Genomic DNA, 135,849 nt, shown 5'->3' with positions numbered 1-135,849 from the left:
GATAAAACATAACCTGTAACAATGGATATGGCTTCATACTTGTGTACAATAGTTAAAAACAAACTTGACAATGTAAAAGATATGGTGAGCCATAGATGACCCATATTAACTTATAAGACCCATACATACGCTCCACGACTCGATTTATTTCAACAACACTAATACACTATATAAGTGGTTTATGACATAATCATAACACAACCAACACCATACTTATATGACTCGCCAGGAATGACCAATGTGTATTTAGTTCAGTATTGTGACACGTTTGGTGGACGAACAATAAGAACCGGACAATTGGCATGATGCGCACAGTAATCACTAATGCTTCCAATTATAGCCATGTGAATACACGATTACCGCTTATAATGCTAAAAGTATATGCTCAATATAGTTAGCTAATTCATTAGTTAGAAACTCAACTTATAAACGCACATTTTATGTTTACACATTTTATATCTCTCGTTCTTAGATTTAGTTTAGTTTGTCGTTTTTTTCTCTCGAATAATATTTTAAGATAAATAGACTGATAATTAAGGTTTTTAATATAGCTTAATATTATCGTACCTCTTGATCTGGCCTAGGCCTTTGCTGCCAACAACAAGAAGGTCAATATCCATTTGCTCTACAGCTTCAACCAGTATCTCCTTTGGCTTACCCTTTAAGACTAAGTACTCTGCTTTTATCTGTCAAAATTATCAAACAATTTTTTTATAAGTGTTATTTTCTATCAGAAAATAAAATAATTTCAAAACATGAGACTACTAGGAAATAAAAGGATTAAGAAAACGCTATATAAAAAATGGGTAACCTTATGTTGTCGCATAACTTGGAAGCACGAGCAAGAACTTTAGCAGCACTTTCTTCCTCCGCCTTTACCACTGATTCTCTCGTCCCAGATGTCGCAAATAGAACTGTGTATTTATAGGTGATCAAATCGGGTTGGTCAAAGGAACCGGAACCGGTTCAGAACCGGTTCCATTAGTCAACATCACTGTTTAAACCGGTTCCATGTTCGAACCGGTTAGGGAACCGAACCGGTTCCCCAACCCTCGGACCCGGAACCGGTGGAACCGGTTCTGACAGGTTCCTAAACCGGTTCTTACACTGTAACCGGTTCCAACCGGTTACAGTGTAAAAAATAATTTTTTTTTCGTTTTTCGTTTCCGCTGCTCGTATTTGTATAACATGTTAAATAAAAAAAACAATTAACATAAAATTCATTTTATTTACTTTAAGGAGTTCAAAAAAAAAATGTTACATGTTTTAAAATATTCAAAAACAAACTAACAAAACATTAAACTTATAAATATAAAGTTGTGACATATTATTTCTAGAAAAGCCTTCTTGTTCGTCGTAATTATTGAGTGACGACTTATTCATCAGAATTACTTGTAGAAACGCCTTCTTGTTCGTCGTGCACTCGAACATCAAGTGGTGTTTCGTCTTCCAGAGTGGTTACGTGTTGAACACGATCGATTGAGTCCAAGTGATCCTTCAAGCAAATGCACATCTCCACCGACTCCGAATTCAGTCTTGTTCTTCTCACCGATATTACCCTGCCACTAAGAGAAAAAGCAGATTCCGAAGCTACCGTAGAAGCTTGGGCGGTTAGTAAATCACGGGCCATGGTGGCAAGAATCGGAAACTCGGTTTCCTTTACCTTCCACCAAGCCAAAACATCAAAAGTGCCATATTCCTCTTCGGATAAACCGGTAGAGAAATCATATGCACTATACCTTCCTAGTTCGCTTGAAGGGGTGTTACCCCTTTGTTTTTTAGCCGTTACGTTGCGAACGGTGTTCATAAGGCTAATCATGGGGTCTCGTACTCTAGGAGCACTTGAACTTGATGAAGACCCCCCCGGCGTAGGCATGTGTATGTTTGACCCATATTTATTTATATAAAAGTCATACATAAATTTAAAATTCAAGTTAAAATCATTTTTGTGCCTCTGTTGAAAAGTTTGGGTCAACTTCATGCATATCTAAGGCTGAAAAAATTTCGTCTATCACACATTCAACCCCCGTAACATTTAACATTGGGTTTAAAGCGGCGGCGCAAGTAAAAATCGGTGGCAATTCAAGAAAGTATTTTTTTAATTTAAATTTCATTGGTAATATGATGTTTGAAAACATTGGACTTTTATTTTCAAATTCTTTAAGATTGTTAACGATTAAAAATAACTCCGAAAGAACCAAGGGACTTGTCGGATAATACGTTCCCGATAGTTTCGTAGTTGATGTTTTAAAAACTTCAAGAAAAGTCGATAAGTCATTGATAATTTCCCATTTCTCATTTGAAAAGGGGATTGCCAAATCATTCTCGGCAAGACTAGAATGAAACATTTGTAAAGTGTCTCTTTGTTTCAAAGCACTTTGAAACATTATGCAAGTGGAATTCCATCGATGAGGTACATCCCAATTAGCTCCCAAAGCTTTTCTTCCCGTATCTTTACAAAATTTTCTATAATCCATTTGTCTTTTTTTACTTTTCTTAAAAACTTCATGTAGCATTACTCTAAAATCGTTTATAACCGATGTAACCTCATCCGAAGCAAGTCCGTCTTGCACGATTAAATTAATGATATGTGCAACACACCTTGAGTGAAAAAATACACCATTGCAAATCGGCGTATATTTTAATTTTAATTTATCAACCGCCGATGTATTATTCGACGCGTTATCAAATGCAATTGAAAATATTTTATTTTCTAGTTTATAAGTTTTTATAACATAATCTAAAATTTCAAACAAATTATCTCCCGTATGTGGATACTCAAAGAGTTCGAAAGCAATGGTGCGTTTCATCATTTCCCACGATGACGGTTCTACCCAATGAGCGGTGACACAAAGATAAGATTCGGGTAGACCATGTGGAGCCGACCAAACATCAGTAGTTAAGTTTATTCCCGTATTTATATTTTCAAAATATGCAATTAGTACCTCTTTGGCCTTCTTCCACAATTTTAAACAATAACGTTTAAGAGTATGACGACTTACGTGAGTGTATTGTGGTTGAAGCGTATCTCGAATCATGGCGGTTAAGCGAGGGTTGTCGAAGTGGCTAAACGGCAAAGCTTCTTGAATCACAAACTTCGCCATACGATCTTGAACTCGATCAATTTGGTATGTAAATATTCCGCCTTCACTATCCATTTGCGTTTGTTGCGACTCGACGTTCTGTTTCAACGCCCTGCAGTACGGTCTTTCGATGTGTTTCTTCAAATTTGAATTCGAAAGTGGGTTTAAATAAATCCCACAAAACTTGCACCGAGCCTTCAATGAATGGTCACTCAATTCAACCAAATCCCAATTGCACCAAATCTCTTGATTACGATTATGAGGTACAATACGAACGAAACTTGGTCGGCGGTGGAACCTTGACCAACCGATGATTGTGAGGCAGCCATAACAACAAATATGAATATAGAAGAAGAGAAAACAAGAGATTAGAGAACTCAGAACGTTGTAATAGCGTTTTTTTTGTATTTTTTTGCGTTCGGGTTTGCGTTTTGAGTGTTGTGATGAACCCATTACACCAAATACCTATTTATACTAGTAGTGGGGTGTTTGGGGAGCCAAAAAAACGGCCATTTTTGACCCCAACGGTCAAAAAACGGCCATAAAACCGTTTCCCAACGGCTAGAACCACTCCAACGGCTATAACCGGTTCCGAACCGGTTCCGGTCGAACCGGTTCCAGAACCGGTTCCGGTTCGGTTCCGGTTCCTACCCGGTCCACCTCCAAACATGTCAAACCGGTTCCGGATCATCGGGTTGAAACGGAACCGAACCGGTTCCTACGAAAAACGGGTAGGAACCGGTTCGGTTCCGGTTCGGTTCCACCGAACCGGTTCCAGGAACCGGTTTTGTTGTCCACCTCTATGTGTATTGATCAGGTTTTGACAAGTTATAATGTTGAATGTTTTGTGTATAAAAAGAAATTCTTTAAACATATCTTATTTTATAAATTATAAGATTTTAACTTGAACTTCTAACTAAATTGCTAATAAACTATTTGCTATTCCCCTAAAAAATATATATACATCATCTTGTTTTCCTTTACTTTATAAAAAGAAATATATATTTTTTATTCTTTTAAATATAATAATCATAGCAGTTACATAGTAATAAATATTTTTTATAATTACTTATGGCATCATTTAGTTTTATAATATTCGACTAGTGAACCAATAGCATTGCTAGTTTGATAACTGATCTAATTTTCGAGCTCCACCACATACCCAGACCCGTGGAAAGGGGGGTGTAAGTTGGTTGAAAGTGAGTTTGGACATGAACCACCGTGACACTAAAGCTGGATTTCTAATTGACGACATTATGGTGGTGGAGAAGATGTTGAAGAGCCCACTCAAGAGCGTAATAACTCCCTTCACTCTCATCCACAGCTATCCATATCTTCATTGTCGTCGTCTCCTCACCATTTTCACCTCTCTCTCCACCGATTGCACCGCGGTCTCGGCGACTCCGTTGGTTGATTCCATATATGTGTGACCTTTGTTTCAATGTTGGAGAAATGATAGTGAGCCTATATTTCTATCATTCTATAGGTATTTATAGAGAATTGTGGGTCCACTTTTTGATGTCATAAGATTTAGTTTACACATCATTTTAATTATTATTTTTTTTGCTATTATTAAATTTATTTATATAAATAAATAATGTAAGAGTTAAGGAATAAACATTACGATAAATTAAAGATATGATAGCATTACACACTCCTACTTGTCGGATTCAACTTATCAAAAGATGCATTCTTTTTATCCAAGCTTTTGATAGTATAGGCTATCATTCATCGGCAAATGATAAATGATAAATCTCATTAAATCGACATGCTACTTTTTAGTATTGTTGTTATGAAAATTGAAAATGACAATTTTATAAAATAGTAACAAAGTTTGAAAAGTGTTTAATTAGTTCACTCAAGTTTAAAAAATGTTCCAGTTAAGTCACTCAACTTTCATATTTTATTAAATTAAAGGTTTTCACGTATTTTTTTAGTTATGTTTTTCTTTCACATAGGAAATCTTTTTATCTTTTATTTACGTTGACCAATATTGAGTGGTGACGCGAATTTTATTTTTTATTTTTAAGTTTTAATATAATTAACATTTTTTTTAATTTTTTTTTTTTAAATTTAACTACATATATTGCAAATTCAGACCCGCACATCTTATTCTTCATTGCTTTCTTGGCGCATAAAAAAATCGGTGAGACTCTATTTGAAGATTTAGTGACCCGATTTGGAGAAATTTGCATGAGTGACCTAATTAAAACACTTTTAAAACTTGGTTACTATTATATGACATTTTCCCAGAATTGAAAGTATATGCTACATTTTCATGAATTTGTGTAAAGAGAACTTGTGCATAGGTTGGTTTTGGACTAAAACCAAACCCAAAATCCGAAATTTATGTTTTTGAGTTTTAGAAAATTATTCGTTTTGGTTTTTTCAGTTATGGTTTGATTAGGTTCAACTGTGGTTTTTTCTTTTCTTTTTCTTTTTAGCTAGGTTGAATTTTTTTGAAAAAAAAAAGAGTTGGGACAAAATAATGAATTTATGTCTAAATTATTTTGTTAACCAGCAACTAATTGGTTATTACATAAATAGGCCAAAAATATTTAAGTTACATATTTATTAATATCATTACAAATTACTTAAAATAAAAAAGTGAAAATTATAAACTTGGTTTCGGTTCGTTTTTTTTTTTCCTTTGATTTTTACAAAAACATGAAACAACCCACCTATTTTTGTATCGGTTCATTTCCTTTTTTTTTTGGTTTCATGTACACCCATAAGACGTACCTTGTTTAGTTGTTTATTATCTTTCATGATTTTCATTATACTTCATATATGATATCAAATACTTCTGTTACTACTAGTTTGCAAGACAAAAAAAAAAAAAAAAACCTAAGAATTATGAATCATACCTGTTTTTCTTAGCAAGGTTACGATAATACATGGTGAAATAGACTTCTTTTATTATGACACCAAACACAACTACAATTACAAAGTTATTGATAAAAAGCCTCTCTTTAAAAGAACTGATTATAATTTTCAACCAAAACAACATAAACAGGTGTACCAACTTTATATTTAGGTGATAATTACTTGTTATCAGGTGACAAAAGGATGCAAAAAATCATAGCATTTCCTTTTTGATTTTGTTGCAGATAACGTCTTTCAATACGCGTGTCGATATATCTATAAATCATTCGAAAACATCTTAATCGTCGATAAATCATAGTCCAAACACTAAGCAAACAACGTATAAACTTAAACCGCAATACCAAACTCAGATAAGTCACGTCAAACAACAACATTTAACAATGCTAGGACGTCAAGGCTGGCTCTGAGAATTTAAGTACCTCGGTCGAGCAGAAATAAAAAGGCACGTAGGCCATAGCGAGTAACGGAATATAATAGCTATTTTTTTTCAAATGACACTAGCATTATAACAATAAACAAAGCAACGGTGGCCCACTGGTGAGTGGTGGTTAATGACGGTGAGCTAGTGGTCAACGACGATCACTTGGTCGTCCGACGTCTGCGGCTGAGCCTTTGGTCTATCACCGATCTTCACCAAAGAAGAATTGGGCCTGGAAATCTGGAATTCAATCGGCCATTATACAGTATGTTTGTTTATCTAATTTTATTTTTATTTTAAATTTAGTTTGGATTCAATAACTTAAATGGATTAATGGAGAGGAAAAAGTATTGGACCCAATATAATATGATGATTAAGATCCATACCTATATAAAAAAAATTAAAACATATGGATAAGAAAAAATTTGGCCCCCAAAATTTACGTGCCTCGGGCGATTGTCCGACTCACCCTACCATAGGGACTGGCCATGTATGACGTTATGCAAAATAACAAAAAATTAACTGTTTAAAATAGACTAGTATTCCATTAATAATTATTTGACACGAATAATAACGACGAGGAGTAAGGTTTATAACAATCAACACAGTAAAGTCTTATACCGTTAAATGTTCATTGAGTTTTGATGTGAATGGTTATAAACATAAGTATAATATCAGTTAAAAAAGGACTTGTTTTTACTTAACTTTTGTGTGAATGTTTTTACACAGTTTAATTTTATTTGACGAGAACTTTACAACGAGCTATGATATAATCCAAAATAGAGTTAAAATAAAAGATATAAAAATTCTCATAATAATGTATGAAATGAAGTTTGGTTTGTTCAAATGTAAAGTTGGATGGCACCTTCTTGAAGCCTCGAACGACCCGCTCCTTCCTGCCTCCATACCAAAACGGTGGGCGGTATTGGAGGCGGAGGCGAGATGACGCGAGACGTTCAGGAGCCAGGAGGGCTCGAAAAGGGAATAATGTGCTATTTGATTATTGTAACTAGTTTAATTATTACGAGAGGTTATTTTACTATTTAAACTGATTTAATTATAATAGTTGTTTCTTTTGTCCATGAAATATGAGACTAACGGACCAAGGTCTCTTAATTGTTTCTTTAACACCTCTAATTCTTATACCAAAACGGTGCGCGGTATTGGAGGCAGAGGCGAGACGACGCGAGACATTCAGGAGGGCTCGAAAAGGGAATAATGTGCTATTTGATTATTATAACTAGTTTAATTATTATGGCAGGTTATTTTACTATTTTAACTGATTTAATTATAATAGTTATTTCTTTTGTCCATGAAATACGAGACTAACGGACCAAAGTCTCTTAATTGTTTCTTTAACACCTCTAATTCTTTCTTTTCCACAAAAATTATACCAATCATTAGCTTTTAATCCTTTTATGGTTTATATTAGTTTATTATATTAATTTGTAATCAAGATATAATTTTCTAGTTTATGTAATGGGTTACATATATGTAATAATATACATGCAATATGAACAAGTGAACAACATACGTGTAATATGCATAAATCTTGTGTAATATACATTACATATACGTAATACAATATTAAACATATGTAATGCGAGCAAATTGTAAATATGCATTACAGTTGTGTAATATACGTTACATACATGCAAGTAAGATATACACACATATTTTTATGTGGATTACATACACATAATACATAATACCACATTTGTTTTAAGAATTCGAATTTACGCACAGTTAGTTTTCTATTCAGGAATTCTCATTTACACAACTTTAGTTTTCTAAATTTACTTTTTTTTTTTGGTATTAACAGCTGCTCGAACATTTTTTTTTTGCTCAAAGATGATGGTAAAGAACTAATGATCAAGAAATGTAGACAAGCTCAGTTTTAGCATTTTCTATTTGTTTTTGTTATAGTAATTTTTTGGGTATTTTTATTCGAATATATACATTTGTATTAATTAACTTTTTGGTTTAAGAAATGAAGACAAATCTTTTGTATTAACTTTTTGTTTTTCTCTCCTCTACTACTTTTTATTATTATTATTATTATTATTATTATTATTATTATTATTATTATTATTAATTACAACCTCAAATTAATGGAAATTAAATGTGTGACTTAAATTGGTTATTAAAGTTTTTAGAAAAAATATTGTTTGCGTCTCTTTGGTTTTAAGGCAGAAGCACAATGAGTTGCCGAAAAAAATTTTGAACTGGTTGAGTCCTCGTGGTTTCAAAAATGAACCATTTGAGTCCCTGCCGTTACTTAACTTTCAAGGTAAACTTTAATTTTACTGAAACCACATAGACTCAAATTGTTCGTTTCTGAAACCACAGGGACTCAAATTGTTCGTTTATGAAACCACGGGGACTCAACCAATTCAAAAGAAATTTTCGGGGACTCATTGTGTCTCCGCCCTAAAACCTCAAAAAAATTTTCGAGGACTCATTGTGTCTCCGCCCTAAAACCACAGGAACGCAAACAGTAATTTTCTCAAGTTTTTACAACTTAGCATATTCCCATATGGTCCATTCCTTATATATGATATGCTGACATCAATCTTAAAAACATATTTTGTATATTAATTAAAGTTATAAGAATAAAAATGTGATAAATTCCTAAAGATATTTATCCGAGTCTGCCTCTATAAATTCAAGATTAGAATTTTATGGTTTTATTATAATCGTCGTTCAATATATTTTGAAGACTTTAAAACAAATTTCTATAAGATTGTGGCTATTTAAAGCTCAGAAATCAGAATATGCTACACTTTTAGCATAAGAACCTTGATAAAGGTATAAAACCACATCAACAATGTTGGGATTTATGAAAATTGCGATTCATTCGTATTGGGCTCATACACCGAATTAATGCTTATGTGGATCGAGTTCTTTTTGGCCGGTATTAAATACGTTATTCGATGAAAACATATTAATAATAGGTTTTATATCTTTAACACAAACAAACTAATATACGAACATGTCTGAGTTTATCTATTTTAACATAAGTTCAGCACATGTGCATATAAATACTGATGAATCAATATCTATACTTATTTTGACAAGTTTTACGAAAGTCGTCATGAGAAATTTCATGATATCAAGATCTTAATATAAGTGACTTCCATTTTATTCCAACTTATTAGATAGATAGATAGATAGATAAACCATTCAAAATTCAACAAGGGTATTGACAATGACATATGGTTGGACTAGTGCATTTTGCTTTAGCGAGGTGAAGAGGTAGGTCCCAGCAGAGCCCAGTTGGACCCGCAAGACTCACCTTGAAGAGGGACGTCTGCGCAAGGACCAACTGGTTCCGCAGGACCCACCATGCTCAGAGATGAAGACCTTACGCGCAGTACGCCAGCTGTTCCCGCAGGAAAAGCCTCCCAATGGTGAAGTACCCCGCCTGTTCCCGCAGCTGCGGATACAAGCCATCAGGGAAGGCTACCCGCACTAATAGCAAGGCTACACGCACAAGGCACTAACTCTTAATAATTCAGTAATGTCACCTGAAGAAGGAATGAGCAAGGCGGGAATACTCCCGCCCAAATGGGCCAGTCCGTACGCTTCTGGAAGATCTTTTGTACTATACCTGCAAGGTATGGACAAAATAGACAAGATCTGACCAAAGCAGCCCATGAACCAATCACAGGGTGACAGCTCACCGACAACAGTACGAGGAGGAGCACGCTCTAGTACTTAATGTCACTATCAGCCGCTGCCTACTCACCAACCATTGTTGTGGCACGCACATAGCCTGCAATTGGTGGAAAAGGAATAGTACACAGCCGGCCATGTCACTATCAGCCGCTGCCTACCCACCAACCACCAGCATGGCACGTGCGTAGCCCACAGTTGGTAGAACAGGAATATTATACAGCTGGCTGTACCTGCTTGGAAACCTACCTTCGGCTATAAATACTCCAACACCTTGGAACGGTAGGATTACCTTATCTTCTCTAGCTATTTCTCTTAATATACACTTATATTCAGAGCAATCTAGTCTGATTCTCACGCCGGAGGGTGGTCACAAGGAGGAACCCCCCCTTCTCAGTGACGAGCTCACGGTGTCTGTTTTGCAGGTCATCTGAAGGATAACCATCTTTGCCGGACCTAACCCTCGTGGGAAACATCTACTTAACCCCCAGATTATCCGTAATCTGCCCAGGGTCACTTAGTGTTTCTTCATTGGCGCCATCCGTGGGACAAAAGCTAGAACTACTTCTTTTTCAGTTTTTTCAAAACTTCTGGAAAGATGGTTAAGGTTACTCCAATGCCAAGGCCAACGAGTGACCTAGAAACTCCGGTAACCACAACCCCAGCTACTGGGGGGAACACCGGCGAGTACACAATTTTTACGAACACTACTCCGGTTACCCAAGCCGGGGCAAGTGCAGTAAACAATCCTTCACTGGGATTCACCGATACCCAGTTGGAGAGACAACAGACGAGGCTCCCCCGCCAAACACTTGATCAAGTTAAAGCGTGGGCGGAAGCACGTCAGAAGGAATTCCAAGCTGAGTTGGATGAACGCTTATGTTCACTCCAACAGGCTGACGAATTCGGAAGCACTCGACAACAGCTCAACATGAGCAATGAGTGCGAGTACTTAGACGATGATTGGGAGGAGTCCGACAGTGACGCAAACCCTCGTCATAGGGCGAAAGGGAAGCGCAAGGAAATGGACTTCCAACCAAGAAGGAATTTGGGAGAAACCTTCAAACCAAGGAACGCGGGGGGAAACCCACGTGACTTCTCCAAAACCTTTAGACCAACTGTTGCAAATGCGGGAACGTCCAAGTTTGCAAGGGACATTGCGGAAGCAACCGCCCCGAAGAGTGCCAAACAGATGTCCAACATCGGCACTTATGATGGTATATCCGACCCAGACGATCACTTGAACAGATTCATAGCGGGGGCAACCGTCAGCAACTGGACGGAACCCACGTGGTGTTATATGTTCCAGATGACGCTGGTTGGAGCGGCCAGGGCGTGGTTTGATCGTTTACCGGTCCACCACATCTATGATTGGGCGGATTTCCAACACAAGTTCAGCCAGCACTTCAGTCAACAGAGGAAATATACTGAAGAGCAGTGGACGATCCTCAACTGCGTTAGGGAGGAGGATGAATCTTTACTAGACTTCATCACTCGTTTCAACTCGAAAAAGCTGAGTCTGGGCACCATAAGCGAAGATCTTGTTCGCAGCCGCTTTCATTCAGGGCGCCGAATACCCAGAGCTTATCCGCACGTTGACGGGTAAAGACGGCATGCCATCCACATGGGATGCCATCATGACGGCGGCCAAGCGCTTTGCCGAAACGAAAAAGCAACTGGGTAGGGATCTTCCCCAGAGTACACACCTCTACACGCAGAGGACTAGAGAAAACAACGTCCGGACCGCCCGGCAAAACAAAAAGAGGAAGCTAGGTATTTGGCAGTCAAGGGTAAACTTTGACACCTCATCCAGCTCTCGCCCTCTAGTAGGCGGAAGGGATAACACGCACCCATCAAGCCGAAAACCCCGGTGGACGCCACTCACCAAAAGCGTCACGGAGATATTTGCCACTGAAAAACTCCCATGGCCAAAAGCTCCAATGATCCGGCAGCGACATAACGCGGATCAGAGCAAATCCTGTGACTTCCACGGGACAAAGGGTCACACCACTGAGGAGTGTACATCCTTGAAGGATATTGTTGAAACATTCGTCAAGGATGGAAGACTTACACACCTTGTGGCATCAATAAAGAATGGAGGGAGGAATGATAACCGATACAAAGGGAACGGACGAAAGCCCGTTGACATCAGCATCCACATGGTTCATAGTAACGTCAGAGGAAGAAAAAGACGAACGACAGAACCATGCGCGTGGAAGGAAGCTGAGGTGCGCTTCCCGCGAGTGCCAGGAGGACCCAGCAAAGAAGGCCCTATCATCATCAAAAGCCAGCTGGGGCACTACATCACCTCCCGCACTCTTGCTGACAACGGCGCCTCGTCAACGGTTATGTACAGGCAGTTTTTCGACAAGTTAGACGACGAAGACAAGGAACGCCTGGAAACGGTCTACGCCTCGATGGAAGGGTTCGACGGCAGCACAAACACCCCCATGGGTATCCTATCTTTCCTCGTCATTCTCACGGACGGGAAACACTCCCGCACAGAAGACGTGGACTTCGTCGTAGTGAGGAAGCCACACCACACATACGACATTCTCTTCGGGAGAGACGGGATGGCAAGATTCAATGCCGTGGTATCTTCAGTCTACGGCATGATGGGATGGCCAACAGCTGAGGGTGTAGCAATGATCACCGGTATTCCCCAGGTATACATCGCATCTGTCTCATCAAAACCCAAACCAAAGATGGCTAAACCAACCATCACCGAACCAGAAGAATGGGCCTTCAATGGCAAATACCCTGACCAGGCTGTTACCATTGGCCCAACAGTCACTGATCCTACGCGCACCTTACTCAAACGCTTACTACAGAAAAACGCTGACATCTTCGCGTGGACACCAGCTGACATGACTGGTGTACCTCGAAGTAAGGCAGAGCATAAGCTCAAGTGTGACCCGGCTTTTACGCCAGTCATACAAAAGCGCAGAGTAATGGGGACGGAACAAGCTAACACGTGTAGAACCCAAGTCAAGGAACTCCTTGACGCGGGCATCGTACGCGTTAGCAGATATCAAACATGGGTTGCAAATCCCGTTATGGTACCAAAGTCTAACAAACAATGGCGCATGTGCATAGATTTCAAAGACTTAAACAAAGCATGCCCCAAAGATTGTTACCCGTTACCCGAAATTGATCTTAAGGTAGATTCGTTAGCACCGTTTCGCCTTAAATGCTTCCTTGATGCGTATAAGGGGTACCATCAAATCCACATGGCCGTTGACGATCAGGACAAAACCGCATTTCGGACGCCCGATGGCACATTTTGTTATCAAATGATGCCATTCGGACTTAAGAATGCCGGGTCCACATACCAACGCCTGATGGACAAAGAGTTTCATGCCCAAATTGGGAGGAACTTGGAAGTCTACATGGATGACTTGGTCATCAAAAGCCCTGACCCAGAAGCGATGTTGAAAGACATCGAAGAAACTTTCAACACGCTCAGAAAGATAAACATGAAGCTCAATCCGAGCAAGTGTTCATTTGGGATGGAAGAAGGGAAGTTCTTAGGAGTCATCGTTACTAAAGATGGCTTCAGAGCGAACCCTGAAAAGGTCGAAGCCATTATTAAAATGGAATCACCTACTACCATCAAGCAAGCTCAGACACTGAATGGACGACTAGTTGCACTTAACCGCTTTTTGGCAAACCATGCGGATAGGTCGTTCCCATTCGTGTCAACATTGAGAAACTGTTTAAAGAAAACGCACTTCCGCTGGACACCAGAAGCGGAAGTAGCTTTTCAGGAAATTCGGTCACGCTTGATCGAACTCCCAACGCTCACAGCACCAGAAGCGGGGGAGGAATTAATCTTATACCTTTCCGCCACAGATAGAGCAACCGGGGCAGTCCTGCTAGTAGAGCGAAAAGGCATCCAGATGCCAATCTACTATGTTAGCCGTGTCCTAACAGACGTAGAAACCCGGTACTCTACCCTGGAAAAATTAGTCTTAGCACTTGTACAGGCTTCACGCAGGCTAAGACGATATTTTCAAGGTCACCCAATCACCATTCTCACCAAATTCAAACTTGCAAACGTTCTAGGCAAACCCGAATTGTCGGGACGCCTAGCCAAATGGGCAATAGAATTGGGAGAATACGCGATAAAGTACAAGCCGAGACCAGCCATAAAAGGCCAGGTCTTGGCCGACTTTATTGCAGAAGTCCCCGCTTCGCGGAAGAAAGAGTGCCAGGAGGAGGCTCAACCCTCCCCAGCACAGGACATCGATGATGTCTGGCGACTCTACACTGATGGAGCAGCCAGCAACGAGGGTTCAGGCGCAGGGTTGAAACTAACCAACCCAGCAGGCCAAGAATACACTTACGCTATTCGACTGAATTTTCCAAGTACGAACAACGAAGCGGAGTATGAAGCATTCTTGGCCGGGCTGAGAATTGCGCGTAAGATGGGAGTGAAGAACTTGGAAGCCCACGTGGATTCCATGTTAGTAGCCAACCAAATAAACAGGACGTACACGGCCGTGAACGACACAATGGCCCTGTACCTCACACAAGCAAAAACCCTTATGCGCGATTTTAACGATTGTAAAGTCATACACGTCAAGCGTAGCGAAAACAAATCTGCGGATGCGTTAAGCAAGCTTGCATCATTGCCTTCACCACTTGGGAAAGGACATCCGCATTGAACTCCTTGGAGCACCATCAGTCCCGCGCAAGGAAATCTGTGTCATCCGAACCGGCATAGAAACGTGGATGACGCCAATAATAAATTACTTTGCGGCGGGTATACTACCAGAGTCAAAAACACAGGCAAGAAAAATACGTTGTAAAGCACTGAACTATCAACTCATCGATGACATCCTTTACAGACGTAACTTTCTTGGCCCACTCCTAAGATGCGTGGACAACCAAGATGCTGGCTACCTCCTAAGGAAAGTGCACGAGGGCATCTGTGGAGCACACGCAGGTCCACGCGCAGTTGTAGCTAAGCTAAACAACGCGGGATACTTTTGGCCGGGGATGCATACGGATGCGCTGGCATACATCAGAAAGTGTAGGTCTTCCCAACTCTACCCAACACGCATCGCCCGAAGAATGAACTTGTTCCAGTCACCTCTTCATGGCCATTTCAGAAGTGGGCCATCGATGTGACAGGCCCATTTCCCACAGCAGCAGGAAACGTTCAGTTTCTAGTGGTAGCCATCGACTACTTCACCAAGTGGATAGAAGCACAACCCTTAGCCCAAACAACCACAAAACATATCAAAAAATTTATTTGGGAATTTATTATTTGTCGTTTTGGACTTCCACAGACTTTGGTGAGCGATAACGGCACCAACTTTGCTGACAAGAAGCTACAAAAGTGGCTGGAAGAACTTCAAATCACTCACACCTTTACCTCAGTGGCGCACCCGCAGGGTAATGATGAGGTGGAAAGATAAATAAGAGCATCGTCGACGGCATAAAGAAAAGACTCTTGGAACACAGATCCGGATGGGTGGACGAAGTTCCGCACGTCCTTTGGGCAAACAGAACGCTGAAAAAGGCAAGTACGGGAGAAACCCCGTTCAGCCTCACTTATGGCACTGAAGCCATGGTTCCGGTCGAAATTGGTCTACCCTCACCAAGGGTCTTGACTCAGCCAGAAGACAATGATGCAGAAAGACGGTTAGACCTTATGCTAACCGAAGAACGCAGAGACTTAGCCGCAGCGCGTGAAGAGAATTACAAGAGACAAATGCAAAAATACTACAACACGCGGGTAAAACTCTGCAACTTCAATGTAGGAGACTACATATTGCGTAACAACGAGGCTTCGAACCAAGAGCGCCCAGGAAAGCTGGCCCCGGTCTGGGAAGGACCATACATAATCAAAGAAGTTTTGGGAAAGGGCGCATACCGGCTCAAAAGGCTCGATGGCACCCCCATCCCAAGAACATGGAATGGAGCTCAATTACGCAAATGTTACATGTAGATCAATTCCAAACTTTTAAAGAAAAGGCCTAGAGCCACTTCTAATGGAAATGATTCTCCTTTATCACATTGGGTTGATAGCCTTACCTTTATACTTATGAACTTTCCACACTGATATGCCAGTATTCACCGCATAAATAAGTGTGCAAAGAAGTAAGTCGTTGTGTGTGGAAGGCGGCAAAACCCGCATAAACATAAAAACGGTAAAAATTTCTAAGGAAAAGATGAGGAAAACCTTCACGCAGGTCAGATATAGGTAAAGTGTAGCCATCCTACTAAGTGAAAGTGACGGTCTTACCCGCACAATCATGAAAGAGGAAGCAAAACTTTAACCTATTATCTGCCACGTTGAAAGGTTAACTTATCCAAAGTACTCAAGAAATTGCTAAGTTAAACCAAAATATGCGTGAAACAAAACGTATAAGGTTTACAAGGCAAGGCATTAACAAGAGATTTATATTCCATAAAAATTCAAGTATTACAAGAATGGTTGGGCACATACCCGCATACAAGAATATAAATTTATACAAAAATAAAAATCTATTCCAACGGTGGAAAGGGATCTAAAGGATCAAGCTTCAGGACCACTCCCACTTGAACCCGCACCATCAGTTGAGTGTGGCGGTTCAAGGAAAGCCTTGAGAATAGCTAGCCCATCATCAGCAGCAGCAATCTCGTTCACCTTCTCCACCACCGGATGCGGGAAGGCAGCATACTGGTTCACTGCTTGGTCATAAGCAGCTTCAGTATTCACGTCATATAGAGGGAAGTTAGAAGGCGGGATGCCCTTCTCAACAAACCCTAGACCAAGCAGGAAGCCAGCCTTTTCCCCATCCTCATGAGAAGCGTTGAGGGCTGCGCTCATGGCATCGTCATAAGATGTGTTCGTGAGAACCCGATGCACAACCTACAAAACAGAAATATATCAAAAACTCTTCTAAGTGTAAGGAAAAGCGTAAAGAAATTATAAAGCTGCGCATACCTGCGACAACGCTTCTCGAAGAAGCCATTCCTTGGTGACCAGAGCCTCCTGGAGGGCAGCTTGAGCTTCATCACGGGCGCGTTCGGCTTCGTTTTTAGTAAGGTTGGCAAGCAACACATCTTTAGCTGCAACCTCTTCAACGCCCTTCAGCTTAAGCTCAGTGTGGTCAAGCATCCCCCTCTGGTCCAAGATCTCTTGGAGCTTTTGGCGTCTTCCATGGCCAAGGCATCATGAGCCTGCTGGAGCTTCTCTAATTTGGATTTAAGTTCTTCAACTTCAGTGCGTAGAGGCTCAACAACAGCTTCAGCCTTGGTGGCCCTCTCAGTTGCGTTCCGTGCAGTTTCCTTAGCCAACCGAAGCTGTTCGTTAACAGCTTGGGTAGCCTTGGAACGGGCCTCGAGCCGGGCCTGAACTTCAACCTCGAGGGCCTTGAAGGCCTTCTCCTTTTCCGCAGCAAGGGCGGCAAGCCTCTTATTCTCCTCCCGGATAGCCCGCGCCTGAGCCATTTCCAGGCTACGCGCCGTCTTTAACTTGTCGTTTTCACGACAAAGCAACTCGACGCGCGGCTGCGTCCGGGCAAGGAGAATCCGAAGCTCATTCGTCAGCCTACCCTCCTGGTAGCTAGACATGCCTTCCCCCAGCGCACCACTTGGGGCGGCGTGGCGTGCCCACTCGACACAGTCCGCAGCAGTCCGGAGGGTCGTTCCCCGGCGGATACTCCACCGAGGAGCGTACACCTCGTTGGAATCACGAACTGCAATAAAACAAAAAACAGTTAAAAAAAATTGATAAAAGGGATATAAGGCCAAGATAACCCCACGCACCTGTAGGGTCGACCACAGGCCGATAGCCACCAAACCCATCACCTGAACCTAAGGGATATCCATCCAAAAGGTCAAGGAGACGGGAAGGAGGCAAAGATTGGCTAGACGCCCCAACCCTGAACATACCTGAAGGACCGGCCGTAGTCGCCGGCGCCGGAGGCATGGTGGAGGCCGCCGCGGTAGAAACCAACGGAGGTGAACTCACTAGAGGTGAACTCACAACCGTGGCCGTCGCTGCGGAAGAACCCGCAGGAAAAACCACCGCCGGCTCAGTGAAGGATTCCGTGAAGATGGCACTGACAGCCGGCGGGGATGATGTTACAGTTGGAACAGTTGCCTCAACGGGATGAGCAACTGAACCAATACTGCAAACAGGCGTAGCCGCCTGGGTCATCGCCTCGGGTAGTGTAACATCTGCCCCGATCCGACCCGACCCAGGTACCCGTTTCTCTGACCCGATCTCTTTCTTTTATGATTTAGTATTTATTTATACTTATATTTTACTTTTAATAATAATAATATATTTTCCTTCCCGCCTCTTTCTCTCTCTTTCTTTCCGCCGTCCCGTCCCTCTTCTTCTCTCTTTCCGCCTTCTTTTCCCTCTTGTCGCCGTCCCGCCCTTACGCCTTGTTTCCCTCTTTTCTTCCAACTCTTTGCTTGTCCTTTGTTCCTTCCCGCCTAAGGTTGTCTGCGCAGCTCCACGCGCCAGACTCCTTACAAGGAAGCCTGCGTGAAGACCAGTTGTTCCTGCGTTACGCGAGGCGAACTGTTCTCGCAGCGCGCTAAGAATTGAAGTCCTTCTCGCAGCGCGCTAAGAACGGTGGTTCTTCCCGCGACGCGCTAAGAATTGTAGTTCTTCTCGCAGCGCGCTAAGAACGGTAGTTCTTCCCGCGACGCGCTAAGAATTTTAGTTCTCGCAGCGCGCTAAGAATGGTAGTTCTTCCCGCGGCGCGCTAAGGATAATAGTCCTTCCCGCGGCGCGCTAAGGATTGTTCTGTCTGCCTTCGCCCTCGCGCATGCGCTCAAGCCTTCTCGCGCTATGTCTTGAGTCTTTTCTTCTGTTTAATCTAGCCGTTTGCTTTTGTGATGTCTTATCTTTTGAGCCGTTGACCTAATCTGCTTTATGTCTGAAAAGTTACTTTCGGCGCAGCATGCGCACCAACCCCATTGGTTGGCAGAAAAAGTGACTGACATTATCTTTGGAGATCTGCTTTTTCCATGCTTGACCAGTACCTTTATCTGACCCGCCCATGCCTGTTTACTGTTCCCTGTCAGCTTTCTCTTGTCCACTGCAGCTGCCATATCTTTTGCTTTTGGAATCTTTTACTTTTTGGAGATCTTTTCCCCTTTTCTAGGGATTGTGTTCCCTAGGGTTTCTCTATAAATAATAATGTTATTTTCCTAACACATCACACACAAACACTTAATTTAACCTCCTCCTTGCTCTCTCTGCCACCTCCCTCTCTGCCTCCGTCTTCCTCCCTGTTCTGCCCTGCTTTTCCGGTAATATATACATTATATATAATAATTTACTTATTAATTATGCTAACTTATAATCAAGACTTAAAACCAATCATTAAAACAATAATCTTATTTATAGGTTAACTTGTGCTTGTTTAAAGTTGGTTCTTGCTTTATCTTACACCGCATCGTTTATCATGTGAGTAATCTCGTACCTAATCCCTTTTTGCTTTTAATGTTTTGGGATGTTCATGTGTTCATACAAACTTAGAGTCTTAAACTGTTTATGAACTTTAGTCGCGCAGTATCCCATGTGTTGAGGACGTAGACTTGGCTGTTTATTTGTATGTGTGGATCATTAACCGTCTTGTCGGTCTATTCCGCAGTTCTCATGGTACCATTAGATGAACACGGGAGAACTATCGTTTATGATTTTCTCTTTTGTTTACACTTGCACAGTCTTTCTTGTTTGTGAGCTCAATTGTGAGCACTGGCAGTCTATGAATCTTAGAGTTGGTCCCGATCGGATTACACCCTTGTTGAAAACCAGACATACACATGTTGCGCGCAGATTTATTGTTATCTATGTATTGTATTAAACTTGATTTCTCACCAACACGCAAGTGTTTGACGTTTTATTTTAACACATGTTCAGGTTTGCAGTAGCTGTTTTGGAGTTCGAGGACACGTAGGAAGTTTTTCTTTATTTTGGACCTAGATTAAAATGTATCAAGACAAGTTATTGCTGTTTTATTATTATGATTTTTAATATAACGATTTATGTTGATTTATGCTATCTTGTGTTTACTCTGCGCGTGCGCGAATGAATATATTTATTAAATATTGACACCCAATAGTGTCACGAGTAGTGAAACAATATGTGGCGCCCCGATGTATAATCCGCCTTTGGTCGGGGTGTTACAGATTGGTATCAGAGCTCGTTGACTTTAGGATAGGTGGTTAGACGTAACGGCCTAGAATACCCCAAGAGTCCCTTCTCGCGCATGAGAGAAATCTCATGTTTGCGCGCTTATTGTTAATTACTTGTTATTTATGAATATGCTCGCGCTTGCGCAGTGTATGATTTTATGTTTTACTCCGCGATATTTCGATTTTTGTTGAATTTCGATTTTTATTGATTTTACTTACATATTCGTTTGTTGGATTTGAAAATCCGAAAAGTCATGGTGATACATGAATAGTTGATTTTCAATTTCCATTTACGATTATGTTCTGAGGTTGGAGACTTGAAAAGTCATGGTGATACATGAATTGTCAACCTCCAATACTCATTTTCTTGTATATTTTATATTGAGGATTGAAAAGTCATGGTGATACATGAATCGTCAATCTCCAATACTCGTTTGCTCGTATATTTTAAATTGGGAATTCGGAAAGTCATGGTGATACATGAATTGTCGATTTCTTGATTCGAATTCGTTACCTTTATTAAGTCTGCATTTAGGGTCATTTATTTTACTTTAACTTTTGACAGTAACTGACTCTGTGAAACCAAGCTTTTCGAGGTTATACTTTGCGCTAAAACCAAGATATTAACTAAAATTACAATTTTTATAGAATGCCTCCGCTATCTCGCCGCCATCTCAAGAAGAAAGAAGCCGCGCGCAGACGCTCGCAGCAACGTTCCCAGGAAATGGCCGCCGCAATAGCCCAAGCCTTAAACCAAAACAATGCTAACACCTCTGGTTACAACATTAAGTCCTTTAACGCGGGTAACCCTCCAAAGTTCACAGGCCTTGAAGGAGCCACCGTGATGCTCCAGTGGCTTGAGAAAATAGAAAACACTTTCCTCCACACCCAATGCCCCTCAGACAGACGAACCCTATATGCTTCCAGTGTCCTGGAATCTAGAGCGCTTACATGGTGGAATGGAGTAGCTCATGCGCGTGGCGCAGAAGCTGCTTCCAGGATGCTCTGGGAGGAATTTAAGGAAATTCTGACGCGAGAATTCTGCCCTCCCAACGAAGTTAAGCGCCTGGAGGAAGAATTTTGGAATCTTAAGCAGTACAGTGGCGAAGCGCGCGAGTACGCGACGCGCTTCCATGAACTAAGCCTGCTTGTCCCTCACCTTGTTACCCCTTCCCGCCGAGCCATAGAGAAATTCCTTGGGGGTCTCCCCATGGAAATTCAAGATTCTGTATGGGCCAGAAACCCAGTAACCCTCTCTGACGCCATCGAGTTGGCCGCTGTGCTCAGCGACAACCATGTCAGAGCAGGAACCCTGTTCCTGCGGGGATCTGAGAAGACCAAACTCACCAAGACTGTTCCTGAACCAACAGAAACCAAACCAGAACCCTCAAACCGTAACAACCTCAAGCGCAGGCGCAAAGCCTATGCGCTTACCAGCCCGCCCATAGTCCAGCAACCCGCCTACCAACCTCCAGTTTACGCGCCTAACCCACTGTCAACCTACCCAACTCCCCCTATAGTCCACAACTATGCCCTAACCAATCCCGCACTCCCTGCCCCGCCAACTAAGAAACCTTACACAGGAAACCACCCCTTTTGCCCAACCTGTAGACTCCACCACCCACCTCAAGTCCCATGTCGACTTTGTAACCGATGTGGCCGCACTGGTCACCTTGCAGAAAACTGTAGAGTCCTTCCCGCCAATCCAATTGCGCCGACACCACCAGTCTACCCGCAGAACCCACAACCAACCTACCAAAACTCACGACCCAGATCGTGCTTTAACTGCGGTGATCCCAGTCATTTCCGGAACGCGTGCCCGAGGCTACAAGTTCAGATTACGCAAGCGAATCCGGTGAACCAGATTTCGAACCAAGTGACGCGCGGACGAGCTTTTAACATAACCGCGCACCAAGCGCAAGCGAATAATGACGTAGTTAATGGTACATTTTTGCTTAACGGATTTTATGCTTCTGTACTTTTTGATACTGGCGCCGATCGAAGTTTTATTTCTCGCGCGTTTGAACAGAAGCTTGCGCGACCGCGCAACGATTTAAAAGAAAATTTTTCAGTTGAATTGGCTAATGGTGAAACTGTTTTAATTAACTCAGTGATTAAAGATTGCACGCTTAACCTTAGCGAACACGATTTTCTGATCGACCTCATCCCCATGCCTCTTGGAAGCTTTGATGTTATCATTGGTATGGACTGGCTTACGCATAATCGCGCCGAAGTTATTTGCGCCAAGAAGTTGATTCGCATACCTCGAGAAAATGGTGATCTTCATATCTACGGCGAGAAACCCTCCAGTGGTCTTAAGCTTATGTCTTGCGCCGAAGCCCAAAGACTCATGCGGAAGAAGTGTATTGCATTTTTAGCCCATGTGGTCAAACCTGCTGAAGAAAAGAAGAAGCTTCGCGATATCCCTGTTGTGCGTGATTTCCCTGAAGTTTTTCCTGATGATCTTCCTGGTATCCCTCCCGCTCGTGAAGTCGAGTTCCGTATTGATCTTGTCCCTGGTGCTTCCCCCGTAGCTAAATCTCCTTATCGTCTTGCACCCGCTGAAATGCAAGAATTGGCAAGTCAACTTCAAGAGTTGACCGCTAAAGGATTCATTCGCCCTAGCTCTTCGCCCTGGGGTGCTCCGGTGTTGTTCGTTAAGAAGAAAGATGGATCGTTTCGCATGTGTATTGATTACCGCGAGTTGAACAAACTCACCATTAAAAACCGGTATCCCTTACCACGCATTGACGACCTCTTTGATCAACTCCAAGGTGCCTCTTGTTTTTCCAAGATTGATCTCCGCTCTGGCTATCACCAGTTGCGCATCCGCGATGAAGATGTTCCGAAGACTGCTTTTCGAACTCGTTATGGCCACTTTGAATTCTTGGTCATGTCCTTCGGTTTAACCAACGCACCCGCCGTTTTCATGGATCTAATGAATCGGGTGTGTAGGCCTTTCTTGGATAAATTCGTGATTGTGTTTATCGATGACGTTCTGATTTATTCTAAGACCAAGGCCGAGCATGAGCAACATCTTCGGTTGGTGTTGCAAAAGCTTAGAGCCGAACAGCTCTTTGCCAAGCTCTCCAAGTGTGAATTCTGGTCTGATGAAGTACAGTTTCTTGGCCATGTTGTGAACAAGATGGGTATTCATGTCGACCCATCCAAGATTGAAGCAATCAAGAACTGGATTACGCCATCTACTCCTACCGAAATCCGTTCCTTTTTGGGCTTAGCTGGTTACTACCGGCGATTTATTTCGAACTTCTCAAAGATCGCTTTGCCTTTAACAGCTCTAACGCACAAAGGTAAACCGTATATTTGGGGCTCGAAGCAAGAAGAAGCCTTTCTAACGCTCAAGCGTTTGTTGTGTGAAGCTCCTGTCCTTGCGCTACCTGAGGGTAATGAAGATTTTGTCGTGTATTGCGATGCATCCAACCAAGGTCTCGGTTGTGTTCTTATGCAACGAGGCAAGGTTATCGCTTACGCATCAAGGCAACTCAAGGTTCATGAAAAGAATTATACAACTCACGACCTCGAGCTAGGCGCAGTTGTTTTTGCCTTGAAGATCTGGAGACACTACCTCTATGGTACTAAGTGTATCCTTTACACTGACCATAAAAGCCTTCAGCATATCTTTGATCAGAAGGAACTTAACATGAGGCAACGCCGATGGAACGAACTCATCAGCGATTACGATTGTGAGATCCGGTATCATCCTGGTAAGGCTAATGTGGTAGCCGATGCGCTCAGCCGAAAACCCTGCCAGCTTAACTGTATCTTGCCGCGCACGCAGCTTCACTTCGCGCCGATCCAAAGCAACCTTGAATCGCGCATTCGTGACGCGCAGCGCGCATCCATCCGTAATGGTAAACTTCGCGCCGAGTTAGCGTGTGGCGCGGAAGCTCATTTTGTCCCTAATCTGAGTGGAATTCTCTGCTATCTCAATCGCATCTGGATTCCCTTTGATGAGAATCTTCGCGCTGATATCCTGAGTGAAGCGCACAAATCTCGGTATTCTATTCATCCTGGCGCTGATAAGATGTACAAGGATTTGCGCATTACTTATTGGTGGCCCGGTATGAAAAAGGATATTGCTATGTTCGTAGCTAAATGCCTGACTTGTTCTAAGGTAAAAGCTGAACATCAACGCCCATCTGGTTTGCTCGAACAACCAGAAATTCCTACGTGGAAATGGGAATGTGTAGCGATGGACTTCATTACCAAGTTACCTTTGACAGCAAGCAAACATGATAGCATTTGGGTAATAGTGGATCGTTTGACTAAGTCTGCTCACTTTCTGCCCATTCGTGAAAACTACCGTGTTGAGCAACTCGCGCAGCTTTATGTCAAGGAAATTGTCTGTCGTCATGGTACTCCTTTGAGCATCATATCCGATCGCGATGGCCGTTTTATATCTCGCTTTTGGAAATCTCTCCAATCTGCGCTAGGAACTCGCTTGGACATGAGTACTGCATATCATCCTCAGACTGACGGACAGTCTGAGCGAACTATTCAAACTCTTGAGGATATGCTCCGATCTTGTGTTCTTGATTTTGGAGGTAATTGGGATTCACACCTGCCTTTGATCGAGTTCTCTTATAATAACAGCTATCATTCCAGTATTGGTATGGCCCCATTTGAAGCACTTTACGGTCGTAAGTGCCGCTACCCCGATTTGTTGGAGCGAAGTGGGAGAAGCTCAAATCACAGGACCCGAACTTGTTCAAGAGACAACCGATAAAATCGCCAAGATCCGTGATCATCTGCTGACTACCAGAAGCCGACAGAAGAGTTACGCAGATCGCAGGCGAAAGCCTCTCGAATTTCAAGTTGGTGATCTTGTTCTCCTCAAAGTGTCGCCCTGGAAGGGTGTTGTCCGCTTTGGGAAGAAAGGTAAGCTTGCTCCTCGATATGTTGGACCATTTAAGATTCTCGCGCGTGTAGGGAAAGTTGCCTACAGACTTGACCTGCCGCTCGCGCTCAGTAATGTGCATCCAACGTTCCATGTATCCAATCTCAAGAAGTGTTTAGCCGACGAGAACCTTCACATTCCACTTGATGAAGTTCAAGTTGATGAATCCATGCATTTCGTTGAGAAGCCTGTTGAGATTATGGATCGCGAGGTTAAGCAAACCAAGCGCAGTCGCATCCCTATCGTGAAAGTTCGCTGGGAGTCCAAGCGCGGAGCCGAGTTTACATGGGAAAGGGAAGATCAAATGAAGATCAAGTACCCGCACCTGTTCTCTGCGCAACCTACTTCGAGATAAATTTCGGGACGAAATTTCTTAAAGTAGGGGAGACTGTAACATCTGCCCCGATTCGACCCGACCCAGGTACCCGTTTCTCTGATCCGATCTCTTTCTTTTATGATTTAGTATTTATTTATACTTATATTTTACTTTTAATAATAATAATATATTTTCCTTCCCGCCTCTTTCTCTCTCTTTCTTTCCGCTGTCCCGTCCCTCTTCTTCTCTCTTTCCGCCTTCTTTTCCCTCTTGTCGCCGTCCCGCCCTTACGCCTTGTTTCCCTCTTTTCTTCCAACTCTTTGCTTGTCCTTTGTTCCTTCCCGCCTAAGGTTGTCTGCGCAGCTCCATGCGCCAGACTCCTTACAAGGAAGCCTGCGTGAAGACCAGTTGTTCCTGCGTTACGCGAGGCGAACTGTTCTCGCAGCGCGCTAAGAATTGAAGTCCTTCTCGCAGCGCGCTAAGAACGGTGGTTCTTCCCGCGACGCGCTAAGAATTGTAGTTCTTCTCGCAGCGCGCTAAGAACGGTAGTTCTTCCCGCGACGCGCTAAGAATTTTAGTTCTCGCAGCGCGCTAAGAATGGTAGTTCTTCCCGCGGCGCGCTAAGGATAATAGTCCTTCCCGCGGCGCGCTAAGGATTGTTCTGTCTGCCTTCGCCCTCGCGCGTGCGCTCAAGCCTTCTCGCGCTATGTCTTGAGTCTTTTCTTCTGTTTAATCTAGCCGTTTGCTTTTGTGATGTCTTATCTTTTGAGCCGTTGACCTAATCTGCTTTATGTCTGAAAAGTTACTTTCGGCGCAGCATGCGCACCAACCCCATTGGTTGGCAGAAAAAGTGACTGACATTATCTTTGGAGATCTGCTTTTTCCATGCTTGACCAGTACCTTTATCTGACCCGCCCATGCCTGTTTACTGTTCCCTGTCAGCTTTCTCTTGTCCCCTGCAGCTGCCATATCTTTTGCTTTTGGAATCTTTTACTTTTTGGAGATCTTTTCCCCTTTTCTAGGGATTGTGTTCCCTAGGGTTTCTCTATAAATAATAATGTTATTTTCCTAACACATCACACACAAACACTTAATTTAACCTCCTCCTTGCTCTCTCTGCCGCCTCCCTCTCTGCCTCCGTCTTCCTCCCTGTTCTGCCCTGCTTTTCCGGTAATATATACATTATATATAATAATTTACTTATTAATTATGCTAACTTATAATCAAGACTTAAAACCAATCATTAAAACAATAATCTTATTTATAGGTTAACTTGTGCTTGTTTAAAGTTGGTTCTTGCTTTATCTTACACCGCATCGTTTATCATGTGAGTAATCTCGTACCTAATCCCTTTTTGCTTTTAATGTTTTGGGATGTTCATGTGTTCATACAAACTTAGAGTCTTAAACTGTTTATGAACTTTAGTCGCGCAGTATCCCATGTGTTGAGGACGTAGACTTGGCTGTTTATTTGTATGTGTGGATCATTAACCGTCTTGTCGGTCTATTCCGCAGTTCTCATGGTACCATTAGATGAACACGGGAGAACTATCGTTTATGATTTTCTCTTTTGTTTACACTTGCACAGTCTTTCTTGTTTGTGAGCTCAATTGTGAGCACTGGCAGTCAATGAATCTTAGAGTTGGTCCCGATCGGATTACACCCTTGTTGAAAACCAGACATACACATGTTGCGCGCCGATTTATTGTTATCTATGTATTGTATTAAACTTGATTTCTCACCAACACGCAAGTGTTTGACGTTTTATTTTAACACATGTTCAGGTTTGCAGTAGCTGTTTTGGAGTTCGAGGACACGTAGGAAGTTTTTCTTTATTTTGGACCTAGATTAAAATGTATCAAGACAAGTTATTGCTGTTTTATTATTATGATTTTTAATATAACGATTTATGTTGATTTATGCTATCTTGTGTTTACTCTGCGCGTGCGCGAATGAATATATTTATTAAATATTGACACCCAATAGTGTCATGAGTAGTGAAACAATATGTGGCGCCCCGATGTATAATCCGCCTTTGGTCGGGGTGTTACAGGTAGGTTGACCAAACCTACCGTCATGGGTCCAGAGCTGCTCCTTCCCGCTCCACTCTGGAATGCGGTTGCATCCACGCCTGCATGAAGACAAGATATTTAAATATAATGGCCGAAAGATATGCAGTTAAAGCAAATGAAATTTATACTTACGAGTTCTCTTGAGCTTGAAGGTTCGGACAGGTAGGGACGAACCCGATGGAGCCGGCCTCTTCACGCCGGCCACCGTCGTCGTACTGGGCTGTTCGGAGGTGACAGCTGTCTCAACCTCCGGAACAGTGGTCTCACCATCACCAGGGTTCCCCGCCGCCTCCTCGCTTTCGGTCTCCGACTCAGACCGATTCCCCTGATCGGCAGTAGAGGCAACCTTCGCCTTGCCCTTCCCGCCAACAGCCTTCTTCTTCCTCGCGAAGAAAGGACCATCTGCGGATTCCTCATCAGAAGACAAAATTAAAGGAATTCCAGCAGAGGTTTGAGCATTGAGAGGGCGAGGGTTAAAGAATCCCTTACCTGGCCGCCTGGCGCTCAGAATCTCGTGGCCCGGCGATTAGACATCCACAAACCGATCCGCCGTTTGCTCCAGGATGGGCAACTCGTTCTCGTCAAGATCACGAGTACCCAACCGAGCGGGACCACCGCTCTCCAGCGGCTGCAGAAGAGACTGCAAGTTGTTTCCCTCTGAAAATAAAAAGAAAGAAATGGTTAGAGTAAAAACCCTAAATTAGTAAATAATATGAAGCATACCGTAAGGGATAGAGTTCAAACCGTATTCGAGGACGATGGGAATCTGTGGCGCCTCTGCCCCAGCATCTTTCCACACCCGGCTCATCCCAAACATTACCATCCCAGACTCCTCAAAGCGGTAAACCGGAGTCTGGATCCGGGAGATCTTGGTAAACCATTCCGCCTCCTGGTAGTTGGAGGCGTGAAGGTTGGGGAGTGCCCTCCCGTTCTTGAATGTCATCGCAATAGGGACGACACGGGCAGAGATATAGAAGAACTCCCGCTTCCAAGACCGAAGACTGCGCTCGGTAGCACAGATCTTCAAACCCTTGATCCGAGTGATCAGGGTGTACCAGCCCTGGATGCATCTCCAGGAATAGAATGTCATCAGGCGGTCGACGCGGGGCTCAACGCCCAGAATGTGGCACACCCATTCAAAGTGGCGAACCTTTGCGATCGCCATCGGGTGCACCTCCGTTAAGTGTACACCGTGTCTCTCCAAAACACGGTACACAAACTTCGTCAATGGGAACCTAAGGTTCCCATAAATGAAGAATACAGCATACACACCTATCTTACCTTTGGGGGCATCGTACACCGTCTGGTGAGGCTCAGGAAACTCAGGCTTGAAAGGCTCGAGCATGAACTTCCTGACGATGTACTGATAAAGATCGACAGAGAGAGCACACTGGCACTCACCAGCAGTACTCTTGTCATCCTTTTCAGACGCAGACATCAGATTCTCGGTGTACACGTCAGACTCCTCGGCAGTAGCCTCAGGATCATGAATGGAAGACATGTTTTGGATGTAAATAACGATTTCAGGAGAATGCTCGACGGAAAAGTTAGAGTATTCGCCGGAAATCGTTTAGAAGAAGAAGAAGGAAGTGAAACTGTAAGTTGAGATGCATCCCCTCCTCCCTTTATATACTCATCGCAATGAATGCGATGAATTTAATGCGGAAGAGAGAGGAAAACGCAGGTGCAATGAAACTATGACACGTGGAAAAAGCAAGCTGGCAACAGCTGTTGATAGGACGCGCGCCGTAAACTTCGCACCCACGCGCCAAAAAACTCGCGCCCACGCGCCTGAAAAAGCGTCTGGAATGACCATATACTGTCACGTCGCCATAACTTCCTGCACGTCCTGAAACTGTCAGAAGAAACCGTCAGACGACACTAACGTCCCTTCAACAGTTTGGACTGTTCTTATCCTTTCACCAACTCTTCGAATTTCAAAAAGATTCAAAAAGATTCAAAAATTCAAAAATAAGAGGGAATATACCCCCTTACCTTGGTACCCAAGAAACCGTAAGACAAGTGCGGGTACAGTGTCAAGGCGAAACCCTTCACATACCTAGCACCTGTAGGGAATTGAAGCCAAGAATACCTTGGAAGTAAAGAAACTATAAGACGAGTGCGGGTACAGTGTCAAGGCGAAACCCTTCACATACTTAGCACTTGCAGGGAATTGAAACCAAGAAGAATCTTCTGGGCCATGCTTGCGGAAAGGGAAATAACATCCCCGCATAGCGGGAACGTTGAGGACTAGATTGTCTGAAGCTCCAAGATGGAATTGGTTGTTTAACATAATTGATCACTATGTCTAAAACTACCAAAACCTCGTGGAGAATCTACAAGTGAAACTCAACGCTCCTGACTTGCTAGGAGGTTACACACCTACCCGCATCATACCCAAAGATCAAGCAGAAAAGTCGGGAATTTCTGCACGTGACATTAGGAAAACCGCGGGAAGAATCCCCACGGAAAACCTTAAAACTAAAAACCCTTTTCAAAACCCCTTGCTTAAGTCCAAAAGTTCACCTCACTTATTAACAATTCATGAGAAGAACATTGGACTGGGGGGACTTGAAGAGGTAGGTCCCAACAGAGCCCAGTTGGACCCGCAAGACTCACCTTGAAGAGGGACGTCTGCGCAAGGACCAACTGGTTCCGCAGGACCCACCATGCACAGAGATGAAGACCTTACGCGCAGTACGCCAGCTGTTCCCGCAGGAAAAGCCTCCCAATGGTGAAGTACCCCGCCTGTTCCCGCAGCTGCGGATACAAGCCATCAGGGAAGGCTACCCGCACTAATAGCAAGGCTACACGCACAAGGCACTAACTCTTAATAATTCAGTAATGTCACCTGAAGAAGGAATGAGCAAGGCGGGAATACTCCCGCCCAAATGGGCCAGTCCGTACGCTTCTGGAAGATCTTTTGTACTATACCTGCCAAGGTATGGACAAAATAGACAAGATCTGACCAAAGCAGCCCATGAACCAATCACAGGGTGACAGCTCACCGACAACAGTACGAGGAGGAGCACGCTCTAGTACTTAATGTCACTATCAGCCGCTGCCTACTCACCAACCATTGTCGTGGCACGTAGATAGCCTGCAGTTGGTGGAAAAGGAATAGTACACAGCCGGCCATGTCACTATCAGCCGCTGCCTACCCACCAACCACCAGCATGGCACGTGCGTAGCCCACAGTTGGTAGAACAGGAATATTATACAGCTGGCTGTACCTGCTTGGAAACCTACATTCGGCTATAAATACTCCAACACCTTGGAACGGTAGGATTACCTTCTCTAGCTATTTCTCTTAATATACACTTATATTCAGAGCAATCTAGTCTGATTCTCACGCCAGAGGGTGGTCATAAGGAGGAACCCCCCCCCCCCCCATTCTCAGTGACGAGCTCACAGTGTCTGTTTTGCAGGTCATCTGAAGGATAACCATCTTTGCCGGACCTAACCCTCGTGGGAAACATCTACTTAACCCCCAGATTATCCGTAATCTGCCCAGGGTCACTTAGTGTTTCTTCGTATTGGGCTCATACACCGAATTAATGCTTATGTGGATCGAGTTCTTTTTGGCCGGTATTAAATACGTTATTCGATGAAAACATATTAATAATAGGTTTTATATCTTTAACACAAACAAACTAATATACGAACATGTCTGAGTTTATCTATTTTAACATAAGTTCAGCACATGTGCATATAAATACTGATGAATCAATATCAATACTTATTTTGACAAGTTTTACGAAAGTCGTCATGAGAAATTTCATGATATCAAGATCTTAATATAAGTGACTTCCATTTTATTCCAACTTATTAGATAGATAGATAAAACCATTCAAAATTCAACAAGGGTATTGACAATGACATATGGTTGGACTAGTGCATTTTGCTTTAGCGAGGCTTCCCCTTGCAAAGAAACAAAGCCTTTGACATTTTATATTTTGACACAAGGAACATTTGTCCATGGTATATCCGCCGAACAGTCACCTAAAACATGCAAAATCAATTATTTTTAATCGCATTATAATAGAAGACAACAAATATGATGATTAGAAAAGTATGCAGTAAAACCGACCACGTATTGACTGCGTCATTGTTGATGCTAAGACGAGCAGTAGAAGGAATCTATAGACGTAAATAAGCTTCATTTCTAACTTCCAACCTAAGTTGTAATGAACAAATTTACAAAGAAAGCTAATAACAAACTTATATTTATAGGGTGAAGTTATTCTATAAATGGGAAAAAATTAAGAAGTGTGAGAAGAATTTATGGTTTTAAAAACCCTTCAAAAAAATATTAAAAATAATAAAAAAATCATAACTCAAAATATAAATCAAAAACAAAAATAGTAAAAAAAACTAAAATGTTTCTCTCGTGGTCCTCGTTCAAAAAAAAACAAAAACAAAAAACAAATACACAAATTTTGAGAAAAAAAATCATTGTGTCCTTTTATTTATCAGTGTTTTTTTCGTAATTGTTTGTGCATTTTTTCTTGATATTGTATTATATTACTTAATATTGTGATATATTTTGTTTGGTATTGTGCTATAGTTGCAATCTATATATTTTTTTGTTTATTTTCGTCATTGTGTCTTTTTTTCGCAACATTATGTCTTTTTTTTTAAAGAAAAAAGCGGGTAAACATTTTAGTTTTTTTAACTTTTTTCGCTTTTTATTTATATTTTGAGTTATATTTTTTTTATTATTTTTCTTGAATTTTTTTGAGGGTTTTTTCTAAAACCACAAATCCTTCTTACATTTTTTTCGTTTTTGTCTTCCTTTATATTTTAACAATTTCCTATATTTATATAGCGTCATGAGAATGGTTAAGAATTAAAAGGATACATTTTTACTTATGAGGTCTTATTATAAATAAATGGTATATTGAATTTTAATGGTCCCAACTATTGTCTTTTGATCACTGCTGGTCCCAACTAATGAATTGGCTACTAATGGTCACAACTTTTAAAGTATTTGTAATGGCTCGCGACTAACAGAATCCTAACGTCGTTAGTTTTAGGTCGTCGGAAAAACGTTTTTGGCCGGAAAATTCAAATCTGTTGCCGGAAAGCACTACCTGAACACCGCAACCACCGCCAATTGACTCACCGCTAACCAACTACCACCACTTGAGCACCATCAACCGATTCTGACGATGGTTCTAAGGTTTCCGACGACCTCAATAATTAGGGCTTTTACTAGAAAAAGGTTCCTAAAGGTCCGATACGAAGTTACCAAGGACGAAAATGTTGAGTTTTCGAGAAAAAAACTGAGTTTTCCGGCCAAAACCGTTTTTCCGGCGACCTGAAACTAACGACGTTAGGATTCTGTTAGTCGCGGACTGTTAGAAACAAATACTTTAAAAGTTGGGACCATTTGTAGCCAATTCATTAATTAGGACCAGCAGTGACCAAAAGAAAATAGTTGGGATCATTAAAACCAATATACCTAAATAAATTAATGTATTTATTTTGGAAATTGTTAAGAAAAAAGGATGCGTTTTTACTCATGAGGTCTTATTGTAAATAAATTAATGCATTTATTTTGTTTTGGAAATGGTTAAGAATTAAAAGGATACGTTTTTACTCATGAGGTCTTATTGTAAATAAATTAATGCGTTTATTTTGTTTTGGAAATGGTTAAGAATTAAAAGGATACGTTTTTACTCATGAGGTCTTATTGTAAATAAATTAATGCATTTATTTTGGAAATTCGGTAAACGTTTGTTGTGGTCTCGTGGAATATCATGTTGATACCATTAATGCTATAGTAAATGTAATAAACTACTATTAACACCTCCATGTTGCGTTAGGGGTGTAAAATCGTGTATTTATACATCAACTTCACTCGAAAGCATGAAGTTATTATCACCACCGTCACCGCCTTCGGTCGCCGTCCCCTCTCCAGCGGCCAGTAACTTCCTTAACCATTAAGAAAATCGAACAAAAAGTAAAAAGTAGACATAAAAGTGTTAAACCAACACACGCTCGTTATAACGTCGTGTTAATATACAAAAATTAGATCGAAATGTAAAATATAGTAAAAAATAATAAGTCAACTTAACATCTATGTGTCACGATGGGACCTATAAACGAGATAAAATAGATATAAAAGTTTGAACCACACACATGCGTTGCAGCGTGTTAACTCGTAAAATAAAGACCGGAATGCTAAATTAAAAAATAGTAAAAGATGAAAAGTATAAGAGACGAAAGTTGAAAATGGAAAAATATTAAGGGTTAAAACTAAAAAAAACTATTTTTGACATATTTGAAAACTATGAAAAGTGTTGGGACGAAAGTAAAAAAAATAAAAAAAAATATTACTAAAGCATAAAGTATTAGTGATACACACAATATCTCACACTAATATATATATATATATATATCACTAAATAAATAACATAATACATTAATCATAGTATATATCTAGCAAGTTGGTAGAAAACCCAACCCAAGAGTTACAAAGAAATTAAAAACAAACAAACTAAAATTACACAACTAATAGTGGTGGACCTATAATCTTTTACTTATGGGTTCATCTTTTTTCAAAAATAAAATTTCTACAACCAAATGTAAAAATTTCGGGCCGGTCAAGTCGGATTGAGTACATAACAAAATACAATATTATAATAAAAAATAATAGTTAGAAAACAGCCAATTGAATTATGATGTGATTAGTAAATAATTTACCGCCAAGCCCGAGCTTAGAAAAAAAACATACTAGCCAAGCTCGAGCTTTAGAAAGAAGCTCGAAGCGAGCAAAGTTTGAGATCGAGCTATCTTAAGTCAAAGCTAGACGAGAAACAAATGTTCCATTTTTTTTAAACTGCTTAACATTTTTTTGCCTATGATTACCAATTTAAAATATTTATTCTCTTATACAAATTTCTAGTAAACCACTTGCCTCTTATAACAGGTTTGATACCACCATTTGGCTCTCCTGTTTCCTCGATTTGCTTTATGAAGTATAAACAAAGGAAATGACTGTATACTTTTGTAGGCCTCTTTATTTTGAACAGAATCGCTAGTGCCGAGTTCGAATAAACTCGGTGAAGGACTATAAAGGGGGTTGTTTATTTAGTGAAATATTTTCTCTATAATTTTAAAATAATAATAATAAATTTTTAAGTGGACAATCTTTTGATGTAATATTCTGAAAAATTTTTATCCTAAATTGACAAGTTTATAAATTGAAGGGCTAAAGTATGATACCCGGCATAATAAGTGGATGCAACTGTACCACATGGTCGTTTTCGAAAGAGGCATTTTCATATAATAGTAACAACTTTAAAAGTGTTTCAATTAGGTCACTCAACTTTAAAAAGTGTTTTAATTAGGTCACTCAAATTTAAAAAGTGTTTTAATTAAAGGTTTTAACATGTTTTTTTAACCTTTATTTTTTTTGTTTCACATAGGAAATCTTTTTATTTTTTTTGAAGTTGACGCTGAGTGACGACGTGAATTTTATTTTTTATTTTTAAATTTTAATATAATTAATGTTTTTTAAATTTTTTTTAATTTAACTACATATATTTGCAAATTCTAACCCCCACATCTTATCCTCCATTTCTTTCTTGACGCACAAAAAAATATTTGAGACTTGATTTGAAGATTAAGTAACCCGATTTGGAAAAAATATGTATCATTGACCTAATTGAAACACTTTTAAAAGTGGTTAATATTATATATGATTTTCCATATATTTTTTAGTTTATGTTAAAGATGTTATTACCTGAGGGCTTAGCAGTAAAAATAGTGGTGTGAATTTCGAAATAATTAAATGAGCATTTATTATTATCTGTATTGATTTAAGAATTTAAGCTAGTTAAATAACTATTATCATCCAAATATATATGTGCACATATATATTACTTACAAACTATAATATAGATAATAGATAAAAGATATAATACAATAATACTTAACATATATTAATGTATAAAATACATATATTTATAAAATTGATTCATGAAATCACATCACAAGATCTCGATATCGGTAATATATATCCAATTAATCATCGGTTCATCGAAAAAAACAGATTTGGATCTTTAGTCGATCAATTTTTTACTTTTCTTCACAAAAACTGTTTTGAGCGTATTATAGATTTCTTGAGATTTTTTGTATTTTGGCTTGAGCGTAATTCGCGTACGTTTTTGTATGCTAAGGATTATTGTATGATAACTTAACTCTCATATATATATATATATATATATATATATATATATATATATATATATATATATTTGTGTGTTCGCGCGCACGCCGACGTGTATTTGAGTGATAAATCATCACAAATAGGAAATCTACATCTACAACTACAAGCATGCATGTTGTTAACTTCATTTCAAGGGATACAGGCAGATAAAATTAATGCTCCTCTAATATATCAAAAAATAAATATCAAGTTCAAGATAATCTAGTTACAAATCAAGATAAGAAGACTATCACTTGATGTCACGTTTTCTAACAAACTTACACGTTTGAAACATGATTGCCATATGCAATTATGATAAGTTTGAGATCAACTATGAATAGAAGGGCTCCCAATTTTTAAAACATTAATTGGTGAGTAAATCTGAGTGACAAGAACAAAGTGACTACATTAAATAGAAAAGTAATCAGTTAAAATCAGTTCCCGATCTCCCTATGATAAACCAACGAGTAACCCTGGCTTTGAAATTCGTGCCATCCCGAAGCCACCCGAAGGTCCAACGTTCGTTTCCCGTGACACCCAATGTATAGTAGAAGTGCCGCCTGTTTCTTAAGCTTTATTCTCCAAATATCCGTATTAAGGTAGGGATCCCATTCAATTATTTCAATACATAGCTTAGTCGCCTAGACCCTAATCGGGGTATAGTTAAGACATATAAAAGTTTTATTTAAAAATATATACTTTTCATTCAAGAATTTCAATAAACGTTTCTTTATGATGAAGAAATGTGATATTTTTAGAATAACCAAATAGAGGGACCAATTTCTATCTGTTATAATATTTTAATCAATTTTAAACTATAAAACGAAATAATGTTTTTACAAGGTTAGAAACTAGTGCAGAGGGTTATACGGATTGTAAGCTAGAATTACAAGCAAATCTAGATATTTATACAAGGTTATTATCGTACTATAATCCAAGGTAACTCGCAAGCACAAATTAGTATCTCACAAATCAACATAAACAAATGTGAATACGCTCAAACTTTGCAAACTCTTTAAACGAGTCATTTACATAAAGTCAAAAGTTTACGTGAGAGTATGAATCCCTAAAACTTTATAAAAAAAAGTAGTCGTTGGCCCTCAGGCTATTGCATACGTTTGCCTGAATCCTTACATATGTGGTCAGTCAGTGGGTACACCACACCATGCTTAGTCATTCCTCTGCCCGCGAAGGCCGGGTCACAAGTAGCCCGCCAGGGGAATGATTTCGTGTATATGGTTGTTGCTAAGTACTCAAACGTTGTCCGTTGGGTGGTTTTGAGTTGAGATAATGTTTATAAAAGTATTATATAATTTTTTTAGAGTCAACGTATTCACCGGCATGTGTTGCTCACGTATTTTATAAACAATTTTACAGGTAATCAGAGTTAAATGGTGGTTTAGCCATTAGACGATCTAATGGCTCAGATGAAGTTTTTATAATGTAAATTAATGTTTTCAGAGTGTAAACCTTTTGAAAACCTATCGAGTATTTAATTCCCGATATGTTCAATATAATAATATTTTAATCAAAAAGGCTTCTGCTATGCAATACAACTTTGATATATTTATGAAAAATGTACCAACTATTGGGCATACACCTAGACCCATGGAGCTGGGTATGATACGTGAGCACTACACCAATTGCGCTTGTTGGTATGTGTTCACCTCTAAAATCATTTATGGGTTCAAATAAGGAAATCAACAAGCTGCCGGAGAAAAAGAAGAATGTGAGTTTTACGATAGAAACGTAATTAAAATTGGATCTGAAATTGATTTGACGAGTTGATGATCATGCCAGATTTACAATGATGATCATGATACTGAATCCTTGAAAAAGAAATTACTAAAACAAACATGATTCTGATGATAGAAAAATTGAAGATAATAAATTTATTGGTTCAATATTCTTCAATGCACAAATTCACTATACAAGAAATACGACACACGTACGACTCAACATAATTCTAGTAGATCTACACTTGTTCCATTATACGAAACTAATGGACCAAGGTTTCTTAATTGTTAAATAGCACATTCACTTCTTTCTTTTCCACAAACGATCACACACAAAAACATCCGATGTTATCTCAAGCTCGGGAGTTTATCTCTATATATACAACTATTGATTTGGTTATTGTACCATGATTTACAGACATGTCGCATAAGTAGAGTGTGAAATCTTGAAATACGTGTCAAACATGTGGACTCGACCAAATCTAACATCTTTTGTTTTGCTCGATGATTTATATAATATTGTTTTCTTTAATTTCTACAAATAAACACGGCATATTTATATATTTTAAACAAACATATTTTCTAACCTTTTTAACACACATACACACAAAACATATTATTATGTATATTAAAGATATGAACGTGCTACACTTTTAAAAGAGAAACTAATTTAAGTTGAGATTTCGTTGAAATTCTTTAAAATAAATGTTATTTGTAATAATGGTTGCAATTAAATTATCAAAAACATGTTTGTAAATTTGAGTGCCCTTCATTAAATTTTGGAAAATAATTCACATAATTTTGGATATGGTTTGGTACTATTTTTCAAAATATAAGCTTCTCCGACTAAGTATTTCTAGCGTCACATATGTATAGGGATCATAGTTCACGAAGAAGAATTTGACGATTTTATAATAATACGAACAAATTTAGCTTATGAACCTTGATAGAACCACATCAGTAATGTTGGGATTTTTTAAAAATGCTATTCATTCATATTGAGCTCATACATCGAATTAATGCTTTGGTGGATGAGTTCTTCTTGATCAATATAAAACACGCTATATAATGACAGCATATTAATAATAGGTTTAATAACTTTAACACAAACAAATAAATATGTAAACATGTTTGAGTTCATCAATTTTAGCACAATAAGTATAGATATTGAATCAGGTTTGTAAAAATTGCAATGAGAAATTTCATGATATTAAGATCTCAATACAAATGACTTCCTTTCTATGAGGTTATTAGATAGATGGATTAAAGCTTCCAAAATTCAACAAGGGTACCGACAATTACATGTAGTTGGACTAGTGCATTTTGCTTTAGCGAGACTTCCTCTAAAGAAGAAACAATATCTTTTGCATTTTATATCAACACAAGGAGCATCTCTCCATGGTACATTCACCGAACATGCATGTAATTTATTCGTCATTCCCAAATTTTCATCGCCTAAAACATGCAAAAACTGTTAATTTTAATTGCATCATAATAAAAGACACAATAAATGTGACGAATAATAAAATATGCATGATAAACTGACCACTTATTGATTTCATCATTGTTGATGCTAAGACGAGCAGTAGAAGGAATCTGTAGACGTAAATTAGCTTCATTTCTAACTTCAAACTTAGTTGTTATCAACGAATTTACAAAGAAAACTAATTACAAACTTATGTTTATATAGCAGTCTTGAGATGGTTAAGAATCAAAAGGATATGATTTGAAATGACATATATATTGTAAGAAATGTTACCATATATTATTGAGTTTAATTTTGCGCATGAGGTGTTAGTAATACATAAATGAATACATTTATTTTAAAAATTAAATAATAGGTTATAGTGGAAATCTTCTTGATACCGTTAATGATATGAATGTAATAAATATCACTAAATAAATAAAATAATAAAGGGATATCCTTTATGATGTTCTAAAATGAGCAGGATTCTCAAGAAAAAAAGAGGCTCTTGTAAACTTTTTGTCGGATTCGCTTGAAAGGAGGTATACTCTACGACCAGTGGATGTTCTTGTGTTTGGATGGGTAGGAGCCGGGAAACACGCTTGTGTGGACCTTACTGGAGTGCTCCCCCTCGTCGGGCTCAGGGAAAACGGGTTTTGTTGCTAGGCAGGCTGTGTTGACAGCAGAATTTGAAAAAGTTTCTAACCATGAGAAAGCCGATGCTGAGAATCAACATGTTTTCATTCCATTTGCTTTTAATACTTTTGAGTCACTTGCTTCTTAAGCTATTGTATAATAAGTAAATAATTCAGCAGGTCGTGCATGACAACTCTTAAGCCATAGCTTTGTTTTCAGTATGATCGGTTTTGCCATTTAAAAGGGGGTTGTAGCACATTTTGTTGTCCACTTATCTGCTTCTTTATTGTAAGTGGATCATTTTTAACTTTTGATGAAAAAAAATTGAAAAAGAAATACATTTATTATAGTATATATATTTTTCGAAAGGCGGATGCTATAAATAATTCAGGAATCACTAGCAAGTTGATAGACAACCGAATCCAAGAGTTACAAAGGAATTACAAAACAGATAAATTATAATTACACCAATCTAGCAAGTTAAGAGAATTATTATTGATCGAACTGTAACCATAAGAAACCGAGTACTTTCACTTCCTCCATGACTTTGTTGAAGGAATAGTGACACCATTGAATACCTTGTTGTTCTTCACCCACCTAATACACCAATTTGTGATTACAAAGATGGTTTGGATTAGACACTTTTGAGGGTGGCTCTGTTGATGAAAATTGTGATACCAAAGTATGTCTTTGGTAGAGAAGGCATAAAGATGTGTAATTTGCACCAAGCCGAGATTGAGTCCATGGACAAGAAACTATCGCATGCTCCAGTTACTCCTAGACCTCCTAGCAAACCGGGCAAAGAAATTAACCAACCTAGATATTTCGCTTAACTAGATTAGCATGTGTGTGGATTCTTTCTAATTGAAATTTCCAAACAAAATATATTAACTTCTAGTGAAATCCATTAATTTCGAGAATACCCTTGACGTGTGTCATTGACACGATTAAAATTTTCAATCCTAAAACGAATCGATTTGGCCGAGAAGATGCCTTCTGTTACCTTCTGTGATATCCGACAAAATAAAAAGTATTATTATATTCCATAAACAAGATTAAGAAATGTTTAGACTGGGTTAAGTGAGAATTAAGACCCTTAAGTTAAATATATTATTTTATACTAAGAACGAAGGGAATACATATATTTTAAAATGCTCAAGAAATCAGACGGAATAAGAAATTTTTGTGATAAGTTAAGAAGACACAAACATTTTTGGTTAAATGTGTGAATACTCAACCCGACATTCAAGAAAATGTCCATGGCTGAATGCATTTGAATACCGTAGAGGATTGAAAAACGAGAATGCCGACAAAAAGGTGGCTCAATTCTGAGTTATAACAAAGTAGGAAAATGCAAATTACTATTTTCGAGCACGGTCGTTAAAGCGCATGTACCGATGAGCTTGTAAAAGTTGATACTATCGACGTATTTGGGATTTATTATTTGGATAAAATAAATCAAATAGACACCATAAGTTTGGATGAGTTGTTTTTAGGAAAAATAACTATACTAGTTTCATTAAGCTTGGAGCAACACGGAACCGACACCGAGAAATGATTGATAATAACTTATTAGTGGAAATAATAAGTTAACGAGACAAATTTAAGTTGAGAACGGAATAAATATTTTGACGAAATGCATTTGGAAAATACAACATCACTGGAAGTAGCAGGATCATTGAAGCGAGAGACCAAAATGCGATCGTAAAGGTAGAGAGAAGGAGGAGAATTCCGGTGGTGGCTGGTGGCGACCGAAGCCCGTATTCTATCCGGAACCATTTTCGACGTCCTGAAGGTGATGGTAAGCTCCGATCGTCCTCATTTTGAGCTTAATTCGATAAAAACATGTTTTAAAATCCGGACAGATTGTATTAATTTTGCATGTGTGCAAAAATCGGTTTATAATGGAAGATATAACGGTCCAATCGTCTTGATTATTATACAGAGGGTTCATAACCCATAAATAATCATTTTGAACGGTAGAGATGAGGATCGGAGTAGTTTAAGTTGGGTTTCTAGACCCATTTTCGTGTTCAGTTCGCTAGGCAGATTCTGAAAACGCAGCTCTAAAGAAATGCAGATTCCTGGAGATCTAACCGTCGGATCGAGCTGAAATTTTCGGTGAACCCGCTTAACATTTTCTAAAATATAGATATTTGATTCCATCGAAGGAATCGATGACCAGATAACCGGATGGCGAATTATAAGCTTCGTAATTTGTTGTTCAGATTCTATAGTGTAAATAGTTTCTTTAAACTAGTTGCATGTAGGATTTGAGGTGTCGTGCGGACAATTCAAGACCGGAAAAATGTTTGTGATGCAAAACCGAACACGTTGGTACATCCGGATCGAATTGCATGTGGGTTTTAAGCAGATAGCTAGACCCGAACTGTACGCGATGAGTTATATCTTTTATATCTGTAAGTGTTGAAAAAGTTAGATAACATGAGATTAGTATAAATATTGTTATCGGAACTAACTTGGACAATGAAAATGTTGATAATAACTATTTAGAAAACGTTAGTTAATATCGAGTATTAAAAACGGTACAATTGAGACTTGGATGATTTCATGTAAATTTGTCATATAAAAATGTATATGCGATAATTGGACAAAAACAATTATATTCAGATATTTGGTTAACAAAAGGTTATTATATTTTACAATAAATATATATACTTTTTATTAAATAACGTCCACGTTTAGTTTCGAGAAATCTATTAGTTTTACAATGACTGTTTGAAACCAAGTTGTTTATATATATGATATTTTGAAACATTCGATTAAGTTACGATTTTCTTGTAACAACTCGGGTTTTTCCATATACAAATTTACACCTACTATCTGACCCATTTTATAACAACAAAAAGTAATCACGTTTATCAAGAAATTTTATACAATTTATATTTATTTATTATATTTATAGCTTTAGAAAATATACGTTTTTAACCCAAAAGTAAACTTTGATTCTTATCTGTTTCCATCATCAAACTCCAGGGACTGAAATGCAATTTTTTCATATCCTTTTTACAACCCATTTGACCAGACCTGTAATCCATAACCCGTATACCCAATCCGCGACCCGTTTAGTTAACTTGAGCCATAATTGTTGATCTAAACTTGGAATTTGATCATGTTTAAGATTTCCCGTATCATTATCGGCCTAAACAACGCATTGAATTAGGAAACAAGATCCGTCATAATATGAATTGACATACTTGATAACCGACTTAACCTAGAATCAAATACATAACCTAGGGTTGATTATAATTCAATTAATCTTGTCTGCACACCTCTCATACCAGCACAAATCAAACCCCTATAGTTAATTTGATTATCGACGTCTTGTTGTTCCCTGTTGGTGGCTCTAGTCGTCGGCTCTGTTAACGCACGATTAACCCGTATATAATCAACAAATCAGGTAATAAATTGTATGTGTAAGTTCGTCTTGATGTATTGCTCAATAGCCCTAACATTGATTAAGTAAATGGTTAACGGATTGATCGATTTTAGGATTAGGGTTTATGAACAGAATTGGTTTAATTAGTTGTTGTATATAAATATGCGTTTATGAACTTTAAACAACTGACACACCAACACGCTTGGCTGGTGTGTGTGTGTTCAACCCTTCAAGCCGGCCATGGCGCGGGTTCGAGTCCCGGCCAGCCCATTTTTTTGGATATTTTGATTTTTATTGTTTTTAATATATTTTAAATGGTTTATAATATATTATAATTAATATTAAATGTTAAATAAACAGTATTTTTGTTAAACCGACATCATAAAATAAGCGTGCGTGTCAATTAGTTTCGTTACAAGTTTTCGTGTGTGTGTGTATATATATATATATATTATTAATAATAAATCATTATTATTTTATTAAAAAACGACGCCAAAATTGAAGTTCTCAAATGTTGTTATCAAGTTGCTCATAAATTATTTTAAATATATTATATACATATATATATATATATATATATATTTATATATGTATTATTCATTTTAAACAAAATTATAATAAACGTATTAAACATGTTAATATATTTTCACCATCGGATTTTGTTACAAACTCCGAGGTATAAATTTTATGATAATTATATACGTTTATTATTATAATATATCTTAACTTATATTTATTTAAATTGATTATTCGTAAACCCGATTTTGTGACAAACAATGATTTTTATAATCAAATAATAATAATAATAATAATAAATTGTAGAGATCAATCGTTCAATCCATAACGTACCGATAATAATTGTAACTTAATCCTCATCGAACTCCTAAATTCATCATACACGTTACATCATTTATAATTCGTTCATAATATTATACTATTTAATCAGGATTCTTTTCGGTAATTCTCGAAGAGTGTGATTTTCACTTTCTTGACATATTCATTCCCGTTTGGCTTAATCGATCAGGTGAGTTTTATCATTCCCCTATTTTAATCAGTTTTTCTACAACGTTTTGGGGACATATGCGTATACCATACTATATATACATATCTATATCAAAAATAGCAAATATATAATTGATGTGTTGTAAAACACACTTATTTTCCGCACCTTTTATCTACGTTATTATATTATAGTTTATGTATTTTAGCTTGTTTTATATAGGTTTTACATAGTTTTAATTTTCTTGTAGGTTTTGGGTGAAAGGAAGAAAAACCGAGCTTTTCGAGGAGCTAAAAGGCCTTTTACGCATACGATTTCAAGACAAAGCTCAAAGCCTGGCCCATATGCATCATGGAGGCCCAAGTCTTACAATAAAATTATAATATAAAAAAAAATAAAATCCTAACACATCATAAAGATTTCGATCGGACCAGCAGGAGGGAAAAAAGAAAAGAGAAAGCTAGGGTTTTGAAGGTTGTGAAGGCTAAGGAAGGAAGAAGGAAGCAAAAGCAAGTGTCGGAAAGGTTTACCATCAGTTTCACAGCCAAGGAGCAGCCCGAAATCACTCCATATCCTTCCATATTTTTCATTGTTCATACACTTTGATTTACTTGTTCAATTGATTAGTAGTTTTGCAATTGCTTGAGATATTGACTTGTTTATGATTAGTATTGATCATTGAATGTTTGAATTGATGTTTGAGATGAGTTTATTGATGTTTTTATTGAGTATTTGTTGCTGTCCAAATAATATGCTAAGCTAATCTTGTTAGTTCTACCTAGGAATGATGATTATTGCTAGTGTTTGATGAGTTTTATGGATTGTTTGATTAATAGACTTTAATTGTTATTGTAAAGTTTGATTTAGACATGAAATAGGTTGTGTTTAAGAGCTGGAAATTTTGGTAATTAAGGGCTGGAAATTTTGGTAATTCATTGCTTAAACTTCTTGCATTGGTTGATTAGTTTTGTATTGATTGATCGGTGCTTGTTTGATTCTAGACTTTGTGTTTAGGGTTTGTTTGCGGTAGGAACAACCGTAGGGTTTTGTTGCATGAATTTGAGGTTAAAGTACAGCAGTTAAACACCTTTTTAGAGACTGAGAGGTGATAAGAAATTAGAGTTGTCTCATTGCCTTTGCATGCTAGAATAAGAATTGCGCGAGAGAGAGTTCGTTTCTTGTCAAGTTTAGGTGTTTTGAGCGACTAGTTAATCTATTTTGGTTTAGGTTGAATTGTTCCTCTATCCTTGGTTGTGTAGTATTCATTGCCATTAGGGTCGAGTGTTGGTGAGACCGAGAGGTGAGTCAACATTAGAACACGTTAACAATTGTTTCCCGATTTGGTCGTTTTAGCCGATTAAGAGTAGTTAAGGTTTATTGAGTGAGACCGAGATGTAATCCAGTGAGCCTGAGCGATCCTTAGTCGTGTCATCTTTAGGAACCGGTGTCTTGAGGTCATTTAATCCATTAGCTTGTTAGGTGTCACACCCCAATCCAGGGCCTAGGAGTATGACCATCAGTTGGTACCTGTTTGTAAATATATCAGAGTAGCGGGTTTATTTTAGCAGAAGTCTTTAAATATTAAAATATTAATTTACATTATCAAAACTACTCGGGAATTAAACAACCGAGTTTCAGTTTTACAAAACCGTGATATTAATAATACAAGGATTTGTAGTATTCAAAAACGAGCCATCTCGAGCGATTTTCTATGACTCCAATCCTTGTATATCATCTATTATCATCTAGTTACCTGCAAGGGTGGGAAAAACACGTCAGCTATATGCTGGTGAAACGTTGACTCGATAAAACATTTATAACAGTCGTTAAATACAAACATAGTTTTCTGTTTCACAAACTCTGCAGGAATGCCTGTCCATTCCCAGGATTTCTACCACTGTCTTGCACACACAATTCAAAGGTTCCCCGAGTATATAGCCCCTGTTCGGAGACAACTTTCCCCTAGGCTATATAACCCTATTGGAGAATCGGTTATGACTGACTTGGTTTTGTATGCCAATTATCAGTTATGTTTGGATCCAGACACATGTGTATTCGGTCTGAGTTGCTTTTTATTATCTATTTTGTATTATAACGATTTTAGATATTATATCTCATGCAAACATTTATCAGACTCTTTGTAATAAACAACCTATCTATTACAAGAGTAAAATCAGTTTAGACAGTAAAAGGTTAACGTGTTCACCTCGTATATCAGTGGATAATATCAAACTCCTCGTTCAGCAGACTCGAGGTCTGATCAGCAGACTCTTAAGTCTGACCTAACCTTAGTATAGTTATAGTCGTTTTATGAAAATACTTTAAATTTACATATGACGTTTGGAATAGCACGCTTTGGCCTAATAAAGGATATCACGTTGGCAAACTTCTCCAGGTAGGCAAATAGGTCCCGAAGTTGATTGGGATTTGTACGAATTGCTTTCCTTAGGCAAGAAGAGTTTACTAATGATACCCCCTTCCAGTTACTACATGCCCGTCAAAATAATAGTTTTGATAACATTACTTCACGTGGAAGTAACGTCTTTGCTTTATAAAACATCACTTGGAAAATAACTACTGTTTAACGACTATACCCTTAACTAAGCTATATCTGATGTACTTAAAGTAACTAGTAAAGTAACTTAACCTTAATCCTACCTTAATCGGCTTGATGGGACTTAAGAGCTAAGAAATCAGCAGTGGTTCGGCTTGTTCTTCGTTTATACGATCAACAGCTCGTTAAACAGTGTAACGACTTCTCTTCTCTTTGCAAAAACAGCCCTCGACACCTCATAACTCTCTTGCACGTTTACCAAGGTTAACTATGTGAAAACTAAAGTGAAAATGGGATAAAATGGCTTGAACCCGTAGCTGCCCTTTTATAGGTGAGTTTCGCAGACCATCGCGTAGCGCGATGGCCTTTTCCCCAAGGCCGTCGCGTAGCGCGACGCCGCAATTTACCAGAGACTGCCACATGTTGACACGTGGTTGCCCACGTGTCCCGGGTTACTTAACCTGGTCATTGCGTAGCGCGATGAGACCAGTGAGTTTCTTCGTCGCGTAGCGCGACGCCTACCTTTTTCTTGAATTGTGTGATTCTCTGTCGCGTAGCGCGATGGAGTTAGTCAGGAGATCATCGCGTAACGTGATGGATCTCAAAACTCAAAATTTTCATTTTCAGTCCTTTAACTTTCAGAATTTACACTTTTAATCCCTTAACTTATAATTTTGACATTTTTAGCCCAAAACTAGATGGGGTATTTTCAAGGTGTTACATTAGGCCTATAGTTTGATTCAGACCTAGGTAGACGTTTTTCTCCATCCGAAGTTAACACAGTTAGTTCTCCGTTAAGTTTTCTATTTTATGTAACTTTTGTCAGTCAGTTCAGTTAGTCCAGTTAAGTAATCAAAAATCAAAAATCAATTAAATATTATTCTAAGGTAGGTCTTGTCTAGGGTTAGTAATCATTAGCGTTCTGACGTGTCCACGTGTTCGATACTCGGACTTCCTAGGTCTATACTACTTGCGATCCGTACACTTGCCGGTTATGTGTGGTTTTAGGATTTTCGTTCTATATTTAAATCTTAGTTGTGAGAGTCATTCTTTTAGACATATCCGACGCACATCAATAATTGTGTGTGATTAATCAAATATACATGCTATGTGTTTACTTATCTTTGTATGCAATCGCTTGACATATCCCCTTGGAGAGGGTTCTCATACTATTAACCACCGCCCGATTCGCTTGGCAACGGTCTTATTCTCATTATTTGCTCATGGTTGATTTACCGGCGCCCGATTCGCTTGGCAATGGTTTAATCGAAAACTTACTTGTTCATGGTTTGATTTCATTACCGCATAATTACGTTTTGCTTATTTATCATACTATACCATATTTATTATATTATCCTTATTTTATTACAAAACTGGTGGTAAACTCACTCAACATGTTTGTTGACAAAACTCCATTTTCTATGCATATGCAGGTTGATTGAAGTTGAAGGATGGACACTTAGAAAGACCTTAGGGTTAAAGTGAAGACAAAACATGGATTTAAACTTGTTATATTTATTTATTTGAATTGTTTGTTGTATTTGATTATTGTGTGTACATTTGAAATAAAAAAATTAATAGATATTGTCACATTTATATTATGATAGTATCTTCGAGCTGTGAGCAATCGGATCACGCCCCGGCATTTCTGCCTTAGGTTGGGGTGTAACATTTCTAAAGCAATAGAAGTTCATAATTTAATCATTAGAATTATGATACATAAGACACATGAGGATAAACAAGTCAAGTTAGGATGCGTTCCTACTTGTATATGTGCTTATGTGTTAATATATGTTGTATTAAAGATAGGAATCAAGTTATCATTGGAAGACTGTTATTAAGATCTTGCATCAACTGGCTATGTATCGCCTCGTATGTGTAACTTATGCCAAGACAAAGGTGAGGTTCTCACAATCCCCAATTTTTAAATGTTGTTAATGTTTATAAATGTTTTTTTGTGGGAAGAACACGTTTCATGGATTGCATTTTATTTTTGCAAACGTATTAAATGAGTTGAGTTAAATTAGACGGGTGTGACATACTTAGGTAAGGAAACAACTGCCTAAATATAGTATGAAGGCGAAGGTAAGATAACAACTATCGTTATAACCGTTAACCTTGTATTGGGACGTAGAAATATTGATAGATCTATCGGAGTGATGCCCTGCCTGTCAACCAGTCGCTCAGGTTAAATGTTGGGGGAAAATATTTTGAGTATGGTATGCTTCTGGTTATTGATTTAATAATCATACATGTGTCATATTCTTAGCTAGTTTATGACTAATACGGTCTGGTCAAATAAATAAAATGTTGGTTTTATACAAAAGTTATGAATTACCTTCGTACTTATATGATGAGGATTTTAGTATGAAAATATAAATTGCCACACTTTGGATTAAAAATGTTATATTTTTACGCTTTCGAAATTATAAACGAATGTTGACTTCGGGCCTACTAGAATGAAGAAAAGATTGTTTAAGGTTTACCTTCCATAGTTCCATATTGACAATTTGTCTTCAAAATATTTGACTTTCGGAACCCAATTCGTGGCAAGTTCATGTTTGCACCATAGGCAAGCCCAAATACTTGAAATGGGTCGAATTGATACAATAGTTGAGCATAGCAGACTAAGATTCCAGCTTAGTTTGATCACAACTCATGCTAATTAAATTACATTTCTTCAGATTAATTTTTTAGACCCGAGGAGATGTAACTGCTTCTTGGGTTTGAGCTAAGTTTTTAGAAATGCTTGAGGACCAATCACCCATAAAAATAGCATTGTTGACGTAAAAGAGCGCGAGAGAATCGAGCCATTGTTTGGGGTTTTAAGCCCGTGAAAACTCCTCCAAATGGCATGTGTCATGTGGAGCTTAGTCTGATGAAGGGCCTCCATGACAAGTATGAAAATGAATGGAGACAATAAATCACCTTGCCTAATGTTGCGAAAATATTGGAGTTCCAACATCAGGCAGCCATTCACAAGAAAGATTGCCTTACGTAGTTTTAACAACCAAGATCCAAATCCGCCATAATATGGAGAATTGTTGTTATGAACCCGGATATGAGCCCAAACAACCAGCCCAGTTTATATGGCTCAACAAGAAAACTGATCCATGGAGAAGTGAAAGCATACTTGCGTGATATATATTGAAGTTTTTCAAGAATTGATTATGTTGAATGTTAATGGTGGTTCTTCTCTTCTCTCATATTCTAGTCTAATTCTCATCTCCTTCTTGTAATTCTCATTTGTTCATGATGTGCACGGTTCGGTTTTCATCATATTGCAAACCTTCAGTTTATCCATCTAATTCTAGCTTCTAATTACCTGATTTATTTTGATGCTTTGGTTGTGTTAATATCACTTCACAACAATCGCATTTGCTCTAAGACCGAGTCAAATAACTCCCAATTTAACGAATCAAATGCCTTCTTAAAGTCGACTTTGAAAAGCAGGGCCTTTGTTTTCTATTTCTTTAGCCAATATAGTAATTCATTAATGGTTATAATATGTTCCTATTGTTAAAATAGGCCGATTGGACATTAAAATGGTCGAACCAATAACCGCTCGTTCAAATTAACAAAAAACTAAAACCAAAAGATTAACGAATTTGACTTTGAGTTAGAAAATGATATCCTTTAAAATAACCTGTTTTGACTCAAACTCTTTCTGATCATAACTATTTTTTACCCATCCTGTAACACCCCGGCTTAAGCGGAAACGCCCGAGTGTGACGTACAGATTGTTCAAACACACGTGACACTATTTTTGTGACCATAATAACATTAATTCATTAATAAGCCATGTAACACAAGTGCAAATAAGAATACAACTTGAAATCAAATCATAATCAAAACAAATGTCTCGTTTATTAAATAACCTAGGTATTCTAAGCGTTTTCTAGTCTTTCATCCTCTAATCACGGTACCTGTAACATATGTATAAAATATGGTCAGCTATAAATATAGCTAATGAGATTTCCACAGTTTAAATACTACGTAAAAACCATACAATTCCATAAAAACCTGTGAAAAGCACATAAGGGTTCTTTACACTCGATGCAATGGACTTGAGTGTAAAGAACAAACGAAGGTCCTTTCCAGTTGGGGCTACCAACGTACTTGGATAATGAGGTCCCTTTTCCACTCGATACAAATGGACCTGAGTGCCAATGGGGGCGTATGATCATACTTAATGAGACAACCACTTGAATTCCATGTATATAACAATTAAACAAATAAGCACACAAGTCCATGATTGAAATGTAGTTTGTAAGTAATCGAAGTAATAATACTTGAATTTCATAATGGATACATATGCCACCCCAAAACATTAAAACATTTAAAAAGGGGTTGTGAAAACTCACCTTAGTAATTGAAGTGAAAAAGAAATAAGAATAACTCAAAGGCGTCAAAGGAAACGGAAGCGGTCAATCCGTACAAACTATAAATAAGAATAAACACGACTTTTAACGACTATTCTAACCGGATTTTAAAGTTGGTTGAATGAATAGATTTAGAAGTTAGTTATTGTTTTATTACAAACTTTACGGCTCTTTGATTATTATATTATTATTTATGTTTTAACGGAAATCGGTTATTTTTAAGTATTTTAACGGCAGGGATAGGAAGTTTGTATGTTTGAAATACTTGAACTAATGTTTACAAGTCAAAAAATATAATTTTTGTTTTAACGAAATGATTTTTAATACATTAAAGTTTACGTCGCAATTAATATACGATTTTTAGTTACGGCTTACAAGAATGAAAAACTCGGTTTCTAAGTGTAAAATGGTGAGATTTATTTTATAGTTAATTTACATAATTTTTATTTAATTTAAAAAGGGTTTTATAAATTTATTTTGATTTTTAAATGATTAAAAGGATTATAATTAGTTATTATAATAAACTGAAAATTTAAATAAAAAAAAAAGTGAGTGACCCGGGTTTCGAACCCGCGTCTTGGCTGTGAAAGTCATGTGTTTTAACCAAGCGTTATGGGGAAGATCATCCGCTATGATTTGGTTTTCAAATATATTTATATACTAACCAGTTTAATTAATAATATTAATAATAATAGTATATAATCTGCTCAAAAAAGAATAAAGGATGCGTGACAAACCCGGGTCTGGAGCTTGTTACGTGAAGGCTTTAACCAGTTGATCTGTGTGAAACATTAATTGTAGGTTTAATAAAAAATATATACATATAATATTTCAGGTTCTTCTTCTTCAAGAAGAACCCTAGATTTGCAATTGAGTAATTCGTTCTATGTTTGATCAAATTAGTTTAGTGTTATTGATTATAGGTTAAACGAAATTAACAAGCATATATTAATTACCTTATAATGTTTTGTTTTGACTGAAACCCAGTTGCCGGAAACGAATTAATAAGAACTCCCAATTACAGATTACTCAGTGTATTAGAGGAGGATTGGAGAGAATGAGCAAATTGTAATGAGGGTTGGGTCTTTATTTATACAACGAATTGGAGCGTATACGCGTTAATGACATTGATTTGGTTCTCGTAAATTCCGGTGAAAATCGCGGGTTTGATTCACGGCTACAGGCTGTTATACGATGATTAATATGATAGATATCGATGTTATTTGACGACAAAACGCGATAAACTAAAAGTTCGGGTCAAAGATTAAGGTTTAAGGGGTGTTTGGGCTTTGCCGGCGCCGCCACCGGCGACAGAGGGCGGAAAAACGGGCAAGGGGCGGGGTTAGGGTTGGGTTAATTTAAATAATATAATTTAAATTATAATTACAGTTTTAGTCCCTCAAGTTTCATAAACATTATAATTGAAACTTAATATCTTTAAGTTAAAAAAAAGTATTTAAAGTTTACATTTTCAACCCTAAACTTTATAGTTAAATTTTAAGGTTTTTGGTTTTAGATTATTTACGTGTCTAACCCGTACGGCTCGATTATTTTAAGGTTCGGAACTTTATAAACATTTGAATGACAACGAACATTGAACGATCAATATCGGGAACACTTTTATTAATGATCAATAATACAACGAAACGACCCAACGGGTCGGGTTAACAAATACAAATACGAATCGAAAATTGACGAATGTCACACGTCCATTTTGACCCGAAATAATTTGATACTCTTTTAAAACAACTTGTTTTAACCCGAACTTATTTTACTAAAAAAACACGTTTACCTAAACTTGTTAAACCAAACACGTCTGTTTAAATTAATATAAAACTAAGAATACATGAATAATCAATTTTATTTTTTAGTTAGAAAATACCATGGTTTAAAATAATAAGATTCTACCCGAATTTATTCGAATCATAACCCTTTTTGACACACATGTTTTGACCCAACCAATTTGATTCTTTTAAAACAACTTGTTTCAACCCGAACACTTTCCGTTCATAACATGTGTCAAGCCGAACTAATTTTACTAAAAAACCGTTGACCTGAACTAAATATGAGGCTGATCCGCCCATTTAAATTAACATAAAAACTAAGAAGACATGAACAATAAATTTATCTTTGTTTCTATATATAAACTATTATGTAACGTTGTATCTTTTACATTTCTTTTTTAGAGTCATGGAAAACAAGAAGTTGAATCTTACACACACACGCGCGCGTGCGCACACATAAAATAACCATGACCATCTTTTAGTTGAATTGGTCAAGCTTGCTCACTCACATATAGAGAAACGACTTTAGTCACAACACCATTAGTTATGTCGTTTACAAACTATGAGTGGATTTGTTTTGTCCATTACGGGTTAATCACAACTGAATAAAAAAAAGGTCAAAAAGAAACTTTGAGATAAACATAAGAAATAGTATAAGGGCAAATTATTTGTAAAATATTATGAACTGTTTGATAACAAATTGTATCCTTAAATCTAAAATATATCAAACTGCTATAATTTCTTTTCAATTACGCTATAATTTTTATGGCCAGATATAGTTAACTTGTATCAAACACTTTTGACCCATAAGTCCGTAATATCCATGCCAAAAAAAATCTAGTCAATTGATCAAACTGTTAAAACAAGCCATTCTTTTTTAGGTAATATCTTGATTGAGATAATTAGAAACTATTAACAATATGATTTTAAGAAAAACATAATTGATTTAATTAATGATTTAATAAATATTAAATAGTAATAAATGCATTAATTGTTATATCATTTAACATAAATATTTATTAAATTGAAGGAATGGTAAATATAAAATTAGTTAATTAGATGGAATATATATTAATGGAAATGGATTAGTTGGCATCACATGTGAATGACATATTTAAAGGTCATGTGAAAAACATGTTTTGCTTTAATAGATTAGTTAGATTAAAAAGAATAGTTTTGAAATATGTCTTATACTAATTGCATGTTGTGCCCCTTAAGTTTCTTTTTGTTAGACAAGTAACCCCATAAACTTTTAACATGGTAGCCCTCAAGTTCAATCAACTACATAATTAACCACATGCCTACATATGGTATCCCACAACGTTCATTTAGTTACATAATTAACCCCACAATATTTTAGTATGACAACCCTCAAGTTCAATTAGTTATGTAATTTATCGCTAACTTTTTAATAAGGTAACCTCAAATTCCATTAAGTTACACAAACAGCCCCACAAGTTTTTGCAACACCAAACATAATTGCATTATTAATGATAAAAAGCCTCTTTAAATGTTATGATCCAACTATCGCATAACTTATTATGCAACTGGTAAAGCAGATAATACAACTGCTAATAAAACTTTATTATAATAATTAAAAGAATTATGGATTTGTTTAACATGAGAAATTTAGAACTCGGTAGCGGAAATTTACAAAACAACATATATAGGAGTACCTATTTTATATAGGTGATAGCTGCTCGTTATCATGTGACAAAAAGATGCAAAGAATCCATAGGATTTTTGAAGAGTCTACTTTTGAATTGGGCTTCCGAGGTAGGCTCTGGCCTGTTAAGCAGGAAGGAAAGCGAAAGTATAAGAAAGAAGGCCCAATACCAAGAGGATTCTAGAAGGGAGCTTGGAGGGAAAAGGGTTTTGGAGGGACTCAAGTCCTGTTCACCTGAACCAGCGGGTGATCCAAGACATATTGTCTCAAGATAGGAAGCATGACTCCTGTTGTGACACTCCGCTAAACAGGTCAATTTCCGTATAATGCCTAATTTTGATTCCTTACGTTAATTCCCAGTTGAATAAATTTTGTTAAGTCTAATCCCAACGAGTTTAGCATAATCCCATGTGCACGATACATTGCATCTAAGTATTTTAGAAATTACTCAAACTTTCTGATTTTATTCGATGGATACGAGCGTTGGTGATAATGTTGCACGTATTTAGCAAACTATGAGGCTAGATTCTATATTATACGAATATAATTTGTGTATTATATTATAAAAAAATCAACAAAAAAAACAAATTTATTCTTCGAGCAGTTATTATTATGTTGACGAACCTATTTCGTAAATAGTACCATACATGCAGAGACATACGGACGTTGGTTAGAAAAGAAATAACATTGCACGCCATGATAATGCATGAATTTATATTTATGCATTGTCTACGAGATTTAAAATGATACTACATTCGAATATTATATATATTATACTCATAAATGTGCATCTAATAAATAGTTAACTATGAGTAACGAGTTATGTATACACACACACATGAGTATGTAATGGTATACGTTAATTATGCATGAGCTCATTTTACTCAACACTTAGATAACTAAGCAGGTAAACAAACCTATATAGTTGAATGTATCATAATTAACATAACTAATAACTAGCTTGAAGTTAACATTTAGTACCATCAATGATTATTAACAAATTAAATCACTATCAGATGAATTTTAATCCAAATCTATGGTTTCTAAGTACCCTCATTCGAATTCTTGCACAGACAAATAATCAGACCACATATCTTTCAAATTTTAAATCATGCTATGAAAAATATCTACTCCAAATATCCATATGGTCAAAGAGTTGGTAAAAAAATGAGAGCTAATCATCACCCCAACATACCAATCACCATTAAACAAATCTTTCTTTTCTTTCCTTTTGATTCTCGACAGATACACACTCCACACCCATACTTTCTTCTTCAATATTATATCACACACAATCTCCATGCATCATATTTATATATACTATAATATTAGAATAATTTAAATGCAAACTAACTTTTCTTTTGTTATATAATGGAACTCTTTGCAAGATAATACAAACACATACTAACCAGCTCTCACCATACTAAATCTCTCCCTCTGATCCGTGTGCGCAGACATCACCCAACAGCCTCTCTCTATTCACGATTACAAACCACCACCACAAACAACTACTTTAGCCACCTCCAGCAACCATCTTTGTGGCCACCGGAAGCAGCCCTCCGCCACCATCGAGCCACCCTCAAACCACCACCTTCAGCCACACAGAAACACCGCCAATCACCGTCCTCACTCTTGCTCCATCTCCGTTACACCATAACGCCACCGGAAGATCACCACAATACACCGTACCGCCAACCCGCCGCCACCATCTCTGGTGTTCACGACAATCCACAACACCATCACTGCCACTGTCCTCTTCCTCATCGCAGCGGCTGCACCACCCACACGACCACCATAACACCCTCACAACCTGCACACAATGTACACCGTCACACAATAGATACACCACCCACCACCGGCACGGTATGTTATAGCTTCAAACCGAACTCGAGATACCTCTATAGTCCGTTATTAGACCCAAACCCGGTTCAAATCATTCTTCGGTCTCTTCCCGTAAACCGAACAGGTCGTGCCCGTTACTAGCTTCCAAGCTACAACAGGGATTTGGAATGAGCCTCGCGAAATGGAGCTAGCACAAGCCTTGTTGTCTCATTAATCCATAGTCATAATCCTAGAACTAAATAAGTGAGCTAAAACTCATCTCTAAACTATCTTTATATTTTTATGAGGTTGTGTTTATGCTAGCTCTAACACCCAAAGATCAAGATACACATTAAGGAAATGCTAAGTTGTGTTAATGATATCTTGAGAAGGTTTAGAAATGGATGAATAAGATTAATAAAGTTTGTTTATACTACGATTTTCACCCATGAACAATCCACACACAAACATGTTTAAATAAAGTTTAAAACTATAAATCTAAACATGATGTGCAATAATGATAAATATGGTTTAAAAGTGAGTCTTATGACTAGAAATGAGATTTAAAAATGCTTATTATATATGTCTACTCATGAGGTTTCTTTAAAGATGGATTTTGTATAAAAATACATACATATATATATATATGCACACTAGTTTACTAGGGAGATGGAAAGTATTTTTAAACAAATACGCACACGTGGAATGGAAAAACAATATTTTGTGTTCAAATAGTGATTTTACTTAAATATATATAAATTAGATATTAGCTATGAGAAAAGAATAATATTATTAATAAATTTTACGAGTTATACGACCAAAACGGTATGTATAGTCGGTTAAGTGTTTATGAACAAACGTACAAATATGTTAGCTTTTACAATCATAACTTAAAGAAATATTACTTTGAAATAAATATATAGTTTGAATATATATTTATTGCTCGACCAAACAAATCGGCTATATAAAAACAACACCAAGAAGAATTATATTCTTAATATTTATATAAGTATATAAATATTTACTTTAAAAAAGAATACAAAACCTATCACCAACGGGTTATCCAGAAATCCAACGAAACGTCTGGTTGGTGAAAGCAACCGACACAATATAATAAACGAAACGTCTGGTTGGTGAAAGCAACCGACACAAATGTAATAAACGAAACGTTTGGTTGGTGAAAGCAACCGACACAAATGTAATAAAAGAAACGTCCGGTTGGTGAAAGCAACCGTCACAAATATAATAAATGAAACGGCTAGTTGATTGAAAGCAACTAGCATAAACCGACTTGCGAGTCGATAACAATAACTAACTGACCTTACGCGTTTAGGCCGTGTGAAGGAAGCGGACCCAGGTCCAAACTGTAATTGCTAACGAATTGAACACTAAACGTACGAGGTGAATTTCACAACCCCTTTTTACTATTTTTTGTTTTATAAATCCGGGGTGGAAAACATACACAACTGCTTTTATATACGATAATTAGAAGCAAAACACCAATCCTTATGCGAACATGAGTTAAACTATGTAGTGCAATAAGTCCCTTGCTTATATACTATAACCATTAGCTAACGGAGTTAGCAACAGGAATATACGGATAGTACTATTGACGTTGACATTTCCCCCTATTTTAGGTTAGTCGCTCTAACCTCTGATATTGCATCGAAACAGGGTGCGTATATTCCATCTGTGAGATTTGAACAGGGCAAAAGGATATAAGTCGTGGTTTGGTTATAGGCTCAGGGTTCGTCATATTAATTCGTAGATTTAGCTAGTCTACGGAGGATCATCGTATTTGTTTCAACAGATTATCGTATAATTGTTTGCGAACTGATAAATGATTTATGAATAACGTGATTTCATATCGAATCTCAAAACCTGTGAACTCACCAACCATTGTGTTGACATTTTAAAACGTATGTTTTTCAGGGAATTAACAACACACATAAGGAATCATGAAGACGGGACCTTATTGTACAATTAGGATACCATTTTGATGTTTAACTACTTTTGCTTAAAAACAAATTATGGTTTGTAAACACTTTTAAAACTATTGGTATCCTAATACATTTATGTTGACAATAATTATATGCTTACGGTATGCATGAAGTCACGTGCCCGCACTTTCGCCTTGGCGGGTTGTGACACCTGTTCACCTGAACCAGCTAGTGGTCCAAGACATATTGTCTCAAGATAGGAAGCATGACCCAATGGATAAAAAGCTAAGGTGTCGTTGGTCCAGGGAAGAAGGAAGAAAACTGTAGGAAATGTACTCAAAGGTTATACACAAAGGATATTTATTGTAATCTCATTACTCTATATAAAGGAAGGGGAAATCATATCACAAAAGAAGAAAACCATAGGAATGTACTCAAAGGTTATACATAAAGGAAGAAAACCATAGGAAATGTCTCTCTCCAGTGACGTTTCTTCATTAAATCCAAGTCATATTTGAATCTCTAGGTCGCCCACCAAAAAAAAAGAAAAAAGACCGATGACATTTTTCTTTCCATTTTGCACTTTTGGGCCACTCCGTCAACGAACAAGGAGATCTATCAGCTGAAATAGGCTAACCGAGCCACCCTGCTATGAGATTCAAAATACAAGTAGCCAACGAACAACAAGCCATCATATGATCAATAATTTCTTTCAACTGTTTATAAAAATAAAGATAATATTTATGCTTTCTTATTTTGACAAATTTTTCTCAAATGGTTTCGAACCGAACACTTTCCATTCATAACCTGTTCAAGCCGAATTAATTTTACTAAAAAACTATTGACCTAAACTAAATATGAGTCTGATCCGCTTTTTTAAATTAACATAAAACTAGGATGACATGAACAATAAATTTATCTTTGTTTCTATATATAAACTTTTGTGTAACATTGTAGCTTTTGCATTTGTTTTTAAGAGTCATGTAAAACAAGATGTTGAATCTTACACACACACATAAAATAACCATGACAATCTTTTTGTTAAAATTAGTCAAGCTTACTCACTCACACATAGAGAAATGATCTTAGTCACAACACCATTGGTTATGTCGTTTACTGACTATGAGCGAATTTGTTTTGTCCATTATGGGTTAATCACAATTGCTAAAAAAACAAACTTTGAGATAGCCATAAAAATAGTATAAGGGCAAATTATTTATGAAATATTATGAACTGTTTGATAACATACCGTATCCTTGAACCTAAAATATATCAAACTGCTATAACTTCTTTTCAACTATGCTCCAATTTTTAGACCCAAATGCAGTCAACTTGTACCAGACACTTTTGACCCGTAAATCTGTAATATCTTTATTAAAAAAAATTAAACCAATTAATTAAGCTGTTGAAACCAGCCAATCTTTCCGAGGTAATAACTTAATTGAGTTAATTAGAAATTGTTAATAATATAATTTTAAGAAAGTAATAATTGGTTTAACTGAGTTAATTAATAAATATTAAATAATAATAAATGCATTAGTTGTTATATCATTTAACATAAAAAAATAATTAAATTGAATGAATAGTAATTAAAAAACTAGTTAATTAGGTGGAATAAGTATAAATGGAAATTGATTAGTTGGCATCCCATGTGGATGGCATATTTGAAAGCCATGTAAAACATGTATTGCTTTAATATATTAGTTAGACTAGGTTAGGTACCCGTGTAGAACACAGGTTAAAATAAATAAATTTATTTAAATAATAACACAATGTGAAATATAAAAATATGTTAAACATATAAAAAAAATAAAAATATATGGTTGAATAAATTGCACAATACATAATATGGAAATAAAAAGTTGAAATTTCGTAAATCTCTAAACAATTTTTTGTATACAATATTTATAATCTAATTTATAATTTTATCAGTCATATTAAAATTAGTAGTTTCACTTTGTTTTGGTTTCAACTCTATATAATAAAATACATAGCCGACCATGTGTTAAAACATGTTTCGTAAAAACAAACAAACTATCTAAAACGATTGATCTTACCTTTTATTAATCTTCATTGCGAAATAAACATAAAGTGAAAATTTCTTTCTTTGAAATTTTGAAATTAATTATTTTATCTAAATCAAAGTGAAAATCCGTTACTTATAAAAGCTTAATATTAATAACTAATACAATATATTTATATAAAACTGAATAATATATTTATGGCTTTATGCTGGTATTAAATTTTTTAACCATGAAATAATTTTAAAAAAAGAAATAATAGATTAGGAAGAAAAATGAATTAAATATAAAACTACTAATAAGAAAAAGAAATATATATTAATATGAGAGAGAGCTGAGAAAATTTTGTAAGGATTACTCATGTGTAATGATATATAGCATTAAGACCCGTGTGGAACACGAGTTAGAACAAATAAATTTATTTAAATAATAACACAATGTAAAATACAAAAAATATGTTCAAAAGATATAAATATATAATATATGATAAAATAAATTCCACATTACACAACATGAAAATAAAAAATTATTGAAAATTCATACATCTTTAAATATTTTTTTGTATAAAATATTTGTAACTTTATCCTCCATATTAAAATTAGTAGTTTTACTTTGTTTTTTATTTCAACTATCGATAATGAAACTCATAACTGACCATGTGTTAAAACAGGTTTATCAAAAACAAACAAATCATTTAAAGCAATTGACCTTAACTTTTATTAATTTTCATTGCAAAACAAACAAAGTGAAAATTTATCTATTTGAAATTTTAATTAATTATTTTATCTAAATCAATGTGAAAACTCGTTACTAATACAGTATATTTTTATAAAACTAAATAATATATTTATGTTGGTATTCAGTTTTTTAAACCAGGAAATAACTATTAAACAAAGAAAATAATATATTAAAAAGAAAAAAAGAATAGAATATAAAACTATTAATAAAAAAATATACATATTAAATATGAGAGAGAAATGAGAAAATTTTGTAAGGATTACTCATACGTAATGATATATGGTATTAAGATCCATATAGAACACGAGTTAGAATAAATGAATTTATTTAAATAATAGCACAATGTGAAAAACAAAAAATATATTCAAAAGATATAAAGATATAATATATGGTAGAATAAATTATACATTACACAATATGAAAATAAAAGGTTATTGAAAATTCCTAAATCTCGAAATACTTTTTTGTATACAATATTTATAATTTTAACATCCATATCAAAATTAGTAGTTTGGTTTTGTATTTTATTGCAAATTTAAATAATGAAACACATAAATTACTATGCGTTAAACAGGTTGTCTCAAAAACAAATCAACCATCTAAGGTAATTGACTTTAACTTTTATTAATCTTTACTGTAAAACAAACATAAAGTGAAAATTTCTTTCTTTAAAATTTGAAATTAATATCTTATTCAACGTGAAATCGCTACTTACAAAAGCTTAATATTAATAATTAATACAACGTATTTATATAAAACTAAATAATATATTTATGTTTGTATTAAATTTTTTAAATCATAAAATAATTATTAAAAAGAAAAAATAATTGATTAAAAAGAAAAAAAAGTTAAATATAAAACTATTAATAAGAAAAAGAAGTGTATTTAATAATAGAGAAAGGTGGGAAATTTTGTAAGAAACTAACTTGTGTGATGCCATGTGGCATTGAAAAACCTTATTAGTATAGATAAGAAAATTGAATTTGCTTGTTTGGTCTTTAAAAAAGAAATAATAAGAAATTGAATACATTTATTTTGGAAATCCGGTGAAACTTTATAGCAGAAAGTCTTATTGATACCATTAATGCAATAAATGAAATAAATATCACTTCACTAAATAAATATAAATTACATTTGTTATATCATTATGGATAAGTATCATTAAAGAACTCTTAAATTATTTAAGAACTCTAAGAAACTCATCATAACTAACGTTTTTTATATAAATTTTTGTATGATAATATTATTTTAGTGTCGTTTTATCACTTTTTATATTTATATGTATGATTACAATTATACAAATTAGTTTTTACACATATCTAATTTTCTTTACACATATGAAAGTTTGCTATTACATAAATTTTACATATATGTAAACTTGTGATTTATATATGTAAATAAAAAATTTATATATCAAATATGATAAAACTACTCTCAAATAATTTTATTTTATAAAAAAAAATAAAAAAATATTTGGTTTTTAAGAGTTCTTAATTTTTTTCTGAGTTCTTAAATGAAAGTAACTCATTATTATTATTATACTACATTGATAAAATTGGATTTTGGTGTCGCAAATATTTTTGAAATATTTTATTTTAAAATCGGATTTAGTTTTTTTTATCTTTTGCCTTTTGTTAGTTTTAAATATATTTATTTTAAGTATCTATTTTTTGTTTAGTTTGTTATCGTAACGACTTAACTGATACCGATCTAGTTCACGTCGTCTAGTCATCACGATGCCCTGGTTTCACTAATTTTTGCTGTTTTTTTGTTCTAATTATGATCATTTTATGAATTCAGTTTTTAGGTTTATACCATGACGAACTTATCCAATGCTGACTGAATTAATGATTGGGGTTTTACCAATTTTTGTTTTGCTTTTTGTAGATATGTTCATTTTACGAATTAACCTATGCAGATCAAATTCATATCGACTAGATGCTATAATGCCCGGGTTTTACCGATTTTTTAAAAATATACTCTTTTAGTTATCTTTTTGTTTTGAAAATATTCTTTTTAGTTTAATGCCGATATCGTAGGAACCTCTCCAATATCGACTGACTTCGTGTAAATCATAAGTGATACGTGTGTCAATAATTTTTTGGACTTTCATTGATTTATTTTTTGAATTTAATGTTTGGGCCGTAACGAGTTTAACCAATACCGACCACATGCCCGTCAGTGTGTCGCCGCTGTGCGGCGAGCTTCTACTAGTTAATATTAATATCATTGTGTGCTATAATTTTTGTTATATTACCATTATAGGGTTTGTTACTTTGTAATAAAATTTTGCATTTTTGATCGTTACGTATTATTATATTGAACTGTTATTCCCATCTATTAACCAATGGGCAGTAGATAATTAAGTTATTTTTAATTGTAGTTATGTTACTTAAATTATTTTTGTACTTATAAAATATTTATAAACTATTTTATTTGAATAAATTAATTAAATAATTGGCGAATGTGGATATAACCTCATCTTGAAAGATGGTCAAAACTCGAAAGATGAAAAGTGATGGCCAGTTTTTATGTATTGGTAGCCTGATCCACTGGTCGATAAACAAAATAAAATGTGTGTTCCTTCTCCAGCGTTACATTAGTCTTTTATGTTTTGTACTCCAGTTTTGTTGATTGATTTTTACTTTTTACAAGCTTTTGATTCATATCACCTCCAGAATTATACAACAAGCAAGACACTACAAAGGAACAAGTGTCAATAAGATAAACATACTCTTTTTTAAGAATTATTTTGTGATTTTAAGTCCTGACTACTTAATGGTAATTGTAAAAAAAAATCACTTTTTATAAACATTTATATGATATGAAAAATTATAAAAAAGTTTTCACCAGCAATATATGACTAAACATATTTGATTAGATTTTATCCCTTCAAATTACAATCACATAGGACCCTTATTTCTAATATAGATATAATCCATAATATACAATATGATTTTATACCTTAACATTGCTGTATAGATCATCACTACTTGTGTGGAGACTTTACTATAAGTATGGGACACCGAGCATGATGAGCACAAAAGTCACTTATGCTTCCCAACAAAGCCCTGCATTATATTATAAAAACTAGTATAATTAGCACTTTTAAAGCACGTTAGTGCGTTTAAGGTTAATTGGCGATTAATGTGTTTTAAGGTTGGATCGTATCATGTAAAGTTGTGATAAAAATTACCTTTTGATCGCCCCAAGCCCACGACTACCTACAACAAGAAGATCGAAATGCATTTCCTCCACGGCTCGGCAAATAATCTCTTTAGGATCCCCTTCCAGAATCAAGGTTTCTGATTTTATCTGGACATGTAGATAGATCAGGGAGGAACGTATTGGTAAGATTAATTCCAACTCATTTTAGCCTAAAGATGTTAAATCAGGATTTTAATTAAATAAAGAGGAATAACTATGTTAATTTAACAAAGGGAAATAAGTGTGTAAATAATATACTCATTAAAGCTATCATGAGCTATCATATCTCCTGTATCAAAACTCGGTGGCCGGAGGATAGTGTTGTAAAAATCGCTATTCGCTAGTCGGGCGGTGGGGTGGGACTAGCGATTAATCTGAATTAATTGGATCCAACTTTAGGGTAGAATTTTCATATATATACCCAAACAATTTCATATGTAGTTTTAGATATATAAAAATATAAATTTTAGCAGGAAATTGACCGGAATAATTAAAAACGGCTGAATTTGGCCGGAATATTGCCGAAAAGAGCTCTGATTAATCGCAATTTTGGCCATTAATTAGCCGACTAGACCAAAACTAACTAACAACTAACAATGAGGTGGGGACTAACGATTAATCAGGAATTAATCTAGTCGGGAACTCGGGATTTTTGCAAACACTGTCGGTGGGGGTGTCGTTTTCCATATGCTAACCTCAACTTTACTAAATTAAACAATCAACCCCACACCATCTTTTTTTCATATACCAACTTCAAAGTCTCATTAAGTTACACATTCAATCCTAAATTTCATTAAGTTACACAATCCAACCCCAAATTTATACACGATCTTTTAAAAACAGAAAAACGCAAAACAAAACTGATAACTAGTTTTTTTCTTTTTTTAACCGAACAAATGAACAACGATAAGCCATAAGTTACTATACCTTTATTTCTTTGCATAATTGAAAAGCACGGGAAAGAAGTTGCGCCGCATTTTGCTGTTGCGCTTTCCTCACCGATTCAATCATAGCCGTAGATGTATACATCGCTGCATAATTTTCAAGAAAAACAAGGGGGGTTATTTTAGCCATGAGTAAAACTTAAAAGAAAAAAAACTGTATTTTTTAAAAAAGTTCAAATGTTACTCCTACTTTACTTTACAGTTTACACTAATAAATATTATGATATATATATAACTTTAAATAATACAAGGTTACTAACAAGGCTCAGCAGGGAAAGTGTAACGCTCGAATGGTTGCACCACATGAACCACGGTCACCATCCCCTGTTCCGGGTCGGGTTCCACCTCCCGGACTTGTTCCCTAGCGGTGTCGGTGGCAGCGTTTTTGAAGAGGTGATCAAGGGTCCATTTTAGAGCGTATAAACTCGCATCACTCTCGTCTATTGCTACCATGACTCTAAGCCTCTTTTTCCGACTACCCTCCGACATCAACCGCGGTTGCTCCGCGGTGTATGGCAGCTCTCCGGCTGCACTTGTTTCACCGGTTAATATCTCTTCTTCCATTTAAGTTGTTTTTGTTTGTGCTTCTAATTGCTTTATGTGACAAATAATAAATAAACGGACTCTTTATTGTATATCATAGATGATCGATTGATATATGGATATATGTTGTCTATAGAAGTACGTGGCAAACGGCTATACACGTGGCACTTATATGGTCTTACGTGGAAAGTTCGGGCACATGCTACAAAGTACATACGTACATACTAAAAATATATATATTTTATTATGGATATTAGCGGTAAGGGGTGACCCACGAATAATTTTTATAGGGGTCGGAAGATGGTCGGTGTCAAATTTTATGGAGGTCAATTGGATTTTTAACATGTATATATCTTAAGAAAACTTTTTCACAAGAGTCGGTCGATACCTACAACTTTGGGGTAGAGGTGTAAGTCCGCCACTGCTAGTGGTGCATATTGATAAAATCGAGCAAGCCAACCGCTACCTAATATTCATTTTCGGCTTGCTTCACTACCCGAATGAACCCGAGACACATGCCACATAAGTTTTTTTTATGCACTCGGGTATATATTATAAATCAAAATTGAAAAGTGATTATACTACCGATGAAACGGTGGTGGTGAAGCCGAAGAAGCTAAAACCATTACCTAAGGGTGCCCCAAGTAACCTTATAAAAAAGATTTCTCTAATTTGAATTGAAATGAGTGGAATAACTCGCGCGTTGGGGGGGGGGGGGCGCTAGATTTATAACGTTCGGTTTCGACAAACTATACAATTGAAGCAACTACCAACTCCTCATACACGATGATGGTCAGGTAGCTGCATGGTTGATAATGATAGTAAAGTAAAGTAACAATAAAAGTTAAAAAAAACATATAAAAATTAGAATTTTTTATAACGTAAACAAGAAAGTTTATACGTGATATTATTGTATACAGGCCCGATATTGGGCTTGGTCCAACAGATCGGGCTAACTCAGATTGATCCACATCCACCAGGTTAATATTAGGTAATCCATTAAACAAACTGACATTCCCAAATCATCTATAAATGTCACTTCATTAAGAAACAAACAAGCGCCTGTAGCTCAGTGGATAGAGCGTCTGTTTCCTAAGCAGAAGGTCGTAGGTTCGACCCCTACCTGGCGCGGCTTTTAAATGTTTTATATTTCCTTCCATTTTTATTTACATTTAAATAATGTATATACACAAAATATTGTTCTGTAACATACTTTCCTATAACTTTTAACAAATAGCCTAGCAAGATTATCCTTTTTTTTTTAGTTCCATCAGTTTTTACGTAAAAATTGGCTAAATATGACATGCTTTTTTCGTGTGCGACCATATTATTGGTTCTTTACATTTTTTTAAAACATATTAAGCCTCATGGTAATATTTAATTTCTAACATCACTGATCGATATGGCTTGTAATGATAAGGGTAAAAGTGGACAATGAGCCACCGTTAGGATGAGATATAAGAGAGGTTTTGTGAGGGTGTTTGCGATGGGAAGGAGGTGGCCGGTTGTGGTTTTGCTTAGACGGTGTTAACATGACTAGCGCGTCAAAGTTTCACAGACTAGCAGATATTTTTTTATTAAGGCTACTATTTGACCATATTATGATCATAATTTCATTCTCAACACGTAATGTTACCCTATTTATAACAACAAAAAGAACCATAAGAGTGTGAGACACAAACTGTTCAAACTACTTCATAGTTTTCCATTCACGTTTCATACGACAAACGAATTGCTCAAACTTCTAGTTTCACAATCCGTTTATCAAACCTGTAAACTTGTTGGAATCGAAATTAAAACTATAAGAAAGTTACAAGTTGTATAGTGTGACACCTACCAGACTCATAAGCTCAAAGTCCATTTGCCTTGAGAGTATTACTGGAATTGAAGCCATCAATGGCATCCAGAACTAAACATTTTCATCTTCACAAATAGCATCAAGTTAGATTCACAAACAGCTGAATCAATCTTAGAACTTCATGAATCTCTTTGTAGCTAAATTATGTTTATTTGGGCAAAAAAGGGCGTGTTATGCTGACCAAAATCCAGAAACACAACTTGGAAAAAAGCACTTGATCTACATAACCAATTGTAAGACAGCCCATTTTTGCCTCATTTGTGCACATTATAATGTGAAATTTTGAAATATGTATGAAGGAAGACTTTCATAGACATCTTTAAAGACAACAAATCATCAAGCTCATTTTGTCCACCCTCTACTCACATGATGGAGTTAAAAAGGCAATTTATTATGTTAAAAATAGGAGAAAACTAATAGTATCAAGTATTAACAAGAAAGAGCTCTTTAGTTCTTACAGTTAAAGAAATGTAATGATATCAAACACTTAGGCAATGACCACCATTCACCAATACTTGTAGTTAAGAACATTTAGCATTAATACAATATATGCTTAAATTATTATCAATCACACAAATCCTTACTAGAAAGTAGAAAATACCTCAATTTATGACAGTTCCATAATTTATGCACTAAACTATATTATAGGGTAGACACGGGCAAAACATAGCTTCCCCCCCCCCCCCAAATGTTTTCGTCCAAGCTTCGGCACTGAGCGTAGAGACTTAAATAGATACAAAGATTCATCTTCAGGGGTATTAATGTGATTATCATGTTCTTATCATTTTAGTCGAATGAAACTCATTTTATTAATTTGATTATTTAAGTTTACAACAATTTGTAATCAATAAAGTTTCTATCTTCTATCTCAATAATATCATTCTGGTTTTCTTGTTAAGCTTGTTGATGTGACCAGGAAACACATATGATTTTGAGTATTTAATTAATGTTGTCATACAATGAAGCGCCTGTAGCTCAGTGGATAGAGCGTCTGAAAAGCCGTATAACACTATTTAAAGAGATCGACCCAGGTTAAGCCGTCATGATTATGAGTAAACATGTCTAACTGAAATTACTTTTTTTTTTAATATGGGATTAGAATATAAAGAAAATCATAAAACTAGTCATGTTTTAACATGATGCCATATATTAGTTAAGACTATAGCAAGGATTCAATCGGAATTTTCTGGTCGAGTATATCCAATTTCGTTTGCATGTGTCATGTTATAGCGCCAACTAAAAATCACATTGTATGAGAGTTGACTCTTTATCACCTTTCTTTCAACTTTCGTCAACTATTAACATACACCACGCAGACAGAATCCAATATACATGTGAACCATGCTCATTTATTCTCGAAAGCATTTGTCACGTTTATCTAATTATCGATGGTCAACGAGACCCAAGTTTAGGTTTCTGAAAGTCTATCTTCAATCTCAATAATATCATTTTGCTAATCGATTTGCAAGTGAATCATGTGAGTGACCTGGTGCAGCGGCATCAACTTATCATAAGGTCAAATCATGACTGATGTCATTGTCACTTAGTATATGCGGGTTTTCATGACGGATGCATCTAAATTGTTGATCATTTAAAATGTGCTGAGTTGTCTTGTCATTTTTGTGAACTTAATGTTGCATCTCAAATGTTTACATGCCTTTTAACGCATTAGCAACAACAATAGACGGTGGCGATGCTGGAGGAGACCGCAAATAATCATTTATTATAAGTTTGTACATTTGTCAAAATATGTTGGTGCAAATATGATGAAGTGCTTACTCTATGGTTTTTTTTACCACCAACGCCCATTTCTTTCTATAAAACTTGGAGTATCTTCGAGCCCTATTACGCCATCAAGGTTGCATTATTTTATTTAAATAACCTAATCCGTCATTACGCCGATACCAACTTTTAGACACTATCAAAACAAAGTATATATGTATGTATGCTTCAAAAACACGTCAACGTAAAAAATAGTAGTTGCTTATAAAGATTATTAAAGTCGAAGATCAGTTTGGGGATAGGTGACCTTGTGAGATCTACACGCATAATAAAAACAAAATGGTAAGCTCATAGTGAGAGAAATAGGTGTATTGATTAGTATGACGTGTTGAATGTTACAATTAATAATAAAGCCACTCTTCATTTGTTTACTTAGGACGATAAGATAAACCTCGTTGAAGATGAAAGGGCTTAAAGGGTGGTTGTTGTATCTTATGTGAATCTCACGTCAATCGTTTATGAGAGATACTGGATTATAATGAATATTTTAATACAAAGACAATCAAAATATTTTGAGCACATTTAACTTCGCTTGAGAGGATAACTTCACAAATATATGCTCAGCTACTAGGATAACATTTCAGGACTTGTGATCTTGAAATCTCCATACGAATGACAAAAATGAAACCGCCAATTTTTTTAATGGGTAAAACGATCAATAATAGCAGGTAAAAGAGGCCGAACATAAGAGGTATTTGGTTGGTTTAAGGTGTCTAATCTAAATGGTGAGGGAGCCACAATAGGTGGTGACACAAATGGTCGTAAGTATTTACGTAGGAAACTTTTACTTGATTATAGTAACGAATACGATTTATTTGTCCACTTGTTCTTTAATTTTGTATAATTAAATAATATATTTGTTATGTTCGTACAATCCCACCTTGATTCCCATTCTCTGAAATAACGAAAAAACGTGCATCCCCGTTATGAAAAGTTGTTCTCACACAATCCAACTAACCAAGTACAATAAACAATTATAACATATCTTTATGCAAATGATTTTTTTAAACTAATAATATTAATATCATTTATGTTTTTATACAGCTTAACGAATATTACCAAAATGTTTAGTTTTATTAAAAGTTAAATACAAAAACATTTTAATTACAGAATTACGTTAAATGAATAATGGTCTTATAACTTCTATATTTTGAATGCCTTATACAAGTAAATGAAAAGATCTTATACATAATATTTTTTTTTAATGTCGAGTATGATTGTGATAACAATAAACAAAATCCTATTATGTACTTAAGTTAATTCAATTCCTAGATAATGAATTATACCATTTTGTAGTTTTTCAAATATCAAGTATAATTGTGATAACAATAAACAAAATTCTATTATGTGCTTAAGTTAATTCAATTCCTAGATAACGAATTATGCCGCTTTATAGTTGTTATCTCACATTTCTATATTATTGTAAGTCGATCAAGCACATTTTCTTAAAATATAAGAAAAAAGCAATGAGTATCAAATTCAAGTATTTGGATATATTTTTTCAAATGGTTATCGAACACTTACATTACTTTTCGATCATTGCCACCTAATTGCATCTCTCATTGTCACCTAATTGCATCTCTCATTTTACTTCGATGACAAGTTATAATCATAATATCTCACTTAGACCAAACCAAAAATTCAAATCGAGTTAACAGACATCCAAAGCCCGAAAAAATCAATCTTAGTAAAAAAAAAAGGATCCTAGGTTTTTTTTTTTCGCCACGGTGGTGTGGCAACACATCAGCTCGTGGTGCAAAACTTTCCAGATCTTTGTGTTTTCGGGGGAAGATCTTTTCTTGTTGCATAACAGTTTGAGGACAGGCGCGAGTACAAGAAAAAGGTGATTCATAGAATTATGATCATTGCAAGTTGGAGGATCTGAAAGGTGAGAAACGAGAAACGATAGGAAGGCAAAGAGGCTAAGTTGGAAGAGGTTTTGGGAGATGTCAAGGCTTTTCGAGTTTCTTATGACTCAAAAATAAGTCTAAGAGTTTTGATGGGAGTTAGTCGAACTAGTATAAAAATGCTTTAACGCAGATTGTTTTTTTCAGAATGACGGTGACTCCTCCGTGCTCGGTAAAAATAGTTTTATTTAAGCAACAACATATATAATAATAACAAGTTATACATTCCATATTTGATGAAAAACTTGAATTTTCTTTATAGCTAAAACAGAAATATAAATATAAATCTAGGGCTCCAATTGAATTCTATGAATCTCATAATCATTCAATTCAACACCCCAAATAATACTTCCTCATTTCCATACCTTTGAACAAACAAACAAACTCCCCTCCTTCACTTTCCCCTCTTTATTATTATTATTATTATTATTATTATGACCTTATTGCTTTCACGGTAAATTCATTCACCTAATCCTATCCTATTCATTTTCATTTAAATCTTCGTAACTGTTATCTAAATTGTCTCATTGTGAATTTGTGATTGCAAATTTGACGGTTAAATAGTTAATATACCGGTTATTGTAAGATCCTATTGGTGTTTTTTTAATCTATCTAGATTTTGCTAAATATTTTGTTGGTAAATGTTAACCGAATTTAAACATAACCGGCAAAACCAATTGGTTGTGACCCAACTTAATCGTATGTGTAAACATTTTCCATAACCGAAGCTCGATTATGGTAATGGCAAACGAACCATACGCATCCCTACGGCCCTAAGTTGTGCAGGTTCAGTTTGCGTTGGTTTTGGGCTAAAACCGGGATGTTTTGAAAACTGTCTGGTTTCATTTTTTGGTTCGGTTTCATTTGGGCTACAATATTTGAGTTACATATTTATTAACCTGTTATATGCTACTTAAAAAAAATAAAAATGAAAATATATAAATTCAGTTTGCTTTTTATTATATGCAAAACCAAAACTGAATCATAAGTTTGATTTTTACAAAAGCATAAAACCAAACCGTCGGTTTTTGTTTCTGTTTGGTTGTTCCATTTTCATGCAAGCGCTAATTGTACGTTTGTAATCGTAACCTATGACGGTTGATGAGTTAATATACCGGTTGTTGCAGGGTCCTATTGGTGTTTTGTTTAGTGGAGGAGGCTGGTGATATTATGAGGAATTAAGAGGGAAGGAGGGAAACATCAAAATCATTTGGTTAATAAGCTATTTCAACTTATTTTTATGCACTTTTGGTTCAAATATGGATTCAGAAAGCTCGAATGCGATCAAATATTGTGATTGCGGCTATAATTATCGCGACCCAAGAGCAGTGTCTAATTCTGGTCCATATTTACGATCTGTGAAACGAAAGTTAGATGAGTTTGAAGAAAATGGTGATAATTTCATCATACCCGGACTTGAAATTCCTTCAGTAGTGCGTGTGGATATTGAAAACGAATGTGATGTGTTGCGTGAGATGGTCAGTAACCAACAACGCACGATTGAAGATTTGATTTCTGATTTAGAAGAAGAAAGATACGCGTCAGCATCAGCTGCAAATGAAGCCATGTCGATGATATTGAAGTTGCAGCGAGAAAAAGCCGAAATTCAAATGGAAGCGCGGCAGTTTAAACGATTCTCTGAAGAAAAAATGACTCATGATCAACAAGAGTTGATGGCATTAGAGGAGTTGTTATATCGACGTGAACAATCTATTCAGTCGTTAACTTGTGAAGTGCAAGCTTATAAGCATAGAATGATTAGTTTCGGGCTCACGGAATCGGAAGCAGACGGTGAACATAGTTACCTGACACGCGAAAATAGCGTTGATACGAATCTTGAAAACCAGTTTGATTTCCCATCTTATGATTACCCGCCTTTGAAGTGCAATAATTTGAATGAGATTCATGAGTACTCGGATAACGATAACGAAACGGTTGATATAGAAAAGTATGCGTTTGGTGAAACACCACATTCTTTAAAAGATATAGAAGAAAGAATTAATCAACTGGAAAGAAGTCCCGGTCAACCTGTTCTTGAAAAGGTTATAGTTGGTTATTCTCCAATGAAGAAACACTCGAGGCGGTTCTCTAGTGAAAGTGTCGGCCCGATCTATGATACGGTTAACGAAGATTTGGTACATAATTCTCCCAGGGTTACAAATGATTATCCAAGTTTTAAGAAGGTAGAAACTGTATCGGAATATGGAGATGAAACGAGTGATAGGATTTATACTATTGACTCTATACATAACGTGAATAACGATCAAAAGGTTAATATTCTTGGTTATGATGATTGTAGTAGTCATCATGAGTCAGTTTACCATGATGAAATTGAAGATCCTGAAGTTAAGAAACTATATGCAAGACTTCATGCATTAGAGGTAGATCGAGAGTCAATGAGGCAAGCACTTATATCGATGAGGACCGATAAGGCGCAAGTTGTATTATTAAAGGAAATAGCTCAACATTTATGCAAAGAGATATCACCACCTAACAAGATTTATGTCAAGAAACCTTATGATGATGCTGGTTTGTCTTTCTTTTCGGTGTTTAAGGCAAGTTTTTCTTTTAATATAGTACTACAAATTAGTTTGTTTCGTTATATTATTTAAAGTGATAACATGATAATTATCTTTTTGTTTGCCGTATTTACTATCAGTGGATTACGTCATTTGGTTACTTGAGAAGAAAAGCGCAAAGAAACAAGTAATGATAATGTTTCTTATAAAAATAAATTTGTTTATTTGAATTGTATAGTCTTGTAATTTTTTTAATTTATTTTTTGGCATTTTTAGGCACATTTTTAGCGCGGTGGCGAAGAGTCCAGGCGCGCTAGTGCTTCTCGAAAAGGGACACCAGATGGGGCAATGGAGGTGTCTTTCAAGTACACAAGTTTGAAAATCAATCTCAAAAGTCAAAACTACCCTTGCCCATCTTTCTGCTGACATCATCCATTTGAACAGATATGTGGTTTTATTTGTTTCAAGTTATATATTACTGGGATATAATGATACATATGCCTTTATTGCACCATCAGGTGTCTGGTTAGCCTGTGAAGTGTGTGTACATATTTCTTTGTATAACCAGTGATTTTGTGTTGATGATTTCTTGTTCTTCAAGAATTGTTGCTTTAATAACTAAACTAATTCACCATTTGTCAGAAGTTTATTTTACTAATATTGTAAAAGTATTCATTTTTCATGATCAAGAATTATAATTACATGGTGCGTAAATTAAGTTTTAGAATAACATCAATAAGTTTAATTGTTTAAATGAAGAATAAATACAACACTAGTAATTATAATCTCAACATATGTTACGATAGAAGAACCCGTTGGTGGATATCAATTAACCAAAAGTAGATCTTGTATAACTTTAATTTCTTAGCATTGAACAAGTAATAATAGTGTTTGATATAACTGAAAGTGACACATTATAAGTTTATGCGGTGTTGATTGGTGCAGTTGTCAGTCCAAATCCAAAGGGGTATAACGGGTCATAATGTGGGTCCCCAACATTCATGGGTAGCTGGTCAACCAACTTAAACCAAGTACGGGCCAGCTTTCCTGTGAAACCATAATCACCAAACAAAACATCCGTCACACCTTGGCCTTCTGTTCCAGGAAGCCAAGCGGCTACAAGTGCGTCTATGGTGTCAATAAATGGCTGCACCACCATCGGACGCCCAGTGATTAGGACCACCACACATTTTACTGAGCCACATACATTTTTTATAGTGCTGAGGCCCGGTTCGGGGATTGTAAGATTTAAATTGTCTCCAAAAGTCTCTGTATATGGTGGCTCTCCTACCACGACTATCGCAAAGTCAAAACTGTTTGACTTTAGGTATTCTTGGTTCGGGTTCTCGTTGTAGATTACTTGAGTGTTTGGGTCAACAGTTTTTTCCACAGCAGAGAGGATTGTCGTACCTGTTAATATAAACCCCGCGTCAACTCCATTTAAAAAAAAATAGTTAAAATTTAAAACTGCCGCCTATAAAGTTTTGAACTTGTGATAATAATAATATATGAATATTCATACCAACAGTAAGATTGCCTGTACTCCCTTGCCATTCAATAGTCCAGCCGCCACATTGTAAGCCGATACTATTAGCATGTGATCCTGCAACTAATATCTTTGATGTCCTTTTAGGAAGTGGTAACAATGGCTGCATTGAAGATTTACCATTCTTTAACAACACAAGTGATCTCCTCACTGCTTCCCTTGCCAGGTCTCTATGCTCCTGTTTAATAAATAAGAACAAGATTACGGTTCTTGATCACGGTCAAACACGAAAAACTTTGACTTACCTGAGATTCCAAGTACTTGGTCATGCTGTAATCTGCCAATGGGTTCTCAAACAGACCCATTGTAAACTTCACCCTCAAAATCCTCCGAACCGCATCGTTTATTCGGCTCATGGGTATAAACTTGTTGTTGACCAGGTAAGTCAAACCGTCAATAAACTCTGTGTAGTTTAATGGGACCATGACCTGCAGTATTTCATCAATGCATTATGTAATTGTGAATTACGGATCAAAACGTATCAGGTTGGCTACAGTTATACTTAATTTCCAATATTATAAATAAGAAAAAGGTGAAAGAAAACGAACCATGTCAATGCCAGCATTAATTCCAGTTAATATGGAATATGTGTAATTAGCATGTGGAGGAGTGGTGATGGCATCAAGGCCTTGCCAATCTGTTATCACAAATCCCTGCAATTAAAAGAAAATTAAAAAAATTCATTGTAATTGTTGATTTTTTTTATTTTTATTTTTTCATTTTTATGCCAGATAGGTGTAATTCAACTAAATATAATAAGGGGACATACTTTGAATTTGAGTTTGTTTTTGAGGTAGCCAGTAATAAGATTCCGGTTAGCGTGCATTTTAACCCCGTTCCAGCTAGAAAACGAGGCCATAATGGTAGACACACCCTTGATGACTGAATCATTGTATGCTGGCATGTGTATACTGAAAAACCTTTTACTATCTAATATTGTGTTGCCTGCATTTGTTCCTAGCTGAGTTCCTCCATCACCTACATAGTGCTTAGCACATGCTGCAATCTTTTGTCTGAAAAAATAATAAAAATTCAATGAAACCAAAATTAAGAAATTAATAAGATTAAATAACCATAGTAATTATCACTTACTGTCCATTAACAAAAGGGGTACCCTTTTTGGATTCATCAGTGATGTCGCCTTGTAAACCTGGTATGATTTCAGTCATTGATCTTACGATTTCAGGATCTTCGCTGTAACTTTCATAGCAACGACCCCATCTCGGATCTCTACAAACCTGTTTAATTCCAAATATTTTATTTATATAAATATTAAACTAACAGCAATTCTTGAGTTTTCCACTTACTGCAATACAAGGCGCAAAAGCAAATTGTATGCCGGTTGCTCTAACTTCAAGCGCTGTTGCAGCCCCAATCTTCTTAACTAGTATAGGATCCCTGTTTAGATTTCGTTCACGTATAGATTAATCAAATGCCTTTATATTTTTAGCTTGCATTGGTTACTTGTGATGTACATTTACTTGCCTGGTAACTCCGAGACCGATATTATGAGGAAAGATTGTTGCTTTATAAACATCATTATGTCCATGAACAGCATCAATCCCATAAATTACTGGTATCCCTAGACGTGTCGATAACGAGCCTTTTTGTAAATCGTTGACCATGTCGACCCATGACTCGGGTGGTGCTTCTTTCGGTAGACCACTCCCTCCTCCGGGTATCACGGTCAGATTTGGAGTTAACACCCCACCGGGTGAAATTAACATACTCCCTAAAATTACAAGATATTAGATCATTAATCATTAATATAATTTATGATATTATTTGGTTTGATTGTGAAGAAACACTAAACCCCGGGCAGATTACGGATAATCTGGGGGTTAAATAGATGTTTCCCACTAGGGTTAGGTCCGGCAAAGATGGTTGTTCTTCCGATGACCTGCAAAACAGACACCGTGAGCTCGTCACTGAGAAGGGGGGGTACCTCCTTGTGACCACCCTCCGGCGTGAAAATCAGACTAGATTGCTCTTGAATATAAGTGTATATTAAGAGAAATAGCTAGAGAGAAGATATCAAATAATATATGGAGATATAAGATAATGATACCGTTCCAAGGTGTTGGAGTATTTATAGCCGAAGGTAGGTTTCCAAGCAGGTACAGCCGGCTGAATAGTATTCCTGTTCTACCAACTGTGGGCTACGCACGTGCCATGCTGATGGTTGGTGGGTAGGCAGCGGCTGATAGTGACCAGGCCGGCTGTGTACTATTCCTTTTCCACCAACTGCAGGCTATGGACGTGCCCCGACAGGGGTTGGTGAGTAGGCAGCGGCTGATAGTGACTTTAAGTACTAGAGCGTGCTGCCCGTCGTACTGTTGTCAGTGAGCTGTCGTAGCTTTGGTCAGAACTTTTGTCCATACCTTGGCAGGTACAGTACAAAAGATCCTCCAGTATCGTACGGACTGGCTCATTTGGGCGGGAGTATTCCCGGCTTTAGGCGGGAGTGTTCCCGGCTTGCTCATTCCTTCTTCAGGTGACATTACTGAATTATTTGAGAGTTAGTGCCTTGTGCGTGTAGCCTTGCTGTGCGGGTAGCCTTCCCTGATGGCTAGTATCCGTAGCTGCGGGAACAGGCGGAGTACGTCGACCATTGGGAGGCGTTTCCTGCGGGAGCAGCTTGCGTACTGCGCGTAAGGACGTCGCGTCTCTGAGCATGGTGGGTCCTGCGGATCCAGTTGGTCTTTGCGCAGACGTCCCTCTAAGGTGAGTCTTGCGGGTCCAACCGCGCAGACGTCCCTCTTTGAGATGAGTCTTGCGGGTCCGACTGCGCAGACGTCTCTGTTTGAGGTGAGTCTTGCGGGTCCAACTGGGCTCTGCTGGGACCTACCTCTTCAAGTCCCCCCAGTCCAATGTTCTTCTCATGAATTGTTAATAAGTGAGGTGAACTTTTGGACTTAAGCAAAGGGGTTTTGAAAAGGGTTTAGTTTTAAGGTCTCCGCGGGGATTCTTCCCGCGGGTTTCCTAATGTCACGTGCAGAATTTCCCACTGTTCTGCTTGATCTTTGGGTATGATGCGGGTAGGTGTGTAACCTCCTCGCACGTCGGGAGCGTTGAGTTTCATTTGTGTAGATTCTCCACGGGGTTTTGGTAGTTTTAAACATAGTGATCAATTATGTTAAACAACCAATTCCATCTTGGAGCTTCCAACAATCTAGTTCTCAACGTTCCCGCTATGCGGGGATGTTATATCCCTTTCCGCAAGCATGGCCCAGAAGATCCTTCTTGGTTTCAATTCCCTGCGGAGTGCTAAGTATGTGAAGGGTTTCGCCTTGACACTGTACCCGCACTCGTCTTATAGTTACTTTACTTCCAAGGTATTCCTGGCTTCAATTCCCTGCGGGTGCTAAGTATGTGAAGGGTTTTGCCTTGACACTGTACCCGCACCCGTCTTATAGTTACTTGGTTGCCGAGGTATTCTTGGCTTCAATTCCCTGTGGGTGCTAAGTATGTGAAGGGTTTTGCCTTGACACTGTACCCGCACCCATCTTATAGTTACTTGGTTGCCAAGGTAAGGGGGTAAAGTCCCGCTTACTTTTGAATCTTTTTGAATCTTTTTGATTTTTTTTGAAATTCGAAGAGTTGGTGAAAGGATAAGAACAGTCCAACTGTTGAAGGGACGTCAGCGTGGTGTGACGGTTTCTTCTGACAGTTTCAGGACGTGCATGAAGTTATGGCGACGTGACAGTATATGGTCATTCCAGACGCTTTTTCAGGCGCGTGGGCGCGAGTTTTCGGGCGCGTGGGCACGAAGTTTACGGCACGCGTCCTGTCAACAGCTGTTGCCAGCGTGCTCTTTCCACGTGTCATAGTTTCATTGCACCTGCGCTTTCCTCTCTCCTCCGCATTAAATTCATCACATTCATTACGATGAGTATATATAGGGAGGAGAGGATGCGTCTCAACTCACAGTTTCACTTCTTCTTCTAAGCGATTTCCGGCGAATACTCTAACTTTTCCGTCGAGCATTCTCCTGAAATCGTTCTTTCCATCCTTCAAAACATGTCTTCCATCCGTGATCCTGAGGCTACTGCCGAGGAGTCCGACATGTATATCGAGAACCCGACGTCTGATAAGGACGATAAGAGTACTGCCGGGGAGTGCCAGTGTGCTCTTTTCGTCGACGTTTATCAGTACATCGTCAGGAAGTTCATGCTCGAGCCTTTCGAGCCTGAGTTTCCTGAGCCTCACCAGACGGTGTACGATGCCCCCAAGGGCAAGATAGGGGTGTATGCTGCATTCTTCGTCTATGGGAATCTCAGGTTCCCATTGACGAAGTTTGTGTACCGTGTTTTGGAGAGACACGGTGTACATCTGACGGAGGTGCACCCGATGGCGATCGCAAAGGTTCGCCACTTTGAATGGGTGTGCCATATTCTAGGCGTTGATCCCCGCGTCGACCGCCTAATGACCTTCTATTCCTGGAGGTGCATCCAGGGCTGGTATACCTTGGTCACTCGGATCAAGGGTTTGAAGATCTGCGCTACCGAGCGCAGTCTTCGGTCTTGGAAGCGGGAGTTTTTCTTCATCTCTGCCCGTGTCGTCCCTATTGCGATGACATTCAAGAACGGGAGAGCACTCCCGAATCTTCACGCCTCCAACTACGAGGAGGCGGAATGGTTTACTAAGATCTCCCGGATCCAGACTCCGGTTTACCGCTTTGCGGAGTCTGGGATGGTGATGCTCGGGATGAGCCGGGTGTGGAAGGATGCTGGGGCAGAGGCGCCGCAGATTCCCATCGTCCTCGAATACGGTTTGAACTCTATCCCTTACGGTATGCTTTCATATCTTCTTGCTGATTTAGGGTTTTTCTTCTAACTGTTTCTGTTTATTTTCAGAGGGGAACAATTTGCAGTCGCTTCTGCAACCGCGTGAGAGCGGTGGTCCCGCTCGGCTGGGTACTCGTGCTCTCGACGAGAACGAGTTGCCCATCTTGGAGCAAACGGCGGATCGGTTTGTGGAGGTCTACCCGCCAGGCCATGAAATTCTGAGCGCCACGCGGCCAGGTAAGGGTTTCTTCAACCCTCGCCCTCTTCATGCTCAAACCTCTGCCAGAGTTTCTCTAATTTTGTCATCTTCTAATGAGGAATCCGCAGACGGTCCTTTCTTCGTGAGGAAGAAGAAAGCTGCCGGCGTGAAGGGCAAGGCGAAGGTTGCCTCCACTGCCGGTCAGGAGAACCGGTCTGACTCGGAGACCGAAAGTGATGAGGCGGCGGGGAACCCTGGTGGTGGTGAGACAACTGTCCCGGAGGTTGAGATAGCTGTCACCTCCGATCCGCCCAGTACGACGACGGTGACCGGCGTGAAGAGGCCGGCTCCATCGGGTTCGTCCCCGCCTGTCAGAACCTTCAAGCTCAAGAAAAGTCGTAAGTGTAAATTAATCTTACCCGCAATTCTTTCCGACATTGTTTTTAATATCGTCTTCATGCAGGCGTGGATGCTACCGCATTCCAGAGTAGAGCGGGGAGGAGCGTTTCTGGACCCATGACGGTAGGTTTGGTCAATCTACCCGAGGCGATGACCCAGGCGGCTGCGCCTGTTTACAGCATTGGTTCAGTTGCTCATCCCGTTGAGGCAACTGTTCCAACTGTAACGTCCGCTCCGCCGGCTGTCAGTGCCATATTCACGGAATCTTTCACAGAGCCGGCGGTGATTGTTTCTGCGGGCTCCTCCGCAGCGGCGGTCACGGTTGTGAGTTCACCTCCGATGGTCCCTACCGCGGCAGCTTCAACCGTGCCTCCGGCACCGGCGACTACCTCGTCCCCGGCCGATTCAGCAGGTATGTTCAGCGTTGGGGCTTCTAGCCAATCTCTGCCTCCTTCCCATCTGCCTGACCTCTTGGATGGATATCCCTTAGGTTCGGGTGATGGGTTTGGCGGCTACCGGCCTGTTGTCGACCCTACAGGTGCGTAGGGTTATTTTGGCCTATATATATATATATTTTTTTTATATCATCTTTTCCTAACTGCTTTTTGTTTTTGCAGTGTCGGATTCGAATGAGGTGTATGTTCCGCGGTGGAACATCCGCCGGGGAACAACCCTTCGGACGGCTGTGGACTGCGTCGAGTGGGCGCGTCACGCGGCCCCAAGTGGCGCGTTGGGGGAAGCCATGTCTAGCTACCAGGAGGGTAGGCTGACAAATGAGCTTCGGATTCTCCTTGCCCGGATGCAGCCGCGCGTCGAGTTGCTTTGTCGTGAAAACGACAAGTTAAAGGCTGCGCGTATCCAAGAAATGGCTCAGGCGCGGGCTATCCGGGAGGAGAACAGGAGACTTTCCGCAATTGCTGCGGAGAAGGAAAATGCCTTCAAGGCCCTCGAGGTTGAAGTGCAGGCCCGGCTCGAGGCCCGTTCCAAGGCTACCCAAGCTGTTAACGAACAGCTTCGGTTGGTTAAGGAAACTGCGCGGAACGCGACCGAGAGGGCCACCAAGGCTGAAGCTGTTGCTGAACCTCTGCGCGCCGAAAATGAGGAGCTTAAAGCCAAACTAGAGAGGCTTCAGCAGGCTCATGATGCTTTGGCTATGGAAGACGCCAAGAAGCTCCAAGAGATCTTGGATCAGAGGGGTATGCTTGACCACACTGAGCGTAAGCTAAAGGGCGTTGAAGAGGCTGCTGCTAAGGAAGTGTTGCTTGCCAACCTTAACAAAAATGAAGCCGAACGCGCCCGTAACCAAGCTCAAGCTGCCCTCCAGGAGGCTCTGATCACCAAGGAATGGCTTCTACGAGAAGCGTTGTCGCAGGTATGCGTAGCTTCATAATATCTTTACGCTTTTCTTTGTACTTAGAAAAGGTTTTGATACTTTGTATTTTTTCTTGTTGTAGGTTGTGCATCGGATCTTCACGAACACGTCTTATGACGATGCCATGAGCGCAGCCTTCAACGCTTCCCATGAGGATGGGGAAAAGGCTGGTTTCTTGCTTGGTCTGGGGTTTGTTGAGAAGGGCATCCCGCCTTCCAACTTCCCTCTTTATGACGTGGACACTGAAGCTGCCTATGACCAAGCAGTGAACAAGTATGCTGCCTTCCCGCATCCGGTGGTGGAGAAGGTGAACGAAATTGTTGCTGCTGATGATGGGCTAACCATTCTCAAGACTTTCCTTGATCCGCCACTGCCAACTGATGGTGCGGGTACAAGTGGGTTTGGAGGGAGTGGTCCTGAAGTTTGAACCTTGAGATCCCTTCCCACCGTTAGGATAGATTTATATTTCTGTAGGCGGGTAGATACCCGGCCATTCTTGTAATGTTTGAATTTTTTACGAAATATAAATGTTTGTGCGGGTAGGACCGCCACTTTCACTGGATGACTTGCTTTATAAACGCTATATGACTTGCTCATGCATATTATAGGTTAATTTGGCACTTGTTTTGCCGCATAAACAATATATGATTCGCTCGTGCATACTTTAGTTTAACTTAGCAATTTTCCAAGTGTTTTGAATAAGTTAACCGTTCGACGCGCGGTTGTCAATAGGTTAGTGTTCAGTTTCCTCTATCATGATTGTGCGGGTAGGACCGTCACTTTCATTTAGTGGGATGACCAATCTTCACCTATAACTGACCTGCGTGAAGGTTTGCCGTTTTTTGTGTTTATGCGGGTTTTGCCGCCGTCCACACGCAACGACTTCCCCACTTATCTATGCGGTGAATACCGGCATATCAGTGTTTTGGATAACCTTTCGACGCGCAGCTGTCAATAGGTTAAAGTTCAGTTTCCTCTATCATGATTGTGCGGATAGGACCGGCACTTTCATTTAGTGGGATGACCAAACTTTACCTATAACTGACCTGCGTGAAGATTGTCCTCATCTGTTAGACATTTTCGCCGTTTTTTGTGTTTATGCGGGTTTTGCCGCCGTCCACACGCAACGACTTCCCCACTTATTTATGCGGTGAATACCGGCATATCAGTGTGGAAAGTTTATAAGTATAAATGTAAGATCATCAGCGTCAATGTGATAAGGAGAATCATTTCCATTAGAAGTGGCTCCGGGCCTTTTCTTTACAAGTTTGGAATTGATCTACATGCAGCCTGTGTAATTGAGCTCCCTTCCATGTTCTTGAGATGGGAGTGTCATCGAGCCTTTCGAGCCGATATGCACTTGGTTCGGAATCTCGTTGTTTACGCAGTATGTAGTCTCCAACATTGAAGCTGCAGTTTCATTCGTGTTTTTCCCAACTGGGGTTCAACACGCATTAGCCTGCTCAGCGTTCATTACGCCACGAGGTGCGTGAGCGTCCCATCTCTGACAAATGCTTCGACGATGTCCTTCAAGTCTAAGCATTCCTCGGTGGTGTGGCCTCTTTTCCTGTGGAAGTCACAGAATTTGCTTTGATCAGCGTTTGGACGCTGTCGGATAATTGGAGCCTCTGGCCATGGGAGCCTCTCAGTGGCGAATATCTCGGTGACGCTTTTGGTGAGTGGCGTCCATCTGGAGTTCCGGTTCGGCTGCATGTTGTCCTTTCCGCCTAACCGAGGGTGCGAGCCGGATGAGGTGTCAAAGTTTACCCTTGACTGCCAAATACCTAGCTTCCTCTTTTTGTTTAGTCGGGCGGTAAGGACGTTGTTTTCTCTTGTTTTCTGGGTGTAGAGGTTTGTGCTTTGGGGAAGATCTCTACCCAGTTGCTTTTCCGTTTCCGCGAAGCGTTTAGCTGCTGTCATGATGGCATCCCATGTGGATGGCATGCCGTCTTTACCCGTTAAGGTGCGGATGAGCTCTGGATCTTTCGCGCCCTGGATGAAAGCAGCGCGAACAAGATCCTCCCTAACAGCGCCCAGACTCAGCTTCTTTGAGTTGAAGCGAGTGATGAAGTCTAGCAAAGATTCATCTTCCTCTCGGATGCAGTTGAGGATCGTCCATTGCTCTTCAGTGTACTTTCTTTGTTGACTGAAGTGTTGGCTGAACTTCTGTTGGAAGTCTGCCCAATCGTAGATGTGGTGGACCGGTAGACGGTCAAACCACGCTCTGGCTGCTCCAACCAGCGTCATCTGGAACATATAACACCACGTGGGTTCCGTCCAGTTGCTGACGGTTGCCCCCGCTATGAATCTATTCAAATGATCGTCTGGGTCGGATATACCATCATAAGTGCCGATGTTGGACATATGTTTGGCACTTCTCGGGGCGATTGCTTCCGCAATGTCCCTTGCAAACTTGGACGTTCCCGCATTTGCAGCAGTTGGTCTAAAGGTTTTGGAGAAGTCACGTGGGTTTCCCCCCGCGTTCCTTGGTTTGAAGGTTTCTTCGAAATTCCTTCCCGATTGGAAGTCCGTTTCCTTACGCTTCCCTTTCGCCCTATGGCGAGGGTTTGCGTCGGTGTCGGATTCCTCCCGATCATCATCCCAATACTCGCACTCATTGCTCATGTTGAGCTGTTGTCGAGTGCTTCCGAATTCGTCAGCCTGTTGGAGTGAACGCAAGCGTTCATCCAACTCAGCTTGGAATTCCTTCTGACGTGCTTCAGCCCACGCTTTAACTTGATCGAGTGTTTGGCGGGGGAGCCTCGTCTGTTGTCTCTCCAACTGGGCATCGGTGAATCCCAGGGGGAGGTTGTTTACTGCACTTGCCCCGGCTCGGGTAACCGGGGTAGTGTTCGTAAGATTTACTGCACTTGCCCCGACTTGAGTAACCGGGGTAGTGTTCGTAAAATTTGTGTACTCGCCGGTGTTCCTCCCAGTAGCTGGGGTTGTGATTACCGGGGTTTCTTGGTCACTCGCTGGCCTCGGGACCGGAGTAACGTTAACCATCTTTCTAGAAGTTTTGAAAAAACTGAAAAAGAATAAGTTCTAGCTTTTATGCACGGATGGCGCCAATGAAGAAACACTAAACCCCGGGCAGATTACGGATAATCTGGGGGTTAAATAGATGTTTCCCACTAGGGTTAGGTCCGGCAAAGATGGTTGTTCTTCCGATGACCTGCAAAACAGACACCGTGAGCTCGTCACTGAGAAGGGGGGGTACCTCCTTGTGACCACCCTCCGGCGTGAAAATCAGACTAGATTGCTCTTGAATATAAGTGTATATTAAGAGAAATAGCTAGAGAGAAGATATCAAATAATATATGGAGATATAAGATAATGATACCGTTCCAAGGTGTTGGAGTATTTATAGCCGAAGGTAGGTTTCCAAGCAGGTACAGCCGGCTGAATAGTATTCCTGTTCTACCAACTGTGGGCTACGCACGTGCCATGCTGATGGTTGGTGGGTAGGCAGCGGCTGATAGTGACCAGGCCGGCTGTGTACTATTCCTTTTCCACCAACTGCAGGCTATGGACGTGCCCCGACAGGGGTTGGTGAGTAGGCAGCGGCTGATAGTGACTTTAAGTACTAGAGCGTGCTGCCCGTCGTACTGTTGTCAGTGAGCTGTCGTAGCTTTGGTCAGAACTTTTGTCCATACCTTGGCAGGTACAGTACAAAAGATCCTCCAGTATCGTACGGACTGGCTCATTTGGGCGGGAGTATTCCCGGCTTTAGGCGGGAGTGTTCCCGGCTTGCTCATTCCTTCTTCAGGTGACATTACTGAATTATTTGAGAGTTAGTGCCTTGTGCGTGTAGCCTTGCTGTGCGGGTAGCCTTCCCTGATGGCTAGTATCCGTAGCTGCGGGAACAGGCGGAGTACGTCGACCATTGGGAGGCGTTTCCTGCGGGAGCAGCTTGCGTACTGCGCGTAAGGACGTCGCGTCTCTGAGCATGGTGGGTCCTGCGGATCCAGTTGGTCTTTGCGCAGACGTCCCTCTAAGGTGAGTCTTGCGGGTCCAACCGCGCAGACGTCCCTCTTTGAGATGAGTCTTGCGGGTCCGACTGCGCAGACGTCTCTGTTTGAGGTGAGTCTTGCGGGTCCAACTGGGCTCTGCTGGGACCTACCTCTTCAGATTGATTTGTATATACCTATATAATACTTGTTTATGACCTCACTAGATGCAACTGATCTGTCAATTTGAGTCATTTGACCAATCTTTTCCTCTAATGTCATTCTCTTCATTAAGTCGTTTATTCGAACACTTAGCGGTTGCTCGGGATCTTTGTACAATATATGCTCTGCTTCAGCCATTGAAGCCCAACACCACATCATAACCATCATCAACAAAACTGAAATTGTCTTCATATTGTTGATAACACTTGTACTGTTACATGCAAACATAAAGTCAAACCAAGTCAAAGAAGAAAAAATATTCATTTAAAGACAATACCAAAGGCTTTCTTTTTGTATCAAGATAATATGTAAACATCAAAGCATTTGCATATACCCATTTTCATGCATTCCTCTTTTTTTTTTTTTAAATGTGACATAAAAGATACATTTAGGCTTTTTGTTGTGAAGGCGTCAAAAGCCAAGTCAACAACTAAAGCCGGTGCCAAACCACAACACTAACATTATCACTCCGGCGCCAAACCTTTCTTCCCCTCTAGCGCCATCCCATCCTACTTCAAACTCACCAGTCATATGCAAACACACATTTATTTTATTTAAATATTAGTTAAACCACCGTATGTAGACAGTGACATGACGTTTTAGCTAGACACTTTTAGTTAACCCACAACACAGCCTTAGCCTTAGTATGTGGTATGGTAACATAAAGTTCAATAATAAATGTGCAAAGAATTAGTGAATAACTTACATGAGATTCAGAGAGAGATTGTGTGAGGGTTTGCAAAGTTGAAAGATGGATATTTATAGGTGATTTTTAGATTAATTAATTCATTTTTGTTAATTTAAATTTTTTGCTATCCGTTTTGATATATGTGCAGGCCGTCTGCTTTTGATTGACCACTCATATAACTTTTATGCTTGTTTCATACTTTCATTGGACAGAGTCATAGTTTTAAGGTTTTTATACAAATAACAACTTATTAAGGAAATGTATTGTGAATTTGTGATTAAGAATACAAATTGTGATGAAAACATGTTTTATTTTTATTTGGGCTTTTCTTAATCTCACATCTGCGGTAACCCATCGGTTGGCTTGTATTGGCGGATTAGTTTGTGACTCCGCATGGATGCAAGAAAATGGTAGATGCATTTGCGAACATTTACAGAGAAAAAAAAAACTACATATTGACTAAAAAGTAAACTAAAATATTAATTTGATGAAAATAATCAACACCCTAGACGTAACTAGGATAAAAAACCAAATTCTAAAATAAAAAGTATATTATTAAAAATAGACTTAACTAAAATATAAAAACAAATCTAAAACCGATTATTTTTCTAACTTATAATCTTATAGACCATTTGTCCGCTCTTTTTCTGTATCTAACTCGCCCATGTGCGAGTACACCATTTGATTTATGAGCCAGTGTGTGTTGATTCTCTCGACCACTATTTTTTTAATTAACGGATGTATTTAATCGTTGTTTTCTTATAGTTTAATCTAAAATTTCATTGTTAAAATTAATTATATGAAAAAAAGGGTTGAATTTAACGTCAGTGGATTCTTAGAGAATAATGTTTGCCATGTAAAAAATGGTTGATTTCTTCATACTTCAAACATATTGATTTGGTCACTCACATATTTTTAGATTTTATTAGCCGCTTTGGTTTGGAGACAATAGACATGTGTGACGATGATTTGGAATGCTGTTTGCTGTTTCAGTCAAATTTGGAATACAACTAAAGTTTCAGTCCGGTCTTGTATATTTTATAAAAATATGTATTATTTATATTTGTTATATTTTATATTATTTTATAAAAAGCATAATATTGTCATATAGCTTCTTGTATATATTTGAACTTTAGGCAAATTTTGTTGGTTTCTATAATATTAGTTATCTGCTTTCATTTCAAGACATGTAAGTTGTAACTTATCAACATAAGACCCGTCATATATTCCAATTTCCGGTTCTTTAGTAAAGCCCATTAGCCCAAACATCATGTTTAAAGACCCAAATCGGTTCCAAGTCGGTCGGTTTTAGCGGATAAGACTCGTTTGATCACCCCTAGCTAATACGTAGGACACAATCTCTTTTCCGTGGAAGTTCAAGATAAATAAATAAAAAACGATTTACACTTCTACATTAAAAAAAGTGTCCAGCTATACACGCATCGTCTAACATCTAATCCCATACCGTGCAGATTGACCAAACAACTGTTCTAACCAATAAATTTCAAAGTTTGACCCCTTTATGGCCATAATGACCGTCCCTTCAAACGGTTGATGGTCATTCTGACAAATATTTTATATTTTACAAAGGTTGATTTTTTTTATTAAAACGATCGTTTGAGTGTTTTGTGAACGATCGGTTATATGAAATCAAAATAGGGATGGCGTAGCTATAGCATAACCAAATAACTGACTGAGCAAAAAGACAATATTTAATCTCTTAACTCCCATAAAAGTATTAAAAGAGAAGATGAATTAACAACTATAATACATATCGGTTTTTATTTATTTATTTTACTAGCTTTAGAGCCCATGTAACATACGAGATGATCTAAATAATAAATTTACAAATAAAGCAATACATAATGTTTGTGGATAATGTATTACATCTATGCTTGTATCATTATATATAAATTGATTTTATTTATATGACAAAATAATTTTTTCCAAAAAAAATGAACTTAATAAAAAAAATAATGTACGTTGAAAAACATACCCAAGAACACTCCATCTATTGTAAATTTCATTCTCAGTGTCATATATTTATAATTGAAATAATTTTAGTTATGAAACAATTTTGGAGAGTACTTCTCATATAATAATAGTTTTGAGCTACATCATGAAAAACATTTTGATAAGTTTGATGGGGCTTATCGACCTTACCATAATAACAACAAAAAAATAATAATAACATGTTAACCCGTTCAATTTTGTGAATGTTTTGTTTCACTTGAGCTTAATTTTGTATGACATGCTTCATATACAACATTCTGATCACTACTCAAGGAAAAGTCAACGCTGACATAAATGTTTCAAATTTGATAAAAGTTAGAAGTATTGATAGGCCTTGAGGTGGTATGTCAGAAGTGTTTGTCATTTTTTCTTAAATTTTAATAGTCATGAAAAAATACTCAATGTGCAAAATCCTGAATCTTTTGACTATTTCCAAAAATGCTCTTAAAAATAAATTTGATAAAAGTTTGAGCTAACTTTCAGTTGTTTTACATTTTTAAATCAAAACTTTAAACCCGTAACAAGTTTGACAATAAATTTATTTGCATTCTCAAATTTTTAAAAATATTCAGATTACCCATTTTTTACCCGTAACAAATTTGATCCAAATGTAGTTAATTTGTACCAAACGATCTATTTACCAACTTTTAACCCGTACCAATTAAATTTAAGTTCCACGAAAAAACCGAAACAATCCTTAATAAAAAAAATCAATAAACTAAATATGATAAACTTTATTATATTTGAAATTGATTGGTATATACTATCCTTACAATTTAACACATATATATTTAGTTTGCTAAATTAACCAAAAAATAAATGGATAAATTTAAATCATATATTTATAATTTATAAATTTATATGACAATGTATAAAAAACAACATAGAAATAGATTTATTTTTAAAAAATGATAACTTTTAAACATATATTTATAATTTAATGATTAAAAATATTACTTAGTAAATGAAAGCATATTAGAGGTTCTTCTTTTTTTTCTTTTTTTTTTTACAATTTTAAACAATATACATAGTATAATATGTTAATAGTAGCATTTAAAATTATATTCTTTTCAATATTTAACAAACACGGTTTGTTGTTGATTTTTGAATTTCACAAAGTATGTTATGAAATATTAACTAACAATGTAAAGTAGTATAATATGTCAATATTTATTTTATAAAAGTGTATAGATATAATATAAATAGAGATTAAAGAAAAATGAATAATTTAATCATGTTATAGATATAATATATTATGTTATAGATATAATATATATGAAGCGTAAAAGAAAGATGAATAATTATTGGTCTATGACATATATTAGTTTTGTTGGGAAAAAATTGTGAGGATTAACCACAAAGCGACACGTGTCCACAATTATTTTACTTTATTAGAATAGGTAGATAGGTAGATTTATTTATTTGTTTTATTTTTTAATTTTGTTTTCTGCTAATTCAGTATATAACATATAATAATAAAAAAAATAAGAAAGCACATGATTTTGCAAAGTTGCACCGATACTCTCGGATACAGTGTTTGAGATATAATGAAAGTTAAAAGGAGACAAAAGTAGAAATTGAAACTTCAAGTTTAAAGTCACCAGTCATCAGCTTTCAGCTACAGCTACCAGCTAGTTTTGTCAAACATACCTTATAACTAGCGTTTTAGAAAAAAAAACTAGAAGCTTTTACATTGAATTTACAAATTTGGTACTTCAACTTTCATTAACTTTTGTTAATTTATATAATAGTTACATATTTTACCTTTATTCAAAACCAACTACCCCAATGACTCTTTAAAAGACCATAACTTTTTCATACATTAATATTTTTTAAACAAATTACATCATAAAAAATAAAATTTTATTTTCTTTAATTTGAGTATGATATTGTTATACATTTTTAACTTTAAAAAATTAGTATACTACGTGATTACCGGTATTGGCAACAAGTCGAGTCAGACGAGCTCTGTAACATCTCGGATTTTTCGTATTTGTTTAAACCGATTCGAGAATGTAATTCGGATCTTTTGAACTGATTAAAACTTGTATTTAACTTGGTTTAACTTATTTTATAATTCCATAACTTTCAATCATGCCAAATACTCCTTAGAAACCTTTAAAATCGCTTAAAATGACTAAAAATTGCATTTTTGGGAGCTATAGGGACTAATTTTGTCAATTCTTTCCTATTTTCGATTAAATTAACGAAACTTAAACTTCAAGAAATGTTATAACTGGTCCAATTTTGTTTTCTTGGTGTCCAAGCCAAATTTTTTGTTAGTTATTGTACTAGATTTTCTCATTAAATAGCTTATTTTGTTTCCTAATTTGTTTTTAGCATCCAAATCGCTTATTTTTGGCATAAATCGAGTAAATTAAGATTCAAGAAAAGGATTATAACTAAAATACAAGTCCATATTTATAAATTACTGATCATACATGAAATCTACAACTTATTTCATTGATTTGGTCATTAATATCGTATTTAGTTACTTAAACGAGTAAATCTTCAAAATATGGTTCGCTTTTGATATTCTTATATAAACAAGACTCCTAATCTCTGCCACAAACTTTACCTAAATCCTAAGAAACATTCTCAGCCGTCACCCCTCTCTATGTCTCATAAAATCCTTCGGGTTTTTGCATTATTGTTGAAGATACAAGCCTGTTCGTTTGACTTTGCTTACGTGTGGACCTTTGACTCATCGTTTCTGTTGATTCTTTCACTTTCCGGGTAAGTTGTAAATATAGAAATCATTTATATATATTCCCTAGTCAATAACCTTCAATCATTTCGGTGTTTGAAGGGTGTTGACTGGTCAATTCGTTTAAAACTCGTTAAAGGTCGAAATAGTCAACTAGTTTGCCTTAACGTTTTCTCATACTTCTGGTCGGATTCAACGTTCGGTCCAGAAGACTTTTATTCTTGTAACGAAATTTGAAGGCTACTGTCCAAAACCCGACTTCCGACTCGCTGTTCGGATTCTGGTCAGTACCAGCTCGCTTAAATCTTAAAACAAACATAACTTGAATTCTAAACGTCCATTTGGATTGATTCCAGCGGCAACGAGTTCGTTTTTATTTATATTATTATATCCTAAAATATCAGATTCTGAATTGTTTATATCGTTTGACATATAGTGGACGACTCGATTATTCATTAACTCGCTTTATTGCGTTTATATTCGTTTGTCATTTATCTAAGGTGAGTTTATCATTACCCTATTTTACCAAATTTTCTAAATGTTTTGGGGACATATGCGTACCTATTCGTATTTCATACTATATATATCAAACAAATGCATACGTGTAATTGTGAGTGACTTAATCAAATATACGTGTTACATGCTTACTTGTGTTAATATTCATTCATTCGCATATTGTGTTAATATTCATTCATTCGTATATTTGGAGAGGTCCATCATACTCCCATGTATTGGGTTCTCATGCTATTGACCAACGCCCGATTCGCTTGGCAACGGTCTACATATTTGTTTATGGTTTGATTATATTTACCGCTTTTATCGCGTTATGCTTATTTATATTGACATGCAAAACTGGTGATATTCTCACTCAACTTTATGTTGCCAAACTCCATTTTCTACGCATATGCAGGTTGCTTGTATTGAAGATTGAAGTTTGGATACGTAGACAAGACCTTAGGATATAATCAAGATAATCATTATTTGAGCTTATATTCATGTATTTAAATTGCTTGTTGTAATTGAATAATGTGTGTATACTTTGAATAAAATAATTAATTAGATATTGTCACTTTTATATTATGATAGTATCCTCGAGTTGTGAGCAATCGGATCACACCCCGGCATTTCCGCCTTAGGTTGGGGTGTGACAAGCTTGGGTCATGTGACAGACCAAAGTAGAGTCGGAACGAGTCGATACAAAAGGGTTAATTTAGTTCGGTTCATGTCGGTTCGGTTTTGAGTCGAAAGGGGCCAGGTCAGAACATGTTTCAGATTAAAACGGTGCGGGGTCGGAAAGGGTTCAGATCAAAATAGGTCGGTGTAAAAAATTATCTATTTGAAATTACTGTATATTTCAGCTTTGTTTCTTTATTTTCGCCATCGGTTACACGCTTACTGCCTTTGCACGAAGTGGGCGTCTGCGTTCGGGTTATGTGTGCACTATTATCAAGTGAATCACGTACTGACACTGATTATGCGGTTGATGTCAGGTTGCGCGCGTACACCGCCGCACCGCGCGGGCACCCAATTATTTTATTAAAAGCTCCAGCTACTCTCCCAAACACCTAAATATATCTAAAAAGCTACAGCTGACTAGGGGGTGAGCAGGAAACTGAATTAACCGAACCGAAACCGATTTAACCGAAAAAACCAAGCTGAAAAAAATGAACCGAAGCATTAACCGACGGTTTATTTTTTGTTTTTTTTTTGAAAAACCAAATTTTCGGTTTCGGTTCGGTTTTCCATTTTTAAAAAACCGAAAAAAACTGAACCGAACCGATATGTGTTTTTACTTAAATATTAATACAATTATATGTGTTTTTTAGATGTTAGGACCGGAAACAAAACACCAAAGGATCTACTGTTGATGGTGATGAGGATTATGAAGATGGTGAGGATTGGGAGTAAACTTTGAAGATGAAGAATGAAGATTGGAACTAAACTTTTAGTGTTTTTTGATTAAGTATTTTGTTGAATTTTAAACTCTAGTACACTCGCAAGTTCGTATTCGTTTGGTTCCACGTAACAAATGCCTATTTTTGTTTTTTTGGATCTAATATGCTTTTTCATTTTTTGGAACTTTTTTGCAATGCATACACACAAAAAAAAACGATTATAACCGAACCGAAACTGAAAAAAACCGAAAAATCAAAAACCAAAAAACCAAAAAACTGAAAACCGAACTGTTGGTGTATTTGAAAAACCGACTTTTTGGTTTCGGTTTCACCTAAAAACCGAACCGAACCGTACTCAGCCCTACAGCTAATAGCTACTAGCTTTCAGCTAACAACCAACAACTAGTTTTGCCAAACATACCCTAAAAATCATACATACTTACAAGTGAAAAGTAACAAGCACATTCACGGTTTTCTACCAATGCTAGGATTTCAAACACCCAAAAAAATGCTTTTGTATGTAATAATGCTTGAGGGATATAATGAAAGTTGGAAGGAGAGTAAAGTAATACATGTACCGTAATTAAAGTAAAAATTACAAATGCATCATACGGTTTAAATTTTCTAATTAAGTTTTGTTATTTTTTTTATGGAACAACGCCTTTGTTGTGTGTTAAGCCACTACACTTTCTAGATATGAAGAGCATTATTATTTTATCATGGCCAGGCTATGTTGTCTTAACCGGACCTACACTGACTTTCAGTGTTTGGCTTGGGCGTTCTCCCAGAAAAGCATACCGTCAGCTGACACTTGACAATCGTTATGTCGCCACAAGAGCATAACTCTCTGATGTAACAAATGACGAGACGAAAACTGTTAAGATATAGGACACACACAAACATGAATAATATTGCCAGAGAAAAATAAACGAAGATAAGCATGAGAGATTTACGTGGTTCGGTGTAGACTGGCATATGTCCACGGGCTGCAACAAGGGTATTTTATTATCACTGCTGCCTCAATCGTGAGGAATTACAAGTACAACGATTACAATACATAGAGACTAGTCTATGGCTTTTAGCTTAGGGAACAAGAAAACATAAATGTGCCATAATAAACAAATATAAGGCCGGCCCAAAACCTCCCATGTCTTCTATCTTCATTAAACCCAAATCATTAGTCTTCAAGTAAACCGAGCCCAAGCCTTCAAAAACCCAACAAAAACACGGGTGGGCTCGAAATCCGAACTGACAACCTTTGCACAAGTTCTAGCTCAAATCTTTCATTAATAATATCCATTCAAAGTGACACAAGTAAAAATCCAACTTGGGTTTTTATTAAATACATCTTACTCTTATAAGTTATAACGATAATTATATAGTACACTTTTAAGTGAGTATAAGAGAAGGAAATATCAATTTCAAATATACAATAACTAGGTTTTATCTCCCGTATTATGGGGGTTGTTTTACATTTTCGTTTTTTAATATTTATTTTTTGGATTTTAATTTTCTTTATTGTAAAAAAGTTAATAATATAATTAGAGTTTGATGATAAAAGGGTTTCACAAATAAACGATATGCTAAACCCGTTTAAACGTTATCTAGATTTGGTGACCTGTGACCCGCTTATTTTTTTTACGATAATTGTTTCTTAATTATAAATAATATATATATTTTTTAAAAAATCGGGTATTAATTTTTATTATATTTCTACTTTATAGGAATTTCGTATCAAATATTTGGTAAGATTACTTTTTAATTTAATGAGATGTTATAACCTATTTAAGAGCTATCTGGTTTTGATGGGACCCGTACCCTTGAATTCGGATCAAATGCATGAGAAGCCCCTATTTACAAATAAAGCAATCTACCAGCTTGAGAGAATTTAGGGAACAACCAGAAAGCTTTTAAAAATTTCGTTTATATATATATATATATATATATATATATATATATATATATTATAGATATCCGTATTTATAAGGTTGAAGTTATGGGCGTGCATGAAAACCAAAAAAAACAATTCCAAACCTAAAAAACCAACCGAACCAAAAACCGACAGTTTGATTTTATGTTTTAAATAAAAGCCAATAAAAACCGCAAATACCGAACCGAACTCAGATTTTCATTTTCTTTTAATTTTAAAGTTTAAATCATTTATGAAAATGTATTAAACATGTAACTCAAAAATTTTAACTTGAACGCAAAATAATCATTTACTTACTAATCAACAAATAATTTAAGCTCAAATTCATTTTTTGGATGTTTTTTATTTCAACACAAAAGTTTCAACTTCAAACATTAAACAAAAAATAAAAATTAAAAACCAAACTGAGCCGAACCCAACCCTAAAAACCGACATCAAATGGTTTTAAAAATCTTTAAATTAAAACCGACCCAAACCAAGAATTTTTTTTTTCAAAATAGTAAGTTAAAGAATGGTAAAATGGTTTCTAGGAGAAAGAAAGAGTTGTAATGGTTTCTCAGAGATTCGCCATTTGAAATGGCGGATCTCAGATTATATATAGGGCATGTCAGTTTGTGTCGGGCGAGGTGGACAATTATCCGGCGTTCCACCATTTAAAATGACGGATGTGGTACTTTTATTGTGTGTTCCGCCATTTCAAATGACGGATGTCACTTTTTCTGATCCATCAAACAACATCTGCCATTTGAAATGGCAAGTGCCTTCTTGACCTCCTTCATTTCAAATGACAAATGTGAACAATACATTTACTATCACTAGATTTGACCTTTGATGATTGACAAATCAATGTCATTTTTTTTATATTTAATAATATATGTTTTTTACTTTTATTTTTTAAAAAAGACAATAATAATAAAATAATATATTTAATTATTAAAAAATAATTTGTATTATCATAAGGAATAATCTGTTTTTGTTTTTATTTTTATTTTCTAATTATTAATAGTTAATTAGTATTACTAAAAAGCTAATAATTAGTATTATTAATTAAAATTAAAAGGCTAATAAATATAAAAATCAAGTTACTTTTGTTTTATTAGCTTTTTAATGTAATTAATTAGTGTTTTACCCGTTGTGTTGCGTCAGGACATGTTAGTAAAATCTGGGCAACGGTAAACCCAAACGTTGGCGGTCCCAAGTGTTAAGGCGTTTGGTTTCGATTACGTGCATTATTGTATCGGAAGTAAAACAAAAAAGATTATAAAAGTTGAGGTGGACCAATAGGGTGGTGTTAATCAGTAAAACTCGATCATTGGTAAAGACCGTTGTCGATCTCCGGTGTTTAGGTGGTCAGTCTATGCGAATTTGGTCGGTTTTTGTCATGTTTATTACGATGCCGGAACTAAAACAAAATCAACATTCGGTTGGATTTCATTACATTTGTTACTGAATTGAAACTAAAACAAAACGCGTTGAGTTTACACGAATTCGGTCAGTTTCTATCACGATTGTGATAACACCGGAATTAAAACAAAAAATAAAAAATAAGTCGGCATTCAGTCAGTTTTCGCTACGTACCGGAGCTACAACAAAATAAAAAGAACTAATTAAAAAAAATATCACCAATAAGGTGCCGCGAAGGGGCCCAATCGAGGCTTGTGGCACAAAAATTTCTAATTATTATATTCGCGGGCTTGGCGACACCAAAGTTCTAAATTATATATATATATATAATATTATTATTATTATTATTAATTATTAGCTTTTTAATAATACTAATTAATTTTTAATAATTAAAATATAAAAGTAAAATAAATAAAAACAAAAACAGATTATTCCTTATGATAATAAAAATTATTTTTTAATAATTAACTATATTATTTTATAATTATTGTCTTTTTAAAAAATAAAAGTAAAAAACATATATTAATAAATATAAAAAGAAAGATGACATTGACTTGTCAATCATCGAAGGTCAAATCCAGTGGTAGTACATGTACTGTTCACATCTGCTATTTGAAATGACGGATGTCAAGAAGACACTTGCCATTTCAAATGGCAGATGTCGTTTGGCGGATCAGAAAAAGTGACATCCGCCATTTGAAATTGCGGAACACACAATAAAAGTACAACATCCATCATTTCAAATGGCGAAACACCAGATAATTGTCCACCTCATCCGACACAAACTGACATGCCCTATATATGATCTGAGATCCGCCATTTCAAATATCGGATCTCCTGAAAACCATTACAACTCTTTCTCTCTTCTAAAAACCATTTTATCATTCTTTAACTTCCTATTTTGAAAAAAAAAATCCCCAAACCAACCATTTCTCTCTCCTAAAAACCTTTGATTCAAATAACTGAGTTAACTCGTCCGTTTTCCCAACCTCCGAGTCATTTCCCACCATTTTCTCCTCCTGTTTCCAATCTATCGTTTCACAACCTCCTTCATCATCATCATCCTCACCGAATTAATTAGGGTTTCTTTCTATTCACCTGCAAATTAACAATTAATCACACGTACAATTAATTACTTCACACCTTCCAATATTAATAATCCCGGCCATATCTCCAAAACCATACATTCAACCCCATTGTATTCCTATGTCAATTTCACCTCTCACATCATTCACATCATCATTACATCATATTTCACGTGCATGATTCCATCACACCTTCACATTCACGTTGCAAATGCGATCTGGACATCCAAATCCGATACTTTTCGGGTTTTGAATGGGTAACAAGAGCTCCGCTCCCAATTCGGGACGTAATAATAATAATAATCATACTTCTAATTCTAATGGCTTCTTTCAATCCGTTACCGCCGTCGTCTGGACCAGACGCCCGCCCGAACCCGCGGATGAATCCACCAAGGGAAATAAACACAATGCCGTTGATCACAAGCTGGACGAGTCGAGTTCTAAAGCATCCAAGGTGCCACGGAGTGTTCCAGCCGAGGTGAAACACAGGCCGCCTGCCGGTTTTAAACGTGTGCAAAGCATGGGACTTAAGGACTCGGTGTTGCAACGGAAAACCGAGAATTTGAAGGATGTGTATAGTTTGGGGAAGAAGCTAGGGCAAGGGCAATTCGGGACGACGTTCTTGTGTACGGAGAAGGAGACGGGGAAGGAGTTTGCGTGCAAATCGATAGCGAAGAGGAAGCTGACGACGAAGGATGACGTGGAGGATGTTAGGAGGGAGATTCAGATAATGCATCATTTAGCGGGACATCCGAATGTGATATCGATTGTGGGAGCGTATGAAGATGCCGTTGCGGTTCATGTGGTTATGGAGCTTTGTGGAGGTGGTGAGTTGTTTGATAGGATTATTCAAAGAGGGCATTATACCGAGAAGAAGGCGGCTGAGCTTGCGAGAGTGATAGTTGGAGTTGTCGAAGCGTGTCACTCGTTGGGGGTTATGCATAGAGACTTGAAGCCGGAGAATTTTTTGTTTAATAATGAGCAGGAAGAAGCGCCTCTTAAGACTATTGATTTTGGGCTTTCTATGTTCTTCAAGCCAGGTATGATTGATTATAAGTTACAATTATGTGTTTATGGTGATTTAAATAACATGTGAAATGACATAGAAATGTTGATTAGTTATGTTAAGAATGGGAGAATTAGCATATAAGAAACTAATTGGAAGGTGGACATGTGAAATGGTATAAAAATGATTTGAATGCTTTAAAGAACATGTGAAATGATGGGACAATGTTGATTATAGATGTTTGTAGCAAATGCCCTAGTAAAGAGAAGAAGTTTACTTATTGTTAGTAATTGTATGCGTTGATTAGTTATGACAAGAATGCGATATGTAGCATATAAGCAGCTAGTTTGATGGTGGACATGTGAAATGATATAACAATGTTGATTATAGATGAATGATAATGATAATAAGATGTCATTATTTGTGTTAAGAATGGGAGAATTAGCATATAAGTAGTTAATCTGAAGGTGGATATGTGAAAATATGGAATGACATAACAATGTTTTGAATACTTTTAAAGAACATGTGAAGTGATGGGATAATGCTGATTATAGATGATTGTAAGAAATGCCCTAGAAAAGAGAATAACTTAACATGTGATTGTAATAATATGTGTAGATCAGGTATGGTAAGAATGAGATAATTAACATATAAGTAGCCAGTTTGAAGGTGGACATGTGAAAGAACTTGTGAAATGATATTATCAGGCAGTTATATCCTAGTTATATATATGTTATATGTACGGGTGGCCATCTTGACCCAAACCATTTCAAATGGGTCAATTTGGGTTGTTTTAAAAATCATACGGGTTGGTTTGGGTCATAGATTTTAATAAGATGGGTCACTTAAAATTCCACTTTCTTATTTTCGGGTCGAAATGGGTCGACAAATTTAAAGAAATGGGTCCATTTGGGTTAGTGTCTTAAGGAAATGTGACAAGCTCGGGTTGAAACGGGTTTTGGATTGGAACGAGTTCGGTTTAGGTTTCGAGCCGACATGAGCTTTCGCACTGGACGGGTTGGGTTTCGGTATCCTTTGTTTCTTTTTGGTCGGTTTCGGAGCACTGGACGGGTTGGGTTTCGGTTTCTTTTGTTTGTTTTTGTTCGGTTTCGGATTCGTTATCGGCTTTTTGTTTCGTTGTTGTCTGTTTTTTTAGTTGCCTTTCTGTTCTGTTTCAGTTTTTAGTTTCGTATAGATCGGATTTTTCGGTTTTGATTAATTCGGTTCGTTTTTGGTTTATGTTGCGTTTTCGTCGTCTTTCGGTTTCAGTTCATTTCTCAGTTTTTTTTTAAGAACGAGGACAACGGCGCAAACGTTTTAGTGTTTTTACATTTTTCGTTTTTGATTTATATTTCGATTTATGATTTTTTTATTAATTCTTTTGGAATAAAAACCCCTCCCAAAAAATTCAAACAATTCAATAAAAAAAAATCATAACTCAAAATATAAATTCAAACACGAAAAATATAAAAAAACTAAAACATTTGCGCCTTTACCCTCGTTCTTAAAAAAAAAAACCAATCCGACCCGTTTTGACCCGTTCTGACCTTGACCCATTCCTACCCGGACCCATCTGACCCAAACCTTTTGACCCTAACCAGTTCTGACCCGAACCAAAACAACCCTTTTTTTAGTTGACTCATTCTGACCATAACCCGTTTCGACCCTAACCCATTCCGACCCATGACCCGTTCCGACCCAACCCAACCCAACCCATTTGCCACCCCTAGTTATATGGTTTACCGATTAGTCATTCTTTTGTACTTCAGGCTTCTATCTCCCTGTATATAGGAGACCTTAATTTGCTTGTGATATTGAAATACTAATGGAAATGCACAAAAGAATACACACCTTACCTTCTCTCCAACACATATAACAATGATTTGAATTCCTTTAAAGGACATGTGAAATGATATAACAATGTAGATTATAGATGATTGTAAAAATTCCCTAGAAAATAGAACTTTACTTATCCTTAGTAATAATATGTGTGAAATGAGACAATTAGCATTTAAGTAGCTACTTTGAAGGCTGACATGTGAAATGAGACATTAATGATTTGGATTCTTTCGAAGAACATGTGAAATGATATAACAATGATTCGAATGCTTTTAAAGAATATTTGAAATTACATAACAATGATTTGAATGCTTTTAAAGAACAAATGAAATGATGCTAGAGTGCTTATTACAGGTGAGATGTTCACTGATATGGTCGGTAGCCCTTATTACGTGGCACCCGAGGTTCTAAGGAAATTCTACAGCCAAGAATGTGATATATGGAGTGCGGGTGTAATAATATACATTTTACTCTGCGGAGTCCCACCGTTCTGGGATGGTGGGAATTCTATCATTTCTGCTTCATTGTTTTTGTAGTTTCTTAATTAATATGATATGATCTTAACGTTTCATTTGCTTCTATGTTATTAAATCATGACTCGAGTCAGAAACGGAGCAAGGAATATTTGAGCAGGTGTTGAAGGGTAATCTTGACTTTGCATCAGAACCATGGCCAAGCATATCAGAAAGTGCAAAAGATTTGGTAAGAAAAATGCTTGTAAGAGATCCCAAAAGGAGGCTGACTGCACCTGAAGTTCTTCGTGAGTATAAATCCTATTTTATGATAGTAATAGTAATATTAATCTTCACTATCATACTTCTTCTATTATTACAATAAATTACAACCATAGTTGTAAAAATCCCGCTTAGGTGCTGATTAATCCCCGATTAATCGCTAGTTGGTACCCCAAGGACTAGTCGCCGATTAATTGCTATTTTATCAAAATCGGTCAAAATTCAAAATTTATATGCATATTTGAAAAATTACATATGATATCCAATTCGAGTAAACGCTAGTTTCTACCCCTACAACCCGAGTAGCGCCTAGCAATTTCTACAACACTGGGTACGGAATTAGAATAGACACATATCAGTCCCAATATGAAATGCTAAGAATAATATAACCAAGACCCCTGAATCTAATATAGTTCTATCTCCAGGCACTTTTCAAGTTTGAAACTAAAACTGAAGTCACTCTAAACTTGATACAGCAAAATATGGATTAAATTTAGAAAAATAAATAAATAAATAAACAAGTGGGTAACAAAAATAATTCATAAACTATTCCTGAACCTTGATAAGGGGTTGGTAGTGGGCCAAATTGATAGGACAGGTTGGGTGGTGGGTCAAATTGATAGGAGCAATATCTTGATAAGGGGCTGAATTAGTGAACCAAGAAGTTGAAGGTTGTTTTGGTTCACATATGAAAGTTTTTTTATTGATATAAACCAAGGAAAAGAAAATAGATAAGTCTTGATTTTCTTGTTTAAGTGCTAGTAGGAGATAATTGTTAAGAGTTAGAAATAATGGTTAGGGATTTGTATATTATTTTGAGTTTGATTTAGAGTTAGGATAGGTTTGGGTCATATACTAGCATAAATAGAGGATTAAGGAGTCTGGTTTTCGTTCCTAATAAATAATAGTGACACGAGTCGTATGCTTGTGTTCAAATATTGTCTGTTTATTGTTCAAGTCTGTAGCATTTTTCATCTAAGATACATATAATTTATCTCTCTTTTTATTTATTTATTTTTTTTACTGAAAATGCTCTTTTGTTACCGTCATTGTAGGTCACCCTTGGGTTCAAGCTGATGGTGTGGCTCCAGACAAGCCTCTTGATCCCGCTGTTCTTTCTCGTTTGAAACAGTTCTCCGCGATGAATAAAATTAAAAAGATAGCCATCAGAGTGAGTTTTATTTTTCTAAATCATGTAATGTATTATGATTTTCAACACCCTGCTGTCTGATTTCAGGTTATTGCTGAGAATCTGTCTGAAGAGGAAATTGCTGGACTTAAAAATATGTTTAAAATGATAGATACTGATGGAAGTGGTCAAATCACATTAGAAGAGCTAAAAAAAGGATTAGAGAAAGTTGGTGCCAACTTAAAAGATTCAGAAATTACTCATCTAATGGAAGCGGTAATTTTTTTAGTTAATTACAATATAAAAAAGTAAAAAGACTTCTAAAGATTATACACTAGTGAAGGCTTGTAAATGAACCGAACAGACACATACGAGGCATGTTCATGTTTGTTGATTAAGAAAATCAACTTGTTCGTGTTCGTTTATTAATAGTATAGACGAACGGTTAACGAACGTGATTGAAAACAATCATAACTAATCATATGTTAACGGGCATAATAGTACGTAGCTGAGCGAACACCAACTGAAAGTGAGAGTAAACATCAATATGTTGTGCCTAAAAATTTTAATGGGTGATATTATAAATAAGTAAATTAAATTGTAATTGCCCTAAGAAGTTTAAACGAGCATATAAACGCACTAAACGAACAAAATGTAAACACACATAAACTGACAAACGTAAATTAACAAACGGACATAAACAACTGTTCATGAGCCTAAGTGAACAAACATTACATGTAAGCGTTTCGTTCATTAACTAAAGGAAGAAAAAGTTTTGCTCATGTTCGTTCATTTATTAATAAACGAACTTCTCGTCAAACGGTTCAATGAACGTTCAGTTCATTTACAGGCCTATATGTTACACTTGATTCTTTTCAATCATATTATCACTTTTAAAACACACATCCTTATAAATACTATGCTTACGTTATTTTTTTGAATTACTAATTATTCAGGCAGATATTGACAACAGTGGTACTATAGATTATGGAGAATTTGTTGCAGCAATGCTTCACGTAAATAAAATTAGTCAAGAAGATCATATGTATGCTGCCTTTTCATATTTTGACAAAGATGGCAGTGGTTACATCACTGCAGACGAACTCCAATCCGCTTTTGACAAATTCGGTTTGGGTGAACTACATCTCGATGAACTCATGCAGGACATTGATAAAGACAATGTACGTTTTTCCCTCTCTGATCACATCATTTTCAAACATCTTTTGGCCTATTATTCTTGAATTTTACAAACCATATATTAGAGGTGTGCAGGAAACAAAAAATAAAAAAATAAAAACGACCCGTAATCAAAAAACCCAAACCTAAATAGTTGAACCCAAGCAAAAGCCGGCAGCTTGGTTTTTGGTTTCATAAAAACAAACTTTTGGTCCGGTTTCGGTTTTGCATGTAACTAAAACTGAAAGACTGAACCAAACCGAATTTATGGATTTTCAATTTTTATTTTGAATTTTATGTACTTTACAAAAATTTAATAAATAGTGTAACACAAATATTTTAGCTCAAATGCATAATAAAGTGTTGTTAAGAAAATGTACCATTATTAATAATTAATTATTGGTTAACAAAAAGATTTAAGCCTAAAGTTTAAGTCCATATTAATTATTTTAGGCCAGTTTTTTTTCCAACAAAAAACTTCCAAGCCCAAATCGCAAAACCGAAAAGGTTTCCAATGCTCAATAACCATTTTTTTTGGTTTTCGGTTCGGTTTGTGCCCAAAATCGTCCCAAACCAATCTTTGCACACCCCTAATACATTCATTTCGAGTCACTTTCAACTCGTTCCATTTCTAGCTAGTTTTTTAAAATTTACCAATTTGACTGGTTAGAGATAAAATGTAGCCCAAATCAACCCATTTAAGTTAAACGGGTCAAATAGTACAGTTCTCTTACAAGCTTTTTTTCTCTATATGGTTTCAGGACGGGCGGATAGATTATGGTGAATTCGTGGATATGATGCAAGATGGCGAATTTGGGAGGAACCTAAGCCTTCGGTTAAAGGTAGAATAGTAATTTTTTATTTTTCATATATTTTTTCCTCTTATAATTGATTTTTTTGAATTTATTCATATATTCAAAAAGTTAGTAATCTTTTTTTTTTTCTTTCAAACTTTTTTGTTTTCATTATAGATGTCTTTAGTGTTGGTAATGTACAATGAAATTTGACTTCAGTGTATGTCATTTCATTTTAATCAAACCAGTCTGTCTGTCTTATTTTGTTTCTTATTGATTAATCGATCGAAAGTGCGGATATCACTTTTGAAACGCGTGTTTATCAGAAGAAGACGTATTATAATCGCAAACATGTATCGTGATGGTTGGTACACACACTTGTATGAGCTGTATTTGCTATGCATATATATCTATCAATCTGTTTGCACTCTTATGGTCACTTGAAAAGTGTTCATTTGATTCACATGATATGTAATTATGCGTATTATCTTTTTGCAAAAGTTTTGAAGTTAGGAAGCAAACAAAAAAGCCAAATTGTGTTCTAGCTATACTCCAGTTTTATTATAGTGATCATTGAGCATCTTGAATTTTAGTTTTTTTAAATATCAAACAGTATTTGAATTTATATAAAATATGTATTTTATATGCTCATATTTATGTATCCATGACTAAAAGAGAATATTGGTTTCATTTCAACCTTACGGCCCATCAAAATCATACGTGTCATTGGATAATTTGAATTATTTACTTTTAAAGAAATGCAATCTAGATTTAGAATAACCAAAAAAAATAATAATTTTATCTTACTCCTTACTATACTAATAAAAAAAAATGTTGAAACTTAGGTGTCAAGCCTACATTTTTTCTAATTTCTAATCTCTCATCTAATTCATTATAGCTATCTATGATTCATGTGTCAAAATTATTTTATCAAGCGGGTTATAACATAGTGTGGATTTTAGAACATAGTGTCATTTTCATACATGAAGTTTGACCAACTACGCAACTTTAGCACCTGTTTTTAAATTTCTTTTAAATCAACACTCAACGTTTCCAAAACCATGCTATTTTAGTAATTTTCGTTAACCCCGTTTATTTTTTCCTTCAAGTCTACATTAAATTAATTCATAACTACTTTGAGAATCACAATTAAAATAACGGACCTTATTTATTTTTATCATTTGATAAATCCCGTGTAATACACGGGTTCAAAAGCTAGTAATAAAATAAAGTAAATAACACATGGTCTTTTAATTAGTTTATGTTAAAGTTAGTCATGAGTGTTTCTTTTCCATCACTTATTTTTCCAGTTTTCTTAGTTCATAAAAATAATGCTATGTTTACAAGGTTAAATTTTATTGTCATACTGTTATAATAATATTACGTTTACTATCGCCTTCTGTTATTTTATGTACATGAGTTACGTATGTGGTCGCTACCAAAAGGGCTCGACTAAGGTACGTAGCAATATATGTTCCTCTTCAAGTGGTCAACTTTCATGATAATTGATAAAAATTGGTGTAGAATTGGAATAGTTTTATAAGGTTAGTAACTCGTGTAATACACGGGCTGAATAAATAATATCTAACTAATATATTAAAGCAAGACATGCTTTCCACATGTCTTTCAAATATGTTATCCACGTGAGATGCCAACTAATCAATTTCCATTTATACGTATTCCACCTAATTAACTAATTTTTTTAATTACCATTCCTTTAAATTAACAAATTTTTATGTTAAATGATATAACAATTAATACACTTATTAGTATTTAATATTTATTAATTAGCTAAATTACGACTTCCTTAAAATTATATTATTAACAATTTCTTATTACTTCAATGTGGATGACATATTTGAAAGTCATGTGAAAAACATATTTTGCTTTAAATATAATACCATAATTATAATTGTTTCATATGCCATAACATGTACTTCATGTTTGATTTCACATATAACTTGTATCGAATATGCAAATATTTTTTATTTGATATTATATCATTTTCAACTCGTGTAATACACTGGGTACTACCCTAGTAACATCAATAAAAAAGATGTTTATATATGTGGTATAATTTAGGATTGTATAACAATTTCTCATATATGAAATTAAATATTACATTATATATATATATATTTGAAAAAAGATTAAATACAAAAATTGTTCATAAACCTTCAAATATCTTATTGTACATAACATATGTGGTTTTTCCATATTAATTATTGAATGATACTAAAGGATAACTTTAAGGTTTTAAAATGGTAAAACAAATCAAGAGTCACGACAAGTTTAACTAAATTTTCACATAACGCAAATTCTGAGTATTTAGACGTGCACACGCTCGAAAAGTGACTTTTAATAGTTTATGCATATGTTAGTTGTTTTGTGTAAATTAAAAGGATCTTCATAATAACAATATTTTAAAAAAAATATTTAAAAATTAGTTTCAAAGGCGTAATAAATAAACGAACTTAAACATTTTTTTATTTATGGAAATCACAATAAATGAGAGTTAATGAAAATTTAATTTAGGAATTTTAAAAGTAAAATAAATGTAAGAAATTAATTTAATAGATTTAAATATGGTTTAATTTTAAAAATAGCTTATATGTCATCCTATGTGGACATTTTAAAAATATGACATGAATCTATAGTGTGTTGTTTTAATATAATAGTAAGATTCTCTAGTGTGATAATTTTTTATATGGAAATTTAAAGCTATATATATATATATATATAAGGATGGATCATGCGAGAAGTGATATTATAGCGAGAAGTGCGAAAAGTCAATCTCAATAATTGATTATCTCTGATTTGTTCAATGCATTAATTCCTCTTATTACTCCTAAAATTTTCTCCACATTAATTCTTGTAAAATGTTACAAATTTGAATTATCTATTACATATATATAAAAAAATGTATAAGTAGATGAATTGTATTAAATTGATCACCTACATAAGTAACATAATAATATTCATCTACCCATAACTCGTATTTGCCTACACATAAAAGATAGATTATAAAATAATTAAAACTATAAAAAAAAATATGATGTGTTCATACATTACGAATATTTTACAAGTTTAGGTTAAAACTATTAATTGTATGTGATATCATGAACAAGGTTTGTTTGTGTAGGTTAATATTCTGATATGTGTAGGTAAATATAAATTGGTAGGCTATAACATGAAGTAAATTTGTATTTGTAGGTTATTATTGTGATTTGTGTAGGTTAACATGAACTAGTTATGTACATGTATATAAATATTGTGATCTGTGTAGGTGATAACATGAACTAGTTTTTACATGTGTAGGTTAATATTATGATTTGTGTAGGTATTTGTTTTTATGATGGTTAATATATTTATATTTTTTATAGTATGAGTATGATGGTTTTGTTTTATGAATTGTTTAAAAATTAAATCAAATTAAAAAATAAAAATAAATGTATAATCATTTGTAACCTAACATTAATTAGTATTAATTACCAAAAGAAACTTCTAAACTTTTTACTAATATACTTCTACAATTAAATAATCCAAAATTAAAAAGAAAACTTATGATTGGTCAGAATATCTTCTCGCACTTCTCACACTAAAAACACTTCTGAAATGAACCCAATCATATATATATATATATATATATATATATATATATATATATATATAGATGCACAAAGGATTCTAAAACTAAGTGTAGTCGGGCGATAAAGGCCGAAAATCGCCCCGACGACGCCGTGAACTCCCCCCTCCCCCACCCCCCGGCCGATTGGGGGGGCATGTATTTGTTGCCGGGTTGAGTCTCAAATAATATTTTATTACTATTGGGACGATTTTGAGCTACAAACCACTACATCCTAAAATAAAAATCACCCCTCTGTAAACATGACGTCACGTGTCAAAAATCAACCCCCCTCCCCGCCCAGTGTAGTCATTCCACGACACATGCCTAATATCAGTTTGCAAAATCAAAATGTGTTATTATCGATCAAAGACTTTTCAATACAAACCGTTTCATCAAAGTTATAATAAAACTCCTAATTAAAAACTAATTTTAATTAATTTTCATATTTTCTCTTAGGTATATTGGTTTTTAATGATCCCAACTATTACTTTTTGGTCACTGCTGGTCCCAACTAATGAATTGGTTACTGATGGTCCCAACTTTTAAAGTATTTGTTCCTAATGGTCCGCGACTAACGGAATCCTAACGACGTTAGTTTCAGGTCATCGGGAAACCGTTTTTGGCCGGAAAATTCAAATTTGTTGCCGGCAAAACACCACATGAACATCGCACCCACCGCCAATTGACTCACCGCTAACCAACTACCACCACTTGAGCACCATCAACCGATTCTGACGATGGTTCTAGGGTTTCCGGCTACCTCAATAATCGGGGCTTTTACTAGAAAAAAGTTCCTAAAAGTCCGATACGAAGTTACCAAGATGTTTGGGACGAAAATGTTGAGTTTTCGGGGAAAAAAATTGAGTTTTTCGACCAAAACCGTTTTTCCGGCGACCTAAAACTAATGACGTTAGGATTATGTTAGTCGCGGACCGTTAGGAACAATTACTTTAAAAGTTAGGATTATCAGTAGCCAATTTATTAATTGGAACCAGCAATAACCAAAAGGCAATAGTTAGGATAATTAAAAACCAATATATCTTTCTCGTATTATTTGTATTAAGCTTTAAACCCTAACCTTTTAATTGGTAGGTCACCTGAAAAAGGATAATTATGAACGTGGAAATCCCCAAAAAAATTTATTATTATTGTTCTTTTTGTAAAGATAAATACACTTCGTGTCAATCTAGTATTCTAGTTTGTAAAGAAAAAAAGGACATGCATGATGCACATGACACTATACCTAGCACCAATTTCACCGACATGCATGCTTTTAACAAAATCTACCTTTTATTTAAATATCATTTTCATGTCCTATTTTTAAATAGTTTTTAGTGAACGATTTATCTATGATTGAGTTGCTTTTAAGTCTTTGATGACCCCTTTTTGTTTTCTAATTTTCTCATCTTAAAAAATTTATAACTGAATTGCTAAGCAAGCAAGAAAAGAGCAAAAACTTCAAAATCGTATCAAATACTAATTAGATTACTTGGGTTCTTCGAAAACAACTCTTGTAATCATTAGGATCCCTTCTAAAATATAATATAAAAGGGTGCGGTCCAAGTCATCTCTACCTCAAAAGAGAAAAAAATGATCACTACTGAGTTAGTGAGACATTTATTACAGTGTTTCTCTATCAGGTTTCCAAGTTTTTGTAACGGTGTTTCTCTACTGAGCTTGAATTGAAAAGTTGATAGTTCATACATGATCGGTGATTAAGGAGTGGACGTACGGTAAAGTTGTTAACTTTCATTGGAGTCACTATGGCACTATACATCGTGATGTTTTTGTGTTAGATATCTTTCTATTCTTCAATCTTTATTAAAATTACGTACTTGTTATATTTACTTCTTTTAAAAGAAATCCTTCAAATTCTATCTAAAGTTAAAACTTATCTACTCACCTTTCTATAGAGATAACAATTTATTTAAGGTAATAAGGTTAAAGGTATGCATAATAAACGTATTTGAAGAAAGAGTTTTATAAGTTTTCATTAGAATCATTTTTCAGAATACGTATTCTAGAATAAATTATTTTATCTTCTTTCCGAGAAGAAGAAAGGGTAACTTTTTTTTTTTTTATAATTTTACTTTCGTCTAAAATAATTGAAGAACGGCATACTTTAAATTCTTGGGTTGGCACTACCATCCAAAAGCTCATTAGTAACCACTTGTCATCACCTCTTAAACCCCAGAATAAAACAACAAACAATTGGTTGGTCTACCACTTGTCCATCCTACTAAAATCAAGAGCATCCAAATACAAAATATTCTTTTTTGTGTTTTAAATAGTCAATTTAGCATGCTATATCAGATTTTAAACTAGCTTAATTTAAAAACTTCTATTTTTCTTCCAGCAGTTGTTACATGTCTTTGTTTCAAACCATCATCTTATCATCAATTTTCCCTTTTGGTTAACTAACGTTGATTTAAATTTAAAATGTTTGCGTTGTGAAAAAACACATATAGAAGTTGGAATTTAGATGGACTCTCTCTCATTTGTTTTTAATTTCAAAGGTGCCAACAAGGAACCATCGAAGATGCTTTAAAACGTTCCATTTTCTTATTTTTCAAATTAGCATGGTTCTAAAGGCTATGTTTCACAAATTCCGTATGTATATTTTGGTTGAGACGTGTAGAAGTAGAGCATGGAAGGTGAATCACCTGCTGACAATTAAAAAAAATGTGTAATCAAAGGAGAAACCAGAAAACTGGCGCATTCGCATTTAGGTTATTGGATACGAGACTATGTATGGAACTTTTTCAAAATATTCTAACGCGTGAGTTTGAAAATGTTATTAAGGTGTTGTTTGTTTCTTCAGATGTAAAATGTCTGCAGTCTACGAACCATATCTGCAGATAGCATTAGAAGAAAATGTGAACCAAACCTCTGCAGTCTGTAAAAAGAAGACTACTTGTTTTTTAATATCAGTAGATTGCTAAAATAAGCTGGTAGTGATGTACAAACTGTGGTAGTGGGTGGTGGTGCTGCTGGATGGCGATAGTGGTAGTGGACGGTGGTGGCGGCGGTGGTGGTAGAAGACGGTGGTGGTGGTAGAAGGCAGTGGTGGTTGGTGGTGGTAAAAGGCGGTGGTGGGTGGTGGATATTAGTGGTGGTGGACGATGGTGGTAGACAGTGGTGGTGGTGGCAAACGATGGGTGGTGGTGGTGGTGGTGGCAGATGGTGGCGGTTGGTGGGTGGGTGGTGGGGGTGGACGGTGGTGGTGGCGAACGGTGGGTGGTGGGGGGCAGACGATAATGGTGGTGGCAAAAGGTGGGTGGGTGGTGAATGGTGGTGATGGCGAACGATGGATGGTGGTGGTGGTGGTGGTGGTGGACGGTGAGTGTTGTTAGGGTGTGGTGTTTTAACCCTCTACAAACCTTAGAAGATCTCAAAAGTAAATGAGCTAAGTCTGCACCAAGAAGAGCTTCCGCATATGTTTTTTAATGAAACGTATTTGAGAAAACAAACAGTCTGCAGATGACAATGTCTGCGCGTGGTCCGCGTGACACAGACAAAAAAACCTACGTAGACCTTTTTTAGAAAAACAAACAGCATCAAATTAATTACCCAAAGTGAACCCAAGACTTACCCATATATACATCAAATATTGATATTTTCTTTTAATATATGTAATATTTTTTTTATTTTTAGTTTTTCTAGAGAGATATTTAGACATGTGCGTGGAATGGATGAATTGTTAAAAATGATATATTGATCTGTTTCATATTTTCATATATATAAAATAGTATTAATATCATAAAAAATTAATATACTTATTTTAAAAATATATATATTTAGCGTGCCAATAAAATACGAAAAGTTCACTTAACCCAAATTTATTATGTATTAAACTATCTCTACTTGTTTACAATGGCATGGGGTGAGGCCTAGTACAAATGTGCTGGATAAAGTTTTGTTCTTTCAATAAGATAAGGGTTCAAATTGTGTAAAAAAGATGTAATAACTTTTGAGTATAGTTAAATTTGTTTTTTAAAAGAAAGTTGTTTACAATGCATTTTTAATATAGTGACTTGTTACCTAATGGTTTTGTCACTTCAATAAATTAAAAGATAATGAGTTATTATCACAATATATTTTCAAAATTACATGTATTTTATATGGTGTATAGATTTAAAAGAGCAAAATTAGGTTGAATATTGGGATGTTGCATTTGTACACACTTTTTGTGTGTTATCACCATATTCTAGGTTAGATATTAGGTTTCATATGATTTATATGATGGGTGCTTGAATATGTCGAAGAGTGTGTGAATTACCGAAGCGGTTTAAAATACCAAAATTCATTTCAAACAAAATCATTACCTCTCTCTATGTGGATCACCCATAGAGATATTAGAATTAAGATCAGAGGAAAAAGATACCGTCTTTTCTTTCTTTTCTAGAAATAGTAGGTAAAAAAAAAGTTGAAAACATTAGCAATTCACGTGTCATTTCATAAAAGATTTGTATCACTTTATAAAAATCATTCACGTTTTGTTTCACAAAAAATAAGTTTGGTACTTAAAACAATTCAATTTTTTTAAAAACATTTTATATTTAAAAAAAATCACTCAAGTATTAATCTTCAAAAACTGACTATTAATAAAATTAATAGAAATAAATGATAATGATGATAAATTATTTATGATGATGATGTATGAGTGTATGTGCAATGATTTTAAGGAAAATTCCAAAATATAATTGGTACCCTATGAAAAAGGTAACTTCAGAATGTATCAAGGCCTCATGATATGAGGGCAAGCAAATACTAAGAGATCCATGGCTTGTGTACCTTTCTACCTTCATCTCTATTAGCCTACACACCCAGCCCTACAAAATTTAATGCTAAAAGTACAAAAAACCAACTATTCGATCTTAAAACTAATCACGAAAAACAAAAATGCCAATTCGTCAAACGAAAGCAAACATAAAACAAAATCGAACAATTAATTTGTCACTAACACGTGTATGGACTAATGTGATCGAAAAGTTAAGAATACAGCTATGTTAGACGTAACATATTACGATAGATGTTTTATTAAACAAAATCGAACAATTATTTTGCCACTAACACGTGTATGGGCAATTGTGATCGAAAAGTTATGAATACAGCTATGCTAGACATAAGACGTTACAATAGATGTTTTATTATCAATATCTATACATGTATGACGTGTTAAACTTACTTTCACAATAATAGATGTTATGATTTCATTTCTTGTCTTAAAATAATATAAAGAGTGGGGGCAATGGGGTCTTTTCACACTTGATTATAATTGGTATCTTTTTTTTATATAAAAGGGGATATGTAGTTGAAACTACCTTAGCAAAGCAAGTGAACTCAACTTCACTTGGGTCTCCTCTCTCCCTCATTTTGACTCCTTTTCTTGGTAAGTAAAGAGTTTATGATATTTCATGCTACACCATAATATGTATAAAAACACTCTTTCAAGTGTAAATATATATGCAAACACTCTTTCAAGTGCAAATAGTTTTTCATTAAAGTTTCTTTTTGGTTATTTTAAAATAAGTAGACACTTTCTTTATCTTATTGTGTTCTATATGTCATTGACATGTTATTATTGATCACCAAAATAGGGAAAACATGGAGAAACCAAATTCCAATTTAGGGCTATGGAGAACACGATCCGACCAACTAGCCCAAATGTTAAGTGAAAGCTCCGGTGGTGGAGAAAGTGGCGGCACCCCTAGCGTTGGGACCCATTCAAGAAAGTCTAGCAGACAAATGGTGCTCACGTCACCAGGACGAAGTGGTGGAGGTGGCACACACATTAGAAAGACAAGAAGTGATCAAATGAAGTTTGAAATAGACGAGGTTGGTAGTGGGGCCGCTTTAAGCCGAGCCTCGAGTGCGAGCTTAGGGTTTTCGTTCTCGTTCACGGGATTCACTATGCCTCCTGATGATACTGCTGATTCAAGAACTTTTAGTGGTGATGATATACGTAAGTGTTTTTGTTTTCTAACTTTTTGATTAGTCATATAACTTTACATTTTGAGAAACATGCATGACGTGAGTGGAAAGTAATGTTAATATGTGATATTGTATTTGGCCACTTGTCCTAGCCTTGACATAAAGGGGATAATTTAAAATACCAATCAACTTTAGTGGCTTGAAATACAAGTAATTAAAGCAATGGCATAAGGGTGGCATGGTCACATTAGTTGTTTTGCAAACTAATTTACGGTTGAAGGCAGGTTTCTCATTAAAGCTGGAAGAAAATGAGGATAACCTTGCAATTGTCTAATTCACATGGTCCCTTGTTATCAAACCTTTTGGTTGGCAAAAGGATAAAAAGGCAGCTAAAAGTGACTTAACAATTAATGTTGTTTTCTGAAATTTTTTAAACACGTTTTCTCTTTGTTATTAGTTATATGTTGAGCTTTTGATTAAATACCATAAAAAAAACTGACATATCATTTGTTTTCTCATAAAAGTCTCTTGACAAATTTTTGTATATAAAAGTTTATCTATAAGTTAAATCTAAACTCAATTATGAAATTTTATTTAAAACACAATTGAACACAAAAAGAGTTAGCAGTGCAACTTGTTGCCTGTTTGCTTTGTATTTCGATGTAAACTCTACGTGTTTACTGAAATTCAGCTAAACAAAATTGTGTACTAGAAAAACAATTTAGAACAAGGCCATTCAAATTGTTTTAAAAAACAATTAGGATAAATAAACGACATGTAAGAAAAACATACGAAAGTATCGGCTCCGAATTGTTTAATATTCTTTTTCTCACAATAGTGTTCAAATTCCACATGTGAAGGTTTTATACGAAAAGTTGCTGAAGGGTTTTGTAAGAAAAAAAATAGAAAGTATGTTGATTTTTTATAGTATTTTTTTATATTTTAACTATTAAATTTAATTTAAAATGCTAATAAAAACGTTGACAAAATGTAAGGTTTAAAGTTTATTCGATAATACATGTGTTTAGATTTTTACTATTAAACACAGTAAAAGATTTTACTAAACGTATAATAGTCGTTCTCATCTTTTTTTTTTTTGTTTATTGCGTCGTTGCCTTCGACTTATCATATTTGTAATATTATCTTCTTTTTAACGCCTTCGACTTAATCATATCAGTAATATTATCTTCTTTCAACGCTAAACGAAAAAAGAAAACCTATTAATTTGATGTTAAAATATAGTATAGCACACTATAATACAACTATAACCAGCTAGCTACTTGCATGACTAGAGCAGGCCCATGTATCCTTTGATAACATAATTGGGCCCCGTTATCTAGAAAGTGGTCCATCATATGCATAAATTTGTAAGCTAAAAAACAGACTCATTGTTTCAAGATTTTGGATCAAAAGTTTGATCCTTTTATTCTGTTTCTTTCATTTTTGTGGGTTCCATCTCTATACCAAGACGACAACCGTGTGGTTAAAGTTCCGAAATGGATGAGGGAATATAATGTATCATTGCCATTTTATTATTTTATTTGGTTACAATATATGAATGAAATAAAATATTAGTTTGTGTTGTTTGGCATAAAAAAAGATTAAGAAATAAAATAAAATTGACGGTGACCCATGGTGGTGGGGCCAATGGTGTTGGTAGTGGCAGATGGCAAGGGTGGGCGGCAGTGGTGGGCGGCGATGATTGGAGGCAACAGTTGGCGGCGGTGGCGGCGGCGGCGGTAGTGGTGGGTGGCGACGGTGGCGGTCGGTGGCGGTGGTTACGGTGGTGGTTGTGGGTGGCCCGGTGGCGGTGATGATGGTGGCAGTGGTGACGGTGGGTGGCGGCGGCCAGAGTCGGCAGTTAGCGGCGGTGGTCGGGTGATGTAGGGTAAAAGAGAGGATGAAATGAATAAAAACAAGGGTAGTGGATGGAATGAATTTGAGATATTTTAAAAGGAATGAAATAAATTTGAATCATTTCATTTCATGAATCAATCAAATACTCTTTTTATCATTCCTTCGTAGTAATCCATTCCATTTACCTCCCATTTTTACATACCAAACAGTCAAACATTGCCTAATTAGATAATTTATTATTCTAATGTTTACAGCAAGTGTCATGAATTGATTACTTTTTGTTTATAATTATTTTTATTTTAATTCTACATTATATAATAAATAAAAGATGTCTTTTATATCATGTGTCGTCTTTGTATTTTTTCTTTTTAATTTTCCAAACTCTTTGCTTTATTAAGCATGCCTTTCATATTTTAGTAATGATTTATTCTACAATTAAGGGTGTTATTTTAATACCTGTGGTTTGTCCAATTAGGCAACTTTAGTACTGTCTTTGAATTTATTGCAAATGGCTATCTCACCTTTCTAAAATTTGTAATTTTAATACTTTTTTTAACTCCGTCTATTTTTTCCGTTAAGTCAAGGGTAAATAGTAATTTCAATTATATTATTTTTCTCTTTTGAGCTAAGTGCCATTTTCATATATGTGGTTTGTTCAATTATGCAAGTTTAGTACATTTTTTTGAATTTATTGCAACTTGATTCTTTTGATTAGTTTTGGATAGATAGCAAACTAAAAGAGACATTACATATTACATATTACAACTAAAAGATAACTATATACATGATAGAAGACGAAAAACAACCATGAAATATATAACGTATTTTTTAGCCTTTTGTTCTTGATTGCTAATTTATTCTAGTAGCTCAAGATCCGAGTTCATCTTAGCCATTTTTTTTTGCATTTTCTTTATGTGCATTGATTTTTTATTTTCAAAAGTTCGGTATGATAACAGTAGCTCTTTAACACATCGGATGATCAAACCAAATAACAATCACACAACTTCGCACCTCTTAGTATAACATCAATTAAACTTGTAGATGAATGATGGTTGACGAATCCCATGGACAAAACTATATATCGTAATTCACCTCTTAGTTAATGTAATATGTAATGCCTCTCTTGGTTTGCCTGCTTATCCAAAACTAATTAAAGTATCTAGTTGCAATAAATTCAAAAAAAATGTACTAAAGTTGCGTAATTGAATAACCACAGGTATGAAAATGACACTTAACTAAAAGAGAAAATAAATTAAATAATCAAAATTACTAATTTGCCCATGACTTAAAGGACAAAATAGACAGGGTTAAAAAAAATACTAAAATTGCACGTTTTAGAAAAGCGATGTAGCCATTTGCAATAAATTCAAAAACCGTACTAGAGTTGCTAATTGGACGCGCCACATGTACTAAAATGGCACTTAACTCTTTATTCAAAAATAAATTATTATACTAATAAAATATATTTATTTAAAATTATGTTTTATATAAAAACAATTTGAAATCTAGTTATGTAAGTTAATTTTTTGTTAAATAGTAAATAGAGGTCAAATTACATTAACTATTAATCAACGTATTTTAGAAACCCAATTATCTATTAACTTTTACATATTTTTTGTTCTTATAGTCAGTATATAATACACTAGATTTTATACCCCGTATTATGGGGGTTGTTTTACATTATTCGTTTTTAATATTTATAAATTTATATTTGGATTTTAATTTTATTTATTGTAAGAAAGTTAATAATTTACACTTGAGGTTTGATGATGAAATGGTTTCACAAATAAATGATATGTTATAATTCGGTTTAAAAGCTATCTGGGTTTGGTGATACATTACCCGTTTATTTTCTTTATTATAAAATTGTTTCTTAATTATAAATAATATTTTTTTAAAAATAAAATAGGATATTAATTTTAATATATTCCTGTTTTATAGGATTTTCATATCAAATATTTGATGAGATTATTTTTTAATATAATAAGATGTTATAACCCGTTTAAGAGCTATCTGGGTTTGGTGAGACATTTACCCGTGAATTCGGGTCAAATGCATGAGAAGCATTCATTTACAAATAAAGCAATCTGATGGCTTGAGAGAATGGTTGTTTTACATTTTTTGTTTTTTAATATTTATTTTTTGGATTTTAATTTTTTTTATTGTAAGAAAGTTAATAATATACTTAGGGTTTCATAAATAAATGATATGTTATAACCCGTTTAAAAGCTATCTGGATTTGGTGACCCATTTTATGTTTTTTACTATAAAATTGTTTATTAATTATATATAATATCTTTTTCTTTTAAATTGGATATTAAATTTTAGTATACTGTATTCCTATTTTGTAGGATTTTCATATTAAATAATTGTTAAGATTAAGTTTTAATTTAATGAGATGTCATAACCCAAGAGCTATCTGATTTTGGTAAGACCAATACCCATGATTTTGGGTTAAATCAATGAGAGGCCTCCATTTAAAAATCAAGAAATCTGATGGCTTCCATAAAAGGGGGGAGCGACCACATCGCGACACATAGGATTTTTGGGTTTTCGTTTATATATATTATAGATATAGATTTTTCTACCTATAAGAAGTACATATATATTTAACAGTTTTATGTATTGATACTTTCCACCCTGTTTAATACATGAATTCAAAACTAATACACTTATAGTTATCTTTAATTTATGAATACACATAATACCGTACTGTATGAATGTTAGCTTGCATTCCATAAATGTAATAATCAAACCCATGAAAACTAATAACAAAACCATGAAAAGAATTATCATTAAGAAACATGAATTTGTAGCACATGTATGACATTAATATGCTTCTAACAGTTGAAGACATCGAAGCCGGCTCACGTAGGAAGTTTCAAACCGAACCCACCTTGCCCGTATTCTTAAAGGTATCAAGTTTTATAAGTACACATCTTTACCATTTACCAAACCATGTAACCGCTTTCAAACCCATGTTTGCAAACAGATTAATCTCTCATTTGGACACGGAAGGATGTCGGTTTAAATATGAGATCTACACGACCCAATTATTAAACAGGTTTAGTCTTGTACATAGTCTCATATTCCATGATATTTGTGTACAAGACTAGTTTAAACCGATATACACTAATAAAAAATGGTTTCAATCGCGCATTTTGCTTATTATAAGTCGTATAACCATTTATATAATATATTTACTTGTTTTGTATGACATGTACTTAATTATGTAGTTTAAGGAAGTGTCATACAAGATAGTAATAAAAGGAATGACATCAACAGTAGAGAAGGATATATTGAACGGGATAAGTGGTGCGGTGAATCCCGGAGAAGTTTTGGCGTTAATGGGGCCCTCAGGAAGTGGAAAAACGACACTTCTAAGCTTACTCGGAGGCAGGCTAACCGATCCTCATCCCGAGGGTTCAATCACTTACAATGACCAGCCATATTCTAAGCTCTTAAAGAGCAGGTTTGTGTTCTTTTTGGATGTTATTACCTTGTTTAAAGTTGTAATAATACAAATATGTTTTATTATTTGTAAAAAAAATCTTATTATTTATTGTTGAGGGCACTATTACAAATAATATATAGACAGTTAACTAAAATCTAACATCATGCCAACAGGGAAAATAAGTATTCATGTTACCCTTGAATAAATGACTAAGTAAATGACTCCTACCTATAGTAGTGTAATAATGAGATCATCGGTTTCAATACGCACTTAAAATGTCTATGCAGGATCGGGTTTGTGACTCAAGACGATATCCTATTTCCTCATCTAACCGTGAAGGAAACATTAACATACGCGGCTCTCTTACGACTACCAAAGACGTTAACCAAACAAGAAAAAGAAAAACGAGCATCGGATGTAATTCGTGAACTTGGATTAGAAAGGTAAAGTTTTCTAAACTTTGTAGGTTTCTGTAAATAGTTATAACTGCAACAAAGTATCATTAATAAAATTATAAACTATGAGTGAAACATATCTATATAATTTTATACTTTGATGATAACTAAGTAACAAGTTAGAGATTAACTTAATTATATCTTAAACAGATGTCAAGATACAATGATAGGCGGCTCGTTTGTTCGGGGAGTCTCGGGTGGAGAGAGAAAACGTGTTTGTATCGGACTTGAAATAATAATCAACCCTTCTCTTTTGTTCCTTGATGAACCTACATCTGGCTTAGACTCAACAACTGCTTTGAGGATTATTGAACTGATACAAGACATAGCTGAGGTATGCTTGTGTGGGTCAAAACGGGCTGGGTCAGGTTAGGCCAACCCACAAACAAACACTTTTAAACAAGTCAACTAGAACACGATTAGTTTTTAAATTGGTTAGACATGACAACCCAAAACTTGGTTTTTTATATTATCTGATTAGTTTAAGATAAAACGCTATCCGAAAACACTCAAAATAACTCGATATAATCTTAAATCCTTAATCACATGATCTCCATTCTTTTATTATTGATTACAGACAGAAAAGACAGTGATTACAACCATTCATCAGCCATCGAGCCGACTTTTCCACAAATTCGACAAACTAATCCTACTCGGGAAAGGAAATTTGTTGTATTTTGGGAAAGCATCAGAAGCTATGGTATATTTTTCATCGATAGGATGTTCTCCATTAATAGCCATGAATCCCGCAGAGTTTTTGCTAGATCTTGCGAACGGGAACATGAATGAAGTTTCTGTTCCTCCAGAGTTAGAGGACTTGGTAGGAGATTCACAAAGAGAAACAAAAAGCGGGAAACCAACACCGGCAGTTGTACATGATGTAAGTCACATTTAATCATGCAGCATCCAGCATACTACAATGCAGCATGTTGCATGATGCAGTGCAACTACACCATGCTGCACTGTAGCATGTTGAACGCACTACAGTGCAACATGATATAATGCGGCATGTTGCATGCTACATATCTAACTTTTAAAAATGATAATTTAAAAAAAATATATATTTCGGGTTTTTAATTCCAGTATCTAGTGGAGGCATACGAGACACGAGTGGCGGAAGAAACAAAGAAAGAGCTTATGATTCCTGCACCCCTTGACGACGATATAAAGTCAAATGTTCAGTCAATGAAGCGGCAATGGGGAGCTAGCTGGGAAGAGCAATATTCTATATTGTTTCGGAGAGGACTTAAAGAAAGACAACATGATTACTTTAGTTGGTTGAGAATCACACAAGTTCTTGTGACCGCGGTTATTTTGGGGCTTTTATGGTGGCAAACACAAGTTCGTAGCCCCAAAGAACTCGATAACCAAGTACAAAACATTTTCCAATTTAAAAGAATATAAAAAACATATAATTAAAATCCTTTTTTATTTATATAATGTTTGTATCTTGCAGGCAGGATTGTTGTTCTTCATTGCTGTGTTTTGGGCGTTTTTTCCCATTTTTACCGCAATTTTCACATTCCCTCAAGAACGAGCTATGTTAAACAAAGAAAGAGCAGCAGATATGTACAGATTAAGTGCATATTTTATGGCGAGAACAACAAGTGATCTTCCACTTGATTTTTTTCTCCCGATGCTTTTTCTCCTTGTAGTTTATTTCATGGCGGGCTTAAGGCTAACCGCTGAGTCGTTTTTCCTAACCATGGTTATTGTCTTCTTATGCATTGTTGCAGCTCAGGTATGCCATTTTCCCTAACCATGGTTACCATAATCCCAAATATGAATTAATTAACCTTCAAGGTTCAAATCCAATTTTCACTGGTTTTTTGGCTTTAGCCCCAAGGCCACGTGTCCAGTGTTAGTTGTATTTTATCTTATCCCATTTGCTAGCAGGATATTGAGTGGGTCCTTTGAGTTTTCTGGTAATAGGTTCTCACGGTTAAATAATAATGTAGGGACTTGGGTTGGCTATAGGGGCGACATTGACCGACTTGAAAAAGGCAACGACTTTGGCTTCTGTAACGGTAATGGCTTTTATGTTGGCTGGTGGGTATTTTGTGAAGGTAAGACAAATATTAAAAATAAAAATAATCAAAAAATAAAAATTAATGGACTAGGTGGTGTTATGTCTGCATGCAGGATGTTCCTATATTCATAGCGTGGTTACGTTACTTGTCGTTTAATTATCACACGTACAGATTACTTTTGAAAGTGCAATATGAAAACATTAGTCCTGTAATTGATGGAATAAAACTAGACAGTGGTTTGAAGGAAGCTACTGCACTCGGGATTATGGTTTTCGGTTACCGTCTTCTGGCATACTTATCTTTGAGGAGGATGAATATTGGTTGACTTTTGATGGCCAACTGATTTATATAAATTTTCCAATCATACCAAAGGAAGGCTGAAGTTGTCACAATATCTGGAAGAAGAATTTCAGACATTTGGTATGAATTTGTGAGATCACAGTCCAGAAACGTGTAACATAATTGTAACAAAGTCAAATCATGGATATAAATGTTGTTGATTTTCATAAATGAGATTAAGAAGATTAATCTATGTATGGACTTTTAAGGATGGTAAAAACAAGATCCACCAAGGCATATAAACTTCAAAGACATATTGATGTTTTTAAATAGGGTAAATTGCGGTTTTCAAGCCTGTGGCTTGTTCGAATCTGCGGTTTTATTTCAACAGTTTTAAATCCGTGATATTCGTCCCTTTGGTTTCATTTCACTTGCAAGTAAACCCGACCCCACTAACCCCGTTAAGTCTGATGGGTTAAACCCATCAGCGTGCCCCTCACGTTTTTTCGCCCCAAATAAACCCCAACCCTAATTCGCAAGCCCCTTGTTTGATGGACTGAGGTGTATTTGGGGAAAAAAGGACATAATTGTCCCTTACGTGAGGGGCATGCTGATGGGTTTAACGATCAGACTTAACGAGGTTAGTGGAGTCGGGTTTAATTGCAAGTGAAATGAAACCAAGGGATGAAAATCGCAGATTTACAACTATTGGACTAAAATCGCGGATTTAGACAAACCACAAGAACGAAAACCGTAGTTTACTCTTTTAAATATCTACATAATTTCTTTTAATATTATTATGTACATTTTCATTTTAGTTATTACAAATTAAGATATATTAGTTTATATCTTTAGTTATCATAATTATTATTTGCAACGAATAATTGATCGATGTCGAAAGGTCAATCAAAAACATTTATAAATTACCTTTATTAGCTAGGACAAGTAAGGTGTCGAATCCACAGGGAATCAGTGGAAAATGCTACTATAGTTCATTGTTCACTAATTAATTAAACTAGACAGACAAATGATACAAGCGGTTTGGAAATTAATTTGGTTGTAAAATAATTTAAGAAAACAGTGACTACACTTCAGGTTCGGGATATGCAATAAACTGACTGACAATAATTTATACAAGTCGGGAAATCACATAGACATGATTTGTTATTAGAATAGATAAATGATTACTAGACACAATAGTTTGGTTATGATGATTCACATAACTTAATCCTAAGAATTGACACAACTGAACACGGTCTATCTAATTACCAGTTCATTAATATAAAACTTAGCATCTATCAATAATTAATGGTAAACGGTTCAACGACGATAAGAACTTATTCTTAAATGTTGATGAACACAAACCAAATAATTGATGATAAACGAAAGTCCGAGAAACACAACTGTTTAATCAGTTCCAATAAACATGTAGATTTAATCAACCAAAAGATTAATCAAAATTAAATTCCAAATACATGTAATATTCATAAAAATAATCAGTTCATATGCAAAACCCTACACCTAAAGTGATCACGAGTGGTTTAGCCTTGCCTCTTCATCATAATTAACTTGATTATGGATTGAAATGATGAAATCATGGAAGAATTGATGATTGGAAGGTGTTAGGATGGTGAAGAATGGCCCCAAAATCGTCCAAAGGGGCTAGGGTATGAAGCATAGCCGTCATGGGGTTAAACCGGACTTAAATAGTAGTCAAAAACCTCAAAATTACAATTTTCCGCCGAGGCGACCATACCCTACGGTTACGATGATTGCCCCCACCATACTGTTTTGCCCATAACTTCTTCGTTATAGCTCGGTTTTACGCTCTGTTTTCGGCCACGTCTTCGTCTTCAAATTCTCTATCACCCCACATAATAAAATCCTCATTTTCACTCCATCTCAAATACTCCAATTTAGCTCCTTTAAGCTCCACTCACCTGTAAACGTAAAACCGCTCAAAGTAATTGTGTCCAAGACATATAAACGCACAAAACACACAATATAACTCAGTTAACACACATTATTTCACCCACACATTAATAATATTAATAGATATAGATATATATATATATCCTTAATCCTAAAGAATATATTCAATAAACATCATGATATAGGGATGACATTGCTACATAGAAAATTTATTATAAATATAGATATGTAAGTTTATACAATACTTGATAATGCTCGATTAACGCGTGATCATTTCCAAACACTCATTTACATGTATACAACATCCTTACAAGAATTAAGTTACCGATATCATACCTTTAACAAGGCATGCACATCCTTAATCATACATATTTCTTTTAACCCTTCCTCATTGGTTAGGAGACACTTCTTCACACTTTAGTTATCACACCTTAATCGTTCGTTCACAAAAGAGAGAACAAACGTAAGAAATGTTCGACCTCAAAATCACGTACTAAACGTTGATGTTAGAACTTAATTAATAATTTAAATATTCTTGGGTAATAGAATTTCTAAAGCGTGTGACCTCAAATGAAGTCTCCATTAGACTTTCTTTATCACCAACCCAATGTTTGGGTTGTGCACTAGAAGACAAAAGAAAATAATATTAAAAATTGAGAAAGCCTTATGGCCCGGTTGAGAATACAATTTGGGTCACAACCCACATGTTATTTAAGCATTCATTTTTTCTTTTAAACAATTTCTTTTTTTTCTTTTAAACAATTTCTTTTCTATATGCAGGTAGAAGCAGTAAACCAACGATTATTTTAGAAGCTGTTGCATCATATGACTTATGGATATGGTATGCATTCTTTGGAACACTAGGTTCGTGCAATGACATTAATGTCCTTCAACGATCTCCTATTTTTGCTGATGTATTGTCTGGTCGAGCACCAAATGTGAGTTACGCGTGAATGGCCGAGAATATAATAGGACATATTATCTCACTGATGGCATATATCCTTCATGGGTAGCCTTTGTCAAGTCAATAACTTCTCCACTACTTCGAAAACATAAGTTATTTGCTCAATATCAAGAGTCTGCTAGAAAAGATGTTGAACGTGCATTTGGAGTTCTACAGGCTCGGTTTGCATTTCTTCGACATCCATGTCTTGTGTGGAACAAGGATCTGATGGGAAAAATTATGATTGCATGTATAATCATCCATAATATGATAGTTGAGGATGAACGAGATACATACCTTCACTATTATGATCCATCTGAATTTCTTAATGATAGGCCTACAAATCAGCAACGAAAAAACTCTACTGAAGACGATGAACAACCTTTCCAATACTCTACCGAACGAATTGCAAACTTATCAAGTTATATGACCAACAGAGCACAACTTCACAATAGAGAGTCTCATAATGCTCTAAAAACGATTTGATTGAGCATATATGGCAAAAATTTCACCTTGATGAATAATTATGTTGTTTCCATATTATGTACTTGTAATTTTAAATTCAGTGTTATGCTTGTAACTTGAATTATCTTTTTAATATATGTTTAATTAACGTAGATTTTTTAATACTTTTTATACTTAAAATAATACAATTTAAAAAATAAACATTTTTTTTAATTTCAATAAATTTTATAGAATAAATTAAAACTTAAATAAGATATATGTATTAAAATAATTGGGTTGTGTTGGGTTGTGAATGCAAATGAAAAATTAGGTTAGGTTGGGTTGTGTATGTGAAAGAGAGAGAAATTAATTTTTTATTAAAATGTTGGGTTGGGTTGGGTTGGGTTGGGTTGGGTTGTTGATAAAAATAGTCTTAGGGTATTTGAGGACAACACTATTAGTCTCTCATGCATTAAATGAACAATATTAATTGGTACGTTAGGACGAATATCACAAATTAACGTGATTAGTCATTCATCATGTCTAAGATGGTGGAAAACGTTTTCGATGATGATGAGTCCTTTGTGGATGTGGCATGTTACACAACTTTTATCATTGAGTCCCACCAATATATATTTTTTTTGTATTAAACAGTTTTAGAAGGGAAGTCGACATAAAATGGTCATGCCCCAGCTAGTATGGATGCGTATTCCCATCTTTCTACTCGGATTCGAACTCCAGTACTCCACCCCTTTTTCTTTCTTTCTTTCATTTTTTTTGTTTTTTGTTTCGCCAATGTCTGTCTACTAAACTTAAATTATCTTTCCTTTATATTTCAGGTTTATTTGTTCGCATCCTTTTATCTGTATAATGTTTCCGACCAAATACTCGCTAACGATGAGCAAACACCGAAACGGGTACCATGATGTGTATCAAACTGGATTTAGATATCTTGTACTAGAATAGGTTGAAGGATATCAAAAGAGATAGATATTAGATTTTCAGACTTCCATTTCATAATTCACTCGTACGAAACCTAAACTCCTTAAAAAAGGGTTACAAGAATAAGAAATTAGGAACTAAACACTAAAAGAGTAAACGTGAGAAACATGGATAAAACCATAACCGAAAAGGGAATTTAGAAGAAGCACATATCACAATACGAATTCAGTACTAATTTCTTAAGGTTTCGATATTAATACGGTACCATAATCTTGCTTTCAAATTTCAATACCGATATTGAAGAGGTAGGTCCCAGCAGAGCCCAGTTGGACCCGCAAGACTCACCTTAAACAGGGACGTCTGCGCAGAGACCAACTGGATCCGCAGAACCAACCATGCTCAGAGACGTGACGTCCTTACGCGCAGTACGCAAGCTGGTCCCGCAGGAAATGCCTCCCAATGGTGAAGGACTCCGCCTGTCCCCGCAGCCTCGGATACAAGCCATTAGGGAAGGCCACCCGCGCAGCATGGCTACACGCACAAGGCACTTAGCTCTCGATCATTCAGTGTCACCTGAAGGAATGAGCCAAGCCGGGAGCAATCCCACACAGAGGCGGGAGGGGGAATACTCCCACCCAAATAAGCCAGTCCGTATACTGAAGGATCTTTTACTGTACCTGACGAGGTATGGGCGAAAGATCTGATCAGAGATACGACAGCTCACTGATACAGTATGGCGAGCAGCATGCTCCTGTACTGTATCACTATTAGCCGCTGCCTACTCACCAACTACTGTCATACCACGTGCGTAGCCGGCAGTTGGTGGAAAGGGAATAGTACACAGCAGGCCTGGTCACTATCAGCCGCTGCCTACCCACCAACTACCAGCAGGGCACGTGCGTAGGCTACTGTTGATGAACAGGAACACTGTAGCAGCCGGCCATACCTCCTTGGAAACCTACCTTCGGCTATAAATACCCCAAATGGTATGATCATCTCAACATTACATTATCTTATATCATCAGAATATACCTGATATCTGCTCTAGCAATCTCTTAATATACTTTTATATTTAAAGAGCAATCTAGTCTGATTCTCACGCCGGAGGGTGGTCACAAGGAGGAACCCCCCCCCCCTTCTCAGTGACGAGCTCACGGTGTCTGTTTTGCAGGTTATCAGAAGAACCATCTTCCAAGGGTCTAACCCCTCGTGGGAAACAGCTATCCAACCCCCAGGTTACCAGTAATCTGTCCGGGGTCCGGTTAGTGTTTCTTCATTGGCGCCATCCGTGCATAAAGCTAGAACTACAATTTTCTCCAGTTTTTTCAAACTTTTACAAAGATGGTTAGAGAAATTCCGGTAACCACAACCCCAGCTACTGGGGGGAATACCGGCAACACAGTTTTTACGAACACTACCCCGGCTACCGAAGCCGGGGCAAGTGAAGTAAATTTTACGAACACTACCCCACTTACCAAAGCTGGGGCAAGTGCAGTAAATGACCGCCTACTGGGATCCACCGATACCCAGTTTGAGAAACGAAGACTCCCCCGCCAGACTCTCGATGAAGTTAAGGCATGGGCGGAGGCACGACAAAAGGAATTCCAGGCTGAGTTGGACGAACGCTTGCGTTCCGTGCAACAGGCCGACGAATTCGAATACTGGGAGGATGACTCGGAGGAATCCGACTCCGACGCGAACCCTCGCCATAGGGCAAAAGGGAAGCGTAAGGAAACGGAATCCCAACCGAAAAGGCATTTTGGACAAGCCTTCAAACCAAAAAGCACAGGTGGAAGTCCACGAGACTTCTCCAAAACGTTCAGACCAAACGTTGCGAATGCAGGAACGTCCAAGTTTGCAAGGGACATTGCGGAAGCAATCGCCCCAAAGAGTGCCAAACAAATGCCTAACATAGGCACATATGACGGTTTATCTGATCCAGACGATCATTTGAACAGGTTCATAGCGGGGGCAACCGTCAGCAATTGGACGGAACCCACGTGGTGCTACATGTTCCAAATGACGCTTGTTGGGGCTGCTAGAGCTTGGTTTGATCGTCTACCGGTCAACCACATCTACGACTGGGCAGACTTCCAACAGAAGTTTAGCCAACACTTCAGCCAACAACGGAAGTATACCAAGGAGCAATGGACAATCCTCAAATGCATACGAGAGGAAGATGAATCTCTGCCAAACTTCATCACTCGCTTCAACTCAAAGAAGCTAAGTTTGGGCAATATCAGCGAAGATCTTGTTCGCGCTGCCTTCATCCAGGGCGCACATGACCCAGAGCTCATCCGCACCCTAACGGGTAAAGATGGCATGCCATCCACATGGGATGGCATCATGACAGCAGCAAAACGCTATGCGGAAACGGAGAAGCAACTGGGTAAAGATCTCCCACAGAGCACAAACCTCTACACCCAGAGGACGAGAGAGGACAACGTCCTCACAGCCCGACTAAATAAAAAACGAAAGCTAGGCATTTGGCAGTCAAGGGTAAACTTTGACACCTCATCCGGCTTGCAACATCGGTTGGGCGGAAGGGATAATGTACAGCCGCACCGAAACTCCAGATGGACGCCACTCACCAAAAGCGTCACTGAGATATTCGCCACTGAAGAGCTCCCGTGGCCAAAGCCTCCAATAATCCGACATCGTCACGATGCTGATCGGAGCAAATACTGTGACTTTCACAAGACAAAGGGCCACAACACTGAAGAATGCATAGATGTAAAAGACATGGTCGAAGCATTTGTCAGAGATGGGACGCTCGCACACCTCGTGGCGCAATAAAGGCTGAGCAGGCGGATGCGTGTAGAACCCCAGCTGGGGAAAACGAAAAATTCCAGCTTCAACATTGAGACTACATGCTGCGTAAAGAACGAGATCCCGAACCAGGTGCGTATCGGCTCGATGGCGCTCCCATCCCAACATGGAAGGGAGCTCATTTACACAGTTTGCATGTAAATCAATTCCAATTTGTAAAGAAAAGGCCAAGAGCCACTTCTAATGGAAATGATTCTCTTTAGAACATCGAAGCTGATGATTTTACATTTATACTTTTCTGAACACTAATATGCCGGTTTTCACCGCATAATTACGTGAATTAATTGCGTGGGAAGGCGGTCCTACCCGCACGAACCCAATAACGTGACAAACCTTCACGCAGGTCAGTTGAAGGAGAGGTTCAGCACCCAAAAATGAAAGTGCAGGTCTATCCGCACGAATCATAATGGGGAAACTGAACAATAACCTATTGACAACCGCGCGTCGAACGGTTCAAAACTTATCCTCAAAGGATGAGGAAAACCTACACGCAGGTCAGATATAGGTTTAAAGTTAAGCCATCCTACTAAGTGCAAGTGACGGTCCTATCCGCACAATCACGAAAGAGGAAGCAAAACTTCACACCTATTATCAACCACGTTCAAAGGTTCACTTATCCTCAAAAGATGAGGAAAACCTACACGCAGGTCAGATATAGGTTTAAAGTTAAGCCATCCTACTAAGTGCAAGTGACGGTCCTATCCGCACAATCACGAAAGAGGAAGCGAAACTTTAATCCATTATCAACCACGTTCAAAGGTTAACTTATCATAATGCCTTAGAAATTTCGAAGAAAGATAAGGAAAACCTACACGCAGGTCAGATGAAGGTTAAAGTTTAGCCATCCTACCAAGTGCAAGTGACGGTTCTACCCGCACAATCACGAAGGAGGAAGCGAAACTTTAACCCATTATCAACCACGTTCAAAGGTTAACTTATTCTAAACACTTGGAAAATTGCTAATTTAAACTAAGTATGCAAGTCATAAGTTTATAAAGCAAGGAACCCAGAGAAGGAAATAACAATCTTAGCAAAAAGATTAATATTCCAAATAATATATTACAAGAATGGCCGGGTAACTACCCGCCTAAAAGAATAAAACTATACAAGTCTATCTTAGCAATGGGAAGGGATCTTCAGGATCAAGCTTCAGGGCCGCTTCCACTTGGACCCGCTCCGTCAGAAGAACGGGGTGGTTCGAGGAACGCTTTGAGGACAGCTAACCCATCATCAGCAACAGCTACTTCGTCCACCTTTTCCACCACTGGATGCGGGAAGGCGGCGTATTGGTTCAATGCTTGGTCATAAATGGCTTCGGTATCCACATCGAACAAAGGGAAGTTGGAAGGCGGGACGCCTTTCTCAACAAACCCTAGACCAAGCAGGAAGCCGGCCTTTTCCCCATCCTCATGAGAAGCGTTGAGGGCTGCGCTCATAGCATCATCGTAAGAGGTCTCTGAAAAGACCCGACGCACAACCTACAAAGAAAAAATACAAGTATTAGAACCTTTTCTTACAAAAGAAAAGCGTGAAGATAAAGCTAAACATACCTGAGGCAACGCTTCTCGAAGAAGCCATTGGAGGGCAGCTTGAGCTTCGTTATGGGCGCGTTCGGCTTCGCTCTTGTTAAGGTTGGCAAGTAAAACTTCCTTTGCGGCAGCCTCTTCGACGCCCTTAAGCTTCTGCTCGGTGTGGTCAAGCACCCCCCTCTGGTCCAAGATTTCCTGGAGTTTCTTGGCATCTTCCATTGCCAAGGCATCATGAGCGCGTTGGAGAGACTCTAATTTGGCCTTGAGCTCCTCATTCTCCACACGCAAAGGCTCAGCAACGGCTTCAGCCTTGGCAGCCCTCTCGGTTGCGTTTCGCGCAGTCTCCCTGGCCAGCCGAAGCTGTTCATTCACAGCTTGGGCAGCCTTGGAACGGGCCTCGAGTCGCGCCTGAACTTCAACCTCGAGGGCCTTGAAGGCCTTCTCCTTGTCGGCGGCAGCTGCTGCCAGCTGTTGGTTCTCCTCCCGAAGAGCACGCGCCTCAGATACGTCCTTGGCGCGAGCTGCTTTCAACTTGTCGTTTTCACGACAAAGCAGCTCGACGCGCGGCTGCATCCGGGCCTGGAGAACCCGAAGCTCATTGGTTAGCCTACCCTCCTGGTAGCTAACCATGGCTTCCCCCAACGCACCCGGGGGGAGCAGCGTGGCGAGCCCAGTCCACGCACTCCACAGGTGTGCGAAGGGTTGTTCCTCGGCGGATGTTCCATCGTGGAACATACACTTCATTGGAATCCGACACTGCAAAAGAAACAAAAGCAGTAAGGAAAAGATAATAAAAAAAAACATAAGGGAAAAAGAAAGGAACCCTACGCACCTGTAGGGTCAATGACAGGCCGATAGCCGCCAAACCCATCACCTGAACCTAAAGAAAATCCATCCAACAGGTCAGGCAGACGGGAAGGTGGCAAAGATCGGCGGGAAGCCCTGCGCGTACCTGATGGTCCGGCCGTCGGTGCCGGTGGCGCGGGCATGGTGGCAGCCGCCGTGGTCGCCGTTGTGGTCGCCGCCGCGGTCGCCGCCTCGTCAGCAGCAGCAGTAACCGCCGGCTCCGTGAAGGATGCTGTAAATATCGCACTCACGGCCGACGGTGACGTCATCTCGGCCGGAACAGTTGGCTCAAAGGAACGAGCAACTGGACCAGCGGATGCAGGCGCAGGCGCCTGGGTCGACGCCTCAGGAAGGCTGACCGAGCCTACCGTCATTGGCGGGGAGGTACTCCCCTGCGCTTCACCCCGGAATGCGTCAACATCCACGCCTGCACAAAGAAGAAAGTGTTAAATTTATGAAGTGATAAATCTACAGACATTATGATTGTACTTACGGGTTTTCTTGACCCTGAACGTACGGACGGGCGGGGAGGAACCCGATGGAGCCGGCCTCTTGGTACCGGTCACCGTCTTCTTCGTTGGTTCTCCGGAGGTAACGGTCGTAGCCTCCGGAGCAGTGGTCTTCTCACCACCGGGCTTCCCCGCCACTTCTTCACTATCTGACTCCGAGTCAGATAGAACCACTGGATTAGCTGTGGAGGCCTTCTCCTTCCCCTTCACGCCGGCAGCAGCCTTCTTCTTCCGCACCAACGGAGGAGCATCTGAGGATTCCTCAGAAGAAGACGGGTCAGGAATTCCAGCAGCGGGTACAGCATTGAGGGATTGAGGAAAGAATATCGCCTTACCTGGCCGCCGGTGGCTCAGGATCTCGTGGCCCAGCGGATAGACCTCCACAAACCGATCCGCCGTTTGCTCCAGGATGGGCAACTCGCCCTCGTCCAGAGCACGAGTACCCATCCGCGCAGGACCGTCGGTTTCCCGCGGGTACAGAAGCGACTCCAAATCATTTCCCTCTGAAAGAAGAAACAGTTAGAAGACAAACGCGTATCAAAAAGAAAGACAAGACATACCATAGGGAATAGAGTTCAAACCGTATTCGAGAAGGATGGGAACCTGAGACGCATCCTTCCACACCCGGCTCATCCCTAACATGACCATCCCGGACTCCGCAAACCGGTAAACCGGAGATTGGATCCGGGATATCTTCGAAAACCATTCCGCCTCCTGGTAGTTGGGGGCGTGAAGGCTCGGTATCGCTTGGCCATTTTTAAACTTCATGGCAAGGGGGATGGCGCGGGCAGAAATGTAGAAGAATTCCTGCTTCCACGCGCGAAGACTGCGCTCGGTGTCGCAAATCTTCAGACCCTTAATACGGGTCGTCAAGGTGTACCACCCCTGGATGCACCTCCAGGTATAGAAGGTCATCAGGCGGTCCACATGGGGCTCGATGCCCAAAATCCGGCACACCCACTCAAAATGGCGAATCTTGGCGATCGCCATGGGGTGCAGCTCGGTCAAATGAACACCGTGCCTCTCAAGGACACGGTAAACAAATTTTGTCAATGGGAATCTAAGATTCCCATAGACAAAAAATGCAGCATAAACCCCGATCTTGCCTCTGGGGGCATCGTACACGGTCTGGTGGGATTCAGGAAACTCAGGCTCGAGATGATCGAGCATGAACTTCCTGACAACATACCGGTACTGATCGCCGGGCAGAGCACACTGGCACTCGCCAGCAGTACCCCTGTCGTCAGCTATAGCTTCAGCATCACGAGAAGACATCTTGCAGAGGAAGAAGAGAACGATTTCGAGAGAATGCTCGATTGAATAAAGGAGTATTTGCCGGAAATCGCCTTAAAGATGAAGAGAAGAGTGAAAAGTGTGAATTGCAAATAACCCTCTCCCCCTTTATATAGTAATCGCAATTAATGCGGTGAATTTAATGCGGAGGAGAGAGAAATCGAATGTGCAATGAAACTATGACACGTGGCAAAAAGCAAGCTGGCAACAGCTGTTGAAAGGACGTGTGCCAGTAATTTCGCGGCCACGCGCCCGAAAAATCGCGCCCACGCGCCTGAAAAAGCGACTGGAATGACCATGTTCTGTCACGTCACCATAACTTCCTGCACGTCCTGACACAGTCAGAAGAAACCGTCGCACGACGTTTCAGAGGTTTGGACTGTTCTGATCTTTTCACCAACTCTTCGAATTTCAAAATTCAAAATTCGAAAATTTAAAAAGTAAGCGGGAAAATACCCCTTTACCCCTTGGCAAACAAGTAACCGTAAGACGGCTGCGGGTACAGTGTAAAGGCAAAACCCTTCACATACCTAGCACCCGCAGGGAATTGAAGCCTAATAAACCTTGGCAAACAAGTAACCGTAAGACGGATGCGGGTACAGTGTAAAGGCAAAACCCTTCACATACCTAGCACCCGCAGGGAATTGAAGCCAAATAAACCTTGGCAAACAAGTAACCGTAAGACGGATGCGGGTACAGTGTAAAGGCAAAACCCTTCACATACCGAGCACCCGCAGAGAATTGAAGCCAAGTACCTCGGCAACCAAGTAACTATAAGACGGCCGCGGGTACAGTGTTCAGGCAAAACACTTCACATACCTAGCACCCGCAGGGAATTGACGCCAGGAATACCTTGGAAGTAAAGTAACCGTAAGACGAGCGCAGGTACAGTGTTAAGGCAAAACCCTTCACATACCTAGCGCTCCGCTGGGAATTGAAACCAAGAAGGATCTTCTGGGCAATGCTTGCGGAAACGGAAATAACATCCCCGCATAGCGGGAACGTCGAGAACTACGTTGTTTGAAGCTCCAGGATGGAATTGGTGGTCTTAACATAATTGATCACTATGTTCAAAACTACCAAAACCTCATGGAAAATCCATACAACTGGGACTCAATGCTCCTGACTTGCGAGGAGGTTACAGACCTACCCGCATCATACCCAAAGACCAAGCAGGAAACTCGGGCATTTCTGCAAGTGACAAGGACTTCCGCGGAAAGAATCCCCATGGAAAACCTTACAAAACCCTTTTCAAAACCCTTTGCTCAAGTCCAAAAGTTCACCTCACTTTATTAAACACTCATGAGAAGAACATTGGACTGGGGGGACTTGAAGAGGTAGGTCCCAGCAGAGCCCAGTTGGACCCGCAAGACTCACCTTAAACAGGGACGTCTGCGCAGAGACCAACTGGATCCGCAGAACCAACCATGCTCAGAGACGTGACGTCCTTACGCGCAGTACGCAAGCTGGTCCCGCAGGAAATGCCTCCCAATGGTGAAGGACTCCGCCTGTCCCCGCAGCCTCGGATACAAGCCATTAGGGAAGGCCACCCGCGCAGCATGGCTACACGCACAAGGCACTTAGCTCTCGATCATTCAGTGTCACCTGAAGGAATGAGCCAAGCCGGGAGCAATCCCGCACAGAGGCGGGAGGGGGAATACTCCCGCCCAAATAAGCCAGTCCGTATACTGAAGGATCTTTTACTGTACCTGACGAGGTATGGGCGAAAGATCTGATCAGAGATACGACAGCTCACTGATACAGTATGGCGAGCAGCATGCTCCTGTACTGTATCACTATTAGCCGCTGCCTACTCACCAACTACTGTCATACCACGTGCGTAGCCGGCAGTTGGTGGAAAGGGAATAGTACACAGCAGGCCTGGTCACTATCAGCCGCTGCCTACCCACCAACTACCAGCAGGGCACGTGCGTAGGCTACTGTTGATGAACAGGAACACTGTAGCAGCCGGCCATACCTCCTTGGAAACCTACCTTCGGCTATAAATACCCCAAATGGTATGATCATCTCAACATTACATTATCTTATATCATCAGAATATACCTGATATCTGCTCTAGCAATCTCTTAATATACTTTTATATTTAAAGAGCAATCTAGTCTGATTCTCACGCCGGAGGGTGGTCACAAGGAGGAACCCCCCCCCCCCCTTCTCAGTGACGAGCTCACGGTGTCTGTTTTGCAGGTTATCAGAATAACCATCTTCCAAGGGTCTAACCCCTCGTGGGAAACAGCTATCCAACCCCCAGGTTACCAGTAATCTGTCCGGGATCCGGTTAGTGTTTCTTCAGATATCAAATACTTAAGGATTTTCAGTATTAGTATTTTAGATACCGGTCACCAATCCCTACGTCCCCACTAACTTAACTACTTGTAAAGTCTAAAACTTGTCATTTTCCGTAGCAACAAAAAC

At 37.1% G+C, this 135,849-nt stretch overlaps 5 protein-coding genes, 1 non-coding gene and 1 pseudogene across 6 annotated transcripts; 4 read left to right on the top strand and 3 right to left on the bottom strand.

Moving 5' to 3' along the window:
* Positions 1-251: 251 nt before the first annotated feature.
* On the bottom strand, positions 252-4,441 carry LOC143613039 (universal stress protein A-like protein; annotated as a pseudogene).
* A 59,391-nt stretch (positions 4,442-63,832) lies between these two features.
* LOC143613043 (uncharacterized) lies at positions 63,833-65,603 on the bottom strand. Its single transcript, XM_077086869.1, has 4 exons — positions 65,289-65,603; positions 65,012-65,115; positions 64,074-64,192; positions 63,833-63,948 (listed from the first exon to the last, which is right to left on the bottom strand). The coding sequence occupies exons 1-4, from the start codon at positions 65,590-65,592 to the stop codon at positions 63,867-63,869; spliced, it is 609 nt and encodes a 202-aa protein (XP_076942984.1). The 5' UTR covers positions 65,593-65,603; the 3' UTR covers positions 63,833-63,866.
* A 1,026-nt stretch (positions 65,604-66,629) lies between these two features.
* Positions 66,630-66,702, top strand: TRNAR-CCU (transfer RNA arginine (anticodon CCU)). The gene has a single exon. It is a non-coding gene; the product is annotated as a tRNA-Arg (tRNA).
* Positions 66,703-72,355: 5,653 nt separating this feature from the next.
* Positions 72,356-74,244, top strand: LOC143613042 (myosin-binding protein 7-like). Its single transcript, XM_077086868.1, has 3 exons — positions 72,356-73,673; positions 73,778-73,824; positions 73,914-74,244. The coding sequence occupies exons 1-3, from the start codon at positions 72,378-72,380 to the stop codon at positions 74,014-74,016; spliced, it is 1,446 nt and encodes a 481-aa protein (XP_076942983.1). The 5' UTR covers positions 72,356-72,377; the 3' UTR covers positions 74,017-74,244.
* Positions 74,245-74,486: 242 nt separating this feature from the next.
* Positions 74,487-86,378, bottom strand: LOC143613035 (uncharacterized). Its single transcript, XM_077086863.1, has 9 exons — positions 86,088-86,378; positions 76,669-76,915; positions 76,491-76,581; positions 76,276-76,421; positions 75,953-76,196; positions 75,732-75,836; positions 75,429-75,611; positions 75,160-75,361; positions 74,487-75,047 (listed from the first exon to the last, which is right to left on the bottom strand). The coding sequence occupies exons 1-9, from the start codon at positions 86,374-86,376 to the stop codon at positions 74,560-74,562; spliced, it is 1,995 nt and encodes a 664-aa protein (XP_076942978.1). The 5' UTR covers positions 86,377-86,378; the 3' UTR covers positions 74,487-74,559.
* An 11,669-nt stretch (positions 86,379-98,047) lies between these two features.
* On the top strand, positions 98,048-104,569 carry LOC143613038 (calcium-dependent protein kinase 20-like). Its single transcript, XM_077086865.1, has 7 exons — positions 98,048-98,874; positions 101,034-101,177; positions 101,287-101,439; positions 102,469-102,584; positions 102,651-102,818; positions 103,499-103,723; positions 104,480-104,569. The coding sequence occupies exons 1-7, from the start codon at positions 98,088-98,090 to the stop codon at positions 104,567-104,569; spliced, it is 1,683 nt and encodes a 560-aa protein (XP_076942980.1). The 5' UTR covers positions 98,048-98,087.
* Positions 104,570-113,720: 9,151 nt separating this feature from the next.
* Positions 113,721-122,335, top strand: LOC143613040 (ABC transporter G family member 22-like). The gene is made up of 10 exons (XM_077086867.1): positions 113,721-114,105; positions 118,779-118,846; positions 119,168-119,403; positions 119,673-119,828; positions 119,991-120,174; positions 120,418-120,720; positions 120,924-121,211; positions 121,297-121,581; positions 121,799-121,906; positions 121,983-122,335. Exons 1-10 carry the CDS (start codon positions 113,748-113,750, stop codon positions 122,193-122,195), a joined length of 2,199 nt encoding a protein of 732 aa, XP_076942982.1. The 5' UTR covers positions 113,721-113,747; the 3' UTR covers positions 122,196-122,335.
* The last annotated feature ends 13,514 nt before the right edge of the window (positions 122,336-135,849 follow it).

Source organism: Bidens hawaiensis, unplaced genomic scaffold (assembly GCF_021521415.1).
Source record: "Bidens hawaiensis isolate Kalapana, Puna unplaced genomic scaffold, B.hawaiensis_p1.1 tig00036452_1, whole genome shotgun sequence".
Taxonomy (NCBI): Eukaryota; Viridiplantae; Streptophyta; class Magnoliopsida; order Asterales; family Asteraceae; genus Bidens; species Bidens hawaiensis.
Note: the sequence above shows the minus strand (reverse complement) of the source record. Positions and strands in the feature narration are given on the sequence as shown.

Excerpts from the sequence above, each read along its gene's own strand:
- LOC143613043 (XM_077086869.1), bottom strand. The coding sequence starts at position 65,592 with ATGGAAGAAGAGATATTAACCGGTGAAACAAGTGCAGCCGGAGAGCTG. Across the intron at positions 65,116-65,288 it reads CACTTTCCCTGCTGAGCCTT|CGATGTATACATCTACGGCT; the intron begins GTTAGTAACCTT and ends AAAATTATGCAG. Across the intron at positions 63,949-64,073 it reads GGGCTTGGGGCGATCAAAAG|GGCTTTGTTGGGAAGCATAA; the intron begins GTAATTTTTATC and ends AATATAATGCAG.
- LOC143613042 (XM_077086868.1), top strand. The coding sequence starts at position 72,378 with ATGGATTCAGAAAGCTCGAATGCGATCAAATATTGTGATTGCGGCTAT. Across the intron at positions 73,674-73,777 it reads CTTTCTTTTCGGTGTTTAAG|TGGATTACGTCATTTGGTTA; the intron begins GCAAGTTTTTCT and ends ATTTACTATCAG. Across the intron at positions 73,825-73,913 it reads AGAAAAGCGCAAAGAAACAA|GCACATTTTTAGCGCGGTGG; the intron begins GTAATGATAATG and ends TGGCATTTTTAG.
- LOC143613035 (XM_077086863.1), bottom strand. The coding sequence starts at position 86,376 with ATGAATATTTTTTCTTCTTTGACTTGGTTTGACTTTATGTTTGCATGT. Across the intron at positions 75,612-75,731 it reads TTAATGCTGGCATTGACATG|GTCATGGTCCCATTAAACTA; the intron begins GTTCGTTTTCTT and ends GAAATACTGCAG. Across the intron at positions 75,048-75,159 it reads TACAGGCAATCTTACTGTTG|GTACGACAATCCTCTCTGCT; the intron begins GTATGAATATTC and ends TTATATTAACAG.
- LOC143613038 (XM_077086865.1), top strand. The coding sequence starts at position 98,088 with ATGGGTAACAAGAGCTCCGCTCCCAATTCGGGACGTAATAATAATAAT. Across the intron at positions 102,585-102,650 it reads TTAAAAAGATAGCCATCAGA|GTTATTGCTGAGAATCTGTC; the intron begins GTGAGTTTTATT and ends GTCTGATTTCAG. Across the intron at positions 102,819-103,498 it reads TTACTCATCTAATGGAAGCG|GCAGATATTGACAACAGTGG; the intron begins GTAATTTTTTTA and ends CTAATTATTCAG.
- LOC143613040 (XM_077086867.1), top strand. The coding sequence starts at position 113,748 with ATGGAGAAACCAAATTCCAATTTAGGGCTATGGAGAACACGATCCGAC. Across the intron at positions 114,106-118,778 it reads TTTTAGTGGTGATGATATAC|TTGAAGACATCGAAGCCGGC; the intron begins GTAAGTGTTTTT and ends TGCTTCTAACAG. Across the intron at positions 121,212-121,296 it reads CCAAAGAACTCGATAACCAA|GCAGGATTGTTGTTCTTCAT; the intron begins GTACAAAACATT and ends TGTATCTTGCAG.